The 121,896-nt window shown below is 47.3% G+C and overlaps 2 protein-coding genes and 1 pseudogene across 2 annotated transcripts; 1 reads left to right on the top strand and 2 right to left on the bottom strand.

Annotated features, from left to right (window-relative positions):
- Nucleotides 1-816: 816 nt before the first annotated feature.
- On the bottom strand, nt 817-75,127 carry LOC121047629 (scoloptoxin SSD14-like). Its single transcript, XM_040503029.1, has 9 exons — nt 75,115-75,127; nt 31,644-31,848; nt 18,029-18,192; nt 17,106-17,386; nt 11,839-12,059; nt 9,817-9,933; nt 8,548-8,788; nt 2,166-2,279; nt 817-966 (listed from the first exon to the last, which is right to left on the bottom strand). Exons 1-9 carry the CDS (start codon nt 75,125-75,127, stop codon nt 817-819), a joined length of 1,506 nt encoding a protein of 501 aa, XP_040358963.1.
- A 733-nt stretch (nt 75,128-75,860) lies between these two features.
- LOC8031259 (solute carrier family 22 member 8-like) lies at nt 75,861-108,008 on the top strand. Its single transcript, XM_029980008.3, has 10 exons — nt 75,861-76,199; nt 84,339-84,569; nt 84,806-85,002; nt 85,162-85,404; nt 87,685-87,819; nt 89,784-89,884; nt 92,295-92,412; nt 92,493-92,565; nt 102,007-102,267; nt 107,491-108,008. The coding sequence occupies exons 1-10, from the start codon at nt 75,861-75,863 to the stop codon at nt 107,878-107,880; spliced, it is 2,088 nt and encodes a 695-aa protein (XP_029835868.3). The 3' UTR covers nt 107,881-108,008.
- A 7,140-nt stretch (nt 108,009-115,148) lies between these two features.
- Nucleotides 115,149-121,896, bottom strand: part of LOC121047628 — a 10,845-nt pseudogene continuing 4,097 nt past the window's right edge.

The following is a 121,896-nucleotide window of genomic DNA, read 5'->3' as shown; positions in this document are numbered from 1 at the left end:
TCGCCAATATAAGGCCAAATCTTGTGGGTTTAAACGAGCACTCGCCCAAGTAAAACATAAAATGCATGATTTATTTTTTGCTCAACTGCTCTTGCAAATCAAGAGAGTAGCTGCTCGAATACGCACGCTTTTGAGAAAAGAAGCTATCTGGAATGGTTCCTAAAAGTAATCCCTGCTGATATTTTCATTAATTGGGAACGCAAGTAATATATTGTATGCTAAGCCGAAGGGTTGTAATGAAATCGCACAATCACTGGTGCTTGTAATGTATTACAAATACCTTTATTGCGCAACTGCGATGCGTTTTATTTTTCTTTCAAGATATGCATTGGCAATTGAATCCTTCGCGCTCGCATAGTGGAAACTCATTTGAATAAATGTACGAGAAACATAAATATTCCGGTTAGAATAGATTTGACTCACTTCAATTTTTGCATTTTCAATGAAAGAAAAATGAAAAAAAAAGGTACATAGCAAAACATTTAAGAAAATGGGTGTCCTCGCACCCAGCCATAGCAACAAACCTGGTTGCACGTGCGCATACCGCAGTGTATGCTCGCTTCAGTAGACATTTATGACGGCGAGTTTATGATTCTTTGAGGAAAATAAACTTGGAATGGATTCCATTACACACATTATTAATTGAAACACTGAATTACTTTTCTACTGTACAAATGGGCATACAGTGCAGCTGTCCCCTTGTTTGCTCGCACTGGAGTATTGTGGCGAAGGTGCCTGTGTCGCGCGAGGTATATGTACACAGGGAAGGGTGGGACGATCGTGTCTGCATCCACGGGGTCCCTTCCTGCCCGGGGCTCATTGGCCATTCAAGTATCCGCCCACGCGCTCGTTGACACCCGGATACAGGTTGCCGTCGTCGTCAACGGACACGCCGACGGCGTTGGTGATCTTGTCGTCCATGAGGAACATGCGGTGGCCCTTTTTCTGCAGCTCCAGGACCATTGACTGGAAGGAAAGAGAAGCGTTCCTCCGTCGTTTTATAACGTTTTGTTGCAAAAGATGGTGGGAGGACAGGGACAATTTATATCAAAATGTAGATGCATCTTTTTAGATACGTTGTTCGCGCTTGAGGGTCACAAAATATATAGTAGTATAGACCAACGCGTGGCTCAAGCAGCTGCTGTGGCGCTGCTGTCATCATGTCTGGCATCCGGAGACGCTTCTGCCGATCTTGTTTCTGCGCATGCGCAATGCCCACACTTAGTGTCGGTAAACGCGGGCTTATTTGTAAGCAGTCTGTTGGCACATGGGCCGAACTTTCTTCAGGTCGGCAAACAAATTTTGTCTTGTCAACGAACAAACTTCGGTATCTGTCGCGCTAGCAAGACGTCATAATAGGGAGTATTCACTGGCGGCCATAGCTGTGTGCGCGACTGCTGAGCGCGTGCTGACGGCGAGCTTCCGCAGTTCTTTTACAAGGTGCATTCCGCACCATCAAGACTGCTCGTCTCATCAGCCTATCACTGTGAGTTCGTTCTGAGCAAGCGCTCTAAACATCACCCTCAGAAATGGCGTCCAGTGAATACCCCCTATAGGGAGTTTTCATAGACTGCGTTTCCCCCTCTGCTAAGCCCTCCGCAACGAAGAAGCCGATACCGCGCCTGCGCGCCGATGGCCTTGACTGTAGAGTTCCGGGTATCGTAGCGGCGGGTTGCGGCGAGCGTTGCGGGGCGGCGAAAACCATCTACGAACACTCCCTAATTATGGCCTCACGTGTGTGGATGGCGTGACAAACGCCGAGGGCGCTGCCGAAACATCACTGGCACTAGGGAGTTTTAGCGAATCGTCCCGATACCTCCGATAACGATACGATGCACGCTCAAAGGCGTCGGCGGAGTATCGTTATCGGAGTCATCGCGGAACGATCGACGAAAACTTCCTACCATGAGAACGGCAGGGTCGTCTGTCAGTCGTTTTACCTCCAGAGCGAGCCTTCGTTGTCTCGCGAGCCTCGAACGTTCACGCGCAGACTAAGCACAGCGGAAGGCAACGAGCGCGAGCCGAGCATCTGAGAGAAACGCCTTGTCGTTCTCATTCTGTCAGTGGCTCTGTAGTGAATGGCGTTAGAGGAGGAAAGGCATAATCCCTGTCTTCTGGGCGGGATCGATCAGGGCAGTGATCCACGAGGTAGTCGGTGTTCTCACCCGTGGCAGATCGACGTCGTGGAGCACCCCTTTGACGTTGGCGCGATAGCGGACCTTGGGGGCGCTGATGGCGTCCGTCATAGTCTTGTTCATGAAGAGGAGCTCGAGCAGGATCTGCGACATTTTGTCAAGAAAACGCATGGCCTGTCACTACACGGAGATAAACCGAGCGAGTGGAGGAGGCGGGAGTGCGCGGGGACCTCAGAACGCCATGTTCCGATCGGGAGGACTAGTGCCACTAAATAAGCTATACGCTCCAGAGTAACGACACTTGGCCATATTGTGGCTTAAAATCATGGTTGCCAGTTATCTGAAGCTTTATCTGAAATCCCAGGAAACGCTTTTCCGTCCTCCAAAAATGTATAAACAGTCCACGACAGAGAAAATCAATATTACATGAGCTTCCTAACACCGAATCGAATGCTGAGGAAGTCGCACTTTTGAATCATGACGATCCGCAATTGCGTCTGCTCTGCACAAGCCCCAATATGGCGGCGCCCACAACAATGTCGGGGAACGGAGTGCCGATACTCTAAGCGCAGCTCATTTAGTGGCTCTAGGGAGGACCGTGGGGAGACTCAAGGCACGTCTTCGCCTACTGTTCGAATGCCGGCGTCCGGTGTTTAAACGCGCTGAATAGCAAATGGAGTGGTTGGTTTAAGCTCTGATCTCGCAATTAGGCAGTACCATTCTTAATTCTGGTAAAACAAACTGAATTCGTCTTTCAATTAAAGCACGTCAACTGACTCTTGCATGCGGGCGTGGTGTCATTGCAATTCAAAATCATGGGCTAAAAATTAATATGCATCCTAAAAAAAAAAAAGTTGGATTTGTTTCTGGTTTTTCAAGCTTCGATTCGTCCGCTGGTTTAAAACTAATTTAATTTGATTTAAACCCGAAAAAAAACCACAACAGCACCAAGGACACAAGGACACGTAGAAGTCCACACCAGGAACATGTCCTCGTATTTTGTATTTATTCTGATCAAGCAGCGACTGACCCAACTACACACCTTGCTTCAGTTGAACTCCTTATTTATCGACGGCGCCCTCGAACAGTTGAAAGCTCCTGTACATTTGAGTTCCCAGACTGAACACATCTTTGGAATTCCTAGGCAGTACTCTTCCCGGCATACTGTTTCGTTATCTCTAAACTCAAATAGCTATTGCGAAAACAAAAAACGTAGTTCATCCCAAAACGAATAAAAAAATCCCGCATTCCTTAAAAAAGAATACATTGCGCGTTTTTTTGCTAGTTCTGTTCTTGTTTTGCTGGCGTGAGTTTCCCCGGCTTTCTTCACACACCATCACACCTCTTGTAACCATTTGGGAACAAGCTGTACTACCCTACATCATTTCACCTCACGTTTCCAGTGTTGCCAGTAGAGGCTCACAGCCTCTCAGACCAACCTCGAGAGAAAATTTTTACTCTGACCTGCAATTTTGGTTACTAGTACGGGTCTGTCCATTAATGCATTGAACCCTTTTTTCATGCAGATTAGTTACTCACAAAATATCACAGGAGCTCCTTTTTACAACTTAAACCGGGACCCCAATATCGGCGCGTACCAGGCACGTAGCCAGGATTTCGTTTCGGGGGGGGGGGGGGGGGGGGGGGGGGGGCGCCAATGACAAAGTGCTGTATGAGGGGGAGGGGCGAGAGGAGATCCCAGCAAAATCGGAAGATTTCGGGGGGGGGGGGGGGCGGGCCCCATGGGCCGCCCCCCTGGCTACGTGCCGCTTCTGGTCAAGAGATCCATCGAGTCAAAAGATCCAACGAGTCAAAAGGTCCAATAATGGATCTTTTGACTCGTTGGATCTTTTGACTCGCCAGACACGAGTCAAAAGATCCAATGTGGGTCAAGAGGTCCCACGAGTCAAGAGATCCATCGAGTCAAAAGATCCACGGCGAGTCAAGAGGTCCAACGAGTCAAGAGGTCCAACGAGTCAAAAGATCCACGGCGAGTCAAAAGGCCCAACGAGTCAGAAGGTCCAATAATGAATCTCCGGGTAACCCCTTCAGGCCCGTTTTCCGGCCGCCAACAGGGAAACGGTGCGAAGTTCAGCGGCGCGTCAAACTTAAATCTGTCTCACTTTTTTTTTTTTTTTTTCAACAAATACTACGAGTCAAGAGGTACAACATGTACCTCTTGACTCGGCAGACGCGAGTCAAATGATCCAATGCGGGTCAAGAGGGCCAATTACTCGAGAACTGCCGCGCCATATTGCAAGGGGGTCGCGAAAAGCTCCTCACCAGTTTTCCCCTAGTGCAAGGAGACGTTGAACATTAAAGATCAGAAAACATTTTTTTTACTAAGTGCCGTAGTATTTGTTGAAAAAAAAAAAAAAAGTGAGACAGATTTAAGTTTGACGCGCCGCTGAACTTCGCACCGTTTCCCTGTTGGCGGCCGGAAAACGGGCCTGAAGGGGTTACCCGGAGACCGGTTTTGTGTCGCTGGCTTTGGGGAGTGGGGAGGGAGCGCTTTTCTTCGATTCGGGTAGATGCGCCACTAAAACTTTGCGTGACAAAAGTCAAGAATATGAGTTTTTTGACGCGTCTGTTCACGTTTTCACGACAACATTAAAAAAAAATGTACCCTCAAATTGAGCACGTACTTATTCAACTCGTTTCAGCTTCCGTCCGAGCGCAGCCAAAGCTACGTGTGGCCGGAGCCAATCACACGCCTGCAATAGGTCACGCGATCTCGCCTGCACTTTTGTATCACTCCGCTGCGCCGCCGGTCGGCCGCGCCGCGCCGCCCGCTCTCGCCGAGTATTTCGTCTGCTACGGGTGTACCAACTGTATCGTCTGCGACGGTTTAAAAAGTGCCCTTTCACGTTCTGAAACTTAGTCACAGGGGATGTCAGTACGTAGGCTGGCCGCTGGCCGCTGGCATTTGTGTCCGAGCTTTCCACCTGTTCGGCATAGTTTCGAGTTGTGAGTACACGTTGCAAGGTCCCCCCGATGACCCGGCCGTTGACGTTTCCTTGTATTGTTTGGATATACCAGGGCTCGAGGCGCAGTCCTTTCCACCAGCTTCTCGGCGTTCAATGTGATCGGCAGGTAAAGGGGTGCCCTGATCTCGCCGCGTATCTGAATTGTTGTGGCCCGGACGCTTTGCTTGTTTACAACGCATTCGCGGTACAACGCGGCCGGAGCCTCCTGCCGAATTTGAAAGTAGGCATTCAGCGCGACTTCTCGCGCCTGACGCCCAAACGTGCCTTTACGAAGGGCGTTTTGAAGCGATTCGACCATCGATGAGGAAAGCAGCGAAGCACATGATTCGGCGATTACGGGAACGAAATCACAGAAAAACCGGGCGCTGCAGCCGTGTTGCCAGCGGATATACATGTTTTCCCCAAACCACATGCATTTACATATATTAATAGAAACATAAACTTCAGAGGTTTGATTCCTTTAGTTGCAAATCATTTTCAGCAGTACACATCTGGAACATTGTGCAGTTTTTACGCCCAAAACAGTTATTTTAAAAGAAATTATTTTTGTGAACTACTTTGTGGTGCGTAGGAATGCTCAGTTCACGTCACGCGCGTATTTTCTTGGCCGGCACAAGCGGTTGCAGGAGGAAAGGGGATTAGTCCCCTTCGCGATTTCTCCGCGGCTAGGGCAGGGCCGGAGGGGATTCTCCTCATTTTGTTGTAGTTTCGCTGAACCGTGACTTTTTGCCCCTAAAGCAAGGAAGCACCACTAGCTCGGCTGCTACAGTACGATATTTACAAAAGAAATGAAACTGTCCTGGGCATCGCTCGATGTAGCCGCCGGGCCGCTCGGTCGCCGAATCTCGCTGCTCGTGGTGTCTCGTTCTGTGTGTTCGCGCCTAGATGCTTCATTTTCATCGTCGCGGAAGCACCACTAGCCCGGCTGCTACAGCAATATCGTCATCGAAGACGAAGCAGAACGAGCATACAACCGCGATAGCTGCTTTCAAAACGCGTCACCTTTGTCTTGGGGTGACTTCGATTTTCCTGGAGTCACGAATAATTAGGGGGCTAGCAAGCTGACAATAGACAAATTGCCAACATCTAAACAAAAAAGGCAGGCGAAAAAACGAACTGAGTGGCGATGTTTGTAAACAAAGTTATCCAGGACCTAAAAATCGGTGACCTTATTATGTCCGGAGAGATAGTAAACGGCGAGCTTTTTAAGCGAAGCTTTTTATGGCCAGGGTTTTGTGGATTTTTCGTGTGCGTAACCAAAAACTCTACGCTCGCAACGCCGCGCGCGCACGCCTTCCCCGTATAAAAGATTCGAAGTAAATAACCAAAATAAGGCGTTGACGAACGCGCGTGCAAGATACCATTTGTTTTAGGTTTTTGCTTTAGAACAGTTACTGCTGCAGACGACAGCACGTGCGGCGCCTGGAACACCATTCCGTGCATTCCCCTTGATGCTTGGGTAATTGAGCAATAAGTCTATTCAGTAGATGTTGTCAATAGGCACCATTTTCAAGATAAGTAGACTGTCGGGTAGATAATAACGGTTTATCAAAGATGTGCCGCTGTGCCACCAGCGGGGCGGCGGAGCAGACCTCACCGGAGAAAAGCTCACCGGAGATAAGCTCACTGGAGAAAAGCTCATCGGAGAAAAGCTCACCGCCAAACTGTCCGTTGCTGAGAAAAGCTCACCTGCGAATCTAAGAATCGAGCGTTGACTCAAGTGAGTGAAATACGCTCACTAAACTGAAGTATCATGTGATGGCTTATGCGCATGCGGTCAATCAGCCCTTCACTAGCAGAATAAATTTTCTAAAATATTTTAACATCGTGTAACACGTTAGACGTTGCCCGACGAAAATAAAATAAATAATTCCGATAGAAGGCTAATTTTCAAAAAAAAAAAAAAAATAAATAACAGAAGAAATGTTGATAGAACGCTAATTAAAAAAAAAAAAAAAGTCGTATTTCCTCTATCCTGGCTACGTCAGAATTAAATATGGTGACACACAAAGACGCTGTTGCATAACACGCAATCACGAAAAATATATTTGAGGTTTGTGTTTATTCAGTGTCAGGTCGGTTTGCTTTTGAGGAGCGGCGACACTGGTTTACGTTGTAGACGAAAAATGTTGACAATGCAGTACCACTACAAGCCTGTGGTCTAACGTGCATCACGCAGTAGCCATACATGTCTGCACGCACGCCACTAAAAATATGTAGTATGTTTATGATAATGTCTGATTCATCAAGTGGATATTTTTTCTTGCACCACCATTGCACCGCATTTCTTGCACCTCAATTCGAAATTATAAAAAAAATATTATCGACCACGTTTAGACTACGTTCTACTAAAGCTACAGTGCAGCCGACGCTACGAGCTGACAGGACCCATTAAGCAATGGTGAAAACAAAACAGGTTCATGGCGTGCGTCGACTTTTTTGTGTATGCTATTACCGTCTAGTCCAATCAATCGCAAAGTGCCTCACGGCTTTGCACTTTTAGTGTGCGCGTGTGCATTTGTGTAGTGACTTTCAAGCTAGTACAGCGCGCAAAATTTTTGGGAAATTCCTGCGGTAGTCAAGCATACAGCACGAAGAGATTACGTTGATCACCAGCCGATTGAAATGGAAAACGCACAACGCCGTGACGTGGCCACCGATTTAGGATGCCAAAACCTGTCGTTCCCGAGGTCACTGCATCATCTTCTCCCATCATCATTTTTTTTTGCTTTGTTATTATTCGCGGGATCCCAACTCGTTGCAGTGCAGTGACCGTCACCCCCTCCTAGCCACCCAAAAGCCGCCATTCATCGTTGTTTGGCTTTTCTTTCTTTTCCTGCTGTTTTTGTTCCAACTTTCTTCGAAGCCCTTCACCTCCCCCCCCCCCCCCCCCTCTTTTCCCCGTTATCGGACAGGAAGTCAAGAGGTCCAACAAGTTAAAAGGTCCAATAATGGATCTTTTGACTCGCCCGACACGAGTCAAAAGAGCCAATGTGGGTCAAGAGGTCCAACGAGTCAAGAGGTCCAACGAGTCAAAAGGTCCACGGCGAGTCAAGAGGTCCAACGAGTCAAAAGGTCCAACGAGTCAGAAGATCCAATAATGGATCTTTTGACGCGTTGGATCTTTTGACTCGTTGGACCTCTTGACTCGGAATCGCTACGTGCCTGACGCGTACCCCCGTGGGCGAAATAAGTTAAAACATCCGATCCGTCCTGTTTGTACGCCTGTGTTCCCAACAAGCTTCATTATCTTTCAATTTCTCAAGAAAGTTCAAAGTATGGAACATTAATTAACTTTGCGTTCCATCCCTAGATCGAACCACAGCTCTTTCAAAGCCTACCCCGAAGAAGCACGAAGGACTGTCTCAGAAGTTGTCCTCGATAGTACGTTGTGTGTCGATAGAAAGAAACGGGGCATTGCTCACCGTGGCCGAATACTGGGGCACCTGGAAGAGCTCCGAGGCGGCGACGGCGGCCATCAGGTTCCGGTCCCCATCGAGCACGACGCAGGGTGCCAGCGGCGAGAGGGGCCTCTTGCCCGGCCGCGGGTGGTTCAGGGACACGCCCGCGTGGCCCAGGTAGCGGTTGGGGTCCCGGGCCGTGAACGAGTGCAAGGCGTTGTTCAGCACCAGTCCCGTCGAAGAAGACGCCTCGCGGGAGCCCAGTCTGCAGCCCGGACCGAGCAATCGCCGACGAACAAGGAGGTGTCATTCTGGGAGCCAGAATGACACCTTCTTGTCATTCTGGGCGGAAACCCTTATTCATCTCGGGAGATGAGTACACCGCTATGCTCCGTCTCACCGTGGCTTGGCAAACGGCGAAGGATATACCGTCCCTCTGAGCCAATCAGTGCGTCGGAGGGAGGCACGTGATTATTCTCTTCCAGTCGCGATCAGAGCTGTCGAAGCCACGGGTGGGAGAGAGGAAAGCCATTTTTGTACGAAGTTTGAGTGACGGGCTAATCTCTCAGCAGAACGAGAGCGACGTCTGGGACACTCAAAAGAGGGTTCGCGTAGGAGGGAAGTTCTCCCTTCCCCTATTGTCTAACTACTTGGGGGTCGCTCTCGCCCCTGTAGCTCTGGTAAGGACTGTCACGTGCTACGCCTCCGTCGTTCTGATTAGCTCCAGGGGGTCGTAGCGTTTGCTCTACTCCAAAACGACTTGCACAAACGTTCACAGAGAAAAAGAAAACACTCGCTAAAGTCTTGTACTCCCGCAGAGTTGCAAAGATGAATCATCCCGAATGATAGCGTGCCACGATAGCGCAATCTACTCCCTGTGACACGAAGACCACCCAGCGGTGCGGGCCTGCCACCAGCACCTGTGAAACTGGATTTTTTTTTTCTTTAAAGTTCATTAACGTTTTTGATTCGGTACGAGAATTTCGCTCGCTCCAGAAGACGCGCCGGCAGGGAAGAATAGGATCTAAGTACCTGACCTCTCGTATCTTCGTAACATATCCGCTTTTATGATCCCTCCTCTTCCAAAATATTCGATTTGACCCGAAGACTGGTGTGCCCACATTGATGCACCGTACACGAGACTACCGATGATTCGCTGGAGGTATCACGGCACACTAAGCTTTCTTAGAAGCACTTCTTTTGGATTTCTGTGTTATCTTAACATGCCATAATAACGAAATCGTAGTGCTTTTTTTTCCTTCTTCTTTTCTCTTCTGTTTCTGTGGCTCTTACAGCATGCCGATGCTGGCGGAGAAGGCGATGGCGTCTCCATTGGGAGCCACGAAGACCGCATTACCGGAACCGTGCCTCACGTCCAGGGTCCTCTTCACACCCCGCTTTGCAGTGACCCTGGTCAATCGAGGAACGCAACTGATTTCTCGAAGCCCAAAAAACAAAACTCTCAGCATACAATGTCTTGAGTACAACGAAAAATCATAATTATAAGGTTGGTTTCTTTTATGCCGCGACTTAAAACGATAATTTGAATGTGCATTTAATATCAGTTTGTGGTTTTATCTAAACAGACTCATTACAAGCACACACAAAAAAGTCATCGCATTTTTCCTCTGGCAAACATATCTTGTAAGAATTAGTTTGTGGATTGTTTAAACTTTCTGGTCGCCCTTTTTGCTTTTCTCCCGACGGCAGCAAACAAATATTTTGTTTACACGGCGTTTTCGGGATCTCTATGCGAAGGTTCTGAAACAACTTAGTTTTGATAGTTTAAGCGAACAAAAGAGGCGTTAATTCGTATTGAAAAACTAACTGTAGTGCTTCACTAGTGCAGAGTGGTTTATTATATTGTCTAAAACTTAACGACAGAGCACGGCAGCACAGCGCTTTCCGTGGTCTGTCCCTCTATGTTTAATTCTTTCACAGCCTAATATTATACCACTCACCTAAAAAAAACATTATATTTTACCACAGTTATTTTTTTGTGTGTTTTCGTGTTCTTTTTTTTTTGTGAGGGTGGTTATTGGGTGCATATTTATCTCACGCGAGATACAGCTAAGTGATGAAGTTGCTCCTTTAAATTTTCAGCATACCGATCGAACTTCGGTAAGGAGTTAAACATAGAAATAGCTTTCTTTATACCCAAATTATTATTGTAAAAATAGAAAAAAAAATGCCCTAAAGGTTATACTGTTTTTTTTTTTTTTTATAACATTGATAGCGAAGGCCGTCCAAACATTTTCGTGATTTTGTCAAAATAAGTTTTACATAAGTTGACTATTACTTTTACTTGAGAGGTATGTTTTATATGTACCATTAAAAATACCACGCAGTTTTTTTTTTTTGGCACATGCGCACTCGATTAGATAATAAATACCCCGTTGCGGCAAGACGCCGAAACACACTTCTCCCGAGCGAACAAGTGTGTTTCGGGTCCTCGCCGCTGCAAAAGGTGTGCGCTGACGTCCAGGTTCCCCGAGCAATGGCTCTTTGATGCTTTGTGCTACCAGGTCATCGCGCTCCAAATCTGCGACCTGGCTCTCTGTGGCTCCGTCGTCGAACTGCCAGGCTTTGTGAGTATAGAGGAGGCTATGATTATAGGAAACCAAAAGCTAAACACGCGTCCAAATTAAACGTTTTCTCGGAAAGCCGTAAGATGCTGTATGTGCCTTCTATTTTTCTAAAACAAATCGATTTAGTGGTTTTAGGTGATGCTCAGCAAGTTTTTAATTGGGACCAAATGTTTATTTCTACAAATTAAAAATAATTTAGTAAATTATAATAATTATTTAGATAATTAATATGATTTATGTAATCCTTGACGTCTGCCGTTGCTGGCAATTTGTTCCCTTAAATTGTTTTTTCAACCACACTCCTTTAGTGATTTTTCAAAGTCTTCGCTGTATCACAAGGTATAAATCTCCCTAACCAATGAGGAAAATACGCAGTTTTGTCACTTCTCAAAGGCCAGCGTTACGACATACACGCGTTCCACGCAGCTTCAACTCATTGTTTCCTCTCGGCGCACAGGGGCAACACCACTTGTAGAATAATCGAAGCCTGCACGCTAGAATATTGCGGTCATCCCAGTGAGATCGAGCGAAGACGCAGATTGGACACGAGCGCTGCGACAGCGTTCGGCTCGGCCTCGCGTCCAATCAACGCGTCGAAGGACGCTCGGTATCGGGCTCAGCTCCGACTGCTGAGTTGGCGCCATCCCACTGTTATGACGTTCCATAGAGGAAGAGGAGGTCGTTCCCGGGCCTTGGTTATTGCAGGTAGTGTTGACAGGGGACTCACGCGCTCTTGGTGGGCGTCCCGTAGCGGACGTGGCTGCGACTGTGTGCGGTGGCCCCCCGGGTGTAGCGGGCAATGTGAGCCCTCTCCGAGAGGCTGCTGAACGAGCGACGCACCAGCTGCATGTCGAACACGTAGAAGATGGCGTCCGAGTAGGTCGACGAGTCCGCAATGCGCCCGTTGACCTTCAGGGCTTGGCCGCGAGAAGCCATGTTGCGCATCGTCTGCAAACCAGCGCCATCGTGATCCGTTGCAAGCTTTGTACCACTGTCATCATGGTCCGTTTCAAGCTCTGTACCTATGTCATTATCATACGTTGCATGCCCTGTATTACTGTTATCATGATCCGTTGAAGGCTCTGTACCTTTATCGTCATGATCCGTTGCAAGCTCTATACACCAACTCATGCCATTGGATGGATGGATGGATGAATACGGTTGAGCCCTTTGGATCGGGCGGTAGCTTACGCCACCTAGCCTTTTTGTTTTACCATTCACGCTTAGAATATTTAAATGTGAAATCTATATTCACTCCGCAGTGCAAAGAAAGTGAGGCTATGAAACCCCCTTGCCATCAGTGAATAAGAAAATACCTAGTTTTCTCTCGATTTCTGCCACCATTCACTTAATCTTTGCTTGGTAATCTCTACAGTCTTGAAATCCACTCTCCCTTCGCTGTCTCTAAAACCCAATGACTTTATTAAATCTATGTTGTCTTCGGTAGGCATAGGGTGAAGCCCTTTACAGTAGAGTATCAAGAGCTCAGCCGTCTCGTCCTCCTCTCCACAAGCAGTGCACACTGCATCAATTTCCTGGTACTTCACTCTGTATGTTCTGGTTCGCAGAACACCCGTTCTTGCCTCAAACAGCAATGAGCTTCCCCTAGAATTGTCATAAATGCTTTTTTTGGCAATAACTCTTTTGTTTAATTTATAGCTTTCCAGAGCCGTCTTTGTCTGCATTCCCTCTAGCCACCGATCTCTTTCTGTGGCCTTAACTTTCTTCTGAACTGAGACTTGCTCTTCCGTATCTTCGCTATAGCCCAAAAACTTTCCTAGTGCGCTGTCTCCACGTTGTGTCTACACTCCTCATGTATAAATAGCTGAAAACCTTTCGTGCCCATTGCTCCCCGTCCATTTGCCTCAACCTATCCTCAAATTCTACCTTGCTCACCGCTTCCCTGCTCTCAAATGATGCCCATCCCATGTCTCCTTGTACTCCCTGGTTTGGCGTTTTGCAATGTGCCCCCAAAGCCAGCCTACCTACTCCGCGCTGTTTTATTTCTAGTCTCGCATGCACTTCGGATTTCATGCATAGCACTGCGTTTCCAAAAGTCAAGCCAGGCACCATGACCCCTTTCCAAATCTCTCTCACCACCTCATACCTGTTGTTATTCCAAAGTGCTCTATTTTTTATTACAGCTGCATTTCTGTTGCCCTTACCTATAATATACTTTTCATGGTCTCTGAGATATTCTGCACCAGCACTTATCCATACTCCTAGATACTTGTATTTACTAGCTCTCTCAACTGTAATATTCTGTATCTTCAGCCTCTCAACTTCATCCTCGTTAAAAATCATGACTGCCGATTTTTCGCTACTGAATTTTAAACCTAATTCCTCTCCTTCCCTACCACAGATGCTCATTAATTCCTGCAACTATGTCCTGTTGTTAGCCATTAGTACAATATCATCCGCATACATCAATCCCGGTAAGGATTGCTGAATTTTTTGGCCTAGCTTACTGTAAGAAAGGTTGAACCCAAGCCCACTCTTCTCTAGTCTATCCTCCAATCCTCTCAGATACAACATAAACAGCAAAGGCGATAACGGGCATCCCTGCCTAAGGCCTCGTCTTATCTCTATCTTCCCTGTCGCCTTTCCTTCCCATGTTATAATCACCTTGTTATCTTTGTAAATGTTCCTTAATAGTGCTGTTAGTCCTTCATCTAGGTTTAAGTTCTCCATTATGTTCCACAGGTTTCTTTGGTTCACATTGTCATAGGCACCCTTGATATCCAGAAATGCCAGCCAGAGCTGTCTGTTTTCTTTTTGCGCTATTTCTATACACTGTGTTAGAGAAAATAAATTGTCCTCCAACCTTCTTTGTTTTCGAAACCCGTTCTGTAACTCGCCCAGTATGCCCTCGCAATCTACCCATTCCTCCAGTCTGTTCTTCATAATCTGCATTACCAACCTGTAAATAACCGGTGTCACGGTTATAGGACGATAATTCCTAATATCAGATTTATCTCCCTTTCCCTCATATATCATACTCATCCTACTAAGCCTCCATTCATCTGGAATATTTCCTTTTGTTATCATGGTACTCACTACCTCCCTTAGTTTTGCCTTAGATTTAGGACCCAAATTCTTCACCAGCTTGATAGGGATACCATCTGTGCCTGTCGACGTGCCACTAGGGACTCTTCGTTCCGCCTTTTCCCATTCTCTTTGTCCAAAATCCGCGATGTCACAAACTGGACTGCTACTTCCTTCGGTTCTCCTATCTTCCACATGTACCCGTTCCCGAAATTTCTCCTCCATCACTGCTCCTATATATTGTATCGCATCATCTCCCTCTAATTGATCTCCCTGATGCGAGAGTATGCGACAAACCGGAGCGCCCCTAGCGGACGCCACAGGCGCCGCGCATGCGCGATGGGGGTGTGGGCAAGAAGCTCGCCGTCGCCCATAAACAAACCACCGAAATGCGATGTTGTCGTCGTCAGTGTGAGTCCCCTTGCCCTTTTTCGCGTTCGAATTGTTGATTCTACGTCTTCCTGGCGATGCCTAACTACCTGAGCGGCGTCAGCGAAATTACCGAGGCTCGTTACACCGCAAAACTTCGCGTGATAATGTGACATGGGGCGATTCATTCCGCGTGGACGCCGCAGTATGTACGCTGAAGCCTGATTTCCATGATGCGGTTTCGCTCGCAATTTTCAGTTGCGATGCCTCTCGGGCTGCAAAAACGGGAACCGTAGCTGAGATGGTCGACTTCGATAATGAAAATCGCAAGCTGATTCGGACCAAGTGAATTAGGCATAACAAGTCACTGGTAACAATGATCAACATCTCCTTGTATCTACTGTTTACATCGAGCCTGCTTACCAACATTCAAACTCTAGCCTTTTGAAGCCTGCACTTACTTCTTATCGGAAGTACCGGGCCAACATTTGGTCTGCGGGCCGGCGTCTAAGAGATCAGACGACAAGCAGAAACATTTGAAAAAGCAGACGACAGTTCGAACGATCAGGAGGCCGTTTGAACTTAAGACGCACTGAACGTAGTCCGCAGGTGGTCCGCGCAACTTGACGGTTTTCTGACGTTCATGTTGGAACAAAACAAATAAATCTGATGACCACAAGTATTCATGAATTCAACCCAAAGTGCTTCCCGCCCAAGCAGTCGTTGTCCGACGGCGTCTGCTTTTCCCTTTTCACGACACATATCCGGATTCTCGGACGAACCGAGCACGTGAAAGCGGACCTTCAAACATTTCTCGACTCTTGGTAAGGCCACAGTCGCGGCGTTTTGACGAGAAGGCAGGTTTTTGTCTGGTTCCTTTCAAAACAATGCTGGAACACACGTCTGGCATGGGGAATTCTGCCCACAGCCCCAGACCGGAAGTGCGCCCGACGCGCCACCACCCCGCCATGACGTCACAGAGTTGAGTTCGTGTATACTAGTCATCATGATCCGTTGCAAGCTTTGTACCATCGTCATTGTGATCCGTTACAAGCTCTGTATGTTTACGAACGATTCCGCTCTTTATTCTCTGCAGTGCTGTACGAGGCAAAGGCACAAACGCGTGGCTTTAGTCTTTAGAACAGTGATCTACTGGCGCAAGTACTCCTGAAAAAAACACCACACAGAGTGGCGCTCTCGCGCCAGTAGCTTCGAGCTCTGCACACAACCTGCAAGATGGAGTACGAAGATGCCTGCGCGTCTACTTGCCAGCAGAACACACGAAAGGCTGAATGCTGTGAGAAATGGTTTCGCTTAAAGAGATAATTTGCACAGTGACTACCAGAACTCGGAACATTTATTCTCATAGCAAATATACCATAGGCGAGGAGATATTGAACAGTTCCTGTGCAGGTCGCGTTTTTGGGCCGTACCGTTGTAAGCGACCTTATCATGCACTAGACGCGCTCGATTATCTTGTTATTACACGGCAGAGAACGGTCATTCCGCGGGGATGCTAAGAACGCAATCTCCGACTTATTTAGAGGTTAAGTCTACAGCACTTTGACAAGCTCCCGTAGCCTTCGCTGTAGACCGTGCTGGTAAAACGAGTTTCGTTTTATTGCAGCGTGCGTGTCAGTGAAACCTCTTATAGCCATGAGTACTGCGCCTGGTACGCGTCTTCAACTTCAGTGTTCAGCACTTTATACCACGCAGGCACTAAAAGTGGGGAGTGTCATATCGCATGTCACGATCCTGGTGGTTCATCCAAAAGATTCCGGCTAAAAAAGAAACAAAAAGAGGAGGAAACGCAAGTGTTGTTGTCGATGCACCGTCCCAGCTCCTGGCTGCTGATGAAGCTTCCGTAAAGGGTCACGCTGTAAAGCGACTTAAAAGAGAAGAGGTCTCTGCACCATATCTACCTCCGTTACTGCGCACCGCCTGGATCGCGGTAGGCTACAGCGTGATGAAAGACAGCCCATATTTAAGAGAGGGAGCAACTCAAATAAAAAACGTTGGCAATTTGATGGCGAACACCTGCGCAGATTGAATGCTTGTGCGTATGCGTGCGTGTCGCGTGGTGAAGAGGATGACTTTTGGAGGGGGATTGGAGACGCTCGCACACAGTATCGACGTTTGCGCTTCCTTTTTGCAGCTCACGAAGAAAACTCGGCCCATAAATCACGATACCCCGATGGAGCAGCTATAGAAACAGTCTCAAATCAAGGCACACCACATGACACAAGTGTGGCTTCATCAAACGGAAATTGAGAAACCCCCAATGAGCAAGCATGAAATACAGCAATCGGAAGCGCGTTCCAGGTGCCATAGCCAAGAGCTAGGTACCTCAACAAGGCAGAAAGTTAAGCGACTTGACTGAATGTCTTGCAAAATAAAACAGCGGGAAAACAAAAACGAGACACAAGAGACAAGGAAGGCGCTGTGTCTGTACATTCCTTGTTTCTTGTCTCGTTTTTTTGCGTTGTTTTATTTTATACGGTAGGCACTTTCTGCAGCGGACTAGCTGCTGTTCATCCCGTGGCATCTACACGGAACGAAGAGCCCCGAGCCGTTGCTCACGTCTCCGACGTCTTCGAACTGGTCGTCGCCAAGGTCCTCCCTGAAGGGCAGGGTGAACTTGAAGGTCTCCACGAGGCGGTGGTAGGTGAGCGCGCCCTCGTCCATCAGGTCTCCTTTGGAGGACCGGAACATGTCCATGGTGGACAGCATGAAGGCCAGCAGGGACCCGGCCCCCGGGGGCGGGGGCGCGTACACCGTGACGCCGCCCAGGGGAACGCTCCGCACGGGAACCTTCCACAGGGCGCGGTACTGGGCAAGGTCGCCCCGGGACACAAGTGCGCCTGCGCCGTCAACCAGACTTCACATTTTAATGCAGAATGCGTTTTATCAGCCGAATTCTATGAGAAAGCCGCCTGAAAGAACTGCGACGAAGAAGCGTCACGAAGGACCATCACGAAGGATCGTCATGAAGCACCATTACCAAGGGCTCTGACATCTCGTGACCTCATGCGACACCGTGATGTCACGTGACATCGTAACGTCATGTGCCACCGCGATGTCACGTGACACTTGTGACACTTTGTTGACACCGTGACGTCACATGACATGATGGCGTCACGTGACGTCGCACACACAGCACGGGCCCAGTTCGTTCAGGGTACATTGTGCTTCCGAGTAACACATCGAAATGCGGACCCTCAGTGTACGCAGTTTAGCCCTTTTCTTTGTGTGACTTAAATTCAGGATTTATTCTTGCAAAAAAAAAAAAAAAAAAATGCGGTTACAAAATAATAGAGCCGAAAAGGAGATCCTAATTTATTGCTGTTAGCGGTTTATTGGTATACCTATACCGAAAACTCTGAGACTACTTGTATCCCTAACATAGAAAACATGCCAGCGTGCTGCTCAAGTTGTTTGGATCGTTTCTTGAGCCATCACGCCGACCGCAGCGAAGCAGACACGCGGAAACAGTAGGCGCGCACCAAGCTGTCTGAGGTCCAGCAGGAACTTGGCGCCCATGTCTCCCTGCAGGAATCCCCTGTAGCCCTTGTGGGCGATCTGGATGAGTGTGAGCGCGAGAGTGGGCTGCCGGAGGATCTCGTTCTCGCGGTACACCTGGCGGCTCACCCGGTTCCAGAACAGTCGCCTGCGGACATGAGCGTATGTTACGAGACATGAGCGGTGACCTGTGGCAGTGATGCCTGCCGAACAATCGGGCCCAGTGATTTCGATCATTTTCAGTTTCACTTTCCGGAGAAGCGATTTTTATCCGTTCTTTGAATAGTTGCTTGTTTATGTGTATGTTGAGTTGCGTCAATTTCCTGCACGCTCGGATGCAGCTGACCATTTTAGGAGTTCGAAGACTGCACATTGCAACAACGCTGCACATTGCAACTTTCCCCAGTTCCGCCGTCAAACTTCATGTAAATAAAGTCATAAATAAAATTCCGTGTTTTCGGATAAATCCTAAAAGACTAAAAAAAAAAAAAAAAACCACTTGCCGATAAAATGTTTTTTCATCCGGGTTTGTTTGAAAAACTCAAAATTTTGAGGTCCCAGCCGCAAAATGAAAAGCAAGAAGAACACTATATTACAAATGAAATGTGCTGAGCACAAAGTTAGCAATCCTGAAAAAGAAACACTTCATTTTTTTTTTGTCATCTTGGGGTTTTCGAAAAAAAGAAAACAATTTTCCTGTTTGTCTCCTCAGGATATGTACAGTGCAACGGGTCAATGCATTTCTGGGCCACGACAAAAGTCACTGCTCTGGTTTCCAGTTGGGGTCATACTATTTGTGCTTCCTAGAGGATGGGTTGTATTTTTATTACAGTGAAGCGACCTGTGAACTTCATAGAAGGACAGCTTAAGCGTTTATGCTTCCCAACGACGACGTTCAGGTGTTTGGCTATTGCAAAGTATTGGTGTTTATTGAAGCAACATTTCTTTGCAAGTTTTGTTGCGGGCAGTTAGTACTTCACATCGCAAGGGTGCCATTACCAAATGCCGCTGCAGAAATATATTTCGATGCCGGTGAGTTTTTATTAACTTAGTGTATGTTTTTGTCTAAAAACTATTTGAATTTTGAATTTTGAAAAACAACAACAAAAACAAGTGATGCATAGTAAAATCAAGTTTAGAATTTCGGAGAATTGTGAATTTAACAATAATAAACTCTCCAGAATTTCCAGCTATAAATAAATACCAAAGTACACTTTCCGAATTTCATGAAAAGTAATCTACGAGAACCCGTAATCGTAGTTATAGACTATATACACAAAGAAGCGCCATGTAGTTTACTTATGACCAATTATCAGGTTTCTGCCATATCGGGAGGTGCCTGTACGTCTAGACAGTTTCGGCCGAGAAACATTGATTCCGGCGAAATCAGAGTCGTAAATATAAAGTGATCACGTGCTGACAGTCCAGTCCAATCTCTTCGCACAGCATTTTCAATGAAGAGCGTTCACCTGCCTGAATGGGTCAGTTCACCACTTCAGTGACGAGTCGCTGAAGCGTTTCGATGATGAGTCGCATCATCGTTGCTGACAATTTTTTTTATTTGCAGTCTGGTGGTCGTTTTTCTTCTATTCGTTGTACCGAAACTATATAGCAACCCACTGAATGTGTAAATATATTCTCCTATTATCAGATAAACCGATCTGAATGCAGACGTGCCTCGTCCACAGATGGGAGATGGCAAAAAACTTATAATATGGCGGCTCCGAATGACATGATGATGATAGCTGGCAGGAATTTTGCAATCGGGTAAAGTACTATGAGTGAAAAATGAAATACGAACAGAGGAGCACGTGGCTCGTGGTACAGGCTGCGCCGCCTGGAAGTCAGCCTAGGGGCGAGGGTGCGTGGCCCTACCCCGATGTGTATAGTAGCAGTTAAAGAGAATTCAGGTCAAATCGCTCCTCCGAAAACTACTTATCGCAACGAAAAAATGCTTTTTTCGTTATGGTCCTGGGCCAGGGGCCCTTTTAGGAAAATTATTAAAGTCTGGGATTATTAACATGTTAATTATTTTTGAGTAATTAACTTTTTTAGTATTGAGCTCATTTTTTGGTCTATATGTGTTCAAAAAAGCACCATCACATCGAACATACCAATATCTTGTTAAAAAGTCACGAAAAGGAACTTCAAAACGAATTAAACGATTAGCAAAGAGCACCTGGTGGATGTCGCTAACGCCTTGCTTGTAATGCCGGTCTAGGAACCTTGACAGCTAGTGACGGAGGTTGTCTCGCCTTCGGTCACGACGAGAGAAGAGGGGCAGGAGGAATTCTCCTCTTCCCGACTCGCAGAAGTCGCTATTGTCCCCCTCCAAGATTACAGAAGATTAACCCGTCACTCAAAATTCGTACAAAAGCAGCCGCTTCGGTGGCTGTAACGACTAGGCCGTTTTCTCGACGTCAGCCTCGCCGTAGCTTTGCTCGTCCTGAGACGATCTACGTCACGATTGCGTTGGATGTCACGTGGTCTTCGCTGGGTATTCTCCGAGCGCTTGCCAGAGTGGGCCGTTTATAACGAAAAATACAGCCACCCGGCTTAAGATACAAACGTGCGATTGTCATTTACGGATATTGTGGATCATATTCAACCTATTTTTGAACAGGACGGGAATATTTCAAATTTTGTTGAAGTATCCCTTTAAGGGCATGGTTTCAATTAGAAAATCGCTCAGCATCATGAAAAAACACTAAATCAACAAATTGCAGAATGATAGAAGACACGCGAAGCATTTTACTGCTTTCTGAAAGACCGCACAAATTCGCCGGGTTTTTAAGTTTCAGTTTGCTATCGGAGCGCATATCGGCCCCGGTGGTACCACGCCCCGTGGAGAGATAGTGCAACCAACCTCTGCTGCGCTGTCGATCGCGCGACGCAGCAGAGGCTGGTTGCACTATCTCTCCACGGGGCGCGGTGCCGCCGGGGCTAAGATGCGCTCCGAGAGTAAACCGAAACTTAAGAACCCGGCGAATTTGTGCGGTTTTTCAGAAAGCCGTAAAATGATGCGCGTGCCTTCTATCATTCTGCAATTTGTTGATTTACTGTTTTTTCGACGATGCTGAGCAATTTTTTAATTTAAACCATGCCCTTAAACACAATATTAAAAAAGTTAATTATGCAAAAATAACTAACAACTTAATTATCCCGTACTTCAATAATTTTTTTTAAATGGGCCCCTGGCCCGGGACCAAAACGACACAAGTTTTTTTTTTTTTTTTTTTTTGTTGCGATGAGTAGTTTTCGCAGGAGCGATTTGGCCTGAGTTCTCTGAAACACCCTGTGTAAATATATATATATATATATATACTGTAAAACCCTTTATTTTCGCGGCCCCTATTTTTCGCGAATCGGTCACAGATGACATAATCGCGACCACTAAATTTCGCGAATTCCAGACGCCTGCATTGAAAATCTTAAGGACCGAAATTTTCGCGCGCCCTTAAATTTCGCGAATTCTTCAATTCGCGAAATTAGCGAAAATTGAGGGCTCGCGAACGTTAAGGGTTTTACAGTATATATATTTGAACGACAGATATAAATTGCGAGTGTCACGCGATGATAAAAAAAAAAGCGATTAAGTTTGAGATACATGCTTTGAAGTAATCACCCATCGGGGGTTGCGCTCTGAGGGCGAAGAACTGCTGACTCTTTGGCTCACCGACCCGCATGTGTGACTCGCGACACCAGATTGCGCGGCTGTTCCCTGCAGATGTCGCAGCAGGTACGCGAGGCCACGCGCTCCGCTGGTTCATTTCGTTTCGTTGAGCACTGCATACTCATAGAATGTGCTTCAAGTAAAGTACACGTTTTCTAAACCTACTTGAAATGGTACTTTAAGTACAATGAATGGTACTTTTAGTACTTTCCTACACAGAATTTTGCATCTAACCTGTTGTTATTAATTTGCAGTCCAATATTGTTCTCATGCTGTAAAGGGATAAACGAGGGTGAAACAGAGTAGAAACTGCAAGTCTCTACTTTGTTTCAACATGTGTCCCGGCAAAGAGCGATAGCTAGTGCCCCAGAAAACTCGGTGTTGGAGCGAGCCACGTGACAACGCACACTTGGTGTATGCCAACTCCTCCCGTGGAGGGCTGTCACGGTCTTCGCGCCGTCGCTCACAGAGGCCGTTGCATTCGCCCTTGTAGAGTTCGCCATGAGGAAAGCTGGTGTGTGCTGAGTTTACTACTACGGTATACACCAGCCACATCGTATCAGTTGGACGTAGAGTACCCCAAGGTCCCTTTGTTTAGGGGGATGCCATTCTTTGTAATACCCAATGCCGAAAATAAACGCTCACAGCGAAAGAAAGAAACAAACAAACAAACAAAAAGCTCCGGTAACAACAGAGTTCGGCGGCATGGACCCCGACGTATTTGGCACGCCTTGCAAAATTCGATTTCTAAACGTATACCTGTTTGCAAGTACGGCCTTCAGACGTCGGATCGGCGATCCGGAGTGCGTCCGACGTGCCAGATAGTTTCGCACGGCAGACGGACTGTCGGAAGCGCTCAGCCAATGTTACCACAGCTAGCGGGAGCGTCATGATGACGTACTGGGTCTGGCGGGACGAACAAGAAAACGGGACGACTGACCTGGGTCGGACGCGTGAATCCCGCTGACCCATTCGAGAAAGATGGCCCCAGCAAAAAATGCATACGCTAGCAAAAACAACCTCCTTTTCCGCTCGTCTGAGCTGAACCGTCAATCTGGGGCGAGAGATCTGCCCTGTATAGGAACGCGGATCTCTGCTGGAGTGCTTGCCTGGGCGGAGCCGAACGGATCGTCCTGTCGCATGCAAGGTCGGAAGCGTGTGTCTCAAACTGTCGCGTGCGGCAATTCGGAGTGGCGTTCGGACTGTCGGATCGGACGAACCTGCCGTCCATGTGTCTCGCGCTTTAGCTAGGCGTCGTAATCGGATTATGACGTGCCCAAGCACAACTCCAAACGAGCAAGACGGCCACCACCCTGAGGCCGTACTTGCAAACATGTGTACATACCTGGAATTGGGCACGGGAATGTAGTCTCGCAAGAAATTTGATGTCTATGTTTCTAGAGCTGAAGTCGCAGCTAGTGAAATATTGAAAATAAAACAAAAATGGAGGCCGTTTTTTTTTGTCTTATACCAGCCTGTTTGTCGTCTGCACACTGGTTTATAAGCTCTCCCGGCTGGCTTGCTGAAGGCAAAGACGTTAAGAACCAATAGTGGAGGTGTGCGATAAAAAAGATAATCGCGATAATAAGTAATTTGAACGAAATATATGAACAATGACCAACTGGGAGCAAGCTCGTAAACCAGTGTGCAGTGTGCAGGGGACGAAGATCCGGAATGGGGCACATAAAATGCACGGCCACCGAAATGGTGGCCGTGCTTGAGTTTGAGCTCTAAGAAATATAGACGTACAACTTGTTGCGAAATTACGTTCGCGTGCCAAATTTCAAGTTTTTACGTTTGAAATTCGAATTTACATGGCGTGCCAAACGTGTTGATCCTTACGGCCGCACCCTGTACATGGATGCTGCTGTAGCGAAGTCAGCGCCAAGAGCGCATGCAGTGAAACGCTCCTTCACGCGCTTGAGGAAAAAATAAACACATGTTACGTCCTAAAGAGGGTGCTTTCCCACTGTTTGACCCTTGATGTGGAGAAGCACCCGCTAAGGCAACAATAATTCGCTGAATCAGAGTGCCGAACCCAAACTTTTATCGGTTCGGTTCGGGTTCGGGCACACGGCTTTTGGTTCCATTCCGGTGCAGTTCCGAGGAGCAAACATTGTAGTTCAAACCGGTTCGGACCGTTTTTAACCGCTAAAGTGAGAATATATTTTCCGCATTGCTTAGAGCCTGAGGCAATAGGAGGTCTTCCCGCCGTGAAACGACTATAGCTATATAGGTTTCTTTCTTATCCTTTGTACAATCCACTTTTATTTTCAGATACAAAACATGAAAAATTGCGCTTTTTAATTTTGATGCAACACTGAAAAACAGATATAGATTAACACAAAAAAGTCGTGTTTATAAGACTCAACATCCATTTGTTCACCTGAAATGACAGCTTGTCAGGAAGTGAGCAAGGTCGCCTAAAGTTCCCTTGAGTGGTAAAACTTTGCGTCGCAGTCTTAAAAGCTGAATCGTAATGGTTCTTTTGAACTAAGGTATTAAATACAATACTTAAAATCACGGAATGCGCACATCGTTGCCATATGTGTCGTGAAATATAGTTTACGAAATGCGTCTCACAATATATATCATGACGACGCAACTGAGCTAAAAACAATCACATGTTCAGAATATCTCGAACGTTTTATGAAAAACCCTTTCAATCTACCTTTGGTAGATACACTGAGCGGCATCCACAACGCTTGTTTTTCTAACCCACAAGGATGTGGCCAGGAGCCATACAGAAAATAATGATCAAAATTGTTCACTCTAATCTATACGAACCTTCGTACTCAGATCAAACTTCAAAGGTAGCCTAAAATAGCGCGTCTGTGTCCAATGTGTTTTACAAATTAGCATTACTCTTGTTAATTAATGTTTCGTTAAATAGAACTAAGCAGTGTTTGATGTTTTATACTAGACATGAGAGCTGCGATGTTAATTGGCACTTTGCCTAATCGGTATAGTTTTGCCACGAATTTATGTGTATGTTTTTTTTAACACACACACACAAAATTCTGTTCATCACATAAGAGAGGCAATGACACACAATAAATCAAGTACCGAGGAAAGTTATTTAAATAAGCTTCAAAATAGAAATTTGTTTAAGACTCCCTCAAATCACTGATACACGTGCATATCGAGGATAAAAACACCGGAAAATATTTGCAGAGCATCTTTCAGATAATTTAGGGGTGTATACATATACATATATATATAACCTTAAAGATATACATATGTATATCTTTAAGGTTGCCGGCGGCCCTTCATTAATATTGTTAAATCTTCAGTCAGTAATTAAATCTATTTTTATTGTCATCAATAATCTGCACCTATGAAATTTGAATAACCGCTTAAGACTGACAAGGGAGGACGATACTCGAAACTACGCTAGCTGCGGAAACGTGCTTTTTAGAGCGCAGCTCTTAGCGCCCGTTTCCAGGTTGATCGGCGTCGGCGTCGCCGTCGCCGTCGGCGTAACCGCGCGGTGCATTATGGGTCGTTTCCCACGAGGACGTTACACGGAGGGTCACCAGTGACGTCACTCGTGACGTCACCGCGCGTTGCATTATGGGTTAATTTCTCCGCTCAATCTCGCGGAAAAATTCCGCCACTATACTTAGCGGAAAATTTTCCGCGCTAAATATAGCGAAAGAAAAAATTCCCTGCTAACTTTTGCGGAAAAAGTCCCCGCTATATTTATCGGGAAAATTTTCCCGCTAAATTTAGCGGAAACAATTCTCAGCTAAGTTTAACAGAAAAAGTTTCCTGCTAAATTGATCGCGTGACTGACCCTTATTTGTCACGTATTGCTTGCGCTCTTTCGAAAGCTTCCTATGGACTCTAAAAGTAACTTCTTCATCTTCGTTTAAAGTGCAACAAAATGAAGATTAATAAATAACTTTTAGAGCCCAAAGAGCTCCTGAAAAAGCAGAAGCGGACGTGATAGATTGTGCGCCGGTCAGATGACGGCAGCGGCGCCCCAGAGCAGACGAACTTGCACGGCGTCGGCGTGGAGAGACGCGTTGAACCGGCAGCGCACCATTATATATATATATATATATTGCATGTGTCTTTTAAGGTCCGCCAGCATTTCGATGATGCTTATATATGGGCCAGTCCTGTCACTATATGAAAATGACTCCGTCGTGCATAGCGGTCCTAAACATTGAAAACGCAAAGAATAAAGGTAGGTGGGCTATTTAAGATGTGTCTTTGTTTTATTTCTTATGCCGGGTAACTTTTATCGGGCACCCGTTTCTTTTCTTTTTTTATTGTTTCTCCCTATTCTAAAATATTTCTGGCTTGCGAGTGATGTTCTAATACTGAAAAAGCATCTTCGCAGATAGGGCACGAGTTAAATCAATACTAATTTATTGCAAATCTAACTATAATTACTTGACGTTCATTTTATCATGATCGTCTGCACAGGAAGTTACTGATCCAGTGTTACTGCGTTGTTGTTGCCGTCCCTCTTGGTTGTCGAGATGTTCTTTATTCGTTTTGGCGCGTAAATCTACGTAAATCCCCCATGCAGAGAAGCGCCGACGCCGCGTTCGCGCTAACAATGTCCGACAGTGTATATAAACGCATGCATGTACGAAGCTGCTTTAGGCGCTGTGTTTATTGCCATAAATTTGAAAAATAAACGACCACTGTACCTGACAAATAGCTTCACTTACATGATTGAAACTGTCCCAAGCCGTTTATTACGTTCAAAATATTTGTAATATCTTTTCTTATAATTATAAGCACATAGAAAAGGTGCACCCACTTTTTCCCATAGAAATGCATTACCGGAAGTCAATTTTCGACTGGTTGCTGTCTGCTTCAATTTACAATAGTGCACTAGCGCCAGATGAACCCAGTGTTGAACAAAATACTCGATGAAAGTATTTGAGTTAAGTTACTAAATACCTGCCTCATTAAGTATTTGAAACACTACTCAAGTTACATTCACTGTAAAGTGTCTTGAGTAAAGTACAAATACCTAAAAATGTATTTCAAATATTTTTGAAGATACTTCCGCATTGCGTAATCTGTATCGACGTCAGTCGCAACGACAATTATACAGCTGCGCAAATCTGGTTTACCAGGATGTTTTTTTTAGCACGCAACAACATAGAACAAAAACAAAAGTATCGTAGGGCTGTTTTATGCAGTTCAACTATAAGGATCAGGATATTGTCACGAATGACGAATGATGAGGCGGTGAATAACTGAAGAAACTAAACGTTTAATGGGGCGAACTTCTTCCCAAAAACAAAAGAGAGAAAGGCTAGCGTAGCAGGCGTAGATGTCGGCGAAACAGCAGGATCGTGCCCTGGGGCAAGACTGACTCCGGACCGGTACGCGGAGCACCTTTTCTACTCGCGTGGGTTTCTGGAAGATTCGGCGTAGAGTCTTCGGCGTAGAACCTTCGGCGCGTAGAGCATTCGTAACTCGATCAGACGACAAGGTTCTCGAACTTGCGAGAATCTCAAGTTCAAAGAATAAATAAAAGAGGAGTCCGCTCCCTGGAATCGAACTCGGAGCCTCCGCGCGAAAGCCAAGCGCGGTAACCATTCGGCCACGCGCTTTTTTTTTCTTTATTGCCTGTTTTGACAATTCCACTAAGTACACGCATGAGAATGTTAAAAGAGAAACCGACAACCTCCTCTAGACCAGCGCGGTTACATTTAAAATCGTTTAAGGCACACCAGCTTTTTTTGGAAGCGGCAACCAGTCAGGGGGTTCAGGCCGTGCCGCAAGAACTGTTCGAATGTATGCCACGCTCTCAATAAATTATCCTCGCACTGACCGTACATCGACGTCCGCATGGTGCCCACAGCCATTCTCGTTTTCCAAATACTGTGAAGACCGAGTACCATAATCATGTCGTGCGGAACCCCACCTTCATTTTCGATGGGCAAGAACCGAATACCAAACGGAGTTACAGGAAGGTCCTTTTTTAGTGTGCGCTGGAGAATATCCCAATAAAAAACCACGTCCCAGCATTCGATGAAGAGACGCTCTATGCTATGGTCTCTGGTCTTTTACAGAGCAGTGAGTTGGTTGTCCATGGAACAAATATCTCCCTACTCTCGAGCCACGACTTCACAGGGAGTGTGCCGCTGTGTAGTCCAAAGAAAAATGATTTAACCGCTTGTTTTATCGGCATTCTTTTGACGCTTTTTAGTACATCCTGACCCGTTCCCTCCGAATAGAGAGGTCTGTAAAGGGGTACGGGCAATAAGACGTCAATTAAATCTATATGCAACCTCTTTCGCGTTACATTACCCAGGTATTCTAAACAAAAACGCACCTTCAACATCTCAAAAGATAGCAGAACTTCTCGCAGGTAACCACGGACACTACCACTCGCTTCGGTACTCGACGACACCACAAACTCTGGTAGAATATTTCTCAATCTCACTTTGGTAACGTACTGTGCGTAAAAACCCATCATTTTGACCATTCGGCCACGCGCTCGCTCGGCAAAGCGCGTGGCAATGGGGAACTGTCGTAGACCGTTCCCGCAGCCCGCTAAGCACCCGGATAGCGCTCCGTAATCCGCCCCAAGACCTTGAACTATGCAGACAATGCTGGCTGCGTGCATGCGCAGCTGCGGCATTTTTTTTACGGATACCGTAGCGGAGGAGAAAAACGGTAAATAGAAAACGTCACTGAGCATCATATTAGTTGACATTCGTAAATCAACACAAAACATACTTTTAAACTAAGAAAAAAAATATTATCACATCAATCCATAAATGCAAAATCATGCATGACAAAGCGGAATTCACCCAGACTTAATCTATCTATAAACACACCTTCAGATTGCAATACATTTCAAAGCTTTGGGATTAGGTTTGCTAACATTTCCTTTCCAGTGTTTAGCCGACACGTTTGTACGTGCCAGTAATCTGGATTACTAATTTGGTATGGTACGATATGTTGTTGCAAACCAGACAATCCTACCAGGGACGAAGTGTTGTAAAGAAATTCTGTTCTAAGTTTTGTGGATAGCCTATAGTTATAAAGATTGTGACTACTGAGTATATTATAAGTTTTAAACAGGTTTTCCGTGTGCGAACGATAAGGCACGTTTGCAATTACTCGCAACATTCTTTTTTGAAGCAGGCGCACTTTCTCAAGATTAGTTGCAGTGGAGGAGGGTCCCCAAACCAGCGAACAATAATTTCAGTGGGAATAAAATGATGATTTGTATAATAATATTTTAACAGATGTAGGAAGTATATACCCATGCCGACATATAATACCCATAATTCTTGACATTTTTTTATTTAAGTGTTCAATATGGTTATCCCAGGACAAATTCTGAGAAAACATACACTACTACAAGTGTTTTAAAATTATCAGTTAATTCGATATTTACCGAGTTTAAAGTAATGGTGTTTATTGGAGGGAGAATTTTATGCTTAGATAGAAATAGTACGGCTTTAGTTTTACTTCTATTTATTTTCAAAGTGTTCTTTTTTGTACATACCGATATCTGGCCTAACAATAGGTTCACTTTTGACACGAGCTCCTCAGGATCGTCCGCAGCATACAGAAGTGTCGTATCGTCAGCATATATATTATCAATTTAGTTGTTTGGTCAATATTCACAATGTCATTTACATATACGTTCAAGAGAAAAAGGCCTTAGACACTTCCTTATGGTACTTAGAGACTATGGATTTTATACTGGATGCGAAATTATAACACCACATATATTGTTTACGATTTTCGAGATATGACTGCAATAAAAGAAGGGCTTGCCCGCGTACTCCATAACATTCGAGTTTCTGTAATAAGTGCTTGTGGTTCAAATAATCAAAAGCTTTTGTAAAGTCAATATAAACTCCCAAAACTAGTCTTCTATCTTGAAGAAAATAAATCCCTTTTCTTCAAGAAACGCAAGCTCAGTGGAATGGTACTTTTGAAATCCAAACTGCGATTTTGTAATTAACTGATGCTTATCGAAATATTTTTGAGAGGTACTGCTACATGTTACAAACCATTTCTGGGACAAGAAAGAGGTCGCTTTAGCTATTTGAAAGGAGATCAGACCGTGGCTCCCTAAGCGGTTAACTTTAGCACTACACGGATGGGGACAACGAATACAATGACTCAGCACTCGGCTGACATAACCGAACGCGGCGTCAGCGTTCGGCTGGAGTTCGTGCTCTCCGGTGAGGGGGAGGAGGGTCTCTTTTGTTACCACTCCAGCCTGAATGATTAATGCAGCATGCACGGTGCCCAGCTCGGCACAAAAGCCCTCAAGCTCGTATCCTCTTACTACTGCTTTTGGGAGAGTTCCGACATTTAACGTCATTTCGTTTATTATTACTATTTTTACATTACACTGTGACCCGCGCTCTATTAAAGGAGATAACATGAACATTCTCACAAGGCCTGTGGGCATGCGAACAGGCCTTGTGTTGAGTAAACACCGATGTGTGGTGGAAAAAAAAAAAAAAAGGGTCAGAGCGCCTTGCCAATAATGACATCACTGAATATCACGCCCTGCGGCGCATCTTAGACACATTGTTTACTACAATCCGCATTCCCTCTATGGGGAGTTCACTATAAACGAACTTGGGATACGGATATGAGTGAATGGATAACAGAGAGAGCCCACATAACAGCTACGGCAGTGGTTGCACCTCCTTTAAGTAGGTTGGGTTCAGAAAGGCACTCAGCGTTGGGGGACGCTTTGTTGGCATTTTGATAGGTCATCCACCAATTGTAGTTCGTTTCCTGTCCTGTTCTCTGCTTATCAATGTTCGCTTACAGACAGTTTTCGCGAGAGCAATAAGTGAGGGACTGAGGACAAAAGGATAAGAAACGAAAGAAACCCCCGACGCTTTGCCGTAGCGGGGTCAAAAATACAAAAAGCCAAACTTTATTTGTTTGTTCTTGTTCACTTTATAATTATTTTTATTTGTTATTTTCTTAACATTCAAGTCTGCGTTGCTGTCGTAGGTAGTTTCCCGCTCTGCGTTGCACCTAAGCGTGGCTACCTTTACTTGGGTAAAACCACCCCTTTTGTTTGAGGATTTTTTTTTTTTTGAAAAAACTAGGAAACAAAAGGCGCCTCTGGGAAGGCGAGGGGAAAACCTTGCAATAAAATGCTTAGATGGGCCAGTTGGTACATCATCGGAAATAAGCCTTGATCGTACAAAGTTTTGGCTGAAATATGAGTCACTATCGGCAAAAAAAAGGTTTTCACGAGCTCAATCATAGTCACCTTAGCTAGTCAGAGCTAGGGTGCCTTCATGTGCGCTTTGCTTAGGGTGGAGACATCTGGCCATTTTGTTCCCACTTTTACATTTATTTTTTGTTCAGAAGCGCGTGAAAGAGCGTGTCCCTGCACGCGTCTGTGGCGCTGATTGTGCTATGGCGACATTTTGTTTTCGTCGATTTCTTTGTATTTTCCCCGTGGAATGGGGAAAATACTGCTGCTGTCGGCGTCGGGTACTACAAAGGGTGGCATCACTTTAAACAGAAGGTCATTGAGGCACCCTAGTCGGAGCTAACAACAGGGTTTGGTTGCTCGAAAGAATGTTCACGTTTGCTCGTGCCACGCCCACGCCACTTCACACCGAAAAACTCGGAAAATGGCGGAATGTCAAAAATGCATTTCTGATAATGAGTACAAGATACTCAGAATGTAATTAAGATAGAGTATTAAATACTCTCGATCAAAAGTATTTGCAAGATACCAAGATACTTGAAAAAGTATTTTAAATACAGTATCTTAAGTAGAGTATGTGGGATAGACACAAGTTTGGATGAACCTCTGGCGTACATTATAATAACTCTATGAGATGACATTACCCTAAGCAAAGCGCACACGAAAGGCACGCCACTCTGACGATGTGACACACAGACACGCAGATAGACAACTAAGGCCAGCCCACTTTCGTGTCATCCACCTGAGGGTGTGTCGTTGAAAGACCGCCTTGGCGTACTTGTCCAGCACGGCAGCGAGTTCGGCGTAGACCGGGAAGCCGAAGCGCGCCAGCCTGATGGCGTCCTTGAAGAGCGACGCCCAGGGCAGCTTGCCGAACCGCAAGTGGAGGGCTTCAAGCCCCGGGACCAGCGCTGGCACGGCCACAGAGCGGCCTCCTATCAACGGCACTGCGCAAGCGCGACAGTCAGTGGCATCTTATGGTGCGGCTTATGATGTTCGCACTTTGTGCTTCGTGATTAGGCGTTCTTAGCCACTTATGCCGCACACTGATTGGCAGCGAAGAGGCTGCTCGGGACTTGCCACGCTTGACTTTTCTCAAGCCAAAATGAGTTGCTGGGCTAGTTGGATAGACATCTTGACTTAAACAGCGCAAATAAGTCCTTCCTGTTGTCTCTTCCTTACGTAACTTATTTGCGCTGTTTAAGTCAATAAGTTTTCTCAAGCCGTCACTGATTACATATAATTCTGCGCAGCTTTGTTTTTCATTGTTTTAAAGGACTATCCAGATGATCGTAGCTAAACTTGATTGTCTTAACTTGTGCCAAATTTTTTTTTAATCCTGATAACGCTCGTTTTGACGAAAATCCGGCGGTATCTTCCGTTTTTCAGCGCCGGGGAGAAAAAAAGGAGGAGGAGCCGGCTACGCGTGCGACGCTCCCATTGCCCATACAAACATGTCCTATGGTCGGCTATAAAACATTCTTTGTATGATCGGCTTTAGCTATTTGGCCCAATTAGCTAAAGAATTCTCTATGGCTGTCTTTAGCATTTTTTATGGTCGCTTTTATGGGCCTCTTTAGCTTTGTCTATTGCACTATCGCTGTCCAGCCATAGCGCTCTTTAGCTTGTAAAATCGTTGGCTAAAGACTTATCTATGGCTTACCCTATGGCTCTCTTTAGCCAGCAGACTCTAAAAAAAATATTTTAAGTTCCCCCGACTTGTGAACGCTACATGGTAGATATACATACGTCTCTGAACACACATAATACACAGAACACAACCCAACACGGCAGCAACAACGCAGCGACACCGGACCCCTCTCTAGTGCAAACATATGGTGTGTTCGCTCTAGCTGCATATATGGCAGTCTAATTTTTGAATCCGACTTTGCCGGTGACCCATCATTTGTCGCAAAAACACGGAGAGGCGGAGCAGATATTACTCGTACTTAATACATTATTTGAATTGTCTCTCGGAATCGCCCCCCTCTCTTATTTCAACACCCTAAAAAAAGCAAATGTAGATCATTAGGCTAATTAACTAAAATTTATTAATTATCTTTTTAATAAGTTTGATGAATCACGTTGACGATTCAGTGATGACATGCTGTACACTAGCTGGTGCTGAAGATTGCAATCAAGCTATTGCTTGATTTCAGTGTTCGGCGCCAGTGTAATTTATTTTAACTTTTGGGGGTAATATTTAATTTTCATTGTTGCACAAGTATTTTAATGGATTTTTCAAACAAACAATATTACTGGTTTTCACAACTCGTTGCAACAGCAGAGAACATATCTTGGGTCATGGCCCAAAGCGCTGACGTCTGCGCGTGTCAACTTCTCCCTCTCCCCGGCGCTGACAAACTGATTGACACCACCGTGTTTTCGTCAAAACGAGCCCTTTCATTTTCGTCAAAGACACGCGCTCAGCCGGTGCGGAGCCAGAGAGAAGGAGGCTAAAGCGATGGGTGAATTTGAATTTTATGAACAAGTACCGCCGAGCTGGTGCATGCTGCTGGGACGCAGCACTTGAGCCAAAAATAGCGGAGCGTCGCCGCGAATCTAGTTTGTCCAGGCGGCGCGGCGCAGACATACACAGAGACCAATAGGAGCGTGCTTGCAATGGCGGCGCGTCATTGGCAGCCACAGCAGACCAATAGGAGCGTGCGCGTCGGGATGTGAGACGCGCCATAGGCTAAAAATGGCGACGCGTCGCCCGGCATCCAGTGCGAACGCCCGCGGCCCGATCACACGATTGCAGTACGTGGACAGGCCAGGATATCCAGCGCTTTAGAGGAGGCGCCGAGCAGCACCTCCTAGAAAACAAAGTCGTAGGGCTGAATAGGATGGCGTCATCAGAGAAGGCCAAAGCTGGACACAGATTGGAAACGAGTGCTGCGTCAGCGCTCGGCTTCGAATCAAGTTTGAGCCGAACGTTGACGCAATCGTCGTGTCCAATCTGTGCCCAGCGCTGGCCTTCCCTGATGACGCCATCTCATTGAGCACTACGGCTTTCTTATCGAGGAGGTGTTGCGCCGCTGCGCGGTGGAATGCGGGCGTGCTCAGTTGCCGCTCTGGCGTCGCCGGTTGTTCTTCGCTCTGGGTTTCCGCAGTAGCAGCGCGTTGGCTGTGATGTGTGCATGTGTAGTTAAAACGATGGATGCGTATCCCTCCACGAGTGATACGGATGCGGTTCCTTCCACGAGGTTAATGGATGTGTTTCTTTCCACGAGTCATATGGATGACCGCATTTAAGGGGTTCGACGCACTCTGACAGGCAGAGTACAAAAAAGGGGCGAAAAATAATTACAGGAAGATCCATTGGTGGAATCTCAGGGAAACCGTTAGCACGACCCTTAGGAAATGCTACACACGTCCCATTTTGGGAAACGCTAACACTGACCCCGTAACGAGACAAAAAAGCAGAAGAGAAAGCCAGAAGAGAAAAGTGGAGGGGTCAGCGTTAGCGTTTCTTAAAGGGGGACGCGTGTGGCGTTTCCAAGGATCACGCTAACGCATTCCCTCAGAACCTACCAATGAATCTTCCTGTATTTTTTTTAACGCGAATGTAATGCACCGCATGATATGTGAAAGCAACCATCTCTTCGCGAGTGAAGGGATTCAGTGGTTTTAAAACTGCGAAAATGAAAAGAATAGGTTAACACTTTCCAGTACCCATCTTGATCGTTTTGAGTTTTCCCAGCGCTCTGACACCTGTCCGTCATTTTACCAGTTTTAATTACCGGAAGGAATGATAATAACAGAGATACCGGGTCTCTTAAACACTTTTTTTTCCCCCGATATACTTACATCTGGAGCTGTTTGTATTAATCTCGGATTTGTTGATGTCGCTTGGGGCCGCCTCTCGTGCGTCCAGAACGGAAATGTTTTTCGACTGTCTGGTGCGTACATGCGAAACATAAAGGAGTACAAAGTCAGACCGAATTGCAGGGACGCTGACAAAGCGCAGGTACAGGTGAAGTAGCATATGAAAGACCTCGTGTGGCGATACGCGCGAAACGTATCATTTAGTGCAATAAGAAATCACCGTAATGTCCTCTCGTATATTCGCGACTCTAGCCCCGAGAACATGGCGTGGCGCTAGCTGACGGGCCTATCATCGTGACGTAGGATGGGGGATCACGTGACCGTTTCCTGCACTCTGCGCCAAGGGAGGAGTACAGTCGAGACCTATTATTACGAAGTCAACGGGAATCGGAAATCACTTCGCTATATCCGATATTTCGTTATAACCGACTTCCGTTATAACGAAGTGCAAAAGGGCATGGGATATTGTGATCGCCTCGCTGTCGCCGCTATTTCGTTATAACCGATTTCGTTATAACCGGTCTCGACAGTATCTCGGTCTTTTCCTTTTCTAATACTACGGCCGGTGTTTAAAGCTTCTTTGAACCCAATTTTTCGTTTCACTACTCGATTCCGTCACGTTCCTAAATCGGCTACCGTTCGGATGCCTCCGGGGAGCCGGTTAGCCGGTTGCAGGCGAGCAGGGAACCGGTCGCTGCAACCAACTTGTCGTTTTCGACGGCTGTCTCGCGCACCGCAATGAATACTGATAAAGTGTGACCTACCGTTGAAGTTGAGAAAACTTTTTTTTTTTAACTTCTATTCGACCGGGCACCCCGTTGCAACTGCGTATCCTTTTTCAGTTGTGCTGCCTGTAAGCAACATCAATGCGCTCGTGGACAAGGCCCAGGAAACATCCCGGCTGTTGCTCGAGGGCGAAAGAGTTTTTAAAGAGGGACACATGTTCTCCTGCAGCATCAAGAAGCTGGATAAGGATTGCTGCACGTTCATTGGATTCGTTCTCCAAACGTCGGCACTCACTTAGGACCTGCACGAGCTGGAAATAACACTGAATGGAAGTATGATGTGATTCACGGATGCGTGGCATCACTCTCTGCGGAAACTTTTGGGGCAAGGCATGTGTTTTGCCCCACCTGAAACAGCCACCAATGGGCGGGTTAAACACTGGCCGGCGGCGCCCAAAGGGTACCAAGTGCACCGCCCCCTGTTCCTGGAAAGGGGGGGGGGGGGGTCCGGTTTGCCCCCCCCCCCCCCCCCTCCTTAAAAACAAGTTGGTACGCCACTGAAGGCCACTCCGTGCGCAGCTGCCTCTCCTTGGGGTAGATGTGGAAGCTGATGTTTATGTCGGTCGCGTAACTGCGGCATTGCTGCACCAAACAGTATACTTTACAGTTTCTCCCTGAGCTCGACAGCTGCCGAAGCCGATTTACGCGTGTGCTGATCAGGCTGCAAACATAGAAAAAAAAAAAAGAGGCGAAAGTACTGAGCGAACAGTTTCCGAAGACCCCGACCAAAGCAAGGCGGAATAGCTGGCCTTATCACGTCATTCCCCATCCTACGTCACGGTCGAGCGATCGCAGCGCTCCAATCGGTTCCACTCGGGGCCTCCGAGAATTATGGCGGTCTAAAACAGGTCGTCGCGTGCCATGTCCCAGCTCAGCGTTTGGCTTCAGTATTGTTTGCCCCGATTTTTAGTCACTACGTTCAAAACCCGTGGCGGTGCGCTGCGTAAGCGAGCTTCCAGAGGCTTAAGCCTGGTTCAGACAGTCGCGTTTGACTGCGTTTGACTGCGTTGAGGCTGCGAGAAACCCGGACATCCCTGCTGCTTATATCGCGTGCCAAGATGATTCCTTGAATAGGATTCCGCGCTTCATACGAAGCACAGATGTGCCGGTGACTCGCTTTCGGTTCTCGACGCAACGCAGTCAAACGCACTCAGACGCAAGTGTCTGAACCGGCCTTTAGCCTTCCGTGGAGAAACGATGGAAGGACTGCCCATTTTCATTCCACCGCGCTGAAGAACGTTGAGAAATGCACAATGTCTGGTTCACACTAGGTTGCGTTCAGAGCGACATTGTCAACACGCTGATATGAAAGTAACGACAGAGACACCGGGACAACTGTTCGTCCTGCACAACATGAAGAAGCAATGCGGGAATCACCCAATTTGTTAGGCCATTGTGTATCCCGGTTTTCCTCGTCGCTCTGTCGTTGCTGCCGTTCTGGTTGTTGTGGACACGAGCAACGCAAACTCACTCGCTTTACTTCGGTGGCCAAGGCGCCAACCACCGACAACATGCAATCACGGAAACCACAGGAGGCGAGCAGTAATCGCGAAAGGACCTCTTCGGGCAAGTTCAGTGTTTTTCCGCTAGGTGCCGTCCGTTTGGCCGTACTCGCGAATATTGTGAGTTTGGAGATGACAAGTAGCCTGGCAGTGACGCGAACGACCATCTCGCGCCAGGCTCCTAGTGCTGGCCTCCATAAATCCTTTGTAGGTTGCATTATCTTGTCTTCTCCTTTCTACTGTCGACGGCATAATCCTAAAAGTATGGTGGAGGTGCAGAGCCATTCTCATTGTTTGCATTGAACATCGCCACCGTTTTCCTTCAACCATTTCGTCTCGTTGTGGCAGTCATCCAGCAGACTGAACACCAGCCCATGGCTCCGTCACCCAGTCCCCGCTCACTTACTATGACGAGATGATACAAAATAATCTGATTACGATCCTCCGCCCCCGTCCCGAGCCTCGAGGTTCTGACGCTTAATGACGTGAGTCCACCAGCCTGAACCGTGCCGTCGTCTCTGTGACGCTGCAGAAGGGGCCGAAATTTAACGTTTCCCTCTTCATCCCCATCCCCGGTGACGGCAGCTGTCCGCTGTTCTCTATATGTCTTCCTAGCTGAGTTTCAATTTTTTATATTCACCGGCCGGGTCGGCCATTTTCGTCCGTAAGAATATTGTGAGGGAGTTGAAGACGACACCTGGGCAGTGGCGCGTACGACCACCTCACGCCAGGCCCCCCGTGTTGGTCAGTCCTGTATAAATTCTTCATGTGTTGCATAATTGTGCCCCGCTTTCTCCTGCCTGCTGTCGAAAACATAATCTTAGCAAAATTATTTTATCTACTCGTATAAGGAACCATTAATAACATACAGCAACACCCACCCTGATTCGTTCTGCGATGTGTTTTGCACCCGCTATTGTCATGATATAGCAAGCTCTTGCGTCAAGCCTAGTGCCTACATGGCAGTATTTTCCTCAAAGACTTTGCTATGTCCCCGTGATAAACTTGAGAATATAAGCTTGGTCTGTAATTGCAGAAACAGCCCTTCTCACGATGCTGTTCATTCCTACCATGGAATTGTCTTTTCAATTTATGATAGTGTATGCGCCAAAAAGTTGACGTAAGCAAATATATGCAAAGCTTTAGAGATAGTACTGAACGGTTCTGCATATTTTTTTAATAATTTCTGGCAGCTGCGAGAAGCTTCGCAGTGACCGTTTTAGCTTCGTTGAGTGTGCTTCCTTGGTAGAAAGACTGTTACGTCGAGGTGGTACCTGTGGCGGCCGTGGCGCGGCCGGGTGCTGCTTTTGCACGCGAATTTTTACTGGGGTAGATTATAATGAAATCAAAACATTATATCTGAAAGTTAGAGTTGTCATGCTTATAAATGCGGCCGTAAGTTCGATTAAGCCAAATGGTAAAAAAAAAGATAACTTTTTTATTTCGTCATTTTTCCCTGCGACATATCATGGAAGAGTAGCGTGATGAAAACTCATTGGTAAACAAAGGGTTAGGGCGCAAACGAGCTTGTGTTAGTTGAACATAGTAAGAAAAACCCCAACATAGTAAGAAAAACCCCGAGGGCGAACAAACACGGAGGTCTCAATCACGAACATCGTATTTTTTTACGACTTCTAAATTTTGTAGAATTTACTCGATTCCAGTCATTTCTGACGCTGTCGCTATAGCTCATTTCATTTTATGTTTTTGAGAAGGCGATGCTACTAGCGCGAGCATGTTGTCCTGAACGATGCTTGCACTTCATGACCGCGCGTGTTTGGCAGTGAAGCTACAAGAGCGAGCTTGAGACTTCCATCGTCCGGCTGAAAGTCTAAAGGCCGGTTCAGACACTTGCGTTTGAGTGCGTTTGACTGCGTTGCGTCGAGTGCGGAAAGCTAGTCACCGGCACATCTGTGCTTCGTATGAAGCGTGGAATCCAATTCAAGGAATCATCTTGGCACGCAATATAAGCAGCAGGGATGTCCTGGTTTCTCGCTGCCGCAACGCAGTCAAACGCAGTCAAACGCAACTGTCTGAACCAGGCTTAAGGCTCGCTCTTGTAGCTTCTGCTACGCTGCCACCCGTAAAGTAACACTTTGTGTCACTGTGATTAAATTAGTCAAGTAAGCTTAGAAAATGAAGGCAACGAAAGGAGTGTTCGCATCTTTTCACCTTTGTGCTGCATGTGTGGCGGTCTTCACCTCCTCCTTCTCTCATTTGTTCGTTCTGGTTGGTGAAGTGATGAGATGTGACAGATGGGCATCGTCGCTTTCGCCCGGCATTTCCGTATCTCTAAGCCTGTATAATGCCATCAGCGCCTTCTAAGACGAGTGTTTTAGAGCGCAGCTTTTAGGCGCCCGTTTCCACGTTGAGCGGCGTCGGCGTGGCTGCGCGCGTTGCATTATGGGACGTCACAGTTTCCCCACTAATTTTAGCGGGGAAACTGAGTTGGTGTTAAGGTCATGTGACGACAGTTTTACAGCTAAATTTAGCAAGGAAACTGAATGCTCAGTGTTGCATTATAGGACGTCACAGACCTACTCACCAATTAATTTTCCCCGCTAAATTTAGTGGGGAAATGAATTGGTGTTGAGGTCACGTGGCATCAATTTTCCAGCTAAATTTAGCGGGGAGGGGGGCTGTGGGAGGAGGGGAGGGTATAGAGGGGGAGGGTACGGAGGAGGAAGAAAACACGGAAGAGGAGGAGGCTGCAGAACCAGTGTGTGAGGAGAGTGATCTACATTTGTACATATATGTATCTATATATATATCTTTTTTTTTCTGAAATTGTTTAGCATGGTATATCGCAAAATCAAAATACCTCAAGAGCTGCGGTCTAATTTCGCATTACAGAAATTCGTAAAAGTTTAATTTTTTTATTGTTTTTCGCTTTACCTGTTAGGCCGCACCAGATTTCGCGGAACGTTTCAACATTCGATATGTTCTAACTTCTTCGCTTCACATGCTTACCGCTCGATGGCGCAAGCCGGCGCCCGATTTAAAGGGTGTTGGCTTCTGTGACGTGTGCAGCTGACGCCGCACACATCGTTTTATTAATCTATGGGAATTCCATTATTTGTTTGTGTGTGTACCTTTCAGTTTAAGACAGGAAAGATTTTCAGGATACGCCCGCAGCGCCTTGCATAGCCACCTTGAACATCGCTCGCACTGCTGGAAAACCCTTAATGTTCGCGAGCCCCTTATTTTCGCGAATTTCGCGACTTGGAAAATTCTTGAAACTTTAAGGGGCGCGAATATATATATATATGTATATTTTTTTTCTTTGACATTGGGAGGCGATTTGCAGCTTTTAGAATTCGGGAAACTTAATGACCGGGAATACTGCCCAATTCGCGAACAATTGAGGCCGCGAAATCGAAGGGGTTTAACAGTACCTGATGTAGACGGTAGCGAAAAAGCCTCCTGCGAGTCCTATCCTGTGGGGTGCCACGACAGCCATGCACAGGACGAAGGCCACCGCGCAGTCGGCCACCGAACCATTGCGAGCGTATATCTTCCTGTGGGAAGTCACCGGTAGCGCACCTTGTTTGCGTTATTTTTCAATAATGAATTAACACGTTAACTGTTTTGACGTTATGGCTATGCATTAGCGCCACTATTCACAAACATGAGCGCCGACTGTCCTTCCAGCCTTTTTTGGAAAACCATATATCTTGTTTTTTTCCGGCAAGGGTCTGAGACCCGCGCTATTAAGATATCGCTCGATGGTTCTAAGTCAAATTTGTAAGATTCTTTCTTGATCCTCGTGGCTTCCGTTGCTCATCCAGATAGTTATATCATCTGTGTATAGGGTGAACTGCAGGTCACGTTTTCAGGCTAATCAGCCATCGTCAGATTTAAAAGTGTTGGTGAAAAAACCGATCCTTGCGGGACTCCAACCCTGTTGTATCTTGTTGTGCTAGTGTACTTGCCAATCTTGATTTTGTACCTCCTGTATTTAAGAAACCTATTAACTTGGTTGTGTGGTTTTCCTTTCATGCCTTGCTAACTAAGTGTTTCTACAATTGTCTTCTGTGGTAGCGAATCGAAAGCTTTTTTATATCGACGGCTACTATAATATCTTCCTTTAGCTGTGTCCTGGGTCGTGTTTCATTATATTGTTGTATGTAGAACAGGTGGTTGTGAGTGCCAAGTTGTTTCCGGAATCCCGTTTGGCCGGGTGGTACCTGCCTTTCTGGTCCGTGATCCATTCTTACAACTAATTTGCATAAAATGGATGTTAAGGAGATCGGTCTTGTGTTGTGGGCGTTGTCCGGTTGTTTGCCTGGTTTTGGTATAGGCGTCACCCAGGCATTCCTTCCATGTTTCAGGCATTCTGCCCTCTTTCCATATTATATTTATTTGCTCAAGTAGTGCCATCTTGATGTTTTCGGGTATGTTGCGGAGCATGCTGCCAGTAATCTGATCACGACCAAGAGCACTCTTGACACTGCCTCCTGCAATTGCAGCCTCAAGTTCCCATGGCGTGAAGTCTAGTTTATATAGTGCTGTTCCGTTGACTTTCTCTGGCAAACATATGCAGTGCCTTGTTTTTTGTGTCGGTTGTGGAAAGAAAATAGGGCCTGTTATTTCCGAAATCTCTTCGATGGTCACGTTTATTTGTAGCGCCATGTTTGGGACAGAATTATGATCTTTGGCTTTGCCATACATGGAGTTGCATATTTTCCACATCTTGTCTAGTGAAGTATGCTCATTGAATTCCTCACATAGCTCTAGCCAGTTGCTTTGGCTGAGGCTGTCTGCGCATTTCTGCGCTTTGTGTGCAAGCGCATTGGCTTCTTTGAGCTTGGAGGATTCTCTCGTTTTTTTCTGTATTCGTCTAGCTTGGTGGCTCTCTATTTCCAAAGTGATAGAAGTCTGGTTCTAGGAGTTGGTGAATTTACATCCCCTTGCATCCTTCGGTGGCCACTCTCATTGCTTGAGTATTGACTTCGGTATGGTCTTGAATGTTGTTGAGGGCCTGTTTGCTGCCAATGTTGCTTCTGGAACGGTTCCAGATGATCGTCTTGGTTTTTTTTTGTTTTCGTCTTGCAGTGATTTTTGATGCTGATGTTTTATGGGTTAGTGGTCACTGCCGCACGTGTTCTGCTCATGTTCCCATTCCGCATTTATCTCTGGTGTGGCGAATGTGGGGTCAGGGTTGGTGCTGTCGTCACTCCCGTTGATAGCACTGATCTCTACTATATAGGGGCTGGATGGCGCGATGAGCGCGCGGGACTGAAGTCACCGGAAGTAAGCGGCTTGTCCCTGAAGTAAGCGCTTGGCAGGCTTTGTAACCCTTTCGAGTGCTGGTTCGAAAAGCGCCGAGGGCGCTGGATTTCCGCTTTTCACCTCAAAAGAGCGTGCTTATTGCGTAGTAAGAGCGCATGCAGACCCGAGGAGTATCATGGGAAGCCACTCAATGTAAACATTTTGAGATTCTAGTTGATCGAGTGTGCATATCTCCCAAGCTGAAATGCCTCATTATCGAGATTTAATTCGGAGCATGATTGTTAAAACCCACTCAAAGACACCGGAAAGTACGGACCAAAACATCGACTGAATGCACTAGGAAGCCCTGCAGACGCCCGACGTCCGGGACAAGCATCAAACTTCCGGTGGCTTCACTTGCGCTCTGCTCGAAGAGTGGCTATCCGCCATCCAGCCCCCTATAATAGAGATCAGTGGTTGATAGCCATTCTCATTCTCCCAGTTGTGTCCTTTGGTAAGATGAGGTTCGACCGTTGGTATTCTTCTATGATCTGCTTTCCTCTTTCGGAATCGCTGTCATAGCCCTATTCTTGATGTCGTGCATTAAATACCTCTCCGATTATGATGTGATGATCATGGTATTTTCTTACGATTGGCGACATCCACGAGTAGTCGTTGTACCTTTCTTTTGCTCGTCGGTAGTAAAACGAAATTAGTAGGAATTTCTTTTCCAGCAGTACTGTCTGAACGGCAACCACCTTTTGCGTTGGGGTGCACCATCTTTGCGTATTGAGCTGCTGGTGTGGGTGGTGCTTCTTTAGGAAAACCGCTGCTTGGGCTTGTGTCATCGTTCTCTTATTCTTCGTGTATTGAATTGAGAGAGAAGAAGCTTTTGTACCGTCTTATCTGGCATTTCGATCCTCTTGTTTCTTGAAATAGAAGTTCGTCTTTAAGTTTTTTACGCATTTTAAAACGTAATTCGTTCTTTTTGTGGTGGAAGCCCCAACTATTACATTCTAGAAACGTGAGTGTTTGCTGTTGTTCAGGCGGGTTATTGCGGCGTCTGATTGCCATAACTTGGTTGTTGTGGGGTGACTCTCATACGTTCTGCTTGTAGTAATTGAAAATGCGCCTGGAGTTGAGGGCGTGGAACGCGATATGTGCTTCAAACTGCACTTGCTGCGATTTGAACCGCGTTTGCAGATTTACTATTTGTTCCTGTATACTTAAACCATTGTCGCAGCTATGTCTGCGAGGCTGACGGTAGTTTCTTGATTGGAGACAGAATTTTAGTTCTTCCCTTTATTGTTGCTCTTGCTGATTGTTTTGATGGGATCGTCTTTTCTGATGTTGTTGTGCGATTTGTCTTTGCGCGACCTTTTGTTACATCGCCGTTCGGGCCTGTTCTTGTATTTAAATGTGTTGCTTAGCTTTTTTTTTTTTTTTGGTTATTTTGCGTCTTGTATTGATTAGGTATTCTTCAATTTCGAGTACTTCTTCCTCCATTTCTTTACCTTTTTTCTTCAGGTCCTGCACAGCGTTCTGTTACACCTGCCTGAAGGAGGCTGTGGAGGCTCTCTCGCTCCGCAGCGCCTGGAAATACGTCAGCTTGCGCTTAGTTTGCTACTCCTGACGTCTGTGCTGGGCAGCTGGTTCCTGAGCTGGTAGCAGGCGTAGAAACATTTCCCCGTTGGTGGTGTCATCAAGAGCTGAGAACCAGTTTTGGATGATTATGTCTTGCTCTTGACGTTCTGTGGATCGTTTCAGCAGGGACTTTCCTCTTTTTTTTTTTGTAGTTTGGAGTCTGCGATTCTTTTAGCCGCGCAGGCTTTGTCAAGCGCCGTGTGCCCTTCTGTGCGGCAGTTGGTGAAGTAAGTGTTTTGACACTGGTGCCCTTCTAGGGATACCTCACCGCAGTCTCTTTCCTGGCGTGTGCATTCCATTGCCTTGTCACCTAGGGTCTAGGCAAACAACTGCTTTGGCTCTGTACGGGGATATTGGGCGCGTGTGATTGATCCTCCCTCGATTTGATGCGTCACACATTTGTATGTGCATGGAGTTCTTTTTTTTTTAAATTTCGCTCGGGGTTCTATATTTTTCGTAATTTTTTAAAAATATTTAGTGAAAGTTTTTGGTGCTTGACAAGAAAAGAAAAACGATGTTTACCAAAGCTCAAATTGAAGAAAGATGGACGTGTGGACCCAAATACTTCAATATCGTTCTAATACCATAAAGACAAAAAAAAAATCTATACAAGGGCTATCTATCTATACAAAAGCAGCGGCCTGCGGACGGTTCAGTTCAGGCTGCAGTGTTCGGAGTCAGACACATAATAAAGTGATAAAGTTAAAAAAAATTTCGTGCCGTGGGTTTTTTCAGTTTTAATTTCGATATTTTCGTTTTTTCCGATTATGGTCAAACCGCCAGGAGGTTAATTTACTGCGTTTTTATTGGTATTTATTTTTCGAAAGCACGGAAACCTGCTTATTTGTCAAGGTCATGCACTTCGCGTCATTGTTAACGCGAACACGACATTGACATTTTTTTGGCATTGTAATTAAAAAAGTATCACATTTAGCTTTTAGGTTAGTTATCCAAATGACTATTTTACACCACATTAGTAATCTTGATGACTGTCTTTTAATTACAAAGAACCCAAACCTGGATATGGGATCGCAGAGCCCGGGCGTGTCGGCGACCGTGGTATGGTTCTTGAAGGGTACAAGGCGCAGGTCGTCGGGCATCCTGAACACGAGCACGTTCGGTTTGGCGACGCCCTTCCTCAGGAACATCACGGACAAGATGAGGCCCAGCTTTAGCAGACCCGCCGCGGCCAGGAACGACATCAGGGTGTAGTTGCGTCGCTTCCTGCAGATCCGCCCAGGGCCGGGTCTTTCAGAGAGTTACATGACCCGTACATTAAAAGTGTCTCTGAAGTGTCAACAAATGACGTTACACAGGCCGGCGTGTCATGTTGTCGGACATCGTAATAACGTTATATGTACCGCCCCCCCCCCCAAAAAAATAAATAAATAGATAAATGAAATAAAATAAAACAGGGACAAAAAGCGAGAGGGAGCACTGGACAAGGCGTACTTTCAAAGTGTTGCCTCTCACTTTGTGTGCCAGCTTTTTGGTTGTAGAAGCTCGGCATGAGTCAGAACCAACTAGTTCAACTTGCAGTCTTAATTCCATAGACCGTCGAGACGGAGAGCGATCTGCGGCAGAACAGGAGCCTCTTGCCACATCCTCCAACGCCTACATGACACCACCAGGATCGCGACCGACGACAGCGTGCCACTTATATGACGTCATCAAGTGAAAACTGAGAGACCACTTTTTTAGGACGCGGTGAGCACACCGGTCGGAGACGCGTTCGAGGCATTACGGTTACACCAATGGGGCTTTAGAAGATCATCGCCTGCAACGAGTTACAGTCGCTGACAGCTGAACAAACGCAGGACGCCATACCGATAGTCATCACTTGCCAAGAAAGACAAATTTCATGGTGCGAAAAGTAAGGCCCCTCAGAATAGCCGCTGATGTGATGTCAGTGCAAGTCATAAGCGCTCCGCTGCCCATAAACCTGTGACGTCAGCCAAAAAGAAGACCAAAGAGCCAATCAGGAGGCAGGAAGCGTGAACATGAAAAGCAGCACCCCGCCTTATTTAAGCTATCGTAAAGGCTAACAAATAAAAATGGTTGACCTTTTTTTTTTTGGATCGCTTTTGCTTTTTATTTTAGATTGGGATTTTACTTATCGCATACCGTTTAGTGGGCCAAAAGAAATAGGGTAGAAAGAAAACAGCTTGCTTTTTGGTACGAAATTTTGGAAAACATTGTAGACTATTATTTTACCTCCTTTCCTTCGAAAGCTCTCCGCCTTCTCGCTTCGACGCATCCGCGGTGCTCAAGCTCATCAGGCCGAACCCAGCTCACGCATTGGAAACGAGCACTGCGTCATTCGGACGTATGCGCTCGTCAGCAATCAATCCGTCGACGAATGTTTGAATTCGCGTTTGTGGTCAATGAGTGCCGTGACGGCACTTAGCATCATTGGAGAATGTCAAGTTCCATGGTGTGCTTAAACCTTTGAGTCATCGCCTCCGGTGCCCAAGCGCGCCAGACCACGTGATTTCTCATTTTGCTTTTGAATTGAGGATTAAAGCTAAGGAGGTAGAAGTTCAGAAGTAATTTCACGGTACCTTTAATATACGGTATTAGAAATAAACACGCTCCCCCGCCGAGGGTGAGGCGAGCAGTAAAAGGGCCCCGAAAAATAAAGGAGGGGGCCAGTGTTTCTGCGAAATTGGGTACACGGCTAATGATATTGGGTGTGTATGAGAAAAGAGAGCTGTGTTTCTCGGCCCGCTTACATAAACTACGCTTCGAAGAAAGCTGAAACTTTATGAGAATGTGACTCTATAGCTGGGGTGATAAAATGCAGACGTTTGAGGACGGGACATTACCTAGATAAAGAAAAGAAGAGGAAATTTATAACATATCCTGGAGCGCCTGTAAAGTTTATTTTAACAAAAAAAAAAAAACAAAAAAAAAAAAACAAAGCAAAAAAACTTGTCACCAAAAGGAAAAAAAAAAGGTTTGTTTTTGTTTGTTGAGAAGCGTTTTTCACTTATGTGAATGCCACATGCGTTTACAATGTAATTTCTACTGAGATGCGGAACATGTCCTGTGCATGTGGAGTATACTACTCTCTTCGACAAAATGCAAGGTGTTCTAAAAAAATCATGTACACTCTCAAGAAAAAAGGGTGTCAAAAGGTGTATTCTTACACCCTTTGTCCCATATAATACACTCCAGAATTTCAATTCGACGTACAGTGCCCTACAGTCGAACAGAGGGCCCGAAATTTTACGAGGGGCTTGATAGCCGTGTGGTTCAACATTTTAAATAGCTAAAGTACTATCAAAGAACACCTAAAGAAAACACAGAGTTTCTACAGTAGGGCCAAGAAAACCCGGATTATTTTTGTTGTTGTCAGTAACACGTATATTAGCTATTTTAATAAGTTGTACCACACGGCTATCATGCCTCTCGTTAAAGTTAGCGCTGTAAGATCGACGTCAGTGCTCTGTACGTTGAACTGAAGTTTTAGGGTGTCTTATATGGGACAAAGGGTGGAAGAATACACCTTTTGACACCCTTTTTTCTTGAGAGTGTACAAGGTTTTTTTCGCTTCAAAAATTAACTGCGCATTACCGAACGCTCATTCTCCACCGAAAGGTAGCGGTAAAGGTTCGAACTAGATGCAAAAGTTTCAGCACGAACCCATATGTTACTCAAAAGCTATACGTATTTTTCTGAAAATTTCAATGGGTAAATAGGGCCCATTTTCGGCCGTTTTCGGTTTCTGCGCCATAGAGCTCTAAGTGCTCGAGAGCTCCGTCGGCCATCATTTTCCCATAGAAAGTTTAAAAAAAAATTGTAACTTTCGAATTAAATATTGCTTCGCGCTGAAATTTTGGCATCTGGTTGTGACCTCTAGCGCTACCTTCGGGCGGAGAATGAGCGTTCGGAAATGCGTAGTTTATTTTTGCGATGAAAAGAAAACAAAAAACTGTAAATGCTTGTTAGAGATACCCTGTAAGACACCGGCCATGTGGTTACAGCCGAGTAACTCAACCTTTTTTTTGAGCTGGGTAAAAAGCTCTTGAAATATGCACAAGTGACGCCTTCAAAATGTGGCAAAAAGGGTGACATAATGAGATGCAGCGTGCTGTGACACTTTCCTGTTGACAATCGGATCAGTTAGTCGGAACTTACACGATAATTTGCGGACCCTGGCCTTCCATCGCGGGTGATCGAATTGGCACGTATAGATCATCGTAGCCAGAGGAGAACCGCCTCGGCGAAAATGAAGTGAGCTGTGTACCGGACTGGACCAAGGGCACACTATGCATGCCGAGGCCGATCGTGCTACCACTCTCGATTTAGAACGACGCGAATGATGGTTCGGCACGTGCAACCACTCTTCTTCCTCCGACTGACTGTTTCAAGCGTCGCGTGCTTTGAGATCGTGAATGAAGCATAAAAATGGTCTCTAGAGTCGCTGAACGTTTAAAAAACGCAGGACGCGGCGACTCCCGTGAATTATATTGTCGCTCCGCAGCTAATCGATATCTTCGACTGTAAGCAATAAGAAGGTCGAAAAACACATCGTGAAGCGATGAGCGTGACCACAAAAAAACCACGCTCCGCGTTTCTTAACACTTTATGGTCACACCGAGAGAGCCCAAGAAACATATGTCGTGGCTTATTATGCTCGCGCTTCTAGCACCCACCGCCAGGATCGCGACATCCGACAGCGTGACACGACGGCTCCTGTGACGTCATCTGTTGCCACTTCGGGACCACTTCGGGACAGCTTCGGACGCAGAGGGCGAAATAGGACGCTAAACAACAAGAGTCGAGTTAGCATTCCAGGAACCACACTGGTAGCGTGCAGCAGCTGAGACGCACAAGCACGTCACTACTCATTAAATCCCGTTGTACCGGAAGTATACGGTGCGCGGTATAATGCGCGAAAGCAGCTTCAAAGATGCCCCCCGAGACTGCGATAGAACGAGCAAAAGTTACAGAGAGTGAGAAGGGACAAAAAGAAGTTAGAGGGGGAAGAGCGAGAGAGTCGGGGAGCGAGCCGGAAACCATGCTTGGAGGAGCCTTTTGTTGAGCGGAGGGCACGTCCAGCCTGGCATGACTGCCGTCGCGGAGCGCGGCGTGGCATCGCTAAGATGGCCGCACCCTCCGTGGCGGATGACCGTGTCGCTAGCGTGCAATGTGCATGCACCCCTAACATGGACGACGCGGCCCGTCACGTCCCTCTTCTTTGTTATTCTTGTCATCTTCGCGGTTATTGTAGTCGTTTTAGATTTTGTTAGACCCTAGTTGACGGAGAGCGACGTTTGGGTCGGGGGCGTCTTCCAAAGGTGACCAGCCGCCTGTGACGGCCTTCGAGGTCGCTGTACCAGGGACGTCGACAGAGGACCTCCGACGTGCATTCTGTCAGAAAATGCTCTCAAATCCCGTCGTATCAGACTTGGTCCCGAGTTTTGTTTGCACACTCTGTTTTTTCTTTCGCTTCTTCGAAATAACGAAGCTTTGCTGGATGTGTCAGGTGGTGGAGTGGCGTTTCGGGAGTGTGATGTAAGGGTTGGAGACGCGTTCTGGGACTGTCTTAAACTTGGCAGCTCGTAGTTACACCACTTTGGATACCTGGACTCGTGGTGCGTCAGAGGCGGTCGGATGTTTTTGAGGTGGCGATTCTGCTTCGGTGATGGAGAGAGTCTCGTGGTTCCTGACGTAAGCTGTATTGGTCATCAGTGCGTCAAAACTCGGGAGACCACCTCTGGTAAGTGACCGATAATGCGCTAACTGGTGCACTGCTCATCGGGTTTCTACCTTCAACAACAGCTCTGTAATTGTAAAACATTATAAATTATTTTACAAAAGTTGCAATCGGCGTTGCAATGATGCACTACAGTTCTATTGATCTGGAAGTATTGTCAAGTTCTAACGACACGCCGAGCGCTTTGTGATAATGGGTCTTTAAAATATTATTTTCTAGGTTACAATAATGCCTTCGATGAGAGTATATATTTTATCATCTGGTGTTAGTCATGTATTACTATTAGGACTAGGCGTTGATTTAAAATTTTACCCATTAATCGCTACCCTTTAATCGATTAAATAATCGATTAATCGATTTTTCTTACTTTGTAGAATAGTATCTAAAAAAAGTGTCGGAACTCCACACTTTTTTTTGACTATTTTGCAAGAAATGTATCAATTTTTCGTGTTTTGGCGCTGGTTTATTCCCTTGGTGTTCATCATATACCCTAGTTACACTTGCGTTCTTAACTGACGTTAAGCTGACGGTCGTCGACATCTCCCAACTGTGATTGAGCTCAACTAAAGTTGTCCGGTGTTACACGGTACATAAGCCTAACAACCCTAGTTGAGATGCACGTCAAGGGACACGGTTAAACCCAAACAAAACCAAAACTAATGTCACATTATCTTTTTTTTAATAGCGATGGAAATGAATTATATGCACATTTGTATTTCTTTTTTTTTTTTTTTTGTATTTATAGTAAATAGACGACAATCAAAACGCTTCACACGAATTCAAGCAAGAGAGACACCACGAAAGTCTCATCGGCACCGACACTACAATGGCCGTCCTCCCCGAGCCTTGGCTTCCGCGACGTGCCGTGATAGTTCTAGCGGCAGCTCTGGCCCCGAATCATACCTCTTCGGACAATATTTGCTAGTACGATACTTTCTAGATTCCTCCCCCAACTTTCCGCAAAAGGAAGTGCTTCGTTAACACTGGCCTTAGGTGGCGAGCAACGTTAGTGGCGATGCGGCGGACGCCGCCATCGTAGCTCTAGTGCCACTAAATAAGTTACACTTATTTAGTGGAACTAAGCGCAGCTTATTTAGTGGCTGTACTTAGTTCTATTGGGGCAAACTTCCATCAGTTACACTACAGTTATGCCTCCGAGATCTGCCCTGAGCAAGGAGCTCGCGCTTGTAGGCTTTCCTGGGGTACATCAGGGGGGCTATGTTGCACGTTTTGGACTCCCAGGAGACTAGGGAGAAGGAAGTGACATAGCTGTGAATGAACGTATCCAAATAACGTTGACGTATCTTAGAAGCACCACGCAACGCGTAAACAGCGACTCCACCAATCAACATCCAAAGAGCGTTGTTGACGTCGCTTCCTTCTCCCTAGTGTTCTGGGAGTCCAAAACGTGCAACATAGCCCACCAGCTCAATGACAGACAGCGCCGCCGAGTAACTCCAGCCTATAGCGATTGAGTCAACCTTAGTTGGCATAACGATAGTTAAGAGCGCTAGTGTAACTAAGGTATTAGACATTTGATTGAGTTGGCGAAGTAGAAAGCGAGTGCTTTGTTGAAACATTTTTTTCTCAATTTCGATGGTTTATATCTTCTATCTCCATTCATTGGCCACCAACGGGAATCTGGATATCCACCGAGACATTGGCTGTATCTGAGAGCCAGCCGAGAGATGATAAAACTTTATCCACAATCCTCCAGCGGCACATACATCTGCAGTGTTTTGATGCCCCAGGTGCACGAACCTAAACTTTTCACTATGAAGTTGGCAAGCTTTCCGATGGAGAAAGTGGAAGAAAAAGTGACTGTATCTACCTCTGTTACTTTACGGGAAGCGCGTTGGAGTGCCAAAGGAAGGGTAAAAAAAAAGAAAAAAGAAAGCCGTTTACAACTCTTTAAAACGCCGAATTAGAGCGCCGCTCTTGAGGAGGAGGAGGGGAAGGTACGGAGAGGAGGCTATGTCCCTCCTCCTCTCCTGCTCGCCTCCCATTTAGTGGAAACTTTTCCGCTAAATTTAGCGTGGAAATTTTCCGGTAAATTTAGCGAGGAATTTTTTCGCCAAATTTAGGAACTTTTCCGCTAAATTTAGCGGGGAAATTGTTTCCGCTAATTTTAGTGGGAAATTTTTTCCGCTAAATTTGTCGGGGAAAATTTTCCGCTCAATTTAGCGGGGAAATTTACCCACAATGCACCGCGCGGTCACACCGACGACGAAGCCGGAAACGGGCGCCTAAGAGCTGCGCTCTAAAAAGTGAAAGTATGGACTCACATATTTACAGCGCGTATATCCCTACAGGCTGTTTACAAACAAGTCGGCGTTCGCTCGTACCAAGTAAGGGGGCTGCTCGTGTGCACAAACCGCATTCACGTGAGGTGAAGCGTCAGCGCATGCGCCGCGTCGAGAGCAGCGCCACCTCAGTGGAGTGACATCACAGCCCCGTGTTGATGTAAACTGTTGTACGTTACAAGAGGGTACTGGTGTTGGTCTATAGTGCTGCACGCCACTACAGCTGCCTATTGGTGTTGTACTGTTGTCCGTTACTACAAAGTGTAAAACAGCAATAAGAAAAACAATAGAGAGTTGTTTTTTTTACCGCAAAAACAAATTACGCTTGCCGAACGCTCATTATCCGTCCAAATGTAGCGCTAGCGGTCCGAATTAGATGTGAAAGTTTCAGCACTAACCGTTGTTTTATGTTCAAACATTACATAAGTGATTTTCTGAAATTTTCAACGGGAAAATGGCGGCCGACGGAGATCTCGAATGCACAGAGCTTTGTGGCGCCAGTTATCAAAAACTGGTGAAAATGGGCCCCGTTTACTCATTGAAATTTTCAGAAATTTACTTATAACTATTGAATAAGATGACGGTTAGTGCTGAAACTTCGCCATCTGGTTCGAACTAAAACCTCTCGATGTGTTTGTGTTTTTCTTTCAAGTAGCGTCAAATGCGACAGCGGACGAGACCCGTGTCTCGAGCGGCCCTTGGAAGCGAATAGCGGCGAAGCACCCGCTCCTGGCACGTGTCTTGCGCGTTTCCACAATAATGGTTGGCGGTACTTGTAAGCTTGAATTTTATCAAGGGACTTTAGTTTGCACCGCTAGCGCTACATTGGGACGGAGAATGAGTGTTCTGCGATGCGTAGTTTATTTTTGCAGTGCGAGAACATTATTATTATTATTATTCTTTTTTAGGGCGTAGGGGTGGGGTGGCGCTGTAGATTATCTCAGTTATGGAACTCCCGCGGAGGGGAGTACCCTTTGATTCCTTTCAGTCCGCCTTCCGTTGTTTGAAGCGCCATCTAGATTTTTGCTTGAAAACTGCGTGTTCCAAAGGGTACAGTGAAACGTCATCTAGAGCGTCTAGAGTCACGCTGTTCTTCGACATATACGTATTCCATGGATTACGTTGTAGTTATCGTAGCAGCCGTCTTCCAAAAACGGTGGCGCGTTGAGCGACGGGAGGCGAGCCGTGGGGGGGGGGGGGGGAGAGGGGGAAAGGGGGGGTGTTTCTGCTCCTGCATAGCAGCGTCTATGGGCAGCTCTATGGTGCCTGAATGTCCTTCTGTTTAGGGTGATTCCACCTTTTGTAGAAATCGACGAAAACAAAATGTCGCCATAGCACAGTTAGCGCCACAAACGCGTGCAGGGACACTCTCTTTCACGCGCGTCTGAACAAAAAATAAAAATATACTTGTGGGACAAAATGGCGCGATGCCACCACCCTAAGCAAAGCGCACATGACGGCACCCTAGGCAGCTCCATAAGTGATCTGATCTAGTAGAGACTTTTAGGGAACCGTTATGCATCTCCGATCGCTAAGGATACGATCGCCAAAGGATGTGTGAAAAACACGTCCTCCCTTCAATCACAAAAAGGTAATTTCGCTCGCCGAAACGGGACAAAGAGATTGCAAATAGACCGAAATGAGTCGTCGTTGCGTACTCGAGGAGCGACTCGTGAAGTTTTGGCGAGAAAGATCGTAATAAACAAAGATTAACGAAACAAAACAAAAACAATTTCCCACGCGGTTCATTTATCAAAGCTGTGTGTTGGGCTAGTTGGTATTGGTCTTGGGTTGCCAAAGGCATGGTAGCGCTTTTTTGGACGAGGACAAAAGAAAGAAAGACAAGACAGACACGAGCGCTGACTGCAACTATTTAATCAACATGGAAATGAGGCATATATACACGCTTCGATCCTATCAATCAACCAACCCCAGGCCTAGCCGCCACCTGCATGAACTGCACTTCCTTATCGAAAAGGTCGATAGATGCAACGCTGACACACCCCAGTCCTGCCCTTTTTATTTCGTCTGCTTCAATAATCTCCCTAACAGTTCTATTTTTATGTTTAGCAAGTACGGAACATGAGTCAAACAAAGGTTTGCATCCGCAGTCATGGCAGTGCACTGAAAGATGGCCATCCATGTCATGAGGTAAGGAGTATTATTACTCCTTACCTCATGACAAATTACGAAGTTGCGTTGAGGATTGTATTCAGGGGTATGGGGTTGTGGCTTTTCAAAACGCTGTGGGCGTGACGGTGGATGACTTTTTAGATCTACTCTCGTTTTATCTTAAGTCTACTTTCGCGGAATGGAACAAAGACACGTACCTTCAAAAGGAAGGTATTTGTATCGGCTCATGTTTAGCGCCCATTTTAAGTGACATTTTTTTAGCGTATCATGACAGAGTCCTTTCGGACTGCCTGAGCGATTTTAACGTAAGGAAGTGTTTTAGATTTGTTGATGATTTTTTAGTATTTCTTAACTGCGACTCGACACATTTCCATTCGGTGGTGGATAGTCTTTTAACTATGTTTAGTGATGCCCTTCATCCCCTGAAACTTACACATGAAGTGCCCGTAGATGGTGTCATCCGTTTCCTCGACATCAGGCTTACTTTCGTCGAGAATCATGTATGTTGGATGTATCAACCTAGAGCCAACAAGCCCCTGCTGCCTTTTAATTCGTCCCACTCAAAACTGGTTAAGAGAGGGATTGTTAATTTGTGCTTCAAGAACGCCCTTCATAAGTCATGTCACCACGTGGCACATTTGAGTGTCCAGGAGCAGTCTGAACGTCTGTTGGCGGCTGGCTACCCGGAGGCTGTACTGGTGTCGGTAGCCGAGGTGATCCTTAAGAGGCTTCGAGCTAAGGGCAACACCCGTCCAGAAGAGGCCAGGAGTAAACAAAGGATTGCAGTCGTGCCTTATATGCACAAGACGGCGCATAACCTAAAGAAAATAGCAAGCCGCATAAACACTAAGGTGGTCTTTTCTGCGCCAGAGAAGCTAGCCAGGCTTAGTCATTTGACGAACCCTTTCCGGAAAGCCTCGCTGGGTTGTGTGATTAAGCACAGAAATCCGTTTGTCGTTTGTGTTGAGGGTGTGGTATATCAGATTCCCTTAACATGCGGTAAGAAGTATGTTGGTCAGACTGGGAGATGCCTGAACGATAGGCTCCGAGAACATAGTCTGAACGTAAAAAACTATCGGGATGGCCATCTTTCAGTGCACTGCCATGACTGCGGATGCAAACCTTTGTTTGACTCATGTTCCGTACTTGCTAAACATAAAAATAGAACTGTTAGGGAGATTATTGAAGCAGACGAAATAAAAAGGGCAGGACTGGGGTGTGTCAGCGTTGCATCTATCGACCTTTTCGATAAGGAAGTGCAGTTCATGCAGGTGGCGGCTAGGCCTGGGGTTGGTTGATTGATAGGATCGAAGCGTGTATATATGCCTCATTTCCATGTTGATTAAATAGTTGCAGTCAGCGCTCGTGTCTGTCTTGTCTTTCTTTCTTTTGTCCTCGTCCAAAAAAGCGCTACCATGCCTTTGGCAACCCAGGACGGTTCATTTATTTGCATATTTTCGATAAGAAACATAAATGAACTCTGCATACTGGCCGAGTGTTCCGACGTGCCAAAGAGGTGCATAGAGAGATTTCAGGAAACGCACCGGGAGACGGAGATAGGAGCAGACAAGTTTGCGGTGGGGCTGGCTGGATGCTTCGACAGGCGGTTATAGATATTGGAATTACGTAAGGAAAGAAACAATAAAATAAAAGCATGGTGGCCGAGTGGTCTGGGCCGTCACCTTCTGGATCCCACTATACGCGTAGTGTTAGGCTTAAGTCTTCCGAGCGGCATGCCTTTCTAATTGTTTTATTTTGTGTGTGCGTTTTTTTTTTTATTCTAGCACGCAAGCGCATAGTTTACCTTTAGCACTAATTCCCCTTCGGAAGTTTTTATATTTATTCTATGTATCACCTTGGTGCTTGCAGTAACGCCTCGGTGAAACGTACCAGCTCTGATCTATACCGTATCGCCACATGCGATCGGTCGCAGCGCCCGGAACCGATCGTCACTACACTCGATACAGTGGGGTCGGGACATAAAGCAGTGGTTCAACTTGAAAACGTTCATTTTCATATTATTTAGAACACGTGTTAGTACATTTTTGTCACGTTGTCGGCGCTTTAGTGGTGAGGGAGCTCGATACAGGATGGCAACAAAAACTCTATTGGAAACGGCTTCCACCGAAGCGCTACCGATTAAATCCAAAGCCCTTACTAAATGGCGTGAGCTGGTGCCAGGATTAAAAAATTTCCGTCGTATTGATTTATCCAGCGCCAATAGCGCAATGGTCTACAAGTACTCCTTATGTCCCGAATATGACGCCATCTGTGTTGAGTGATGCGCTACGGCTACGCAGAGGTTCGGTGTATGTTAGCCCATCAAGTTTGCATTTCTCGCCCTACCAAGCATGAAGCGGCCTATATCTACGCCGAGAGAGAAAGAGAGAGAGAGAGAGGAGGAACGTTTAACAGAGCACAGAGAAGTATGATCGTCACGCTCGGATTGGTGGGACGGTCTGTTAGAAGAGAAAGGGGGTCAAACATGATGACAATATTTAGCCGTATACGTGCCAGTGAAGCTTACATGGCGGATTTCGGAGCTACCCAAACTAAACACATTTTCACAATATCCAGGCTCTACTCTTCCCGGTGCGCTATTTGTTGTCTCCAAATTCAAAATGGCTACTAAGAAAAAAACATTACGAAGGTTATGCTAAATCCAACACTGAAATTCACCTGCACTCTCCGCTGGGTAACACGGGTCACGGAACACGATCACTTATCACGGGGTCACGGAGTAGACAGAGTGAGCTTGTCTAGCATTTATTTCACACCATCAAACTTGTTATAATTTGACGAAAACAAGCCGCATCGCCCCATATTACATCATCTGACGTCAGGTTCTCAGTGTTACCAGTAGAGCCTCTCAACGCCAGGAAGGGAAAAATACTGTGACTTGTAATGTGGCATGATAATTTTAACCCAAGACGAAAGCAGAAAAAAGGATTTTAACCCAAGACGAAAGGAAAAAAGGGTTTACGAGTCCGTGTCGCAGAAAATCCGAAGTCGGCGTCGGTGGGACGGGAAAATCCTGATTGGTCTAGAAGGTCATGACATTACAGCCACATGACCTCGCGCGGGAATTTCAAACAGCACACAACGCTCACGTGAAACGTGACTCACGCGTGGAACGAAAGTGATGAAAAGATGGTATGTCATGCGAAATAAAGGTCGCCGCATGTCCCAAATGACTTCACTTCATAAAGTAATTTAATATCCTTAAAGGAAAAAATTAAGAATTTTAGGCTGAGGTGGGATTCCAACCCGCAACCCTTCGGTTACGAGCCAGACACGCTACCGACCAGTGTTGAGGAGTTGCCACTCCAGAGATGGAATGATTCCGGAATCATTCCGCACTTCCGCGACCCCCGGAATGGAATGGGAATAGAATGGCGGCATCGCTGAGGGAAATGAAATGGAAATGGAATTAAATCTCTTTTGCCTGGAATGCAGTGGAAATAGAATGGGCTCGGCTGTTATGCCAGCTGTGTCGATATTCATCTAGGGCCTATGGCAGGGGTGGCCAGGCTGACCCGGCCTAAGAGCCGTAAACAACACCGCGAAACTTCCAAGAGCCGCGGGGGGGGGGGGGGGGGGGGAGGGGGAGGAGGCGGGAGGTAAACTTTTGTCCAGAGCACTAAACAAAACTTGAACTAATTTCAATCTATCCGAGTCAAAAGCGGTCCATCTGTACGTAAGATAGCAGTACCACAAGACTACCAAACCGCAACCTGTCTTTCGATTTAAAACGCGTTCCATTTCTTTTTTTTTTTGGGGAACTTTAGGGGGTAAAGGGGGAAGGGGGTAGGGGAGGGAGCCGCGAGCCGGACTTTAACACGCAAAGAGCCACATGCGGCTCGCGAGCCGCAGCTTGGCCACCCCTGGCCTATGGGCTGATGGCGCAACTCGATAGCGCATGGAAAGTGACTTTTAGAACAGCATCATTTCACTGGAGGTGACTGACGACTTCATTGCCTCATTGACTTATGTCCCTCTGAGGATGAAAATGGCGCGACGCTGGGGAAGCAACCCAAACTGAATAGTTGTAGACGGGCAAGGTGTCGTTCCCGGCGCCCCAAGACGCTACAAAGCGGCTGTTGTAATCAATCGGGATTAACATGCAGCGTTTAACGAGTCTCTTTATCAGCATCGCTAATGAACAGCCCAAGTCGATGTAAAACCTAAAATAGTCGTATACCACCAACACGTACACGTATACCAACGACCAACAACATGAACGTGCATCGACCACACTTTTAGCGAGAACGTATCCGAAGTCAAAGTACAACCAATGGCGGTTCACTATAGTGACGATAAGGCAATGATCACTTTAGTCACTAAGAATTAAATAAAGAAAATTAAACGGCGAAGTCGTGTACGTGTCTTCATTGCAATCAGATGCAAATCGTATAGATGCCGTATAGTTGTCGTAAAGTTATCGTAAAAATAACAGCTTCTCTGGTCCTCCATGTTCACGTGAAGTGGATGAGCTCTGCATTTTTTTTATTGTTTTATCCTTGCAGGTTTTATTGTATTCTTTCGACACTGCGAATTCGATTTTATATGGAGATTTACAATTCGTTTAACCTTACGATGAACCGCAGCGAACGTTACGGTAACAGCGCTTATCCAGTGCATCACGTGACTATGGGCCTCGCGCGCCACTGCGCCTTTCCGGAAGGACACGTGACACTCACACGGCAGTAGATTGGTCTTGATGGCCTCTTGTGTCATCTGCGGTTTATGTTAAGGTTAAACGGAGTATGGCGCGTCGACACGCAAGCAAGCTCTTTGACAGCGCCCCACAGCCGAAGGAGGAACCAGCGTTTACAGGCTTAACAAAAGTTTGTCCAAACTGAGGCATCTCAGGATTCTGGGCTTGTGAACTAGAAAAGTCACCGAGAGAATGTAAACGGAAGGGCGCCTATTTTACAGCGAAGCTGTATATGGACACGTAGATCGGGTTTTTTCGCGTCCGTCGACAGAAAACCCACGCGTGTACCTTATCACAGTTCGCGCACGCCTTATCATTTGTCACGCGTTTTTGACACTTGTTTCAATGAGAAAACTACAATACAAGTGTCAAAACCACAGGATAGATTATAAGGCGCGCGGGAACGATGATAAGCACGTAGGGCTCCCCGCATGCGTTTCCCGGTAAGGATTGCGGTTGCATAAGCTGCCGCGGCAACGGCAGAATGCGAAGTGTGGAGTGACGTCACTAGCCCCGCTAACAGTGCGAAGCACGTAGAGCTCCCCGTTTGCGTTTTTCAATAAAGATTGGGGTTGCATGAGCTGCCGTGGCAACGGCAGTGTACGAAGTCTTTCATGTATAAAAAAGTTTTGGCACAGCTAGTGCATTTACTTTTTTTTTTGTCAATCATTTGGTCTAGACCCTTTTGCTGTTTACAAACATGAACTGCCGCTTACGTCCCAAGCAACTTCCGGTCGCACAATCTTTGCAAGCCTGTTGAGCTTGCTTATGTTACCGGTGCTAGAAACCATAAATGCCACACGGACAACAAAGCTGGCGATATAACGAGGGCCTCCTTGTGTACAATATTACATCTTAAAGTAGGGAAGTTCGCCTTATAAGAATACTCGAAACATTTTAACAGATCTCGCATATTTCGTTCTTTTGGCGTTCACCAGGAGTATTGGTCGAAAAAAGTCAAATTTGGGGGTTTTACGCGCCAAACCAACGACGGGCATCTGCCAGGCCCCAGCGGAGGACTGAGGGTTAATTTGGACCACCTGTGGATCTTTTGACGTGCAACCGAAAGCTCGGTTACACTGCGCCTTCTCCGCAATAAGCCTCCGTCAGATTGCAAGCACCTCGGCCAAGATTCGATCCCGCCACATGGGGATCCGTAGGCCAGCGCTCTCGCCTTGGAGCCACCGAGGCGGCTTAAGGAGTATTGGTGAATAAATGCTTCATCTACATTTCAAGCAGCGGTGTTAAGGTTGCCTTTGTTCATTATTTTCATAAATCGGAAGTTCTCTGGCACGTCACAGACTGGAGCACCACCTGGTGGCATTTGTCATAAAAAAAAGGTCTATAGTGCAGTGGGCAATTGTTGCAGGCGATACCTCAACTTCGCTGTCCAACCACCTTCACCGCGTGGATTGGAGCCTTAATTTTTGTTATGTCCAACTTCTAGCACTCGCTCGGTTTCCTTCGGTCGTGCTTCGGCTGCGCGTGCAGGCTCGGGGCTTGGGGGATACTGAAGCATAATCGAAAGCAGGAAGCTCGTGCTGGAGTTGGGGCAGCTGAAGGACATCCATGCCATTTCGTCAGTGGTTAGGGTTTATTCTGCACTATACTCGCCGTCAACATCTTTCTTCCACGTTGCCAAGGATAGCGCGGCTTTCACGGTGATTTAGCTCCGCACTGCTGCGCGAGAACGCTGCTTCGTCTTGCGTCTCAATCGCGCTAGGTCTCGTGCTAAGGAGACGTCAAAGTCATGAGCTCGCACGTGTAGCTTTAAGGCCGCGGTCCCACGGCAGCCATCTTGAACAAACCGTTAGTTCAACCAATAGATGGCGACACGCACCCGTGGGTTGCCGAAACATTGGTTCACGGTGGGATGGCTCGAGCACCAACACGTTCCCCTCGTGGCCTTGCTCGCGCCGCTGCCAGCTGTGCTCAGCTAGCTCAAGTAGCGTGGCCCATCAAACGGATGTATGCGAGAATGTCAGGCTGGGTATAAATGCGGTTCGGCGGTTGTCACGGGTTTTCGCAATAAATCTTACGGGGGGATCGGTGGCCGGATTCCAATTTCGAACGTCGCCGAAAGCGCACGCGGAATCATGAGCTCCGTTGGAGCTGAGCAAGCGTCCCTGCTTGGACGCGGTGATATGGCTTTGGATCTTCCTGCTGACTATCGGTTTATTCTGCCGACGCTACCGGCGAATGACTTATCGAAATGCACGGCATTTCTGCACGCTGACATCGGAGTGCGGCCGTACCGCATTGAAGATTTCAGGGAACCTTTGCGGCAACTTGGCGTCCTGAGCGACGTGACCTTTATGGGGGTGTTCCAGATGGGGCACGTTTGGATTGTCCGCCTCAAGTCGACTGCCGCCAAGGAGAAACTGATGATGTCTGGCAAGTTCAAGGTGAAAGGAGGTTGGTGTGTGCCGATGGACCCTGATCGACGAGAGGTCCGACTCAAGCTTCACTGGGTGCCTTTCGACGTGCCCAACGAAGCCCTGAAAAGGGCACTGGAGGAGTTTGGCGTGGTGAGAGAGATAATCCGAGAAAAATGGCACATCGACGGGTTTGACGGCGTCGAGTCGTCGACTCGGGTGGCGCGGCTGTCACTGAAGGAAGGCATGACGCTGGAACGCTTGCCTCACCAGCTTCGGTTCACCGGCGGCCCTGTACTTGTGGTTGTTCCAGGACGTGCACCAATGTGCCTGCGGTGCAAACGGTCTGGACACATTCGCCGTGATTGTAGGGCGCCTCGCTGTAGTGAGTGCCGTGGATATGGTCACGAACGCCAAGACTGCGTTCGATCCTACGCTCGTGTCGCAGGAGGACGCCAGGCCGAGGAAGACACGAACGAGCTTGTGATGGACGAACAAGAGGCGGAACAGGCGGCGGCGCCCTCAACGCAAGCGTCTGTAGCGTCGGCGACTTCAAAGGCAACAGTAACCGCTAGCAAGGAGTGCGAAGGGAAACCTGACGGAGAAAAGGAGCCTTTTGTGGTCACAGCGCCAACCGAGATGCCGACCACGAAGCTCCAGGACACCACGGGGGATTTCGAGCATTCAGCCGGTTCGGATGCAGCTACAGTAGAGGAAGCAGCGGAGAATACGGCTACGTGTAAGGAAAAGGAAGTGACACCGGAGAACAGCCCCAGCGAGGAAATGTCCCTGGACGCGATCACTTCGAAGCGGCGACTAGAGGACTTGGGTGCACGCAGTGCTGCTGCCAGCGAGCAGGCACTGCGACGCCTGGAATATCAGTGGAAGCTCGCCGGGAAAAAAGGACGCTATACGACACGCAGCCGCTCGCCGTCGAGGGCTCATGAAGACCGGCTGTCACAGTAAGCTGGTTCCCCGCTACCCCCTGATTGGCAAGTGTCTGATAGCTGGCGCAAGGTCATAAGCTCCTAAGTTTTTAAAGCTATGAAACAGCTCGAGGTCGCACTGCGTATAGCTACCCTGAACGTAAGAGGACTGTCTGCAAGGCGAAGGCAGTGCCAGCTCAGAAGGTTGTTCTTGGAAAACGACCTCGACGTGATAGCGGTCCAGGAAACCAAGATTGAGAGCGAGGAGCAGACCGAGCAGATGGTGCGCCAATTTGAGTCGCGATACGATGTATGCGTAAGCCATGCGGTAGGGAGGTCGGGAGGTGTATGCATCTTTTTGAAAAATGCTTTAGGTATTATTGTTGAGAATGTTGCTTCGCGTGAAGATGGGAGAGTTGTGTATTGTGATATTTGCTTTTCAGATCAAAAGTTTCGTATAATCTGTATCTACGCATCGACTGTAGAGACGGAACGATGCCATTTTTTTGAAAGTATAGCGGAATATTTAAAGTGCGAACGACTGCTTGTGGTGGTGGGGGATTTTAACAGTACATGTGCTCCAGAAGACAGGACCCCTCATAGTCGCCGGAGGGATAGCAGTGCCGATGTCTGGAATGAACTGGTAAATGAGCATTACTTGGAGGACGTGGCACATTGCGGAAAGGGCACGAAGGGCGTGCAGTTCACACATTTCCAAGGAAGTAGCCACGCACGGCTAGACAGAGCATACGTGTCAGTTGAGCTAGTTCCGCTGTGTGAACACTATAGTGTCGAGCAGGTGTGCTTTAGCGACCACTGCCTTGTGACTTTCGGGTTAGGATCAAAAAGAAAAGAACGACACCGATTTGATTGGCACAACTGGAAAATGAATTACAAGCTCCTTGACGACGAGGTGTTTAACGACAAGATAAATGCAAGGATTGAAAATTTTAGGAACATCTGCGGGAGCGAGATGACCGGAGAATGGGAAGAATTTAAACGAGTAGTTAAAATGGACGCCATAGAAAGATCAACCATTCTAAAGTACGAGAAAGAGAAAGAGGAAAAGCAGCTGCGCTCAACTTTAAAGGAGCTTGTTCTAGAAGAGTGTCAATCCCCCGGGTTATTTATAGATGACATTAATAAAATAAAAAGCAAGCTACAGCTCATAGATACTGAGCACTACAGAGGTGCGATAATACGTGCCCGGGCAGAAAAGTTTCTCGCGGGTGAAGCACCAACAAAACGAGCGTTAGCCACAGAAAAGAGATACGCACGCGCCAATGAAATAACTGAAATTGATTATCAGGGTACCACGACGCGTGACTCTAGCATAATTGAGGGAGCCTTTCTTGAATTCTACGAAAACTTACTGAGCCACAAAGCCCCAAAAGAAGAAGGTTTCACAGAAAATTTTTTGCCCCTTCTGCCAAAGATAGGTAGTGAAATAAAAGAATGGTTAGAACAGCCGATAGGTGTGTCCGAAGTAGAAAGAGCCATTGATGATTTGCAAAGCGGAAAATCACCGGGCCCTGATGGTTTGGGTGCTGCCTTTTATAAAAAGTATAAAAAAGATTTAGCTTGTATTTTGTTACAAGTGTACCACGAATGTTATGAAAACCAAGTTTTTCCCCCTTCCTTTTTATTTACCCACACAGTCCTTATACCCAAAAGTGAAGACACTAATAAACTTCGTAATGTAGCCAATTACCGGCCCATTACACTAGCTAATACGGACTATAAGATTCTAATGAAAATCCTTGCGAGACGAATGCAATCGGTTATTGGAGATGTGGTGGGAGAACATCAAACGTGCGGTATCAAGGGACGTACGATTATGAGTAACATTCATGTTGCGCGTAGTGTGTTGGAACTATGTGATGCTAATTTCCGGAAAGTTGCTCTGTTGCAAGTCGATCTTGAAAAAGCTTTTGATCGAGTGTCCCATGATGTTCTTTTTTGCATTCTAAACCATGTTGGCGTGGGTAAAATTATTTTTGATGGAGTAAAGATGGCCTATAGTAACTGCACGACTAGTCTTGTAATTAACAAACAAGTAACTAAACGCATTTCTGTGTTATCCTCTGTTCGGCAAGGGTGCCCACTTTCGCCGTTGTTGTTCGCCATATTTCTTGAGCCCTACTGCCTAAGTGTCATAAAGAGTGGGAACATACGTGGTTTTTCTTTAAATGCATGTGATGTTAAAATATTAGCGTACGCAGATGATGTTGCGATTTTTTGTAGTGATAGAGAAAGCGTCTCAGCGGCTGTTCAACTCACGAGATCATATTGCGCCCAGACAGCGTGTGCTGTGAACTGGGCGAAATGCTTGGGGATCTGGCACGGCCACTGGGACGTGACTCCGCGTGTGTTTGAATCTATTCAGTGGTCTACAGAGCCCGGCGTATACTTGGGAGTGCCTTTGAACAATTACCGTGAAAGCAACGAGCTCTGGCGTAACAAAACAGAGGAGATGAGTCTTAAAGCCGCGAAGTGGGGTGGCAAGGAATTTTCTATCTTCGCACGGGCAACAGTGTGTAATTTATTTTTTGTTGCAAAGATTTGGTACCTGTTACAGGTTCTGCACTGCTCTCGTGTGCATTTGCAACGCATGCACCGGGTGATGGCCGTGTACATATGGAAGTCTACCTGGGAAAGGACTAGACGAGATAACCTTTTTCGCCGCGTGAAGTCGGGTGGGCTTAGTTTGTCGCATTTGTTCATACGACAGCTGGTATCGAGGTTTTTCTTTTTGCGAGACCAGGCTGACCCTTTTCTGAGAACTGTCATTCAAGTACGGTTGTTCAGAGAGTTACCCGAGTTCATTGTTTCGACGTGTGACACATGTGAAGGCCAAGTAACGGGCTTTCTTAGAGAGGTTGTTTGTGCGTACCAATTTCTTAGTGTGCGATTTTCAAGAGAGTACTTAAACTTTGTCACACGAAAGCGTCTGAAGCGAGATCTTGTTGAATGCCTGTTTCCCGTCCCATTGTATCGCTCTTTGTTCTCCGACAGTACTGACCGTGATGTGCTTTCCCGCGTGAAAAGAATGCTAGTTCCCGGATCTGTGAAAACCTTTTATTTTAAACTGCGTACCAACACGCTTCCAGTAAAGACATGGTTAGCAAAAAAGGGCATGTTTGTACCATGGAGCGAGGATTGTATTTTGTGCAAGAAACCGGAGACCGTGGAGCACGTGTTCCTGGACTGCTGGGATGCTATCCTGTTCTGGGACGTGCTCCAACGCACTCTTAAAAAAGACCTACCGCTCACGGCTCGGGGAATACGCTTTTTGTCTGTGGAAGGGACGCCTTTCCCATATGATCTCGTATTTTTACTGGGCCTGCATGCTATTTGGAGATGTAGGATGGCAGTTCGTCACGCGGATCTGGATGCCCGTCCAGTACGGTATTATTTCATTGAAAATATAAACTTGATAGCAGCTGTCTACGAGAAAGTATGTCTGGAACTGGAGTGGTTGCCTGCATTTTTGAAGCTGTCGATGATGAGAGAATTTTAACAATTCTCACCGCCTCTCCAAACCTTACAGGCGACGTTCTATCGTCGCCTTCACTAGCGTCGTCAATATAATATTGCACATGTTCAAGTGAAATTTACCGTGCATTGTGAATCTTTGTTCACTGTCAAAATCTTGCAATAAAGAAAAAAAAAAAAGGATCGGTGGCCGAGTGGGCTGAAGCGCACACCCAGCTCGATGCGCGTGGAGCGAAAGCTCGCGCTGCAGAACCCAGGGATCCTGGGTTCGAGCCCCACCCCTGCCCGTTTCGATCTGGATGAGCATCGTACAGGCGTGCGGTCGTGTATCACTACTGCGTGGTGCACGTTAAAGACCCCAGGCTAGCAGTTGTACTGCACTGGCTAAATTGCTCATCTACAGTGTAAACCAGTGTCGCCCCTACTGGCAGACCAACCTTACGCTGTATAAATCACTAAAACGTCCAATTTGACTTTGACTTACCAAGAAGGAATCATTTGTTGATTGACGTGTCATTATTCTATCGATGAAAACTTCTTCTGCAGGAATGCACGCTCAGTAGATTCAATCTTCCAAAATACCAGTGGAAGCGGACGTCAAGTAAACTGCTTCGCGATTTATACCTCACCATTATAATGACGACTGAAAAGTGACGTCACGAAATATTGTGTTTCACTGGATGCGGAAGGTGTTGTACAGGTTGTTTATTATAGTTCCCAGAAAACAAACGCCGTTCCAATATTTTCGGAAGTACCGACAAACATAATGTTGTAAGTACAGCTTAGGAGGAATATGATGAAAATCATCACAATAAACAGGAAGACGTTTATTTGCAATGAAGAGGCTATGAATGAACGGCGTTTAGCGACGGCAAGTTATGAGCGTTCGGGAATTTATAACTTCACGTGATTGCTAAATATGGACATGCGGACAATGAAGACCCGTTTTGTCGGGAGATGGACTAGCGGTGATGACCTGATATCGGACGACTCGTGGTAGACGAACAAGCAAGTTTCTTCTCAGCGAATGGTAAGCGTCCAGTATCGAGCACAGCCTATGGCTACCGACGTTGTCGACTTTTCGAACACTTACCGCTTTCGACAAAAGTGCTGGCACCTGGACTAACTTTGTGGAAAGGATCGAAGTTTTCATCGAGTCCAGCGCCATCATGAACAGTAATTGAAAACGATCCATTATTCAGTCGGTGGGTGGCGAAACCTATCAGCATCTGCGGAGTCATTGTCGATGCGAACTTTAAGTGGTTGGAAGTTTACACGATGCCTGCCACGACGTCCAAACGCGTCATTGACCTTCTACGTTCTGTTTTTCCTACTTTTTCTCTACCGAAAATACTTTTCTCTGATAACGCGCCAAATCTTGCTTCAAATAAAATAAACAAGTTTTTGAAAAAAAAAAAAAGAAAACCGGCGTCAGGCACGACCTTTAGTGCACCATACCATCTTCCAACTAACGCGCAAGCAGAACAGATGGTGTGCGAAACGAAGAAAGCCCTCTTGAAGCTTACGGAAGAAGCAGTTCAGTGAACAATCGCCAGGTTCTTGTTCCAGCAACACGCGACGGTCTCATCTTACACGGTAAAAACACCCGCCGAAGCAATGTTCGGCGGACGAAGAGCCACAGCTGTCGATCTCATGATACTATTGCCTACGAACGAAGATCGAGAGATTCCCGCCAGATCGGGTGTAATGGCAGTATATTCGGTCGGGCCAACTCGTCTACGTGAGGAATTTCAGGGGAAGTCGGGCCTTCCATGTAAAACTTGAGTAGAAAAGGCTCTTTGTTGGTTGACCAGAAGGTGTCATCCCTCTGGATACGTTGGATATCAATGCCCTTCAGTGTAAATATAAAGAAATCACACAACTCTCTATGTGTATTGTGTAACTGTCCTTGTATTTGGTAGTAGAAGCTATGGTGGTGACATATCGTTTACACCGGGCTCCCTATTCTTATTTTTCGCCTCATACTCCTTTGCGGTTTCAGCAGGCTTCAAGAATCTTTTGGAACGGGGACACTTTACGTCAACGAAGCCATTTGTTCCAAGCAGTTAATCAGGGAGTGCTGCTAGAAATCCGTCCCTCATATTAACGAATAAGCCGCACTTCTGCACTGTGCAGTTTTCCTGTTCCACATACAATTGTAAAGCAGCATCCTCATTGATTCTACCATATTATATTGCGGAAGAAGAAAGGTCTTAGGGTACACGATACTTGAAACAAGTCTGGCAATGTACTTTGTGGTTCAACACCTACTAATGTCGTCGTCCTTATAGAGCCTCATCATTTAATCATTACCTGGTCACCTCATATTGCTCTTCATCAACAGTAAGTACAATAGGCTACCGCCTCATTACAATCCAAGAATTGAAAAAATGAGTCGTTCAGTCCTCCAATATATTTATCGTTTATATAACGTTATTACGTTACATTACCTCGGGACGATCGACGTCCATCGTCGATCTTCAAATGCTTATACCTGTATATAAATTAGACGCACAAAGGGGGGGGGGGGGGGGGGATCGGTGGCCGAGTGCATGGTCTATACTCTGTTTCACCCACGGTGGTTTCACCTTATGATGTACCGCAGTAAAAGGTACAAGCGCGAGCTCCTTGCTCTAGGGCACATCTCGGCGGCACAAGCTCTCGTATGTTAAGAGCAGCTACCAACGCTATGAGCTCGCGCTTCTAGCCTTCTCTGCGGTACAACATAAGGTGAAACGGAGTATAGCGCACACCAGCTCAGAGCACGTGGAGCAAAAACTCGCGCTGCAGAACCCATTACGCCCCTGCCCGTTTTGTTCTGGAAGGGCATCGTGCCGGCGTGCGGTCGTGTATCACTATCTGCGAGGTGCACTTTAAAGACCCCAGGCTAGCGGTTGTACCGCACTGGCTAAATTGCTCATCTACAGGTGAGACACAAGACGCCCACTGAGGCAGACTAACTTCCGGCTGTATAAACATACCCACTACAATATGCAATTAGACGCACAATCACAAAGAACACAGCGTGCTGCCTCTTTTTTTTTTTTGATCGTATTTTTTTTTTTAAACCACGCAAGCTCGCGCGTTCTCTCTTTTGAGACGGTAAGAACGGTTGCACTAGAGCCACTATATGAGCGTAGCTTATTTAGTGGCACTAGGCACTCTCTTCCCCGACAGTGTTGTGAACGCCGCCATTTTCATGCTTATGCAGAGCAGGCGCAATTGGCGATCGTCATGATTCAAAGGTGCGACATCCTCAGCATTAGATTCGGTGTTAGGAAGCTCATGCAATGTTGCTTTGCTTTGTCGCAAACTGTTTAAAGTGGGGGACGGAAAAGCGTTTCTTGTGATTTCAGATAAAGCTTCAAATAACTGGCAACCATGATTTTACGCCACAATATGGCCAAGTGTCGCTACTCTGAAGTGTAGCTTATTTAATGACACTATTCATGCCCTTGTTCAAGAGGCTTGTAATACCTGGAGGGGCCATGACGTAAGCCCCGTGGATTCCACAAGCTACTACCTTTTGACACGTGCCTCTTCCTCATTCTTCCCGCTTGTGCCAGTAAATTAGCTACGCTTCAGAGTAACGACACTTGGCCATATTGTGGCTTAAAATCATGGTTGCCAGTAGTCTGAAGCTTTATCTAAAATCACAGGAAACGCTTTTCCGCCCCCACAAATGTTTAAACAAGCCGCGACAGAGCATTGCAATATTGCATCAGCTTCCTAGCACCGCATTTAATGCTGAGGAAGTCGTACTTTTTGATCATGACGATCGTCAGTTGCGTTTGCTCTGAACAAGACCCAAAATGGCCGCGCCCAAAACAATTTTGGGGAACGGAGTGCCGATACTTTAAAGCTATTTAGTGACTCTTGCCATGAGGTGAACTCGGGCGTATTATTTTCCTCTTCGTCTTTATTGTTTATTGATTTCAATCATATCGAATAATGAACACATTATATCACGCTACGCGTGTGTAATTCTTTGTCTTAGATTTATTAACCTGACCCAGTACTTAAGCCATTCATTTATCGATAGTAAATCTTCCAATATATTTTTTAAATGTGAAGGTAAAAAGCACGGAGATTTATGATGATACAGACGCCAACGCCGCCCTCGGAAATTTTTTGAACATTAGAAATCAGCAGTTTGTCTGCCATCCGCCAGGTAGCGCAACAAAACACCCAAACAGTTTTTAATTGTTTTTAAAATTAGCTAAGCTCTACACCTAATAAAAAAACAAAGCAAGATCATTGTGAGAATGTAATACATCGCAATGTATATCTATTCCAAACAATAAATGTTATTAGATGCCAATAAATCTGTTTGATGTCCCAAAAAGATATGCGTCAAAACAGGTAAGTTTGAAGGGCTCCTGAAGCGTTATGACTTTGAAAGTAAAAAAAAGCCATCGTCCACCTCTTGGGAAAGCATTGTAGCTTTAAATGATATAAAAGATTTTATCATAGTTTCATTATTTTCTCAGCGGCATTTGAAGTACCATGACTCGAAGCACAAAAAAGTGCTACGTTTGATATAAAATATCTGAACAAAAAACATTTTACTCAACATTAAATTTTTTCTGCCTATTACCAATTTTAAGCACTACATCTGTGGCTAATTTCATTGTCCTAGCGCTTGTCATTAAAAACATATTTGTGCTGAAAAATGTCAAGTTTAGGCAATATTTGGAGAGATGAATAAAACAAAGTAGTGCAAATACCAAAAAAAGTGCATCGTTACATTCTGCCCTGACATCATCTTAACAAAACTGCTATATTGGAACCGTGTTATCTTTAATAGATCGTTCATAAAACATGAACCAGCGGAGCAAGTGAGGGTCCGCGCCATCATATTCGCACCGCTACAAATGCGCATGAACAGTAAAAACCAACACACACATAATATCAAATGAAAGAGGATTGCATTGCCTTTCGAATGACATCAATCCCACAAAACAGTATTTAAAAGGAGATGAGTAATGACCTGCCAAAAAGTACCTAAACTGCCACATTCAGTGGGACCGTGGCCTTAACGGTAGGAGCACTGTGGTGATTCCGCTAGCCTTGAGAACATGTCAGAAAAAGGATTGGCGCCTAGTGCCATTTATAACAACCTTTACGAAATCACAGCCCAGCGTTCGATATTCACAGCACAAGTAGCACGCTCAGGTTCGTCGCTTAGGAAAGCGAGAAAAGCATTCGCCATACTCACGAACGCTGAAAGTGTTACCGGTCAGATTACGTTTTTCGGAATGGATAAATAATTGGGGTTGTGGGGATATTTATACACGGACTTGGCACCTGTCTTCGTAGTAACGAATGCTGACATTCCCGTTCCCAGAAAACGGCAATAAAAGAAGTGCGAACGGGCTTGGCAGCGTGCACGGCGAAAGCTCGCACTGCATAGCTGTGTGCGCGAATGCTGAGCGCGTGCTGATGTTCAGCTTCCATAGTTACGTGTACCCGTATTGTGACGTAGCTGCCCGTAATATAACGTAAGCGCCCGTATTGAAGGAGTGGCCAGTCACGAAGCGCTTCCCGCCGCTGATCACTTGCTCTCTGCGTGCCTGACGAACGAACGCTGTCTCCGACACCGGCGATTCCGGTGTCGCCGAGCCGCCGAGCCAGCCGAGTGCGGAGTCGGCAGGGTGCGCTGCTGCCGGCTTCTCGCTGTGATTTTTCTGCTCCGGGTCACGTCTCTCCCGTCGCAAATTTGTGTCGGTGGCATTCGCTTTTATGCGCAGTAGTTTCGGTGTGATGACGTGAGAATTCGACTGTTCCGCCGACGACTGTTCAACGTCCCCGCGCTTGGTCGAGCCGAGCATGTAGACGAGGTGCCCGTCGAGACCGGAGAAAGGTTTGTCAGTGCCGCTTCTCGTCCGTCAAGTTGTGTCGCAAACTCGCGGTGGTGTGAGCTCCCCTCGCGGTGGGTTTTGTGGGGCGGCGTGAACATGCTGTGCTCACCACGTGCTCGAATGACGACACACGTGCTGCCTCACAGGACTCTGTCTAACCCTCTGCTGGCGTTATTAAACGAAGGATGCCTACTGAAACGGGGCCTTCAAATGAGTATTTATTCGTGCATGAAATGTGGTGTTCATGCCAAGTATCGTAGTTTGCTATCAGTCGCGTGTTAAATCAGGTAAGCGATGACTGCCTCGTCCTACCATTGTCGCACATTGAGACCTCGTAGGGACAAAGTGAGAATCGTGCTCTGCCGTCACCCTCTTAGTTCCGCAGACATGAAATGGAAGCATTTTCGTCCCCCGTCTCCGTTTCGTGCCAAGTAGTGAAGGTATTTTTGCCACCTCGGGACGATGTCATTCCTTTCGATCGGCACTGAGCTGCCCGCCTAGTTGAATCCGATCGGTGCTGCCGATGTCGCCACGTCGCGGACCGGACGACGCGCTATTTTCTCGATAGCGGAGGCATTGCGGCGGCCGCATCACACCCATGGCCGCGAGGTACCTCCGCCAGCCACTGCCGCGCTACATATTTTGAATATGTAGCCCGTATTTTGAATACTCCCAACTTTTCCGTCTGGCCGTCCAAAACAAGACGTACAATTTTGGTCCGCATACGGGCGCCGGAACACGTATTTTTTTACATGTTCCGATACGCGAATCCGGAATACGTGGCAGTTTGGACCGCGCTTTACCCCAGAAGTGGCTCTGCTACCATATCGCTAACCGTTCGGCACTGCTCCTCGCCTTTTAATGCGAAAGCATTAACTGTCCCATGGAGCGAACCGGTGTTATCAGCTTTTGAAACCGCGCCAAACGGCACCTAAATTCTCCTGTCCCAATGACGCGAAGTCTGTCGTCTGTAGCAGCGATTTGATAGATAGGCTCCCATTGGCTGGCGCGCGTCGTAGTTTCAAGGGACGAGGCTCCCATTGGCTGGCGCGCGTCATAGTTTCAAGGGACGAGGCTCCCATTGGCTGGCGCGCGTCATAATTTCAAGGAACGAGGCCCCATCGGCTTGCGCGCGTCATAGTATCAAGGAACGCCACCCAATGGCCCTGCGGGCCCTGCGCCCGAAAAAGGAACACAGAGGCGCGCGCTCAGCCGCTTCTGCTCCTCTCGACGCCGACGAACATGGCGGCGCCTGAAGCATCTACATATTCGGCGGCCGCAACCTATGCAGTAGCGAAACCTGCCCGTCCACGCAAGTACACCGCAGACGAACTAAGGGAGCGGAATAACGCTGCACAACGAACGAGGAGGCAGGCAGCTAAATCCACCATCGTTGTCAAGTCTCCGAATACACGGCGGGCGGAACGAGCAGCGGTGCAACGCACTAGGAGACACAACAAAGCCTCTCCAAAGTGTGAGGCGAAAGCTGACAGCGATTCAAAGCGTCTCAGGCGGCAAGAGGACGAAGCCCTTCGACAACGCGAGGCGGAAGCAATACGTTGCAGGCGGCATGCTTTCGCAATCACAACTCGTAAGCAGAGGTCGGCATTTTAGGTCGCCCTCACTCACCCTCACCCTCACAGCCACACTCACCTAAGCCCCTCACTCACCCTCACCCTCACAGCTACACTCACCTTGAGCCCCTCACTCACCCTCACCCTCACAGCCACACTCACCTAAGCCCCTCACTCACCCTCACCCTCACAGCTACACTCACCTTGAGCCCCTCACTCACCCTCACCCTCACAGTCACACTCACCTTCAGCCCTTCACTCATCCTCACTGAACCTCACAACCCTCACGCACTCACCGCACTCACCGCCCTCACAACCCTCACGGCCCTCACGGCCCTCACGGCCCTCACCTCCCTCACAGCCCTCACGCCCCTCACTCATTCATGGCCCTCACGAAACTCACCGCCCGCACGCCACTCACCGCCCTCACGGCCCTCACCGCCCTCACGGCCCTCACGCACTCACCGCCCTCACGGCCCTCACGCCACTCACCGCCCTCACGGCCCTCACCGCCCTCACGGCCCTCATGCCACTCACCGCCCTCACGGCCCTCACCGCCCTCACGGCCCTCCGCCACTCACCGCCCTCACGCCACTCACCGGCGTCACCGCCCTCACGCCACTCACCGCCCATTAACAATACTAATGCACCTTTCTGAAACAGTTTATTTCCAAAAAACGATCGATTTCAAACCAGAACCAAGTCTTTCGGTGTCATCATCACCGGCACGAGGTATCACGTGAAAATTTTGCGTCCCTGATTGGATGCAGCCGCTTCAAACGTATTCGAATTGCTCCGAGTTGCTTGCTTATTTCGAGCCGGACCCGATCTCAGCAATTCCTGTCGATCTAGGGAAAGCTAGAGAACAACCCGTCATTAACACCAAAATTGCTGAGAAAGATGCTCGATCTGAAGGGGGCCTCACGCACTCACCGCCCTCACGCACTCATGGCCCCCCCCACCACCTCATGCACTCGCCGCCCTCACGGCCCTCACGGCCCTCACGGCCCTCACGCCTCTCATGCCACTCACTGCTCTCACGCACTCATGGCCCTCACATCCCTCACGCACTCACCACCCTCACACCACTCACGCGCTCATGGCCCTCACGCCACTCACCGCCCTCACGCCCCTCACGCACTCATGGCCCTCATACCCCTCACCGCCCTCATGGCCCTCACGGCCCTCACGGCCCTCACCGCCCTCACGGCCCTCACGACCCTCACCGCCCTCATGGCCCTCACGGCCCTCACCGCCCTCACGGCCCTCACGGCCCTCACCGCCCTCACGGCCCTCACCGCCCTCACAGCCCTCACCGCCCTCACAGCCCTCACGGCCCTCACTCACCCTCACACTCATGAATTTTCCTGGTTCAGAAACTCACTCACCCTCACCTCACCTGTGAGGATGAGGGTGAGTGAGGGTGAGTGAGGGCCCTCATGAGTGAGGTTTGCCGAGGTATGCTCGTAAGAAGTGCTTAGTTGTTTTCGGACTTTTTTCGGCGTCCTCACGCTCAAGCAGTACGTCGTGAAATTGACAGGCTTTTTAGAATAAAGGAGGTTATGGCAGTGCCTACTTCTAACTTTTTCGAAATGTACGGGTATTGTGCCGGCATGCATTTGTGTAACCACAACTGTCCCATGCACGAATAAAATACAGTAGGTCCACTGTTCTAGCTCAATTCCCTCTATTTACCGGAGTCATAAGGCTCCAAAGTTCAAGCCAGTATTATGGGACGAACCTGACACGGTTCGTCCCACGAAGTAAAAAAAAAAAGAAAAAAAAGAGAGGTCTCCTTTGTATTCTCTTTATGGCGAAGCTAGGTGAAGTCTCCCTCACAGATGTGCTTCATGGTTTCTTTATAATCAAGCTGAGTGAAGTCCCCATCACAAATATGGTTAATGACCCCTGTATAAGTAAAATTCGATCCCGATCAAAAATTTGCTTCATGGTCCATTTATGCGAAGGCGAGTGAAGTCTCTTCCACAAAAGTGATTCATGGTACCTTCATAGAAAAGTTTTCTGAAGACCCCCTTCACAAATTTGCTTCATGGCGCCATAATAATAAAGCTGAGTAAAGTCCCCCTCATGTTTGCTCCACGGCCCCTTTATTGTAAAGCTGAGTGAAGACACTCACAAATGTGCTTCATGGTTCCGTTGTGAAGCTGAGTGAAGTCCCGCTCACAAATTTGCTTCGTGGTATCTTCATGGTAAAGCTAGTAAAGACCCACCAAAACTTTTTTCATGGTGCCATTATAATCTAGCTGAACGAACTCCCCCACGCAAAGTTGCTTCATGGTCTCTTCATGGTAAAGTTGAGTGAAGACCCTGTCACAAATATGCTTCATAATTCCACCGTGATGAAGCTGAGTTAAGTTTCTCCTACAAATTTGCTTTAAGGCCTCTTAATGGTTAGCTGAGTGACCCCCACAAGTTTGATCTAAGGTCCCATCATAATAAAGCTGAGTGAAATTCTTCTTACAAATTCGCTTTAAGGTCTTTCATGGTAAAACTGAGCGGAGGCACCCTCACAAATTTGTTTCATGGTTATATCTTGATAAAGCTAAGTGAAGTCCCCTTCACAAATTTGCTTCATTGTATTTTCATAGTAATGCTGAGTGAAGACCCCACAAATATTTCTTGGTGGTCCTATCATAATGAAGCGGAGTGAAGTCACCTTAACAAATTCGCTTCAAGGTCTCTTCATGATAAAGCTGAACGAATACACCCTCACAAATTTGCTTCATGGCCCCTTAATCATAACGCCGAGTGAAGTACTTTCACAAATTTTCTTCAGGGTATCTTCACAGTGAAGCTGAGTGGAGCCCTCCTCTTCCAGCAATCCAAGACCACGAGGCGTGACACGTGACCCACAGCCCTGCGATGCTGTCCGGCTCGGACCACTGCCTGCTGCTGTTAGGCCACCCGGGCCGCTTCCAGTGGCTGGTGCTCTTCCTGCTCGCCGTGCTCCAGGGTCACGCGTCGCTGCACCAGCTCACTTTGGCCCAGTTCGGCCGCGTGCCCGAGCACCGCTGCCGCGCCAGGCTCAACGCCACCGTGGGCGGGAGCGACCTGTGGCCCGTCGTCAAGCAGGGCACGCGCCAGTCGTACGCCCCGTGCCTCCGCTTCAGGGACCCGGCGAACCAGAGGGCGGGCACGCAGCCCTGTGACCAGGGCTGGGAGTACCTGGCGGTCGACAAGGGCAGCAGCATCGTCAGCGAGGTGAGGAGGGAGGATCGCGGACCAAAGGGTTGCACAGAAAAGCGGCAGCTCCGGCTATTGCCGTGCACGGCTTTCTTTTTTTTTTTGCCAGAAGGAAGTGACGTAGGTACTTCAGTCGCTTTCTGTCTATTTGAAACGCGTGTCTAACTGTGTCTCTAAAAATCAACAGCGCCAACAGTTTCCAAGGGCAACATATATGGGAATATTTTGCACACGTTTTGTGCCTTGATATCTAAAAACCTTTGAGGGCGCGACACAGTTAAAGTCATTCGAACGTGGTTCGTAAAGCAAAGTGATTGGTGTTCGCCTGAGTAAGACTTACCATTGAGGGTAAACGAATCCCAGACAACACTTGGACATCCCCAGGATGTCCTCAGGACAACCTTTCGAGGACATTTAATGTCCTGAGGATGTCCTCAAATGATCCTGGAAACATCCTAAAAGCGTCCTATTGTCCGGCCTCAGGACATCCTCAGAACGTCCTCAGGAGGGCAGCCAAGGATTTTTCTAATACATTTTTAGGACAATGCACTGCAGGTACAGCTGTTTATTGAGCTGTTAGGATGCTTTCATTTCTATTGTTTCTAGGTTTTCTCCAACTGGATTTTGACCCTGAAGATGCCTGCAAGAGCCACCTGCAGAAAACAAATGCATTGTTGTGCACTCTTTTAAAGTGAAATTCACACACTAACTCTAAATCACTAGTCAGTGAGAGGCTAAGAACACAGGGCAAGGAAAAGGAGGAAGAAAGCTAGCGGAATGCTGAAGAGGAGAGAAGAAAATTTCTCCCCTCCAGCATCCTGTCGGCTTTCTCCTCTTCGTATTTCCTTGCGCTATGTTCTTAGCCTGTAACTATGAGCATGATCGTACCATTCATTATTGCAAAGAAAGGTAACTGTTCAAGAAATACTTTATTGGGGAGCAAATGTTATACATGACTTTTTTCAATGTCTGCACGAGACGTGCAGTCTGGCTTCGCATCTTGGCCAGCACTAGTCCGAATAGTCAGCGGGACCTACAAAAAAAAAAAAAAGAAAAAAAAGAAAAGTCAATTTTATAAGCATTAATAATAAACACAGGTAATGTGAGAAACTTACCATCATTTCAAACACCTCCGGCCTTTGACTGCAGCTTTTTCAGTTTCTCTCCAGCGTGGCGCAGCCATACTTTGATGATGGTCTTCACGTCAGCTTTGTTTTCGCGCTCAACATTTGATTTCACTTCTCCTTAAACATTCATTTGTGATGACAGTCACAGCAGAAAGCTAAGATGGTCTAGAAAAAAATCACAATTAATGTTCGTGCGAGGAAGATACCCTTGATACCGAGTCTACTTTCGCACAGTTGAAACGCCGGCATCTTTCCCGCCGAAATTGCCGTTCATTGCTTTCCGCCATTTCGAAGAAGTATTACATTTAAAAACACACTAACCTTTGTCACTGCCTTGCTATGCTGCCTTGCATTGCTGCCATCATCAATTTGGATGGAACAGCGCGGCTATTGAGGAGTTTCAGCGACGGTGTCACCGCCCTGGCGGCCGGTCGCCGAAAGAGAACGAGGTGGATAGGTTCGCTGGGCGTTGGCTTTGTGTAAATGCGTTGGCCGTGAGCGTAGGCTTATAAACTTCGGCAGCAAGAATATTACGCGGCTCTAGTGTCCCGGTACGAGCAACAGAGGTGACACGATCTGCTATGACTAGCTACGACCACCCGCCGCAGCGATGCGGATGTCGAAGGAGCGCAACTACGCAGTCAGTCGCCATCGCCCGACGCAGGTCATTCGGCATTCAGGGCTTTCCGCCTCGGGTTCTTCGCTTGTACTTGGAACCGAGTATTATTCCCTGTGCTTGTGTATGTGCTGAGTGGCTGGATATGGACCTCATAGAGCAGAGTTCTTCAGACTCAACAGCGACTCAAAGTTGACGGCGGAGGGGCTTGCAGCAACGCTTTCGGTTGGTGCACGGGTGCGACGAATACACGGATTAATTTTTACATTGCTGCTAGCAAGGTGGGCCATAGTCGCTTTACGTTGACACGATTTTGAGTGTAAGTACTCCGTGCAAAGGCGAATCTATCGCGTTCCTAATCAACCTTTGTTTTTGTTGTTGTTTTTAGCTCGCACGGCCCATTGAAAATGCTTCTGTACCGATCACGGAGTGAATGTCTTTGACCTTACATTGCGGAACGCCCAATAAAAAGTCATATTCGTTCAGCGAGAAAACTTCCCTTTCGAGTGACCTTCTTTGATTGATCATTTCGCCCGTACTTAAGTGCTTTAATCAACACGATCGATTAAGTTTGCTTCCCTAGTTAGGACATTTTTTGTGCCACATGCGGCACTAATGCTTGGCACGATGTATGCCACTGGTGGTATTGTGAATTGGTTTACTTCCAAAGCTAACGGTATAATAGGTGGGACCATTCAAGTTGCTAAAAATGTGATGATATTGGAATGTCGTTGCATAACTAGCGTTTTACGTTTAGGATTGATAAGAAACATGCTCATGTGATGATGCCTGTCTACAGCATAACCTTTGCAGATCCAGAATGGATGTGCTGTAGGCTACAGGCTCAAGACTTTTGATGGACCAGATTGGTGATTACACGGCAATAAATATTGTGGAAAACTGCCCATTGACTCGGTGAGTTTTGATCGTGACCATTGGTGTGCTGTTGACAAATTAGGTAATGGCACACCTTTTCCTTGACCATCGGGCTTCAAGGGACATTGCATCTAGATGTGCATAAAATCTTTATTTCGAGGTTCAGTGGACCCCTCTGCATCATTACAGGACGGCACTCTCAAGACACAACAAACAGCAGTGCATATACAATGCATAATAACAGGCACCAGTGTCCAGGCGTATAGTTCACAGAAGCCAATTTGAGCCTAAAAATGTTTTTGTTTTGTTTAGACAGTTTGCATTTGGTGTATAATTCACAGGGCCCGATTTCCGCGCCCAGTGCGTAGTCCACCAAGCTGGTGCGTTGCGTCTTCGTGCTTTTTTTTTCCTGGGTGGCATTTTCTTTAGAAGTTCTCCGGCTAACGGTATTGAGCCTGAAGAACTGCTCTTGAGGCCCATATCCAGCCACTGAGCACACACAAGCACAGAAAATAACACTCGGTGCCAAGTACAAACGAAGCACCCGGGCGGAAAGCCGTGAATGCCAAACGAGCAGCGTCGGGTGACGGCGACTGACTGCGTTGCAACGCCCCTTCGACGCCTGCATCGCTGCGGTGGGTGGTCGTAGCTAGTCGTAGCGAGAGGATCTTCACTTCAAGCTAGAAATCTTGCCATATCATAGTCAAGATATGTGTGCAGGTGTTCGACGACGTGGGCTCTCTCACGTTGGTGCAGTTGTCATCAAGAAAGTTACATATCAACAATGTTGCGTGTTTGAGGCTGAAACTATGACGCATACTTATCTAGACCTAAATCTATCTGTCTGCGGCTACAAACATTTTCGTTGACGTTGCTTAAATGGTGTAACCATTCAGGCCTCGTATTAAAAGATGTTGCGAACTCTTCGGTTGTGTATGAAAACCTATTTTTGCCCTAATAAAAGATATTTTGAAAAGGACACGTGTCTTCTGCTGATACATATCTTCCAATTTACAATACAGAGGCAACCAGAAAATCAACTGCATACACCTACCACTTAGCATAAGCACCTTTGGCCATTCATTCTTGAGCACACTCAAATATCAGCTTAGGTTGCTCTTGTTTTACAAGCTTTGTCCAGTTCTGTAAAAAAAAAAAAGAACAGTTAAAAAAGCTTTACCTTCGTTCTCCTTCTCGCATTTAATACAGACTTGTTTGTCAGCAGATCACACACAGCAGATATCACCGTGGCACATACAACTCGAATGACCGATGAGACTATTGCTATTACAATAAAGCTTTCCGCAAGAGCCAAAACGAGGCTTGTAGGGGTGCACAAGCACATCGAAATGAGATTGGCGCTTCCGGGGCTTGTTATGCGTGAAAACAGGACGATCGGCGACCAGCTGATCGCAATATAACACCAAGGATACCGATGTTTCGATACATAGAACGCAGGATAATGACCTCAATCGTCCCTTGTATGGTGTAGTTGTTATACTTTCCATCCCACCGCTTTTTAGCACAATTAACTAGAACAACCGAAGAGTTCGCAACACGTTTTAATGCGAGGCCTGAATGGTTACATCATCTAAGCAACGTCAACGAAAATGTTTGTAGCCGCAGACCGATAAGTTTAGTTTTAGATAAAGTACGCGTCATAGTTTCAACGCGCGAACATTGTTGATATGTGCCTTTCTTTGAACCCGCGTACATTCGGTTCAACTTGATGACAGCTGCACCAGCGTGAGAGCTCACGTCGAACACTTGCACACATATCTTGACTATGCCAAGATTTCTTGCCTTCGACTGGCTTGAACACTTCATCTGTAGCATCACGATAGGTCTTGGTTGAAACGATGATCGTCTCGCACACGGCAACAAACAGAGAACGACACGCTTTGTTTTATTCATACGCTACCGATCTACGGGCGTCGCAAATCTATCCCCCTCTTGTCCGCCATGTTGGATCGACCGGAGCGCCCCCTATATTCGCTGAAACTCCTCAATACAGATTCCCAGCGCTGACCACTGATCTCTTGACAATTGCTGGATCGCGCTTCCCCGCTTGTTCGCTGCAGCGCAAGTGAAGCCACCGGGCTTCACTCGCTTGGGATACGATTTGCCGTTTTTGCTAGCCTTTGCTGCGGTTTTCCAGCGTGCTGACGACACGTTTTCTACTCGTTCGTCGTCATTCGCCGAAGAAGTTTTTTGAAGACTCTGTGTATTGTTGAGACTTGCCGTTGTGAACACGTGGAAAATTTTACGAAAGTGCAGTGTCGCAGGAAAAAGGCACAACGCGTCGAAAGGAAGGGCTGGCGGCGTGTTCAAAGCTTCCTTGGCACGCCGAAGTGCCGTGTCTTTGTGCCTTCGCACGCTTGGATACCGACCAAGAACCGACGCCGTGTGTATGTGTTCAGCGAGTGCAATGTGCGTGAAGCTGTTCGTGCCTCTGGATCAGCGTCTTTTCCCCTCGCGGTTTAGGAACGAGCTTAATCCAGCGTCCACTAGCGACGGAAGATGGGGAGAAGGTGCGTCTCTTTTTCGTCCTTAGACGATTTACACAATACCGTGCACAACAGCTCCTCATCACTGATCAGTGCTGGCTTATTATCAACCTACTTAATTGCACTTGACGTTTGAGCGCGGCTCGCCTAATTGTAATTGGTCAACAGATTGCACACGACCATATCGGCCGCGCTTCAAAGATTTTCATTCTCGCCGTCTTGTACTTTAGCTTTCGAAAACCCCCCTGGCTCCACAACGTTGCCCTATTCGTGCTCCCAGTGAATCTATTAGAGTAGATTTGGGACATAGCCATGGTTAATATAGTACATAAGAACACGTACAGATCTCCCCCTTTTATTGATAGCAACTCACCGGAACAGCTGGACGATCCAGAACTCCGTGGCCGATATATATAAATGATCTAAAGGCATCTACGCGCGACACACGTTCAGAACTTTGGCGCGGCGTCAATTCTTGACCGGTATCCAAGCGTGCGAAGGCACAAAGATGCATCACTCGGCGTGCCAAGGAAGCTTTGATCACGCCGCGACACCGGCGACACGTTTTCGACGAGTTGTACCTTTTGATACGGCTTCACGCACATTGCACTCGCTAAACACATTCACACGGCGTCAGTTCTTGGTCGGTATCCAAGCGCGCGAAGGCACAGAGACACGGCACTTCGGCGTGCCAAGGAAGCTCTGAACACGCCGCCAGCCCTTCCTTTCGACGCGTTGTGCCTTTTTCCTGCGACACTGCACTTTCGTAAAATTTTCCACGTGTTCACAACGGCAAGTCTCAACAATACACAGAGTCTTCAAAAAACTTCTTCGGCGAATGACGACGAACGAGTAGAAAACGTGTCGTCAGCACGCTGGAAAACCGCAGCAAAGGCTAGCAAAAACGGCAAATCGTATCCCAAGCGAGTGAAGCCCGGTGGCTTCACTTGCGGGAGCGGCAAGCGCGATCCAGCAATTGTCATTGAGATCAGTGGCGCTGACTAACAACTCAGTGATATATTTCTTCTTCCTCAAATCGTCATCATCTTCTCCTTCACCGTTAATGAGAACATTTAAAATTTTTAAACACAAGAAACCAGATAGCCAATAAACTTTAATAAATAAATAAATGACAGCTAAAAATAAATAAAACTAAGAAAATTTTAAAATGTTAAAAAATATATTTTTTAGAAAATAAATTGCAATTAAAATATTAAACCTAAAAAAATTATTTTTTAATTTTTTCAGTTTTATTTCTTTTTAGGTGTTATTTATTTATTTATTTATTATTTTTTATCAATGTTTATTGGCTATTTTGTTTCTGGTGTTTAAAAATTTAAAATGTTCTCATTAACGGCGAAGGAGGAGAAGATTACGATATGAGGAAGAGAAATATATCACTGAGTTGTTAATCAGCGCTGCGAGTTTGTTTCCTTCTTGTGTGTCTGTGAGTGTGACTGTATCCGCGCTGTTCCATCCAAGCATGAATTACCAACTATACCCAAGCATCCACATTATCAAGCCATCATCAACCTCGACGCTATTTCTGTTTCTGTCCTGGCTAGGATTAGCTTGCTTGAGTCTCTCGGATGGGCGGATAATTGCCTTGTAGTAGGCGGTAGCTTGCGCCACCTAGATTGGATGTTGCCAATGGAACAGAATTTCAAAATACTGCGCAAATCCGAAACTAATGATAATTGTAATGCGTCGTGGTTTTATTAAAGAATTGTTTGATCAAAACTATAGTTAAAGATGTCCTAAACTTACGCAACTACATGTAATAATTTGTATGTGAAATTTAGTTGAGCAATGACCGTGAACTGTGTATACTATCGCCATTTCATTCATTTTTTTAACGCAATCAAATTGAGGACGTATATATTGCCTCTAACTTTGTATCCTTCGTCCTCAATAAGTCCTCGGAAGGACGTTTCTAGGATGATCCAGCGACTGACGTTCTCAGTACGTCCTGAGGACGTCTTGAAAACCGTGGGGACGTTTGTACCTTTCGAGGACGTCCTGAGGATGTCGGGTGTTGTCTGGGATATCGGTGTGTGAAAGTTAACGTGACAGTCACTTTGATTCTAATCGTTGACGATACATTTAAGTTTTATACTTGACATGCTATTTCAAATTTCTTACTCATCTGCGATCCACCGAACTTCTTTAAAGGTCTGGAGCTGCTGTGCTTAAGTCGAAACTTGAGAGCTATAGTGAAGTCATGTTCACTTGAAACTGCACTTCGTTACGATAAGCATGCTAATTGGAAGCATCATTGGTCACGAACTGCTAGAATTGGGGAAGACGCGATGAGTCATATGAAACCGTGATGCGTGTGGCTTGTGTCTTTAGTTTGCCAGCATTTTTGTTTTTGATGGAATAGCCATGCTCAGAGAACTTTGTGTCAACTTTATGCACATAGTAAATATACACTGTTTTACTAAAAATAATTTGTTTATGCTTCTCTTAGGTCAACAAATCGCATTAATCATGCGTCCTTTGCTGAGACGTGCAAGACGTCCTTTTCAAAGTAACACGTAAACCCCCCATATTTTTTTTTTATTTTCTTTCTATAAATTTTTATAACTCTTTATTTATTTTTCTCTCTCTCGTCTCGCTAAGTGTGTCACAGCAACTTCAAAAACACATTTGTAGTACCGTATTTTTCACGTCCCATACGGGAAACCTGACGAGTCTGCGTTCATCTGGGGTTTGTGTTATCAATGATTGAAGTCCAGCCGAGCTGCAACGTGCATTTAACACCATCAAAACTGCCGGTCATAAGGCCGATTCACACACTTGCGTTGAATCCGACTGAGTGCGAGGGTTGCTATGGTAACAGCTGCGTCTGCTCCTACGCAGCTATTGCCACAGCTGTTGCTATAGCAACCTTAGCACTTGATCGGACTCAACGCAAGTGTGTGAATCGGCCTTCAGGGCCCATAAGTGTGACCTCGTTTTGAGCATGAGCCGTGGGCAGTGCGCTCAAATATATGGCGTCTGGTGCATTGAAACGGCTCATTTCTTCCAGTGGGACCTGGTGTGTGAGCGGTCCCTGATGCGCGACCTGCTCTGCTACGTGCAGCCGGCGTCCAGTCTCCTGGGTGCCCTGGTGGTGTCCGCCCTGTCGGACCGCGTCGGTCGCAAGCCGACGCTGGCCCTGGCCCAGGGGTTGCAAGTGGCTGCATCCGTGGCCCTCCTCTTCGCCCCATCCTTCCTCGTCTTCGCACTCCTGTTTGCCCTGCAGACGTGCTGCTCGGTGGTGCGTGTACTTACGTCATCGGCAGGGGCAGTCGCGAGCGGCATAAAACCCGGTTGTGGCGCAGTCGGTCGTAGACAGACACAAGTGTGGAAAGCTGCCTTTAAGGCTGCTCGATAAGATTGTTCAAAAGACGAACAGAATGCTATTGGAGTTTTTGTTTTATAAGCACTCGCCCGACACACACTTGCCACTCCAGCTCTTCTTAAATACCTGTCTGCTGATTTTACCACTGGCAGGGCAGCTTGCTGGTGTCGTTCGTGTTGATGCTGGAAACGCTTCCTACGCCCTTCCACTTGCACGGCGCATGCGTGCTGTCCCTTTCCTGTTTTCTGGGTTACATCTGCCTGGCTGTGCTGACGTCCGTCATCGCCACCTGGAGATACGTCCAACTGGCCATCTCTGCACCTGCCATTGTCTCGCTGGCTTTTCTCTGGTAAGAAATCTGCAGCGGCGCTAAACCAACTTCATTCATGAGCCCACGACATAATGCTACGTTCACTCAATAGAAAGAAACAAAAAGAAAAAAACTTACGCTCCAGATGTAAGCCATGAGAGCTTAAAGATGTTTTTCTTGTTCTTCCGATGATGGCAGGCTAGTTCCGAGGTCGCTGCCACACCTGCTGTTGGTGGGCAAGCTCAGCATGGCCGAAAATAGTTTGTCTAGGATGGCCCACTTCAGCAGGGTCCAACTGGCCACTTCGTACAAGGTGCTGCTGCAGAATGCCGCCAGGGGGCTGCACGTTTCGCGCGTTTCTCCGGGAGGCAGGCACAGCTTTGGAGAGCTGTTCCTTCACAAGCACATTCGGAGATACCTGCTCACCCACCTCTACCTCTGGTCAGTCTTATGAGACAGCGCCCCAACTGTCCGATTATTGCAACGTACTCTTCGGAGTATGCCTGTTAGCTCGGATCATCGATATACTGCTTTAGTCGGGACAGCTTGACTATCAAGAATCTTTTCTGAAGAATACTTGTCATGTCCTTGGTGGAGAATTTGCTCGGTATACTGTCCGTGTGATCTTCCGCGGACGCTTCGTTGCTGCAAACACAGTCTTGGAGGAGAGTTGTTTACCACTTCTTTTTGTATCAGTCGTGCTCCACCTAGATTTTATGTATCTGTCAAAATTGTGTTACATTTTTTGGGTACGAGTGCTGCGGCTATCTAATGCAAGGGGTCATGACAAGAAAGCAGACTTGTGCGGTACTGCTTACAAGTAATTCAATTACTTGTCATCAATTACTTTTTGGGGTGCTTTTATAACAATTTGATTGCTTTTATGAGGTAGTGATCACAAGAGTAATCTTATTACTTCGGAAAGTACTAAATGACTTGAAAACGTTACTAATTTTTCCTTCCCTTCTATATGGCACCCTTTGTTTATACAAGTTTCCTTACAAGGAATCCTCGAACCAAATCTTCGACGGGAGAATGGCTTACCCAAAAGTTGGCGGACTAAAGAAAAATTAGTTTATAGTTTTGTAATTCTAATCCAATAACGGGCAGTACGTACGACCCGTTTTCACAACGGCAAAAAAGTCTGTCGTTTTGAAAAAAAAAAAAAAAGAATGGAAGTAATTAGAAAAGTAATGGTTACTTTTTTCAAGTAATGGCCAATAACTTTGCTTCTCAAGTAATAAAGTAATCTAATTGAATACCTTTTAACGAAGGAAAAATGTAATTGTACTCGATTACTTTCTTCGAGTATTGTGTACAAGACTGCACGAAAGACACCGATCGAGCAGTTAAACATTGAACGCTCGCTTATTTTTTATTCGAAACGTTCACGTCTCCATGCTCGTCCTGTCCTCTCGCACAAGTTGACCTTCGACTATCAAACAAGTTTCTTTTTTTTTATTTTTAGCACAATTTGTTTGCTAGAAAAAAAAATTACACCTTTTAGAGGCATACAATCGTTTTGAAACAATGACATGGGAATTTTAACGTGGTGAAAGTTCGCTGGTCTTCTTTCAAATTTCAAACTATAAGCTAGTTTAAGGGGTAACTGTAACTTATATTAAAACTCTTGGACAACAAAAAATTAAGTTTTAATGCGATTGAAAGCAATGGAAAAAAACTCAGATCATTCCGGTAAAAACAAAAAGAAAGCCGCGAACGACAAAAACCGGAGGCACACGTCTGCGAGGATATCCCTTTAGTTTTGTTCCTTGTCCTTGCCTGATTATTTCCTCTTCGGTTTCTGGAACCAAACTGGATTACGGCTGGACGCTTGACAAGGGAACTGGGAGCAAGCAAACGCATTCTATGCTCGTTATATCCTCAAGAAAAAGGAAAAAAAAGATCGTTTACGCTTTGTTCTTGGGGATTCTAAAGCAAGCTGCTATAGTTATAGGTTAATAATTTAATTAGATACTTAACTTGTAAATATTGCCACGGGTTTCTCATTTTTCTCCCTCAATATTAATTTTGAGGAGGTGGTAATTATACGCTGCGTACTTAGTATTATAATGAAGAAGAGATTTGGTACAAATTACCTATTTTTTTAAAACACTGTGTGAAACAAATATTTAATAGAAGCTTTCGTCCTATTTTTTATTATATTGCTGAGTATGAGGTGTAAAATTGTCACTCTCTGAACATTAATATTGGACAAGGAAAATAAGAAGCACTTGGACAATATTTATTCGTTCATTATTTAACTAAACAGTTAATCTAGAACTACAATAGCCTGCCCTAGAATCCCCCTATACACAAGGAATAAGTTAGAAAAGTTACCGTGGAGTGTGTACTTTTATATTTCTTTTAATAAATTGAAAGTACATTTCCCCCGTTCAGAATAAATTTCTTTTAATAAATTGAAAATCCATTTTACCCCATTCAAAATGGCCGCCGCATGACCGGAGCCTTCACAAGATGCCTAAAACCGGGTTTTAAGCTTCTACGATTGTAAGCGGTCGCAAACAGGTGTGTGAACCAGCCTTTACGCGTATATTTATAACATAAATATAACCAAATGAGATTTCACCGCATGAACTTGGCGTGCACTCACACAAGAGCGGAAATTCAACTTCGCAGACGACACGTTTCAGTTCTAAACAAGAGTTTTGGCGGTCTCTTAACAATGATATTTTTTTATACCTTTTTTTTGTGTTGCAGGGCTGTGATATCACTCTTCCTCAAGATCAAGGTGTCTGAGATCTCTACTCTCTCGGAGAAAAGAAGCGTCGACTTGCTGACGCGAGGCTTCCTGTCCCTGGGACTTCTCCTGCTAGCCTTCGTGCTGGCCAGAAGGCAGGTATCTCCTGGAAAGCATCTTGATGGGATGGCTTGCAGTGACGTCACATCAGGCACCATTGCTCAGTACCATGCTCCTTTGCCTCTTACCCTCTGCAGCATATATTTCGCACCGTCGAACTTGTTCTTCTCGGCAAGACTTGTCGAGAAGTACAGATTCGACGGTGCCACATGTATATGCCGCAGAAGTTACGGGCACAGGAGCATCGTATACGGAGCAATGGCGGCTGGTAAGGTGCCGTTCGGCATCACGTGCCAGGCATGTATACGGAGAGCAAATGTTACGCAATGCGTCTTTGGGGCATCGGAACGCAAGCAGGAGCACGCCAATCAAAGAGCAGCACAAAGAACGCGCAGAGAGCATGCCATGACGCGAGTCAGTCAAGCGCGCGCCGTGATTGGTTGAGAGGGGGAAACAAGAAGCTCGTGGAAGCATGTGGAGGGCTAACAAGCGCACGAGGCGTGCGAAGAGCAGACTGACTTGCCCTCCGTATAGGATACACCAACAAAGTGTTTACAAATAAGCCCACGTTTGCCCACACCGGGTGTGGGCATTGCGCGTGCGCAGAAACCAGATTTGCCTGAGGCGAAGCTTCTGTGCATGTGCAGTGCTGACGGTAGCGCCACCACAGTGGCGTGACGCCAGAGACGTTAGTTCTGGCGTTAGCCTGAACTAACGTCTCTGGCGTCACGCTTCTGGCGTTAGCTGAGACGTTAGCAGGGCGTGGCTTAGTATGTCCACGCTTCGTGGTTGGTTCTTCGGCGTTCTTATCGGCGAACGCTGCAATCTGATTGGCTATGGAGTTATAATGAGATGCTCAGTACTCGCCACACCCTCTATTTATTAAGCTGTCAGTAACAGAACGAGGTTATTGTGAAATCTATAGGTCTGCCAGGCCAACGGGTATACTCGATGGATTCCGGCTCTTTTGAGTTGAGTGACGCTGCAACTGCTGAAATTAAAAAGCGCCGAAAAGGGAACAGCGCCCAGTACAAAGTGATAAGATATAGACTGCAGTTTATAATGGGGCCCTAGTCCCACTAAAGCGACAAACAAAAACAACCGACACGGACAAGCCTCCAACACATGTGGCGTGCTACCGATGACACTTTTGAAAGGCGTTTAGTAGTTCGGTACTCATGAAGTAAGCACGAGTGATTGCAAGCCTGCCAAAGATACCCTCGCGTGCATGATGCTCGTGTTTGAGCATAGCCTCTTTCATTGTACCAAGCCTGTCAAAGTGAGAAAGAATCTATTTTGAGGCTTGTCGCTGTTGGTTGTTTCTGTATGTCGGTCTAGTGGGACTCGGGCATAAGAAGCCAGCTGCGAAGGAAATGAATAAATACGCACAGCATACTAGTCACTGTAGCATTGGCAGCTGTTGGTCGCTACTTCGGAATGTATAAGCGATCAACTACTGGAAACAAGTGTGCTACCCGTGGTGGGGACTACAGGGTTGTCTTCAATTTGACACCACCTGGACGATATATGATAAACTACTGGTTAGGACACGGCTATTTCAGCTTACGAACTCTTCAACGTTGTGTACCAGCTACTCAAGTCCAGACGCAGCCGACGCTAAGGCTTGATGAGATCAATCAGAGAACGTAAAACCGCACTACCATGTCCGTGCGTACGTGTTCTGTCATCGCCGAACTAATCATAAACAAAAAAGGCCTAGTAAATTGCGCTTTTGACACCGTTTGATTGGTCCTATCTTTTTGTAGCGTCGGCAGCTATTAATTTCACATAGGATAGCAATGAATCCAATTAAACTCAGAAAGACATTGCTCTCAAACACCTCTCCCTATCATAAATGGAGCTTGGCTAAGGCGCGGTGGATGGCGTCGAGTTCGCGTTGAAGACGCAGAAACTGAGAATTAATGTGACAATTCGGCAGTTTGCATGCGTGCGGGCGTGCTGTTCTCATTCGACACAATGACCTAACCACGTGTTGCAGGTTGGGCACGGTTCGAATCCAGACAGTTTTCCTGGCTTTCGGAGGAACGGTGTACGTGGTCGCCGCCTTCTTCGAGCACAGGCGAGCTGCCGACGACGATGGTGATGATATGCAACTTGGTTATTTTATTATAATGTTTTTTTTTCGGTGCATTGCTTGCCTGAAGATTGATTAAGTTTGGACTCTCCAGGGGTTGATGGCTTGTCTTTTGCTTTATAATGCAATTATACCCGAGGAAAACTTCTTGTGGCAGTAAAGTCAAAGCTGTCGGCTCTTTGCCCACACGCACCTTGAGTACCGACCAAAGCAATGAACGTGCGGTCTTTTTCTGATATTGCACAGAAAGTTGTACTGAAATATTCGCAACCCCAACGCTCTATATATAGGTGGGGGCGGGGGGGGGGGGGGGCGGTAGTTCCAAGATGGCGGAAGAGACGGGGATATATTCTCCGGGATTTCCCGTGCTCCTGCTCGCTGGGGCTGGTCAGTGCGCTAAAAATAATTTATTTCTCTACAAATGCGAAGCAGTCAGGGCAAGATTATGTTACAGGTAACGGAGGTGTTGACGTGCGTTAGGAAAACGAGCATGTCGATATTTAGAAGTGTGCGGAAACCTCAACTTTCGAAGCTTTGTGGTGGCCGAGCGCGTTTTGGGCACCGGTCACCACACTGCTTGTGGCAAAATATCTCTGGGGGGATGAAGATATAGTGGTGTTTGCGCTTTGCCTGGCCATTAGTGCTCTACAAAGTGAGCCGCACACGGTAACCGTCAAGCTCCGGAAGAGCAGCGTTCGCAGTATTGATGTCTCCGTGGTACAGGCTCACAACTCGCTGCTCACCGTCGCGGTTTTAGTGTATCGCAACACGTGATCAAACTGCGCTATGGTTGTTGATAGGAAGTATTAGGATAGTGTGACCGTAGGCTACCGTACGGTGCAGTATTACAACCGCAAGCTCGCGCTGCGCCTTTGAAGCATAACTTTCAGCGTGCGCCAGGGGCGTTGCCGTGCTCACGATAGCCTGCGGTAACGCTATGCTAAAACTGCCTATTAAGGTAATCGGCGTGCTTAAAGGGTATATTTATTGCTCTTTAAAAACATTTTTATATACCGTACATTTGTGTACCGTGTTATTTGCAATGTTTCGACCCGAATCGCTAAAACTGCCTGTTCTAATCCCGTCACGAAGGGCATGGATAATGCAGGGGCGCATAAAACGCTCCCATCATTTCTTTATTTGCCTTTGGAATTACCTGAAAGCAAGTAAGCGCATTTTGTCTTTTGAGGGTGCTTAGAGCAAATGGTCATGTTCCTTGTAACGGCCTTAAACGCGAACCCATTCCCGATGTCTATTGCTCGACATACCGTTGTGCTACCAGTTTTCTTCCACTTAGGGAAACGAATAAGCTTTTTGTAGACCGTACGAAAGAGCTTCACACAACTAGCGGGAGCGTTTGCCGTTCCATTGAGCACAGATTCAGCTGGCGACCACAAGAGCAGAAATCCGCAGCGTATGAGATATACGAAAAGTCCCAAATGAAATTAGTCATCAGGGTCCCTTCGTGCGACGTTGGTGCGAGGCGGAACACAAAAGTTCCTATTTTAATGCGTTCACATTTTTTGTTATAACTGCTTTACGCAGGAACACGTCGACCAGAACCATGCGATAATAGCAGCACCAAGGCACGACATTCCCTGCCACCGTTTCCGTGCCACCGCTGCCGTCCCCGCGAGAGGGCGAGCGGCAGGCTGGAGTTGCGAATAGTACATGTCATCCGGTGCTAGGAACATTAACATTAATGTACATATTGACGGATATAAAAAATTACCTTACTTGCACAATCGAAGATGCCGTACATGTATGTACCTCTCAGCATGCATTTATTTATGTCCGTGTTGCTGCGCTTGCTTTCAAATCGAACGACGGGAAGCTGCCAGTTTATGGATTCGGTCGTGGACAAACGGTCAGAGTCTGATTGGCAAACAAGACTGATTCAGGATGAACTTGCAGCCGGCTTGCTACGTGCTGCCACAACACGTCAGAGCGCCGAGCTCTGAATGGAATGATTCGTGGGCAGACGTATAGCCGAGCTGCCTCTGCCTCCACTCACTCTTCGAACGGGTTCTAACGCGGACGCGGAACGCTGGATCGCCGACGCTTGGTAATCGAACGCGTTCCAAGTGTGGGTAGAGACAAAGGCAGCTAGCTTTGCGCCTACCCACTAATCGTTCCAATTAGAGCTCGGCGTTCTGACGTCGACGCGCGCCCTCGTCTCCTTCTTTCCCTCACTTTCGCGTCGCATAACGGGGGACCCAACGCTTCGGGTACCCCGAACCACTTGGGACGTCGTACTGCGCAAGCGCAGAACTTCTGTGGTTGCTCAGTGCGACCTGCTCGGGCAGAGGCTCTGGCTTGGGGCACTCAAAGAGTTTGAGCCCCTATTCGAAAACTCCCTAAAAGCTTGTTTTACCGCAGGAAGTGTTATAGCTCTTTTCGTTCCATATTTCGCAGGGTTATCGCTCGACCTGTTTCTGTCTGGTCTATGTGGCTTGTTTGGATGGACTGCTGTTAACGTTGCCAGGGCCGTGATGTTTTTCGACGTGGCGAAGTCTATGCCTACGGGAACAAGGTAATTCGATGACCATTCGTTAAAATAGGTAGCCCGGCTATGGTCGGCTCGTCGACGGTATCTTGTGTCATCTGTTGCAGAGCACTTGGTCTTGGCATCTGCACCGCCGTCGGCAACGTTTGCGAGATGTTGGCACCCTCGTTGTCCACCCTGGTAAGGCAAAGATTATCCTATGTTTATTCAATTAGTGAGGAAGCAAAACACTAACAATTGCCTTCCCGATCAAGAGGAAGAAATCGTAAAGCTAAATTGCAGATTTGATTCATGCTGTTCGTCAGTGCTCACAATGTTTCCATGAACTGTGTTAGAAAAATATAAAGAAGAAAATTACGATAATGCCTCCTGCTATTTAAGCACCCCTCTGTACAAACCGAGGTTGACAAAAATGAGCTTCGAGCAATGCAAGGCTGAATAAACGTTTCCTAAAAGAGTTAATGAATTCCAGACTCGTGGTCGGCTTTAATTAACTAAGCCGTCCACAAATCTGCTGTTTCAAAACAAATATAAAAAAGAGTCAATCATTACGCGTGACAAAACTTCCCGAGGCTGCGGGTAAAAACGACACATGCACCTTCTAGTGTATACGCGTTAATTTTATCCGCAGCTCATTTGAGCCCTTTCATTCCGTTAGACAATCGTTACATTGTAGGTAGAGGTCCTAGCGAATGACAAGTTCGAGAAAGTCCGTAGACCAAGACATATCTGAACGCATCTATGCTTTCTGAACACACGAATGATCTTGCTCAATCGGGACCTTTGAAGTCTTGTTTTTTGTTTTTGTTTTTTAGCTGAAATAGCGCAGAAAGCGCTTTGTTGTAAGCTAACATTTCTCAGGGGTCATTCCATGCCAAAGGAGATGGGGAAAAGTTTCATGTCTGGGACATGTACGAAAATATTTTTTTTGGGATAAAGAAACCTCAAAACTCCAACTGATTTATTGTTTGTTTTAAGGAGAATTTTATTTTTGTTGGTATCATGCTCTAAATTTCCGGAATTCGTATAAAATCAATATTGTTAAGAAAAACGCTGTAAAAAACAAAAAAACAAAAAACAACGGTTGTATACCATTCAAATTTATGTGGGCGTTTAATTACTTAATAATATTCCCTACCTTACGTTAAAATGCAAACAGTGCAAGACGCCTTTTTGATTCTAAATAGGAGCTCCAACAAAAGAAACTGCATGAGATTTTAAAATTTTTTTTTGTCAATTTGGATTCGGCCGTTAGCCACAATACTTTTTTTCATTTTGTTCTTCTAAGGCCGAGGACTGAATTGCTTGCATTAAATTTTCAAAGCCTCGTTTTGTGGCGTTTTAATTAAATGACAAAATTTCCACTTTACTCAGAAACAGTCACAATGAGAGGCATTAAAATCAATGTGGGCAGCGGTGCCCGGAACTTTAAACAATAGCCAAAAATTTTATTCACCCAATCTCTTCCATATATTAAAAAATTAGAAAAGGTACTTTCTGATGTTCCCGAGAATTATTTTTTTTTAAAGAAGGCCTCTCCAACCACGCCTCCAGGCACCCGCCTCGTAGGCGACGCACGCCGGTGTTCGCCAGCGAGGCGTCAACGGTGTAAGACACCACCGCAAGGTCTTCAACGCTCTCCTGAAAACACGTTTTATTCAGTTGAAGTGGACGTTATTCTGACCTCCATGCATCCGTATCCTCTTTACGTTACGCTACGATACTGACGTTTTAATTTTACTGTACTTCTGCCCGACTAACTGCCGACGTTATCATCTTGTATTGGTGAAGAGCGATCCTGTCTGAATTGTTTTTACATCTGGACATACGGAATGCGCGGGAATGCGTTTAGGAACGCGCGGGACACATTCCTAAACTCAGGAAGCAGACGATGAAGGCCTGCGCTCGTCGGCAGTTATGTAGGGAGAAGTAGAGTAAAATTAAGACGCCAGTATCACTACGTAACATACAGAGGATACGGATGCATGGAAGTCAGGATAATGTCCACTTCAACTGAATAAATCGTGTTTTCAGAAGAGCGTCGAAGACCTTGCGCCGGCGTCTCGCACTGTTGACGCCTTGATTGCAAACGCCGCCGTGCGCCGGCTACGACGCGGGCGCCTGGAAGCATGATCGAAAAAACTCATTAAAAAAAAGAATTACCAGCAACAACAAAAAGTACTTTTCTAATTTTTTGATATATTGAACAGATGGGGTGATTTGAATTTTTCGCTATTTCGAAAGTTCCGGGCGCCGCTTCCCACGTTGCTTCTTATGACTGTCAATGTGGCTGTTTCTGCATAAAGTGGAGAGTTTGTTATTTAATTAAAACGCAACAAAACTAGGCTTTGAAAATTTAATACAAGCAATTCAACTACTAGTCCTGAAAAGACCAGCAAAAAAAAAAAAATGTTTGTGGCTAACGTTCAAATCCAAGGTGACTGAAAAAGAACTAAAAAATCTCAGTTTCTTTTTTTTGGAGTTCATATTTGGACTCAAAATGGCGTCTTTCAATGTTTGTAATTTAATGTAAGATAGGGCATTTTAATAATTATTTAAGCACCCACATACATTTTTGTCGTACGCCACCGTTTTTAACAACGCTTCTCTTAGCTACATGGGTTTTACGCAAATTAAAAAAAAAAAAATTAAAACCAAGATACGAGAAGAAAAAAAAATTACAAAAATAATTCTTTGAGTTTAGAGGCTTCTTTATTTAGATTAATTTTTTTCGTAGATATCCCAGATATGAAAAAAAATGGCGCGTCTCCTTTGGCATGGAATGACCCTACGTAGATCGCCGTGATCGACCCTCCGCACACACTGCGTAAAATTGCACGTACACCGTAAAAAAATTGTTTGTTTTTTTTGCAGCCGACGCTATGTGGAGCGCAAGTTCGTCTGCTTCTCGAAAAGAGGTTGTGTGGATGTCAGAACGCCGAGCTCTTATTGGCTGTTTGAAAAAAAGAAATAGTGGGCAGACCTCAAGGCAAGCAACCATTCAGGTCTACCCACTAGCCTTCCAATCTAAAGCCAATCAGAGATCGGCGTCGTTCTGACGTCACAGGAACTGCTGCGCGAAAAGCAGACGACTTGCTCTCCGCATACAATCCGATAGAGGCAATCATGCAGCGCCACAAACTCCTCTTGACGGCGCTTGCCGTCTCTGTGCGTTTTCTACCGCCGGCTAAACCGATCACGCGCACATAAAACATTCACTGTGCCCGATCGGTCTAGTCGGGGATAGCAGGCGCAGGAAGACGACGAGCACCGTGACGTCACAAGTTTGGCTCTGCTTGATTGGCTCCATCGGACCGTCGCGTCGGCCGCGGTCGGACTTGGAGTGAAACGAGGTTGTTCTTTTTTAATATGTAAGTAACAACGAAGCATTACTAAAGGAAAATAATAATTGGGCTGCGTGCATGAGTCTTTAGACGGCTTAAAGCAGTACTTCATAGCAGTTTGGCCCGTGTAGTATATACGATTGTTAACCCGGGGTTCTTAACGTGCACGACGCTGATGCGTGGTACACGACGACCGCACGCCGCTGCGACGCTCATCTACATCGAAACAAGTAGGGACGATGCCCAGGATTCCTACGCGGAGCGCAAGATCGTCCACTTCTTTTGCGGAGGTTGCGGGGACGTCAGAACGCCGAGCCCTGTTTGGCTTCGATTGGAAGGATAAGGGCTAGACCTCGACGCTAGCTGCCGTGAGGTCTACCCACTATTCTTAGATAAGAGCCAGTCAGAGCTCGGCGTTCTAACGTCACCCAGACCCCTGCAAAAGAAGCGGACGATCTTACACTCCGCATATCCTCACCGTTAAGATCCGCGAGTTCACTTTCCTCCAGGGCCGGTTTGCTCATCTTGCGGCTGCGGTCGCGGCTGCGGCCAGGAGGGATTTTTACGTCACGTGACCAGCTCCATGGGGACAAGGAAGCACCTAGCGTCCCTGCCTTATGGCGGAGTGATCCGCATCGCTTCAAGCACAAAAGCCTAATTTCGCTCGCAGAAACTGATTGCAGGGACTTTCATCTGGAACCTAATTGACCGCCCCTTTATACTGTAGGAGCGGCAGGTAAAGTTACGGCCAGGAAGGGTAAATAGGAGCCAAAATAAAGAAGAAACCACAGGAGATAATAGCGGTAGCAGTATTTTTATCTACCTCCGCCGGCGCCGGCGCCTCGCCCCTGCTGCTATGGTCGAGAGGTTTAAGCGCCGGTACTTGTCGTCGCGGCGTGAAAGTTCCGAGTTCAATACGCGCTAGGGACTTCTTTTTTTTTTTGTTTTTTGTGAGCGTCTTACTTTTTAGCTGTGATCCTTTTTATGAAATCATCCACTTGCACTACTGCGCCTTACACGTTTCTTTTCTGTTAGTCCCACCGGTCCCACCTGTTCAATCGAAACATCGGGAAGAAAAAAAAAAAAGATGAACGCAAATTAACGCGCTAATACAATCATTTCATTCGATTTGTTGATCCAAAGTCATTTTAAGAGTTTGCATTAGAGTGAGGGACCTAAAATGACTTTGGATCAGAAATGGAATTAATTATAATGAATTTCATTTGTTGTTCCAAAGTCATTTTAGGTGTTTGCATTAGAGAGAGGGTTTGCTATGTCGACACCTGATTCATTTTTGCATTCGGTCGTGATCGTCCGCTAATCTAACTAAAATTCAACAAGTAATGTGGTAATATTACAAAACGATTGCCACAACAAAATGTAAAGAGTATAAATATACTTTTTATCACATTCCATGCAAGTAAAAGTATGATCGCTTTTATTTCGGTTTTACTACTTTCTCAGACGTTTGACTAGCTGCCTTGCCTGTAGGATTTTGCTCAATCAGTGTAGCCACAGTTGCTAGTCTTTTTTTTTTTCTTTTTGCTTTTTTTTTTGTCTTTTTTTAATTGTCACAACTGCAGTTTTTATTAGTCCCAAATAGGCGTCTCTTGTTATTGAAAGGAATCGTAGCAAGAGCGTTGTATATTTAAAAACACATAAAACTAGTTGCTGGGGAAAGGATGCGTGTTTCGGCTCCGTTAGTGTGAAAGCCATAGCGATGCTGTTATCTTGGTTTCCTTTTAATGAACATTATGAAATGATTGTATTAGCGCGTTAACTTGCGTTGATCCTTTTTTTTTTTTTCTTCCCGGTGTTTCGATTGAACAGGTGGGACTAACCGTAAAAACCGTGTAAGGCGCAGTAGTGCAAGTGGATGATTTCCTGAAAAGGATCACAGTTAAAAAGTAAGACACGCGCAAAGTACACAAAAAAAAAAGAAGTCCCTAGTGCGATTTGAACCCGGAACTTTCACGCCGCGACGATAGCAGAACGCGCGAGGCGCCGGCGCCGGCAGAGGTAGATAAATATGCTGCTACCGCTTTTATCTCGTGTGGTTTTTTCTTTATTTTGGCTCCTATTTACCCTCCCTGGCCGTAACTTTACCTGCCGCTCCTACAGTATAACGGGGAGGTCAATTGGACTCCAGTTGAGAGTCCCTGCAATCAGTTCCTGCGAGCGACATTAGGCTTTTGTGCTTGAAGCGATGCGGATCTCTCCGCCATTAGGCAGGGACGCTAGGTACTTCCTTGTCCCCATGGAGCTGGTCACGTGACGTAAAAATCCCTCTTGGCCGCGGCCGCAGCCGCAAGATGAGCAAACCGGCCCAGGATACCAGACGACGAATCACGGCGAAAACTGTCGGGATCCTATGGCAAATGCCAATGCTCAAAATACGAATAAAAATGAAAATAATAACAATAAAAAGAAGACACAAACATGAAAAAATGAGGATTACGCTTAACTTGCTTTTGTTTCCGCCAGTGTTGTTGGTAACGCATTACAAGTAACGGCTTTACCGGTAACGGGTTCCGTTTTTTGGTAACGTAGTAACGTACGTTCGTTACATTTTAAAAACAGTAGAGGGCAACAGACCTACGTTACTTATTTCGAGTAGCGGCTACCGTAGTTACGTTACTCGCTACATTTTCCCCCCCCCCAAAAAAAAAAAAATCACACTTCAATATATTTTTGTGCTTTTAGGCACCAAGTTGTATGAATTCTTGCACTCGCCCACATACCTTTAAAATTATGCCTATCTTTTCTCCACGCAAACGCTCCCACTTCCTTAAAATATGACGCCTAGCATCTGTAAGATCAACACAGTAAAACGTTCTAATTCATTAAAGGGACCATGAAGGCAATTTAATTTCTTTTTAAAAAAAGGTGTTTTCGGAAGCATTGGGGTCCTGGCATGCCACACAATTTTTTTTAGAACGTTGTGACTCTTATTTCTGTACCTGTAAATAAATTTGCGAAACCGAAACAAACATTCAGATTTCTTCCATTTTTCGCCTCTGAAAAGAGAAGTGACGTCAGGGAGCACTTTCGGCATCGGTAAGATATAGTGCACACTCAGTGTGGTTCCCGTGGTTCGCTCTAGTGCACGGCGGTCTGTGAAGAATACCTGGAAGAAATGGACGACAACGCCGCGCTCGCAAACGAGTTTGAGCTCCCGTTCAGCGACCTCACGCCGACTGAACGGGAGATGCTGCTAAGGACGCAGAACTCTGGATTGGCGCTTTACGAGGGCGCCCCAGACCTACCACCAACACCTCGGTCGCCGCCTCAGAGCGACTCCCCGCCCCACTTTTACCCAGACACCGGCTGACGTGAAGGTGCTGCTCAAAGTCTTCTGGTCGAAAATGCAACGAAGAAATCCTGACACCGCTGTCCACAACTCTACGCAAGACGACAGCGCGCAACCAAATGCTGTGCATTGCTGCATCGGTCGGCAGTTTATGCAAACCCGTACGAAAATGTCAGATTCAGGCCGGAATGAAAAATGCCGGTTCCGCCTAGACCCGAAATTGGGGCACCAGCTTGTATCCAGCCTGGAACCGCGCAGTTCCAGTCCCATTTTTAAACCCAGGACCGTTGCAGCGCCGGAATTCCCGCTGCGCTCACCACTGGACTCTACAAAAGAATTTCGTGTTATGCCCTTAGCCGTTACAACCGAGAGATCGTCGTGATTTCAGACCCAGGCGGAGTGGGTCTGAAATCGCGACGATCTCTCGCTTGTAACGGCTAAGGGCATCGCACGGAAGACTTCTGTAGGTTCTGTAGAGTCCAGTGGTGAGCGCAGCGGGAATTATGGCGGCGCACACGGTCGTCCAGGCGTCGTCGCGTCGTCATTAAACAGTGCACGGAACACACACACACAGCACGCACAAGCACAGTATCCAGTGTTGAGTGCGTCGGGAAGTTCCGGCGGGCAAGCGGTATCCAAGTTGCCCAAGTATTGTCACCAAGCGCACCAGCGCAACCAGATGCCGAGCCAAACTGCAATGGGTCGGCAGCTTCATACTATATAAAGATTCAAAGCCGAGGTCAGTGGGTATCCATTCAGGGCAACGATGGGCGCGTCAGTATCCGTGCGCCCGCAGCGCGAACGTCGCCGCCGGCCAGCAGTCCGACGGGAGCGGAGAAGAACCGAAACTGTCGAAGCGCTGCCGCTGACTGCAACAGACAATGAATGCAAGGCGCGCGTCGTCGCCAAACACGGTGCACGGAACACACACACACACACAGCACGCACAAGCACAGTATCCAGTGATGGAGTGCATCGGGAAGTTCCGGCGGGCAAGCGGTATCCGAGTTGTCCAAGTATTGTCACCAAGCACACCAGCGCCAAGCGCATCCAGATGCCGAGCCAAAGTGCAATGGGTCGGCAGCTTCACACTGAATAAAGATGCAAAGCCGAGGTCAGTAGGTATCCATCCAGGGCAACGATGGGCGCGTCAGTATCCGTGCGCCCGCAGCGCGAACGTCGACGCCGGTCGAGCGCCGACCGACCGTGCAACGAGCGCGAAGAACAAAACTAAACTGACTCGCAGACAAAGCCGGGCGCGCGCGGGGAGAACGCCCGCTCGCAGCGCCCGCGTAGGGGGATGCAGCGGAGGCGCCTGTCCCTAACACGTGACACGCGAGAGACCACGAAAGTGGCGAAAGTTCTCCGCCATCCCCCCCTCCCTCCCCTCCTCCAGTCACGCATATGCGCGCCCACGGTTTGCGCGCCCGCTGGCTGGGAGCCGCTGGCTGGGAGCAGACCCTACTGGAACAAGGGGAGCGGATCAGATTCACCGATCACCGTGCGATTCCAGTGCGTTGCGTCTCACTGGATTCGACTGGTTACGCCCAGAATCGCGCTGATCGGAACTGTCCAGAAGTTCAGAACTCCGCGGACCCGAACTGGGACCGCTCCCATCTGACATTTTCGTACGGGAACTAACGTCGCCCGATCGACCGCACGTCTTTAGCCGACCTTTCGCGCAACCTACTACTGCACATAAACGCGGCATGATTGGTGAGACACCAGTTCGCAAAGCGAACACGAGACGACGCACGAAACCAAAACCAAGAGTCCGCCGCCCCCGGCGGTCGTACCTCTTTTTCTTTTTTTTTTGTCCATGGTTGCTCGATGCTTGTTACGCGCCCGAGGTAGCAGTGCGGGATGCGTTCAACCAGTGACAAACGGAGGGATCGCTTCAGATTATGCTTTTATACACGGTATGAAACCTATTAATTTCCAACTACAACTTAAAAACATTATCCAACGTTCAAATAAAATTTTTTTATCACATCTCACCACCGAAATCGAAACCAAGAGCGCGTCTATCGTTTGAACCAATCGCCAGACGAGGAACCCGTTATCGTCACGCTTCGACGGCGCACTTTAGTTCACCTTTCTGCCACCGCCGGGAACGATGCCTGAGTGAGACCCCACCCCAATCTCGTTTAGTGTCGATGGCGAACCAAATGCAGCCAGTCGGAACGAAGCGCCAACGCCACACAGACGCCTTGATAGGGTTCTATTCATCAAGGGGCTTTGGAGCCGAGTGAGTGCTACTAACAGATTTACTGGGACCGAGTTAGAAATGAACGCTTACGCAGCTCTTGCGTCCAATTCCTGCTTCACGCCGAGCTAACATCTAGAATGTATAGGCCTCGAATCATCTGCTTAGGAGCATCTTCAACTTCTTCCTTCATCAGTGAACGGAAGGCCGCCATTAGTATAGCACATATGCCGTTTTCAGATGATGATGATAGTGATCAAAGTGGCCAGACTGAATTCCGGAAAGGGTCTATTATTACCGCGCCTGTTTGCTCGATTGGTGCGGCACCCTAACTTTTGTTCGGGCTAGAACTTGGTCTACAGTATCTGAGATGTGCCTGACATCCATTTCAATCGTCGAATAAAACTTCGAAACTGCCTTCATGGTCCCTTTAAGAAGTGGCGCAAAAGTAACCAGCGTTATTTTTTAATAGGTATTGGTAACGGTAACGCGTTCTTTTTTTTGCAAGTAACAAGGAACCTATTTCTTCACTTTTTCTTGGTAACGCCGACAACGTTGGCCACCTGCATTTTTCAGATCTCATCGTATTTTGAGCAACGTCATTCTCTGGGATGTTTCTATTGTTTGTCGTGATCGGCTGTCTCTATGTTCCGCGGGAAAATGAACTTACATACTGTTATTGAGTGTAGGCAAAAAGAAAAGTACATCGAAGATGTGTGGTCCATCTTCCATCAGCTCCATGGTCTGTGTTGCCCTCGCAGGGCGGTCTGCTTCCGTTCTACTTGCCGATGGCCGGCTGCGGGGTCCTGGTACTCACAGCCGCAGGACTGAGCCTGGTGTTTCCGGACGCGTGGCACCGGCCGCTTCCGGGCACGGTGGAGGCCGCCGACGACGCCAAGGCGACCAAGCCCCACCGCAGGGCGGGCTCTTACTCCCTGCCCTTTGGCGGAGGACTGGGGGACTTTGTCTACGGAGGAGACGACGTCCACGGACCTGTGGTCACCACCATGCGCACCAAGAAGGTAGCCTCTCGTGAATCACATAAGCAGAAGCAGTTACATTACAATCAAAACCCTGAGACACGGACAAATAAAATAATGCGCAATTCTTGTATGTTATTATAGAGTCAGCTGTACTGGGCTTGTCGTACTGCGAAAATGAACGGAGCTTGTCTGCGTTTATCACAGGTGGCTTTGGTGCCTGGAGAGGCCGAGTACAGCACTAATACCCTCTACCTTTTGCTGATAATAGTCGCGGTTAAGGCACAATGCGTTCGGCCAATCGCGATTGCGCTGGGGGTCACGTGATCGCCCTCCTCGCCACCTGCTTTTTATCGTCTATGTTCGCCCGTTTCCTCGGCGCTCTAAGCCTTTGAGCGCTAGAATGGGGCAGCCGAAGCATACGCCGGAACAAGCAGCGGCTGTTCGACGGCGTAATGCCCGTGAGGGGAGGCTCCCTTGATGTGTAGGCGCCGACCGTCTCAACCTGGGTGTTAGGATGGAACGCATTCGACGTCAAGACCATGCTGTGCGCGAACGTGAAGCGGCACGTAGAAGAGAAAGTTGCCGAGCGAAGAATGGACACTCTGGTGCGACCTAGGATGCCTTCATGTGCGCTTTGCTTATACTCCGTTTCAAACATAGCGTGCAACGTAGTCAAAGCTAGCGCGCCGGTTTGCACAGCCGACCGCGACTACGTTCGCCCCACAAAATAGTGCGGCCCCTGAAAAAAAAAAAAAAAAAAAAGTCGAAAAGTGTACATCTTTGTAGCTAGTAACTAATAGTGGCGTTATGATTTCGAGGGAACACCGATTCTTTTTCAATAAAAAGGAAAAGATAATGTAAACCACTCCAAATTATTTTCCGTTTTCGTTCGTGCGGCACTCGCACTCGCTTCGGGTTTTCGGGTTGTGCGGCTGCCCCTGCCTCGCCGGTTTCGTGAAGATGGCGTCTTACGCGGGAAGCTTTCTTTTCCTGCTCGGATATTTTCGAAGATTCGTTGTGTGAAGATCTCGAAAAAGTGCAAGCAGGTGATCGCCAACGTGTATGCGAGTTCAAGAACGTGTTTCCCGGAGACGTCGGTCCGTGAGGTCCTGGAGACGGTCAGTAACGACACCGGAGTGTCTGGCAAGGTGGCGTCCCCGAAGCGAAGACCTCGCAACGTGAAAGTTCCGAGCACGCGGACAGTATTGTGAACTGCCACCTGTTGTTTCTGGTGTTGAAATCGGCCTTATGGCTTCAAAGTGAAACAAGCGTCAAGAAGGAACTGTGTCGGTGATGAATCGTGCCTACGGCTCCGTCTGCTTGGGGGACCTTACAGCAGGCGGTGCCCGTGATTGCATTCCGAAGCGTCTGGGTTCTTCTGCCTGCGGGACCGTAACCATGGTCGGCTCCGTCTGCCTGAGGCACCTTAACCTTGGTCGGCTAAGTAAACGACGCTCATGCCCGTGTCTGTGTTCCGAGGCCCCTGCTTTCCTCGAAAAGGAAACAACACTCGATCCTGATCTCGAGTGCCGTGTGTTGTGTACGCGTCTATTGTGAATCGCTCCCGGTTCATGGGGGCGCCGGCACCAGAGCACCGAGATACTGCCGTCTGGATGACTTCTTCCATACACCGGCGAGTATTCTGACTCTGAAGGAAACTTCCATGAAGTCACATCACGTGAGGGAATGCCAAGCCGTCTGAACAATGGCAGTGCGGTCCCCTAATCACAATATTCGTTATATAAAGGACCGTCCACCACACTCTCAGGGTACTCTCTGATTTTCACGCTACCACGTAAATAAACGGCTTTAAATAGAGACGCCCTGGATCTCGACCGTTCTTCCGTTTTGACGAGGCCGGCGCAAGTTCGAGCGGAACACCAGCCCCTAGTCTACCTTCTTATAAATAAAATCAACAAGAAAAGAGGAATTGAAATATGCACTTCCGCAATACGCACAATCTTGCACAAAAAATCGGTCGAGAAAAAAAAAAAAAAAAAAAAAATCTTTGCGCCCTAAGGGGATTCGAACCACCGCCACCGAGATGTCGGCATCGCAAGAGCAGCGCCTTGTACCGCTCGTCCACGAAATCTCGCGGAGTAACACAATTTTGTGTGTTTTTTCATGCGCACTACTTCAGTAGCTTTCCCAGCGTTGCACGCGATGTTTGAAACGGAGTATAGGGTGGTGGCATCTCGCCATTTTGTCACACACGTTTGTTTTTATTTTTTGTTCAGAAGCGCGAGAAAGAGCGTGTCCCTGCACGCGCTTGTGGCGCTGACTGTGCTATGGCGACATTTTGTTTTCGTCGATTTCTTTGTATTTTTCCCGTGAGCGCGTGCTGTCGGCATCTGGTACTACAAAGGGTGGCATCACCCTAAACAGGAGGACATTGAGGCACCCTAGTGCGACCAAGCAATTTTTGCAGCCCGTACGCGAGAACATGTTTGGCTAGCAGTGCTGTGTGTGGTCGGTTGTGGTTTACGCGAGACGTTGTGTCTTTGCGAGCGGTTTAGACGGTTTGGACGAGGGTCTTCAGTCGTCGTACCCTCACATTGACCTAAATCCCTTCACGGTGTGTGCTACGTATTTACGCAGTGTTTGTGCGTAAGCACGTAACAATCACCGCGCGACGCAAGAAAAAAAAAAGTAAAATTAACGAAATGTCACATTACTGTCCGACGACAACATCACCGAAATTTCCACTCAATTACGTTGCAGTACAATAGAAGTGTGGAACCAGCTGACACTGTCGATTCACATCACGTCACATGATCGTCCGCGCAATTTTATTATTCGGCTATGTCTCAGATTATGAAGTTTCCCAACCAGCTTGCCCGCATAATTTCGCTTTTGGCAGTTACATTATTGGTTGTTGTTGCGGTTTCCTAACGTTTTTCGGTACTTACTCAAAGTGGGGATTGGACAAATACCTGAATGGTTAAATCGTGCGTTATTTTTTGTTCATTCTGAATATTCAAGCTGCATGTCAACAGTGGATTCGGAAAGGCTAAACAAGGTAATCGTCGGGATGCTATAATGAATTTGTGCACAGCATTACGTATCACACTGTGAGCACAGCCCAATGCAATTGCCCTAATGCGAGTATAGGTCGGTAATGATAATGTTATTTTTATCGGTTGCATGCATCGAATCCTTTTTTTCGGGGGGGACGATGGCGACGTGTCTATCATCTGTTTTTTTGAAAAAAGTATGAATAATTAATGTAGCATACCCGGGCTCATAAGCAAAAAATACAACAACAACGTTATTTTGTTTCAGGGTTGGCGGTCAGTATATAAAATATTTTTTTTGAACAAAAACAAGGCAAGTCTAGTTTCAATATTTGTATTAAAGAAACAGTGAACCAATATTGGGTTTGGAATTCACCACCTGCTTATCGCTTTGTGGGGCAAAAGAACAGAGGCCAGATTCACGAAACGATCTTACGCCAAAAATGTGCGTAAGACAAAACTTAAGAACAAATCCGTATTCACGAAACGAAATATTCGTAAGTTTTGCGCAGGTTACGACGAAATCCTACGACAGCTCCGAAGCTGTCTTACGCACTTCTTACGATCAAATCAGCATGGCCGACAGCGTCGCTCAGTTGGTCGCGACAACCAACGGATGTTAATTTTTCTACGTGCGCTTCTCACGCGTCCCGACTTCAAGCAGCAAGTAAGAAGTAAAAAGTACTTGAAACAGACCACGACGAACGAACGAAGAACGCTGGATCCACAGACACCCGGGAAAAACTCCAAGGGCCACGAGTACGGACTCCGACCGATCGGCAGATAGGCCTAGCAGGCACTCCGACTCGGCGCAGCGATGATCTGACGGTCCTTGGCGAAGACCGCCTGCCCACGACCGGCTGGCGTGCTGAATGGAATATGCCCGCGCGACCCTTGTGAACCCTTCCCGTATATAGTTTGATCGCTGACCTCAATTCTAGATTAAGAGGTCAATCTCTTCCTCTTGTCATCTCCTTGTTTTCCGAGGCAACGGTGACGAACACTGTCGTCGAAAAGGGGCTCTCATCGATTCTATCTGTTTTGTGTGATATCGAGCTCAAATAAACGCAGTATGGATTACCTTCGCAACATGGTATGTACACTTTGTTATTAGTATTCCATTTTATTCTGACACGACTGCACCTCACAGTCGATCGCTGTAACAGTTCGTGGGTCGCAATGCTGGTCCAACCTTTCTTCGCCATCGAGTTGCAATTGTAAAGGATCGGTCCCGAAGCACTTATCAATTCGCGGTCCAACAGCGCAAATCCAGCACTTCGATCAAACGCGCGCGTCCGTTCCGTAGTGTGAACAGGCATTTACGTGGCCCTTGCTTACACTGTCATAGTTCAAACGTATCTTTTTTAACGTCGGTTCGCTCCTGCGTCTCCGAGTCCGCAAAAAACGCCGCGGCAATTTGTTCCCATCTACGTCGCTCTGCAAACGACTGCGGGCCGTCTTTTACCAACGATGACAGTTGTGTTGACTTGGTAGCGATCGAGTTCGTAGCAGTCAATGGGGACGGTTACGCATCCCGGCCTCGGCATTCCGGCGAGTTTAAATCGTGTTAGCGTAGACATATCACTGCACGGATACGAACCCCAGACCAGCGGTGGCAGAAAGGCCGCCTGTGTTTGTTATGAAAAATCCACGTGTTCCGAACGGCTCCGAACGGCTCCGAACAAATGCCGAGCTCTCCGATTGGTTGTTCGTGCTGCCGAAGACGCCGTCGCCATAGCAACAGCACCGGTAAGGTTTAGTTTTTCCGTACGACAACGTCGCTTTCCTCCTCTCACTTAAGAATGCGTTCGTGAATACCGATTTCTCCTCTTCTTACGATGTTCTTAACTTACGAACTTCTTAGCTAAGTTGTCGTAAACTAAGAAGCTCTTCGTGAATCTGGCCTCAGTAGAACACGAAAGTGGCTTTCTCGCTCCCGAGAGCTAGAACCCTTAATCCGCGCTCGCAATGCTTATACATAATACAAAAGAAAGTCTGCATGCAGGTTCTAACGCGAGTCACCGCGAGATCCGTGCTTCGAATCCAGCATGGAATGATTTCAAGGAGAAAACATGGCATGCGGCATTCGTACCACAGATATTGCGGTGACTCTTGTTTGCAGACTGCCTTTTGTATGACGTATAAGCGGTGCGACCCTGGCTTTAGAACGTCGGTGTCGAAGTGTGCCTCTTCGCGAGCGCTATTCTCCTGTTTGCACACTGCAGTCTCCGACCATCTCTTCTAACAGGGCTCCCGATCCGGATCCGAAACGTCCTGCAAACGTCCCCTAGACTCGATGGCGTCCAGCGGCACCCAGCAAGGCGGCTTCGGAGTCCAAATGGCGTACCCCGAAAAAGGCAGCGTCTTCTTCCAGTCTTGCCGAGTGAGGGACCTGCATAGGGCGACGCTCGCCCGCGCCACCGGATCGGCGTCCTCGTCCGACGGCGACTCGGAGACCGAGTCTAGGCTCACCGACCTTGAAGACGAACTGAACCGGGCGTGGGAGCTAAGCGCCAAGAGCAGTCGCAGATCCTCGAAGCACCAACAGCAGCAACAGCAACAGCAACAGCACGACCTTCAATGTTTCAGCCCTGCTCAGAAGCATCCTCGAAGCAGTTTTAACGAAACCGCCTTCTGAGCACCCGACGATTACTTTGGTACCATTTGTGCGTTTTTAATTGGGATGATGTGAGTGAATCGGATAATGAAGGACTCGTGGGAGAATGCGTCACGACCTTATAAACGTACAGTCACTGACAGTTTAATTCACGTGTCTTGCTTCGGGGTTCGTTCTTCGGTGTTCTAATTAGCTAATACCTGAACCTCATTGGCTCCATAATATCACTATTGGGAGTCGCCAGGCCCTGCGTTTCTTGAGCCCTCAGTTATTATAGTTATGCGCATGCGCAGATGGTAAGTTAACGTGAAAAGGGCACGGGGAAATATCTGTAGGGCCAGTGGATCTCTGCCCACCTTCTTAGTCTCGCATGCTCGATCAGCTCCTCCTTCATGCCCGAGTCCGACTAGAGCGACAAACAGAAACAATAGATCGATCTCACCAAGCGTTCCACGCATGCGTGACGCCGCCATAACTGTAGTTAATAGGAGGCAGATGCCAGTTCACGAGTCAGCTCGTGCCGCCTCGTGCTCTGCTCGCGCAGACCTCCAGCGGGGTTGTTGCTCCCACGATGCATGGCGCCAGCGGTGGCGTACTCAAACTAGCCAGTGAGATCGGACTATTGATAGCGGCAAGCCCCAAAAACAGACTCTTTTGCGATTTGACGGACTTCGTAGAATAAAGGAGGCTATGCTCAAACACGAGTGTCATGCACGCAAGGGCAGTGGCGTCACAAGGGGGGCGGGGGGGGGGGGGGGGGGGGGGGATGCGGACTGCCCTGGGTGCAGGCCACGAGGGCGGGAGGGGGGGGGGGGGAGAGTCGCGGCGGGCTACGGGAGAGCGGGGGGGGGGGGGGGGGGGGGGAGAGGCGGGCTACCGCCCGCTGACCCTCGTGACGCCACTGCGCGAGGGTATCTTTGGCAGGTTTGCAATCACTTGGGCTTACTTCACCATCACCGAAGGACTAAACGCCTGCCAATGGTACCATCGCGAGCACGCTGCATGTGTTGGAGGCTTATCCGTGTCGGTTGTTTTTGTTCGTCGCTCTAGTGGGACTCGAGCATTAGAGATATAGGAGGCGCTGGCTTGGTATGTAGGGTGCCTACATGTCTGTCTGTCTCAGGGGGAAGACTTCCTTTGTTGAACCGAGTGGGCAAGCGCGTGATGCGCTGGCGCACTCAGTGCGTGACTTGTGCGGTAAAATGGCGTCTTAGCATTAGCCAACGTTACTAGAGGGAGTCAGTTTGGGAACTAGAGCTGCATTCACCGGAGGAGCGCGGTCCGCTGCGGTCGCTTGCGAAACAGTGGCGCTAGAGTCACTGTATGGGTTCCCAGAGTAACGAAACTCCGAAGGTTCGTTCTAGAACCGCGGCACGGCGCTGAAACCGAAACAATGGTGCCGCCATCGTGGGCCCACGCGTCGACGGGGTTATGAAGGCGATAGTGATAGGAATTGGAGCGTGTTCAAAAAGCTAGTTCATTCCGCCATAAGCCGAATGATCCAGCTGTGATCGGCACTCACCTCACAAAGCTTGCTTGTTGCAGTGGGCTCGAAATCTTTCGGTTTTATTATGGCCAGCCAAGCCTCCTTCCTCCGTTTTTTTTTCAATTGCGTTCTTTCTAAACGGGATTCGGAAGAGTCTCTTTCCACCCTCCGACCTGCTGCTGCACCCAAAACCGCAACAAGCAAGCATTGTTCCACTAAGTACACAACCTCCTTTATTTGGACGTCGGAGACCACGTGGAAAAGACGGCGCGTAAACGCGCGTTCGTTGAGCAGCAGAGCGTGCCTGAGTGCAATTGTTGGCTGGACCCAAAATGGAGGCGATTAGAGCCGCTTGAAGCGCTGATGGAGGCGCGTCTGGCGGTGCTTGTGTTAAGTGGTCGCTCCCGTCCAATGATGCTCACCAAGCCAAAACATGATCGGCTAGAGTGAGTATATTGTAGGCAAAACGCAAAAAGAAAAGGAATGCGTTACTCTAGGAACCGATACAGTGATTCTAAGTGGCGCTACTGTCGCAGTGAGATCGGTTCTCTCCGCACAGCGTAAAGCGCTCCATCAGCTGCGAAAGCTCCGCTAGCACGTGGGCTAGAATTAATGATGACATGCGATTGATGACCGTTGCTACTGTGCGAGTAATGACGATTAATGTCGTCAAGCTGAAAATCCAAATCGCACACAGCTTTTTTAAGTGAGCGTGAACATTTTCCCAGGGATCGCGTTCTGCCATACTTTCAGGCGCACAGCATCCTTCGGAGCGGGAAAGAAATGACGCTTCTCGTCATTTTTCGCCGCCCGTGAGGCGTACCCGCTGCGACAGCCGGGAGCGCAGCAGATGGACACGCTTTCTTTTTGATTGGGGAACGACACAAAGTTCCCGGCATCAGAAAAGAGCCCTTACGAGCCTGACGAGTCACCAATGAGACGAGCGAAAACACAAAGAAGAACGAGGCAACGAGACGCCGCCGAGAGCCAATCCCAGTGGTCGATCCCAGGTTTAATCCTAGGGTGACCACAGCGCCACCTCTTGCGCGCTGTACGAAGTGGCGCCACGCCGAGAAGGGAGTTTCCAAACTGACCCCCTCTAGTAATGATGGCATTAACTTACGCGCTCGAGCTAAGTCACACTAGTTTGTGCGCACTTGGAAATACATAACAAAACACAACAAAAATCGATTGTAAGAAAAGTGACAGATGTCACCACTCGACAAATAAATTGTTGTGCGTATGTCTATAGAGCCGGGGAGAAAAAAAGAAAGACGCTGTAAAGAACGGCTGTTTTTTCATAGTCTCCGCGGATTTCGATAACGAAGACCGACGAACCGAACGAGGTCCTCAAGTTCACAGCACCTGTCTTTGTACTGCCAAAGACAACTGACCTCTGGCCACCAGGGGTTCAAGCAACCCGCAATCTCCAACGTCCCCGTCTGGCCATTCAGGGGTATCGGTGGCCGAGTGGGCTAGCAGACACCATCTCGGAGCACGTGGAGTGAAAGTTCGCGCTGCAGAACCCAGGATCCAGGATTGAATTCCCACCCTTGACCGTTTCGATCTGGATGAGCATCGCACCGACGAGCGGTCGTGTATCACTACTGCGTGGTGCACGTTAAAGACCCTAGGCTAGTGGTTGTTCTGAAATCTGATCGAGCCGAGCTTCACCCCGTGCCCGTTCTGGGCGTACGTTTCGAAGAAATCTCGATGGACCTCATAGGCCCCATCGAACCAAGATCCAACAAGGGCAATAAGGTTGTCCTTGCTTTAATGTACACTCTCCGGCAATATGAAAGACCCACTGGGAGCGCGTGGCCGAGGCGGTGGCTGGCGGGGGCGCTGCGAGCGCTCCGGGCAATTCCATTCTGCTTCGAGGGGAGGACGCTCACTCGGGCTCAGATAAAGCGAAACGCGCTTATCAGTTTGTGCCGAGTGCCGAGTGAGCGTCCTCCCCTCGAAGCAGAATGGAACTGCCCGGAGCGCTCGCAGCGCCCCCGCCAGCCACCGCCTCGGCCACGCGCTCCCAGTGGGTCTTTCATATCGCCGGAGACTGTACAATGCGACAAGATTCCCGGAGGCTATCCCCCTGAAAAACGCAGATGCGGCCACCGTTGCACGAGCGCGTTTCGAGTTCTTCGCTCGGGTAGGCATCCCAAAAATCGTAAGGAGCGACCACCAAAGCACCAACTTCACGTCAGCATTGCTCCGTGAACTGTGGGAAAGGTTGGGGGTAAAAACTCAGTTTACAAGCGTCTACCACCCGCAAGGAAATGAACAAGTGGAAAGATTTAACGGGACCCTAATGGGCATGCTGGCGAAGTACATCCAGAAGCAACCCACTGACTGGGATGATCTCCCGTTTTTGCTATTTGCGTACCGGGAGACACCTAACGAGACCTGGCTTCAGTCCATTTGAGTTATTGTACGGGCGGTATCTAAGGGGGCCACTAGACGTACCGAGAGAAAGCTGGGAGGGAGCAGAAGTGACGGGGGCGCAGTCGACATCGATCGTAGAGTACTTGACGAAGTTCCGTCAAAGTATGGACGACGCTTTCGCGCTGGAACGTTGAAACCAAGAGTTTCAACGCTGGAACAAGGTGCCGGTTCTGCTTCCCTCGTCAGAGAAGAAGCTTTACGAGGAATGGAGGGGGCCGTTTGTAATTCTCGCGAAGCTGTCCCTTGTGGAATATTTAATCGATGTCGGAGGCAAGCGCAAGAAGGAGGAGGTACCACGTGAATGTGCTAAAGAAGTATGTTGAACGTACCGAAAACGCTACACGAGAGATGTTCTTTGTAATGGAAGCACCCGACGAAATCGGTGACGAAATGGCGTGTTTGGATGTACGGACCCGAGAGGACGGGTCAAGCGGGGGGCTGAACGTGGACGTGGAAGTTCAGGCTCACGAGGTTCAAGAACTGGACGAGTTGATCCGCTCCTACGATGATGTCTTCGACGATAAGCCAAATAGAACCACGAGACTACTGCACGAGATCCCAACGAGCGCCGACCCGATTGCGTCGAAAGCGTAGAGTTCCGGACAGTATCAAGGCCGGGGTACAGGAACAACTGAAGGAAATGCTGGAAATGGGCATTATACAGACATCGACAAGTCCGTGGGCATCCCCCATGGTGTGCGTAGAGTTGAAAGACAACAACATGAGGATCTGTGTCGACTTCAGGAAGCTGAACGCGACAACACGGGATGATGCCTACCCCATGCCTTCACTCCCCGAGATGATTGAGACTGTGGGGAGAGTTACGGTAGTCAGCACCCTGGACATGTCCCAAGGCTACTGGCAAATCGGTCTATCAGAGGAGGCGATTCCCAAGACGGCAATCCGTACGGAAACCGGCTTGTACGAATTTACTGTCATGCCGTTCGGCCTGAAAGGAGCACCGGCGACATTCCAAAGGCTGGTGAACGACCTCCTGAGAGAGCACCGCGACTTCGCTCGGGCCTACTTAGATGACATAGCGGTGTTCAGCAACACGTGGGAGGAGCACCTGCCTCATTTGCGCACCATCCCGGAGAAGTTGCGTCAGGAAGGCCTAACTCTAAAAATAAATAAGTGCCAGTTTGGGAAGGGTGAAGTGCACTACGTGGGGCACGTGATTGGGAACGGGCAAGCACAACCTGACCCTGAAAAGATCGAGACCATCCAGGCGATCGAGAGGCTCTACACAAAGACGGAGGTCCGTTCCTTCTTGGGACTAGTTAACTTCTACCGGAATTTCATTGAAAAACTCGCGGAGCTGGCAGCGCCGCTTACAGACCTCACACATTACAACGGTTAAACCAGCTGAACTATGAAATTAGGGAGAAAGGAGTAAAGACAAGTGATCGCTGGACTACCAGTTGGTAGTCCAGCGACCACTTGTCTTTACTCCTTTCTCCCTAATTTCATAGTTCAGCTGGTTCAACCGTTGTAATATGTACCACCAACTAGCTCAGCTTCTACCCCCTGTTAGACCTCACACGCACGGCTGAACCTAAGCAAGTAGTGTGGACGCCGTCATGCGAGAGCGCATTTCGCGCACTGAAGGAGAGAATATGCAGCAGTCCAGTGCTGCGGAGCCCAGACCCGAGTCGACCCTATATACTCCAAGTAGACGCTAGCAACAGGGCGATCGGGGCCATCCTAGCTCAAACTAGCGAGGGCGTCGAGCACCGCGTTGCGTACGCCAGCCGTAAGCTACTTCTTCGTGAGACGATGTACGCAACAATTGAGAAGGAGTGCCTGGCAATTGTGTGGGCCATGAAACATTTCCATTTGTATGTTTATGGACAAAATAGTCCAGTCGGACCACAACGCGCTCCGATGGCTAAACAACAGCAGGCAGAACAATAACCGTCTACAAAGGTGGAGCCTGTTGCTGCAGGCCTACCAGATTAAGATAGGGTACAAACAGAGTCGGTTGCATTCGAATGCGGACGCCTTGTCGCGTATGTTAGAGCACTAGGATCAGAATGTAGTGCCCCGCCAAGGCTTGCGATCTGCTTCCCCACTGAACATGTAGTCGCAGAGTTTTTTTTATTTTTTATGAACCTGAACGTAAGGGATGTGAAAGAAAAAAGAAGTTTATTGTATTCGGAGTATTTCACTCGTGCGTGTCTGTTTTAGATGCTTAGTTTTATAGATCTGCATTACAGGAGGAGTTGCACTGTGTAATGAAAACAATGGGCCTTTCGTGAGCAGAGGCTCGCAAGTCTTGTTTTCATATGTTTTCATTTTGGTTAAAGGGGGCTTGTTGTGTTATTTTGCATGTTTTTGCCTTCTTCGGGGGTTCGAGCATCTTCGGGGTCGATGGGCCCCAAGTGGAGACGCGAACGTGAACGTTGTAACCTTACACCTGTTTATGTAGAGCTCCGCATACCTTCTTCGTCTGCAAAGGTGATTTGTATTATATCAGCTGCTCTTGACAGCTTCGTTCAGAACGTGTACTGATTTATGTACGCGCATTATGCCGTTGACGGCACGTCCCATTCCGTGTTGCCGACCTCTCGGGGTTGTACCGGGAATCGGCTATTGTGAACACGAGAGATATGTTAAAGACTTTTACGTGCTTTTGTAGGGGTCGATGATTATTTAGCTTGTCGGGATTTGTGTAGCCGTACTACAGAGGCTAGAAAGGGTTTCCTAGTGTCGTCAACGCGGCCGAGGAGCGCTAATATGTTGCGATGACGCGGGCAGGTGGCGCTGCTGCCTTGCAGGCGCGCTGCAGCTTGGCGGTAGGCGCGCGATTTTCAACGGGAGACGCGTCTCCGGATGTAAATGTGTGGCTGCTGTAGCGCTCGCTATCGTTTAATCTTCACGCACGCATATATATATATATATATAAAGAGCACTTCTCTACGAGTCTTGCAAAACCTCTCTGTTTCGGCGGGCGTTCTCCGCAGCGCGCTTGAGACAGACCGCGCGGAGCGGTACGGCCAAAAGAGAAGCGCTCGAGTGTAGTTGCATCTGCTGCACGCGCACGCCTTGTATGTAGGAAAGGTTGGAAGTAAATTGCTAAAATGAGATGATGACGAGAACGTGTGCAAAATGGCATTTATTTTTATTTTACTAATCGACCGTTGCAGACGCCAGCAAGCGCAGCGCGTGTAACAAACAACCCCTTCATCTCCTCATTGCTTTGGAAACGAAATAAAGGTATATTCGCGCAAGCAAAGGAAAAGAGCATACAAACTTGCGAATCGTCCACAAAAACATTACAAAGCTAAATGTCTATTCCTGGTCTTTGTTCGCGAAGAATTTATTTGGTGTGCTCTGCCTCTCCAGTACCGCAGTCCGGTCCTCACCGGCATCACCTCATTTTGAGCAATTTTTGCTTCTCCCTTTGGGAATCTCGATCCTTGTTAATAGCCTTAGCAAAAAAAAAAAAAAAAAATGCATCCTGGTCAGAGCATAGAATTTGATGACATTTGCTGTGACAAAGCGCCCATGCTCACTGGAGCCAACCTCCTGCAGTGCATGCCCCTGAAGGAAGCGCAGGAAACAGATCATGCTCTTAGCATGGAGCTTGTTTCTGGTAAAGAAAACACTGAAGGCGTTTTCCAGTCTGGTTTTCAGTGCCTCAAGTGGTTTCGAAGGGTACAGCAAACCCCCATGATCGAATTCTCTCGTCAATGAGGCGTGCTCTTTTAGCACTGTGCTCTTTTAGCACAACTGCGGCATGAGCCAGACTTCCCTCGTCCAACAATTCATCAACGAGTGCAGTTACACGACCAGCCTTTTCTTTTCCAGCATAAGATGGCTGCAAAAGTGCAGTTACAAGCTCAGCTGGCGAGTTTCCATTCTTTGGTGGTCTTGCAAGGCTGTAGAAAGTTAGGTTGTTAATAATGACCAAAAACTGCTCAGGAGAGGGGTGGTCATTCCATCCAAAGGATTGTCGCACAATTCCAAAGATGTTTTCTAGTTTATCTTGACTAAGGTTTGCAGTCAACAAGTACGTGTAGAGCACGGAGCTAATCAGATAGTCCAGAAGTGACAGTGTGCTCTGCAGAGTCACACGGAGTCCAAGGGCAGTCCCTGCGCTGAGGAATCCACCACCGTCCTGGGCAGCATACTCTTCCCATTCACTTAAGAAAGCAATGAACTTTTTCAAAAACTGGGCACTTCCTGACTGGGCTCGAAGGTCCTTAGACGGGACCCTGGATGACATCACAAAAATCAACATCTCCATCAGCTTCACAAACTGCTCTGTTGGCTCCGTTGTTCTGAACCTTCTTTCCAAGTCACCTTTATAAAAGAAAAGCCCTTTCAACACCTCTTCCCTGAACATCTGAAAAGCCAAATTGACACGCATTTTTTCAAACGCGTTCGGTTGTACATGTGAGCGTCAATGCTTCCTTGTTCCTTTTCCATGCCTCTTTGATGACATCAACATGAGCATGACCACATGAAATCTGTACGCCTTTTGCGACAAAAGTATTCTGCACGCATTTGATCAGATAAGGAAAATCAGAGATGAAGTGTAGGCTCCTTGCTGTGTCGACAGGATGGGGAACCTTGCAGGTGATTTCCTTAGACGAAGCTGCACAAGTAAGGAATATCTGTGAATAACAGGAGATAAGCAAGAAAAGCCTTTCACTGTGATTTTGGGACGGAAATTATCCACCTTTAATGCCGAGCAGCTTCTAGAGACAGCGATTCCAGGAAGCACCATCACTTGTCCAGAAATCGACGAAGAGGCCGGAATTTTCAGCCAGTATCGTAGCCTCCAGGAGAATCTTTGAGAGGACAGGCGCCTTTACATTGCCTCTGGAAGCAAGGACTCCGAGGATTTGTGTCCACTTTCCTGCAAAAATAAGATGTTTCACTGTGAGAAATTAAAATGTAAATCATGGCTTAGGCACCACTGAAGTAAATATGTTGTAAATGACATCACAAGCTTCACTAGGTAGACTAGGCTCTAGGATGTACAACAACCAAAAAAGGCGTACAATCGTATCGCCGTCACGACATACTTATTTGAATTAACTTGCCTTTAAAGGGTTGAAATACTACGACGAGATCGTGGTCACTCAGTGCTGTCTCGTTGCTATCCTCCATGAAAGGACCAATGTCAGCGAAGCCACTCAGTTCGCCAGATGCCGTCACATTGATGTTCTCGGAGAGCTTAATCTCGTCATACACAAGACCACCATGGCAGCCGAACTCGTCCATGTCTCGTGTTTTCTTTTCCAAAGCTGAAAACACACTAGTGTTGAAACCAAACGTGCTTCTAAATCCCTGCATGTGTTCGTCCAGGCATGATTTGCTCGGCAAGGCAAGAATCTTGTGTCTTCTAACATACTCGTAGAGTTGGGGGCTTCTCATGCGCATCAAAATGCACACCAGGACCCACTGCATGTCATACGCCATGCCTCGGCTTGATTTTCTGGATGCCGCCTCAAAACAGGTTCTTACAGCAAGACGCTGCTTTGGTGGGAGGCTCCTGATTTTCTCCTCCAAAACTGAGTTGGAAATTGTTTCTGTGACACCCGAAACTTTGCAACACTTTCTTGGGCTTTTTCTAGCCTTTTTTTTTCGTCCGGAACAGCTGAAGGGACTTCCTGGCAATCCGTTGCTGAAATGTCGTTCGACATTTCTTCTTGAGCCTGCACGTCTGGTTTTGGATGAGCTTTTTTGTGTATTTGCATCGTAAACAAGCTCTCCCGTCAGGTGTTGTCACACAGCAGTTTTTTGCGAAGTGCATGGAACCAAACTGGACACACTGACCAGCTGCCACTGGCTCAATTTCACAGCCTGGGCAAAGAAGCAATCGCTCGGCCTTTTACAATGCCCCAAGGGCGTCATCTCGTCTACTTACACAATTTTTTTCGACTTTGATGCCTCGGCAATATAGGCCGCAAAGGTATGCGCTCCCCTGTGCAGCGGTGGCTTCGGCACATGCCGAGAACGTAACGTGCTTTATGACACGCACGTCGTCTGATTCCATCCTGGCGTGCCATCCAAAGCACAATGCCGTTGGATCGTTCGATAAAACTATTCTGCTGCAATACATCGAGGGCGGCAGAATGTCGCTGAACGGGTGCGTCTCCGGCGCTGGTTCTGTACAGGCATTTCCAGGATCACTGTCATGCGTGGATCCGCTTGCAGCCCTGCGTTTCACTGGTGGGGTACCACGGTCAGCGAGGTTCCTTTCTTTCCTCTTTTTGGGGACAGGACTTATCAGATACGAGGGGCATACATGGGTAAATTACTTTCAAAATGTAATTTAATTACAATTACAATTACTTAGCTTCCAAAGTAGTTTAACTACAATTACAATTACTACTACGCAAAAGTAGTTCATTGCAATTACAAATTACTTTTTAAAAGTAATGCAATTACTTTACAATTACTTATTTCTGAGATTTACCCATCTTGGGCCATATAACTGTAAACGAGTTATATGGCCGCTGTATAAATGTATGCATTCTACTTTCCTTTTATGAAATTTGTTAAATGGATTATAGAACTTAATAGTTTGGAGTAATGAACTCCTGCGTTCTTATATTCTCAAAAAATAGAAAAATAAATGGCGACAAAATCCACAGGTGCGAGTTGAATCTCAGAGCTTATGCAAATGGCATCCAAGTCAAACCAACAAAAAATAAACTTAAAATAATACAAGGAAGCAAATATGCGACAGTACTGGTATCATAAAACTCACGTAAAAATGGCTAATAAGAGATACTTGTAAATGACGTCAAACATTTAAATATACGACAACTTACGAAAACATTTCAGCCACGATGATTCGCTGCCTCTCCCTATCTGTGGACTTGTAACATGCCGGATGTGGGTAACCGTAGCACGCGTACTGTGGTCCCTTCAACAAAACTAGTGTTGCAATAGCAGCAACTCTATTGCCAGGGATTCTGGGTTAATTCAGTGCATGGTAACACCCAAAAAGCTCCTGAGGTAGATAATAAATTTAGGATCGTCATGTAGTCAATCATTAGGATAGCAATGATTGTATCGATGTTATGTGTCTCATAAAAAAAGACCGATTTGAATTTAGCATGGCAAGAACAACCTCGAAAAATTATGACACACTGTAAACGACTTTATTTTCGCGAATTTCGCGAATCGCCTACAATTCGCGAAAAATAAGTCCCGCGAGCAATTCCGGTTTTTTGTAAACACATTAGAATCTATATTGCGACCCCACCGCGTCGCGAAAATTAGAATCCACGAATTATTCCAAAACTGCGGCCTCTTAGACGCCTCGATTTCATGAGTTACTTGAGCGTGTTTCAGATGGAAGATATAGACGAGCCATTATTATTTTTTTTTTATAACTAAGTATTATTGAAAGTGACAAAAAAGTTGCCTACCTACAAATGTTTCCTTCCGCAAATTGGAGGTCGCCTTTCAGTTTTTTGAATTTGCTTTCAGAGACGGTGCGGAGAGTTTGCACCTCACGATTATATTTTTTACATTGCTGCTAATATGTTTAAAGAATTTTTGTAACAATGCCCCGGCAGCCTTTCCTTTTCCATTGTAGATAAGACTGTCGCAGGTTCTCAATGCAAAGCAGCAGTGCGCGCCTCGGGACGGTTCCACAGGCCAGGACGAGAGGACAACGCGTGGAGGGTCACGATAGAGGTGTAAAAGCAAAGTGCCAAGCCAAGCCCTCTATATATAAAAAAGAAGCCTTCAACGAACAACAAATGTAAAAACAAGCACCCTACAGTCTAAGGCCGCGGTTTGTAAGTTTTGGAATCCCATCCAATCAGGCTGACAAACGGTTGAAAGGGTTAGGTAGAGCGAACACTAAATAATGAAGATTTATACAAAAAGGTAGACGAGGATTGGGAGAAGCAAGAGCAGTGTAGCAACAACAGTTGCAAGTAAGGCCTGCAGGGTGAGTCGTGTTAATGAGACCTGCTACTTCTTTGCTTCTTCGCCTCGATCTTAAAAAGTAGCACGACTTACTGTTAGTGGTACCAACATACGAGATAGAGGAGAAGGGCGTGAAAAACTCATAAAGAAAAGAGAATAATTTCATAAACAAAAAAGACCCCACCCTTGACTGAAATATGTAAGCGAATATGCTAGCGGCGAAGACGCGTAAGGAGAACCTCGAACCTCCCCGCCTCGACGCGATGATGTGATCGGAGCCAACCAGCTCGACTTCGACCCTCGATGCCCCCGTGTGGGAATGAGAAATAAGAAAGACCCCTAGAAACAGGAGAAACAGGAAGCGAACGAGACGAAGAGTCAGATTCAACTACGACAGGAACGAAAACGGACGCAAATGTAGCCCTCATTTATCAAATTATTTCCCAAATTCTTTATTAAATCGTTTTACAGTCTACAAAATCCTTCATTCCGTTCTATCCCGGCCTCTCTTTCCCATCCCTCTTTTTCCTTTTTTGAGCAGGTTGGGAGACACTCTCTCCCCTGTCGCTTTGGCTGTGCTGTCGTTCCGTGGCCAGGGGGGAAAAACGCCGCCTCCGCAAAATCTGGCAAAAGTAATTGTAATTGTGCCTGAAATTTAGCAATTACTGACGCTAGAAAGTAATTAAATTACAATTACAATTCCTTTTAGCCAAAAGTAATTATTGCAATTACAAATTACCAGGAAAAGTAATTAAATTACAGTAATTCAATTACTGTAATTGAATTACTACCCAAGTATGACGAGGGGGCGTCGGGGAATATCGTAGGGACGGCGTCGTCCGTGAGCACTGGCCGTTCGCAGTCCAGCTCGACGAGCTCGCTATTGATGACGTGCTTGAAAGTTTTTTCTATGTAGCGTTCATCAAAGTGACGGGAACACACGACACAGGTTTTGTCGAGAACTTTGTCTTCTCGCTTGATGTTCCTCGCCCATTCTTGCCGACAAAGGGGGTCGACTGGAGCCCGAAACAACGATACTTTTTCTGCAGCCGATTTGTAGCCGCCTTTGCACAACGGCACGAAGCAGGTCCTACCTTTCTTCGCCGGCATGCTCAGATGCATCCAACACACTGACGCATGACACACCGTTGGTGTTTCGCTGTGCACCGCGACGTAATCCACAGATCCGCACAAACAACAAAGGAAGACCCTCGGACGGCTCGGTTCTGTCACATGGAAAAACGTGCTTCCGCCATTTTCGCCCGGGCCGCCTACGGGGAGAATAGCGCGCCTGCTGGACGCAGCGCCACGTGCGCGCGTCATCCAAACCGGTTTCTGTCACGATCTTTCTGGAACGTGGACTAAGGGGCCGAAGCACCCGCCGAGGAGAGACGACACGCAGCCCGGTTGTGAAGGTGGACGATGACTGGCCGGAGCAGCGTGCGCTCAACGGCGTTTATTGTCGCGATGACCAATTTTGCCCACCGAGGCTGGCGGCCATCGGCGGGTGGACGGGAGAGGGCGCTACATCACTTTCACAACCCTCCCCCTCAGTTTGTTTTTCCTAAAACAAAATATATGAAAAGAACACACACGGCCGACACCAACTCGGCGTCTGCTCGTACCAAGTCCTGGCTGGTCGACGACGAAGATCACCCAGGCGAGTAGCGGTCAGGTGGCCTTCGCTGCCGCGTACTCCGCCTGGGCACTGGAGTTGATGGGCCAGGTGGGGCAACGCCGGGCGCTGCCTGTACCGGTCGCGCTCCACCCGGTGGAGCTGCAGGGACCGGATTGGGGATTGGCACCGGTACAACTGGTGCCTCAGGAGTGGCGACGCTTGTCGCCTCCGGGCTGGGTGGCGCTCCACTGGCCACGACTGGTGGTGTTGGGCCCCCTGCAGGCTGGTCCTTTGAAGCGACGGCCGAGGGTGGAAGCCAGGTCCCGAGGCGAGGCCTGACATGGTCGGCGTGGCGGTGCCAGGTGGTCCCGTCGGGCATGCGGACGAGCAGCGACGAGGCACTCGCTGGTGAAACCACACGCCCGGCAGACCATGGTGGGCCAGGACGGAAGTTCCTGGCGTACACCGACGCTCCCGGCACCGGCAAAGGCCCGGGACGGCACCCTCGGTCAGCAGCTAGCTTCTGCTTCAGCTGCTCCAGGAGCGCCGCGGACCGGAGGTCTGGATGCAAGACGTCCAGGAGGGTCTTGAC

Source organism: Ixodes scapularis, unplaced genomic scaffold, assembly GCF_016920785.2.
Source record: "Ixodes scapularis isolate PalLabHiFi unplaced genomic scaffold, ASM1692078v2 PGA_scaffold1__304_contigs__length_218370807, whole genome shotgun sequence".
NCBI lineage: Eukaryota > Metazoa > Arthropoda > Arachnida > Ixodida > Ixodidae > Ixodes > Ixodes scapularis.
The sequence above is the reverse complement of the archived record's forward strand: the minus strand, read 5'-3'. Positions and strand labels throughout refer to the sequence as shown.

Excerpts from the sequence above, each read along its gene's own strand:
- LOC121047629 (XM_040503029.1), bottom strand. Across the intron at positions 12,060-17,105 it reads AGTTCGAAGACGTCGGAGAC|ACGATGCGCAACATGGCTTC; the intron begins GTGAGCAACGGC and ends GCTGGTTTGCAG. Across the intron at positions 8,789-9,816 it reads TCCGCCAGCATCGGCATGCT|ACTGGGCTCCCGCGAGGCGT; the intron begins GTAAGAGCCACA and ends TCCGGGCTGCAG.
- LOC8031259 (XM_029980008.3), top strand. The coding sequence starts at position 75,861 with ATGCTGTCCGGCTCGGACCACTGCCTGCTGCTGTTAGGCCACCCGGGC. Across the intron at positions 89,885-92,294 it reads GCGAGCTGCCGACGACGATG|GGTTATCGCTCGACCTGTTT; the intron begins GTGATGATATGC and ends CATATTTCGCAG. Across the intron at positions 102,268-107,490 it reads CCACCATGCGCACCAAGAAG|GGCTCCCGATCCGGATCCGA; the intron begins GTAGCCTCTCGT and ends CTCTTCTAACAG.